Source organism: Lepisosteus oculatus, unplaced genomic scaffold, assembly GCF_040954835.1.
Source record: "Lepisosteus oculatus isolate fLepOcu1 unplaced genomic scaffold, fLepOcu1.hap2 HAP2_SCAFFOLD_94, whole genome shotgun sequence".
NCBI classification, from domain to species: domain Eukaryota; kingdom Metazoa; phylum Chordata; class Actinopteri; order Semionotiformes; family Lepisosteidae; genus Lepisosteus; species Lepisosteus oculatus.
The window spans coordinates 23,476-165,343 of record NW_027168430.1 but is presented as its reverse complement, the minus strand read 5'-3'; the positions used below and the strand labels follow the sequence as shown (position 1 = coordinate 165,343).

The 141,868-nt window shown below is 44.7% G+C and overlaps 37 non-coding genes and 1 pseudogene across 37 annotated transcripts; 18 read left to right on the top strand and 20 right to left on the bottom strand.

The window, feature by feature from the left end:
- Window positions 1-4,664: 4,664 nt before the first annotated feature.
- trnas-cga (transfer RNA serine (anticodon CGA)) lies at window positions 4,665-4,746 on the bottom strand. Its single transcript has one exon. It is a non-coding gene; the product is annotated as a tRNA-Ser (tRNA).
- Window positions 4,747-7,179: 2,433 nt separating this feature from the next.
- trnas-gcu (transfer RNA serine (anticodon GCU)) lies at window positions 7,180-7,261 on the bottom strand. Its single transcript has one exon. It is a non-coding gene; the product is annotated as a tRNA-Ser (tRNA).
- Window positions 7,262-16,097: 8,836 nt separating this feature from the next.
- On the top strand, window positions 16,098-16,214 carry LOC138236845 (U5 spliceosomal RNA). Its single transcript, XR_011188826.1, has one exon. It is a non-coding gene; the product is annotated as a U5 spliceosomal RNA (small nuclear RNA).
- Window positions 16,215-16,605: 391 nt separating this feature from the next.
- On the top strand, window positions 16,606-16,722 carry LOC138236846 (U5 spliceosomal RNA). Its single transcript, XR_011188827.1, has one exon. It is a non-coding gene; the product is annotated as a U5 spliceosomal RNA (small nuclear RNA).
- A 391-nt stretch (window positions 16,723-17,113) lies between these two features.
- LOC138236847 (U5 spliceosomal RNA) lies at window positions 17,114-17,230 on the top strand. Its single transcript, XR_011188828.1, has one exon. It is a non-coding gene; the product is annotated as a U5 spliceosomal RNA (small nuclear RNA).
- Window positions 17,231-17,620: 390 nt separating this feature from the next.
- Window positions 17,621-17,735, top strand: LOC138236843 (U5 spliceosomal RNA). The gene has a single exon (XR_011188824.1). It is a non-coding gene; the product is annotated as a U5 spliceosomal RNA (small nuclear RNA).
- A 759-nt stretch (window positions 17,736-18,494) lies between these two features.
- On the bottom strand, window positions 18,495-18,625 carry LOC138236886 (U4 spliceosomal RNA; annotated as a pseudogene).
- A 193-nt stretch (window positions 18,626-18,818) lies between these two features.
- Window positions 18,819-18,935, bottom strand: LOC138236896 (U5 spliceosomal RNA). The gene has a single exon (XR_011188875.1). It is a non-coding gene; the product is annotated as a U5 spliceosomal RNA (small nuclear RNA).
- Window positions 18,936-24,190: 5,255 nt separating this feature from the next.
- Window positions 24,191-24,360, top strand: LOC138236854 (U1 spliceosomal RNA). The gene has a single exon (XR_011188835.1). It is a non-coding gene; the product is annotated as a U1 spliceosomal RNA (small nuclear RNA).
- Window positions 24,361-24,996: 636 nt separating this feature from the next.
- Window positions 24,997-25,115, bottom strand: LOC138236842 (5S ribosomal RNA). Its single transcript, XR_011188823.1, has one exon. It is a non-coding gene; the product is annotated as a 5S ribosomal RNA (ribosomal RNA).
- Window positions 25,116-26,920: 1,805 nt separating this feature from the next.
- LOC138236853 (U1 spliceosomal RNA) lies at window positions 26,921-27,084 on the top strand. Its single transcript, XR_011188834.1, has one exon. It is a non-coding gene; the product is annotated as a U1 spliceosomal RNA (small nuclear RNA).
- Window positions 27,085-27,720: 636 nt separating this feature from the next.
- On the bottom strand, window positions 27,721-27,839 carry LOC138236892 (5S ribosomal RNA). The gene has a single exon (XR_011188871.1). It is a non-coding gene; the product is annotated as a 5S ribosomal RNA (ribosomal RNA).
- A 1,775-nt stretch (window positions 27,840-29,614) lies between these two features.
- LOC138236850 (U1 spliceosomal RNA) lies at window positions 29,615-29,778 on the top strand. Its single transcript, XR_011188831.1, has one exon. It is a non-coding gene; the product is annotated as a U1 spliceosomal RNA (small nuclear RNA).
- A 636-nt stretch (window positions 29,779-30,414) lies between these two features.
- Window positions 30,415-30,533, bottom strand: LOC138236870 (5S ribosomal RNA). The gene has a single exon (XR_011188850.1). It is a non-coding gene; the product is annotated as a 5S ribosomal RNA (ribosomal RNA).
- A 1,774-nt stretch (window positions 30,534-32,307) lies between these two features.
- On the top strand, window positions 32,308-32,471 carry LOC138236852 (U1 spliceosomal RNA). Its single transcript, XR_011188833.1, has one exon. It is a non-coding gene; the product is annotated as a U1 spliceosomal RNA (small nuclear RNA).
- A 636-nt stretch (window positions 32,472-33,107) lies between these two features.
- LOC138236859 (5S ribosomal RNA) lies at window positions 33,108-33,226 on the bottom strand. The gene has a single exon (XR_011188839.1). It is a non-coding gene; the product is annotated as a 5S ribosomal RNA (ribosomal RNA).
- A 1,785-nt stretch (window positions 33,227-35,011) lies between these two features.
- LOC138236851 (U1 spliceosomal RNA) lies at window positions 35,012-35,175 on the top strand. Its single transcript, XR_011188832.1, has one exon. It is a non-coding gene; the product is annotated as a U1 spliceosomal RNA (small nuclear RNA).
- Window positions 35,176-35,811: 636 nt separating this feature from the next.
- LOC138236848 (5S ribosomal RNA) lies at window positions 35,812-35,930 on the bottom strand. Its single transcript, XR_011188829.1, has one exon. It is a non-coding gene; the product is annotated as a 5S ribosomal RNA (ribosomal RNA).
- Window positions 35,931-36,896: 966 nt separating this feature from the next.
- Window positions 36,897-37,013, bottom strand: LOC138236844 (U5 spliceosomal RNA). Its single transcript, XR_011188825.1, has one exon. It is a non-coding gene; the product is annotated as a U5 spliceosomal RNA (small nuclear RNA).
- Window positions 37,014-39,048: 2,035 nt separating this feature from the next.
- On the bottom strand, window positions 39,049-39,119 carry trnag-gcc (transfer RNA glycine (anticodon GCC)). The gene has a single exon. It is a non-coding gene; the product is annotated as a tRNA-Gly (tRNA).
- A 3,926-nt stretch (window positions 39,120-43,045) lies between these two features.
- LOC138236876 (U4 spliceosomal RNA) lies at window positions 43,046-43,187 on the bottom strand. Its single transcript, XR_011188856.1, has one exon. It is a non-coding gene; the product is annotated as a U4 spliceosomal RNA (small nuclear RNA).
- A 2,245-nt stretch (window positions 43,188-45,432) lies between these two features.
- Window positions 45,433-45,504, top strand: trnag-ucc (transfer RNA glycine (anticodon UCC)). Its single transcript has one exon. It is a non-coding gene; the product is annotated as a tRNA-Gly (tRNA).
- Window positions 45,505-46,676: 1,172 nt separating this feature from the next.
- On the top strand, window positions 46,677-46,750 carry trnat-agu (transfer RNA threonine (anticodon AGU)). The gene has a single exon. It is a non-coding gene; the product is annotated as a tRNA-Thr (tRNA).
- An 18,198-nt stretch (window positions 46,751-64,948) lies between these two features.
- On the bottom strand, window positions 64,949-65,022 carry trnai-aau (transfer RNA isoleucine (anticodon AAU)). Its single transcript has one exon. It is a non-coding gene; the product is annotated as a tRNA-Ile (tRNA).
- Window positions 65,023-69,347: 4,325 nt separating this feature from the next.
- On the bottom strand, window positions 69,348-69,429 carry trnas-gcu (transfer RNA serine (anticodon GCU)). The gene has a single exon. It is a non-coding gene; the product is annotated as a tRNA-Ser (tRNA).
- Window positions 69,430-85,694: 16,265 nt separating this feature from the next.
- Window positions 85,695-85,768, top strand: trnai-aau (transfer RNA isoleucine (anticodon AAU)). The gene has a single exon. It is a non-coding gene; the product is annotated as a tRNA-Ile (tRNA).
- Window positions 85,769-87,580: 1,812 nt separating this feature from the next.
- On the top strand, window positions 87,581-87,653 carry trnav-aac (transfer RNA valine (anticodon AAC)). Its single transcript has one exon. It is a non-coding gene; the product is annotated as a tRNA-Val (tRNA).
- Window positions 87,654-88,227: 574 nt separating this feature from the next.
- On the bottom strand, window positions 88,228-88,299 carry trnah-gug (transfer RNA histidin (anticodon GUG)). Its single transcript has one exon. It is a non-coding gene; the product is annotated as a tRNA-His (tRNA).
- Window positions 88,300-88,500: 201 nt separating this feature from the next.
- Window positions 88,501-88,572, top strand: trnae-uuc (transfer RNA glutamic acid (anticodon UUC)). The gene has a single exon. It is a non-coding gene; the product is annotated as a tRNA-Glu (tRNA).
- Window positions 88,573-97,556: 8,984 nt separating this feature from the next.
- On the top strand, window positions 97,557-97,698 carry LOC138236879 (U4 spliceosomal RNA). Its single transcript, XR_011188859.1, has one exon. It is a non-coding gene; the product is annotated as a U4 spliceosomal RNA (small nuclear RNA).
- A 6,440-nt stretch (window positions 97,699-104,138) lies between these two features.
- On the bottom strand, window positions 104,139-104,212 carry trnan-guu (transfer RNA asparagine (anticodon GUU)). Its single transcript has one exon. It is a non-coding gene; the product is annotated as a tRNA-Asn (tRNA).
- A 1,126-nt stretch (window positions 104,213-105,338) lies between these two features.
- Window positions 105,339-105,411, top strand: trnar-ucg (transfer RNA arginine (anticodon UCG)). The gene has a single exon. It is a non-coding gene; the product is annotated as a tRNA-Arg (tRNA).
- A 1,546-nt stretch (window positions 105,412-106,957) lies between these two features.
- Window positions 106,958-107,039, bottom strand: trnas-uga (transfer RNA serine (anticodon UGA)). The gene has a single exon. It is a non-coding gene; the product is annotated as a tRNA-Ser (tRNA).
- A 4,544-nt stretch (window positions 107,040-111,583) lies between these two features.
- Window positions 111,584-111,657, bottom strand: trnai-aau (transfer RNA isoleucine (anticodon AAU)). The gene has a single exon. It is a non-coding gene; the product is annotated as a tRNA-Ile (tRNA).
- Window positions 111,658-112,218: 561 nt separating this feature from the next.
- trnag-gcc (transfer RNA glycine (anticodon GCC)) lies at window positions 112,219-112,289 on the bottom strand. The gene has a single exon. It is a non-coding gene; the product is annotated as a tRNA-Gly (tRNA).
- Window positions 112,290-116,886: 4,597 nt separating this feature from the next.
- LOC138236883 (U4 spliceosomal RNA) lies at window positions 116,887-117,028 on the bottom strand. The gene has a single exon (XR_011188863.1). It is a non-coding gene; the product is annotated as a U4 spliceosomal RNA (small nuclear RNA).
- A 2,246-nt stretch (window positions 117,029-119,274) lies between these two features.
- Window positions 119,275-119,346, top strand: trnag-ucc (transfer RNA glycine (anticodon UCC)). Its single transcript has one exon. It is a non-coding gene; the product is annotated as a tRNA-Gly (tRNA).
- Window positions 119,347-120,520: 1,174 nt separating this feature from the next.
- Window positions 120,521-120,594, top strand: trnat-agu (transfer RNA threonine (anticodon AGU)). The gene has a single exon. It is a non-coding gene; the product is annotated as a tRNA-Thr (tRNA).
- The last annotated feature ends 21,274 nt before the right edge of the window (window positions 120,595-141,868 follow it).

The window sequence follows — 141,868 nt, the reverse complement described above, 5'->3', positions numbered from 1 at the left end:
CTTTTTTCTTTATATTTAGGCTCAGATTTCAACTATAGATTGTATTATTATAAACTTTCTTGGAAAAATGTCTTTTATGTAAACCATGTTTGCTATTAATTCATTTAGGGCTAAAATACGTTCATTGTCTTCCAATCGAGTCGAGTTGACATTGGAAGCTTGCCACGCCCGGACTGTTACACCAACGCATTAGCATGTTGAAGCGATTTCATTGAGGAGGCCATCTACTAGTTAACACTGTACTTCCTACTTTGAAAACACCTGTGAAATTGGTTTAATTCGTCACAGCCAGCACTCCGGCAGAGAGGGGGGTTGTACTCGTTAATGTCTGATGACATACAAGTGGAAAGATTACAGATTTTAATCGTTTTTTTTCTGAACCAGGGAAAATCTGATCATGTTTCTCTATAACAATAATAAAAAACTTTATTTTAAATTATTTTACATATCCCGCTTGCACATCGCACGACTTTAATAAATCTATTCTTTATTAATACTAAATAAATAATACTAAAAATACTACAGCAAAGAGGTCACTTGATTTTTGGAATAATTCCAAATAGCACAATGATCCACTGGCATTCCTGAAGTCTGTTTAGTGCATAATCTTCCAAATACAATCACTAAGCAATTATAAGAATTATACCATCCTATTTCTTTGTGATGTCCTGTAAAAACTAAACCTATTTTTATAAGGCTTTTACTCAAAAGGTTTCCAAACACACAAAGCATTTGTGAAGTACTATAGTATTTCTAAAGGTTACTGGTACAACATCAATCATTAAAGCTTAACAATAAAGTTTAGATTGCTGACTATGGACTAACTACATTAACTAACTGCAATGCAACATTATACATTTTACAAGAATATCTGGTTGAATTCTTGCATTTGTAGCCAATTTAATGCGAGAGAAATAAGCCAATTTAATTATTTCACAAAAAATAATGTAATATAAAATGGATGTTTTTAACTTTATTGTAGTGTTTTAGAAACTAATATGTCTTCAAAAATGGTTGTTTTTCACTCCTAGGAATGAAAGCTGTTGTTATATGATGTTTATTTTCAAATTTGGAAAAATCAAAGGATTCTAGCTTTCTCCCCTTGCAGGCATCGGACACAGAGAACCTCATGGTTTTCCTAAAAATCATTTTTTATGTTCCCTGGTGTTCCAAACTTAGTTTTAATTTGTTATTATGTTAAAAACAGGGTAATAAATTTCTAATTGGACTATAAATAATGTCATATTGTCTGCTATAAAACTGATGTTTTCAACTCTATTGTAGAGATTCTAGAATCATCTAATAGAGAATTGAAATAAAAAAAGGGCATAAGAAAACATTACCAACAACGACCACAAGATGGAGATATTGTCTAGACATTACCAACAACGACCACAAGATGGAGATATTGTCCAAAAAGGCAAGAAGGGCAAAGCCGCGATAAGGTAAAATCATTTTTTGAAAGAGATTGCTGTCAGAATGCACAACTGAATCCCAAACAGAATCTCTAGTCAAATATGATCATTTGTGAAACAGGCAAATGAGTCTCTCAGGTGCCCATTGCTCATTTTCAGACACATTTATGCAATACTTTCACCATGCGTTGAGCAATAGGGATTAAAGATACCAGAGGTAAGGTTTAAAAGTGATTCTGAGGTGCAACACATCAGCAATACAGCTAGGCATCTGAAATGCGGGGTTTGAGAGCCCTTCAGGGAACACCGTACCCTAAAGGTACCAGAAGTCCAGTAGTATAAGCATTAAGTCACTGTCACCCCTGTTACAATGTGATTGCTACATATCTTCATTTCTTTGGTTTTTAAGGAGTAAGAGTGCAGGGGGTCTAAATCTGCGATCCAGTGTGTTGAAGTATTTCACAACATTACCTGTAGCCCGTATGGAAATAAATACTAATTCTGATTATTGCCCTGGGCATGTACCAATAAATCACTGAGCATATATATATATATCACTGTGTTGAAGCTAGAGACCTGTATGTAATATTATGGTGCTAAAATGTCATTTTCACATATATTAATGTAATAAATGATTGCTTATGCTTTATAAACAAATCTAATTAAAATAAATGATTAAGTTTTGTATTTATCTTGTACCATAGAACATGATTTTCTTTGTATTTCAAGCCCACAAAGTGTCCAAATGACGCACTACATGATATAAGGAAGATTATCACATGCATATCGGTATTATCTTTCTTATGAAAATGCATTCCTTTCATTACCTTTTACTTTTTAAAATGAACTCAAATTGTGTATAATGTAATAATTTAAGTAGAAGTGCTTCACTGCTCTATGCCGTCTGGAAATAAATCCTCAGACTACTTACTGCCCTGGGCATGTACCAATAAATTACAGGAGCACATCTATATATCACTGCGTTGAAGCAGGAGACACACAATCACTGCAAACACATCCTAAATACAGTGTTCTAGCACCTTTGACCTCATCCAGAACATATCATTTCTTGAAAGGGATTGCTGTCCGAATGCACATCTGAATCCCAAACAGAATCTCTAGTAAAATACGATCATTTGTGAAACAGGCAAATGACTGTCTCAGGGGCCCATTCCTCATTCTCAAGACACATGTATGCAGTACGTACACCATGCATTGAGCAATAGGGATTAAAGACACCACAGCTAAGGTTAGAAGTCATTCTGACTATATTCTAAAATATTGGACTCATATTCTTATGATGGCAGACATGATGCTGCGTTTAAAACCGGGGTTAATGGACATTATATGACTGTCAATTCTGTTTTGTTTTGGAGACTCTTGGCTGCCTATATGGTACACTGCAGCGTGAAGGAATTATTTTCCAAAACTGTGTCAGCTCAAAAGTTGTAAGAGAACCTCTCCAGCTGCTTTAACTCTTCATTTTTGTCATTTAATTGTCTGTCGGCACTATGTGGCAGCGTTGCATGACAACCCCTCTCACCACGGAAAGGAACCTAACAGCTTTGGTAAGAGAGGAGAAAAGGACCTGGCCAGTAAGGGGCACGAACCCGTGACTTTGGCGTTATTAGCACCATGCTCTAACCAACTGAGCTAACCGGCCTCACGACAGTGGCTCTCTCTGTGCTGCAAAAAATCGAACTCAGGGAATTTCTTTTGCCCTCCTTTGAATAGAAAGCCGTGTAATTCAGTGTACGGGCTTTCTCATGCAGTTTCATGGTTCTTGTAACCCAAATCCTACACTGGCCTGAAGTGCCCCCCATTTCACAAAATTTTTCAGCTGATTTAAAATGTACCTAAAGGAGAAGCATTATTGAAGACGATCAATTACCAAGAGCTTTTGTCAAAGGTTTTGGTGGTCATTTTTAATGACCACAGAGCGCTGTGACCTCGGTTTTACATCTCATCCAAAAGACAGCGCCCTTTTACAACACAGTGTCTCCGTCACTATGCTGGGGCATTGGGACCCGCACAGACCTCAGGGTGAGCGCCCCACCGCCGGCACCATTAACACCGCTTCCAGCTGGAAGCTTTGTTTTTCCCTGTAGCTCACCCTCATCCGGGTACTGACCTGGCTCACACCTGCTTAGCTTCAGTGGGTTTTCAGTTGCGAGTTGCAAGGGGATGCAAGTGATGGAGCAGCTCGCTGCAAAAGCCACTGCATTGGCCGGGAATCAAAGCCGAGCCTCCCGCGTGGCAGGCGAGAATTCTACCACTGAACCACCAACGCTCAGAACCCGGGCCTTCAAAAAAGACGCTTTTTTGGTGCTCTGTGCAAAAAGCGTCGACATCTGCTTCCAGCTGTAAAATGCCATTCGCGGACGCTGAAGAACTTATTTGCAAGGGAGCGGGTACAAGCAATTTGGCATTTTAAAACCACCAGGAACACCGAACAGGCGCGCTTCTTTGCTTGCGCCGAAACAAAACGACAGGAGGTGGACAACGTAGTCGGCAGGATTCGAACCTCTTTCTGTCTATTATATACTAAATGTTCTCTTGTCTGTCTCTTGTTTGTATAGAACTGAATGTCCCTGACAATGTACTGTTAGTTTTAATTGAAGAACGGCATTTGTGTTCAAATATATCAGACAAGTTTACGTAACTGCTCATGCGACACTCAGTTGTAATTAGTCAAGAAATAAAGTCGAACAACAGCTGCGGGTTTGATTCTGAACGTATCAGATTGCAGCACCTTTTACTTCCATTGACAAATGATAGAGATTCGAAGAGAGATCCTTCAGACCAGCAAGCAAACCCACGGCTATTTCGGTTTTCTATCTAGGCAACGTTGGTGTCTGCAATAGCATACATGAAAGCGTGATGCAATTTCTGTGGCTAAATTTGTTGCACGTCATGCACAGTAAGAGTGTTTCTAACACCAAATAAAAAGTCAACAATTAGCGATCACGCCTTCTCCTCAGTTAACCCACTGAAACCCTTGCTGTTAACAGTTCTTTAATGCATGCTTTACGAGCACCTACATATTGTGTCGGTTCTTTCAGTTTTATTCATTAGGTTTTCAAAGGCATAAGTAGAACACCAGAGGTGCGAACGCAAGATGTGTGGTTATCTGAAGAACTCATTTCCATGGCAGCGGGGCCAAGCTATTTAGTGTTTTTATAGTACCAGGGAAGGAGAAGCGGCACTTCACCTTTGCCGCGCAGGCACAAGGAGACGTGCGGCAGACGCCGTAGTCGGCAAGATTTGAACCTGCATGGGGAGTCCCCAACGGATTTCGAGTCCATCGCCTTAACCACTCGGCCACGACTACAGCGAGTTCACCATCGCCGCATTCCTCCTTTAATCTAACACGGAGTGCGACGTGGCTTTGGAAACCTTTTCAAAGTCGCTCTCCGTTAAAAAAAAATAATACCTTTGACAAAATACGTGCCGGCAGACAGACACGCCTCAGAGGGTTTAAGGCTGGCTTCATGTCGGAATGATAAAGTCTCCCCGTCCGGACATGAAAATGCCACTTTGTTACACACAAAAAAAGAATCAACAACAGAGAAATGCCCACAAGCATTTGAAAAGCCGCACCACGTCGCACTTGAAATAGCTCTTACATTAGTGGTAGACGCAGGAATCGCATTTTTATTTACGCTCTTACCAACGCGATGGAAAGCAAAACAAAGCAAAGCAGAGCAAAACAAAACGAACAAACGAAAACCCTGCACATAACGCCGTTACGTGCCCAAGTGGTATTGTACGTCATCCTAGCACTGCACCCCGGGTCGTACGGTACATGGGAACGAGCACACGCCACGAATCGTCTCGAATCACTCCCTACAGCTGTAAGGCGCCTTGAAGCGTGCACCCCCAACATTCTTCTTTGCGCATCTGTGAAAGGTAAACTCTTGAGCAAACTCTGAACCAGCTCTAAGGAAACTAATCCGATTAGACGTAACTTTGACTCATCTTTTTACGCTCAGTGCTGGATTGCTCAAACTCCAGCTAGGGTTAGGGTTAGCATTACCACGCTACTTAGACACTTTGTTTACGCTCAGTGCTGGATTTTGGGAACTTCAGGACGAGTGGGAATTTTCTCCTATCTGTCCATTCTGTTTTCTTTTGGAGACTCTTGGCTGCCTATGTTGTACAGTGCAGCGTGAAGGAAACATTTTCCAAAACTGTGTCAGCTCAAGAGTTGTAAGAAAACCTCTCCAGCTGCTACAACTCTCTTCATTTTTGTCATTTAATGTGACACTCGATGTATAACTGGAGCCTCACATATGCAAATGGTGCGGCTCCAGTTCGACACCCAGTTCGACACCACTTTACAGTATATGACAAAAGCATGGCAAACTGTGCCGGACCAGCAGATAACTTCCGCTTATTTTGACCATATTAAACATTGGAAATCTTCCCACTTGCATTTGTGACACTTGATTTTGGCTCCACCTAAGAAACTCTTAAATCTTCTAACACTTTTCTCTTCTCCCGCAACACACTTGTCTGTCGGCACTATGTGGAAGCGTTGCATGACAACCCATCTCACCACGGAAAGGAACCTAACAGCTTTGGTAAGAGAGTAGAATTACCTGAAGAACTGCTTTCCATGGAAGCAGGACCAAGCGATGTAGCATTTTTATAGTACCAGGAAAGGAGAAGCGGCACTTCGCCTTTGCCACACAGGCACAAGGCGACGTGCAGCAGACGCCGTAGTCAGCAGGATTCGAACCTGAGCGGGGAGTCCTCAATGGATTTCAAGTCCATCGCCTTAACTACTCGGCCACAACTACAGTGAGCTCGCCGCCGCCGCATTCCTCCTCCGGAGTGCGAGGTGTCTGCGGAAACCTTTTTAAAGTCGCTCTCGTTAAAAAAAAAATACCTTTCACAAGATACATGCCGGCAGACAGACACGCCTCAGAGGGTTTAAGGCTGGCTTCACGTTCAAATGATAAAGTCTCACCGTCCGGATGTCAAAATGCAACTTTGGCAGACAGAAAAAAAACATCAACAAACCACAAATGTGGACAAGGATTTTACAAGCTGCACCACACTGCACTTTCAAAAGCATTTACATTCGTGTTAGACGCAGGAATTGTCCTTGTTTTGCGCGCTTACGAACGCCATACAAATAAAACAGGTCTACGGGTCTGAAACCTGCTCCACGGAAAACAGTTCTGTTGCGCTTTTGATCAAAGGGAGATTCTCTGTTCTTACTTTTTCATGACATAACACCCAAAGGGGCTTCTTTGGAGCTGGATTCCAACCAGCATCCTAAAGTTTCTTGGTCGTATCCTTTACAGTCCTCTGTTCAGTCGACATGGAACAGAAGGGGGCAGCTTTCCTCACACATACAGTGCAGTTCTGCATCAGACCTCTAACTCGTTTCCTTAGCTTGGATTTAAGCCACGAAGCAGGCTTCTACTGTATAAACGTCTAGAGGAATCACAAACTATTTGAGAGGCCATCATCCCAGGGGGAACTGACAAAGTCTATCCCTAAACACCTAGCGCAGTCTCTCGAGAGACTGTCAAAAATCGCTTTCTCCGTTTGTGCTGCAAGTAAGTGAAAATGCGGTCTCAACCCAGAGCCACTTGGCAGCAGCGGCACGTAAATACTGTTACTGCCACTGCTCGATACCGACGTTAGCCTACTATACCATGTTCAGCCACCGCTAGAAAATGTACAGCTCTAGTACTGGAGCAAACAGAAGGAGGGCCAACATCTAACAGGCACACGTGTCAGACATAGAGAGCGCCGAGGATGGGATTCGAACCCATGCGTGCAGAGCACAATGGATTAGCAGTCCATCGCCTTAACCACTCGGCCACCTCGTCAATGAAACTGGGCTGTCCAGACACGGGTTGGCACGCTCCAGATGATCTTTTTCTTTTTTTTCCCTCGTACTCGAGGGTCCTTTTCCTGTTCCACATGCGATTTCAACATTTTCCTTGGGAGATGTCAAGCCAGCAAGCCACTGCTGTGGTTCAGTGGCCAGTGTGGAGTTCAGTGGCCCTGTTGTACACAGAAAGCACATTGAGCTCCTTGGACATGAAAAGTTCCAGATAAAAGCCATTTGTCATCCTTTCTCTTGGTGTCGATGTTGCTATTGTATGTAAAGGTGGCAACTTGCTCAGCGAGCAGGCGGAGCACACACCGAATGCAGATGTGTCTGAGTGGTGTGTCCAAGTGGCTGCAAAAAAACAGTACTCCCGGGGCGCCGTGGCTTAGTTGGTTAAAGCGCCTGTCTAGTAAACAAGAAATCCTGGGTCCGAATCCCAGCGGTGCCTTTTTTTGTGCTGTGTTCTCGAACAGAACTGGTCATTATGGACAACCGCATACGCCTAGACTTAATTAAATGCAAGTATTCATTTCCTGTCTTGAACGACTTGTTTTTCTTAAAATGGATGCAACTTGCAAAACATGAAATACAAACCTTGCTAATCAGCGCTCGCGGCTGGCAAAAAAAAAAGAAGTCAGCAATGTTTTTTTTCTTTAACCTTAACCCTGCTAATGGAGAAGAGTTAAACGACCGAGTCTATGCAGCTTAAACGGTGCTCACGTCGGGTTCTTAGCTGAAAGGGTGATAAATCCCGCTCACCCCAGTCCTTAATCTTTTAAAAGGATACAAAATTGAACCTAGTCGCCACATCACATACATCCTGTTCAACGATAAAAAGGTGACATCTATCCTCGATCCAGAGTAAATCCCACATTGAGGGCATATTTTTTTCCACTTTACCATGAGTCGGGCTCGGCTGCACAGAGGCGAGAGCAGAGCAATGAGGTCACGGGGACAGGAGAGCCACACGCTGGCGGTTTAAACACGCGGAAGAAAACTGAGGGATCCACAGTATGTGGACCCTCCGTGCGCCATCAGTCCGCACTCCGGACTCTGAATCCTGCCATCCGAGTTAAGATCTCGGCGGAACCTGAGGCGCAGTTCTTTCTTAAAACGTAATCTGGTGAGCATTTCTAGAATCGTACTTGTATAGATGCAGCCTTTAATGTGTTGCTAGGTTAAAATTGATGACTTCTTGAACTTCAGTAGGCAACTGCCCTCTTGATTTTGGATTTAATTTCTTTATTACAGGGGCGCTTTTATGAAGACCGAGTCATGTTCAGGTACTTTGCTTGATGGAGGAAGCATATTTCGGACTCTGTGATCTGCTCACCTGGAAAGGTCTGCTGTACTACTACAAGAGAGAAGTAGAGTCTGGAAGAATAGACAATTTTATGATGCTTTGGAAGATAATGTTTTTTTTTTCTTTGAAATTGAAATGAATCAGAATATCAGTGCAAAAGACAAACTCTTGGTTTGGTTTAAAGAGATATGGTTTTAAAACAGACAAAATGTAGAAAACAGGTGTTTCTCACTTTTGGAAGAGAATGGACCGGGGGTAATATTTTACAAGTTATATAATAGTAAAATATTATATAATAGGGGTAATAGTCGCGAGGGGCTTCAGCTTTTTCGTGCTTAATATGGTGCGCTGTGGCCACGGCAGATATGGGATCTATAAAAGCCGAAAATTCTCCGATCATTGCCTGACACAGCTCCTCAAAGCTATTACAGACCTCAGGTCCTTGTCTAGACATCCACTCGTGGACCGCTCGGCTGGTAGTTTTCCTTACTAACATAGCCTTTTCCTGTTCGGACGCTTCGGGCATAAACTGCAAAGTATATCTCAGCTCATCAATGTAGGTCTCCACATTATTCCCTGACACTGTCGGGTCAAACCTTTCTACATCTTTGGCTAACTGCCTCAGGGAGTGGAGGTTAATTTTTACAGTTTCTCCGTGGGCAGGGAGACGGCCGTGATCAGGAGCAGGGGGTCTATGCCTGAATTGAATCGCCCTTGCGTCTCGCGCAGGACTCGGCGATCTCCCCCATGCCGATCCGACCACAGACCCTGGCCGGGAGAAACCTCCTGGGTGAGCGCTCCGGGCTGCTAGGTGGGCTGGCATGTAAGTGGGATCTAGCCTGTTTTGCTTCCAGTACGGCAGCATCTAACTCCTTTTGCCTTTCCTGGCTGAGCTCATTTAAACTCTCAATTTCTTTTTCTTTTTCTTTCAAGCTCGCTTCTAGGTCTCTCCTAGCTACCTCAGCCGCAGTTTCTCTAGCAGACAGGTCATCTAATTTACCTAAAACTTCCCTGAGTCTGTCTTCACTTTCCTCACTTTTCACTCTCTTTTCTCTGATTATATCCAACAACTCAACTCGCTCCGCCTTATATCTTTCTAGCTTTCCCTGAAGCGTTTGAAACTTTGTCAGCTCGGACAAAGACAGTTCCAGCTGTTTAGCTAGATTTAAGGCGAAACTAGATAGGACCTGAACTGCGTTCACAGACCCTCCTGTGTTAAGCTGGTTCGCTACCTTAGCTACTAAATCTACTTGCAGCTTCTCAATATCATCAAAGTTCAACTTTTCGATACCGCTCCAGTAACCAGGATTGTCGTCGCTAGAAATAGTACTTATAAGCGACTCCACTTCAGACATTTTAGCAGCCATTGTCATTACGTCAGAGAAACTTTAAGAGTATTACTTTTTTTCCTTTTACCAAAATACAGTATGGAATCTAAACACCCGAGCAGATGGATTTCCAATCAGCACACGTTACACTAAACGCTAGAAAACAGGGGGATTTCTTTACGCAGTTATCAGCACACCCGGTATTCGCGTATAAAAGTCACGGTGCTGTGCTGAACTTGAACTCACAGCAACATCAGTTATTCTGTGCGATTGAGTCTCATTTCATTCTAAACTCGCCCACCCAGGGACGCCATTAAATGTAGTGGTTTGATGGGTTTACTGAGACACTTATTAATTGTAGCAGTAATCACGAGGTTGTTCGTTGGGGCTTTTAGAAAATCAATCGCCAGAACAACTAACAACGCACACACACGGGTTCAATACACGAGATACATTTATTAATATAAATTGTGCACCAAACATATACTAGTCTGCCTGGATACGAGCGGCAGACCTTACTGTGAGGGTTATCAATATACAAGATATATAATCTCGAAGAGATGCAAACACAAAGAGATACACAACAGAGAATATATGTCAATATATATCGTTCGGTTACCAAATCGCTAATCAGTGTTATTACCCATTGTTACTCTAAACTCGGAAGTAAATACATTACTCATGAATTAAATTGATAACAACTTGTGTTGAGGTACAATTGAATTCTCGAGACGCAATGTAGAACATGGGGTTAACTTATCCACTGTGTATGGATTTGGAATTTCCCGGCACGAACACCAAACCAGCTGACAAGCTCTGTTGCAGCCTCTGTTCCAGCGGTTGTCCAATGGGCGTTGTGTCGGCGTCCTCTGGCTACCAGCCAACCAGTCAAGGTGCAGCTCGGAGTAGGACGGGCGGAGGAATCTGACTGCGGCGCGCAGGGCAGTCGTTGCTCCGAGGGGATCTACCAGCAGTCCGGCTGGCTAGTAGAAAGTCTCTATGCACAGAGTGTGACCGCGAGTCCTCACAAGTCACTCTTTTGCCTGGGAAGAAACTGGTTCGTTCCCGGTCCAGCGCTGCTTCTGAATAAGCTATTCAGGTTGTTGACGAGGGTCCAACTGTAGGCTGCCGTTGATCAAACGGAGCATTCACGTTAGTAGAATTCTGAGTACGTACGGGATGCTTGGCCTCGCGCTTAGAACAAAGTCCAAGTCCCTATGCAGACAACAGCAGTTGTCACGTGATTGTCTCTGAGGATGCGCGAAAATGGCCAAGGAGAGCCCCGATCTGAGCTTGCGCTCCCTTTTTGACCAAGACACAGATGTGTGCTGATTGGTTGAGAGTTTGGCGGGCATTGGAGACCCACGTGGTATTACCACGCCCTGCCAGTCCCTGATTGGTTGGTCAAGGTGAGATATAAGTCACTTACTCTTGACACTTAAGAATGCAGTCCAGATGTCCATTCAGCACTCCCTAGACAGATAGGCGCCAATGGATGACCATTGATCATGATAGCCAGGCTTAGCTAAGTGCATCCCTGTCTGGGAGCTGTTCCCTATCAAAAGAAAACAACTTAAATCAGTCTGCATGAATACTTTCTCTGTGGCTGCACCACAGAGATGGGGGGTGAGATGGGGCTTCATTTAGGACAGCATACCAACGCTTAATTCTGTCTTATTAACAAGCATTGCCGCTACACTTGTATCCCAACTTTTGCAACTCGCAACTGAAAACCCACTGAAGCTAAGCAGGTGTGAGCCAGGTCAGTACCAGGATGAGGGTGAGCTACAGGGAAAAACAAAGCTTCCAGCTGGAAGTGGTGTTAATGGGCACTCACTCTGAGGTCTGTACGGGTCCCAATGTCCCAATATAGTGACGGAGAAGCTGTGTTGGAAAAAGGGCGCTGTCTTTTGGATGAGATGTAAAACCGAGGTCATAGTGCTCTGTGGTCATTAAAAATGACCACCAAAACCTTTGACAAAAGCTCTTGGTAATTGATGGTCTTCAATAATGCTTCTCCTTTAGGTACATTTTAAATCAGCTGAAAAATGCTGTGAAATGGGGGGGCACTTCAGGCCAGTGTAGGATTTGGGTTACAAGAACTATGAAACTGCACGAGAAAGCCCGTACACTGAATTACACGGCTTTCTATTCAAAGGACAAAAGAAATTCCCTGAGCTTGATTTTTTGCAGCACAGAGAGGACCACTGTTGTGAGGTCGGTTAGCTCAGTTGGTTAGATGGTGGTGCTAGTAACGCCAAGGTTGCGGGTTTGAGCCGCGTACGGGCCAGGTCCTTTTCTCCTCTCTTACCAAAGCTGTTAGGTTCCTTTCCGTGGTGAGATGGGTTGTCATGCAACGCTGCCACATAGCGCCGACAGACAAGAGTGTTGCGGGAGAAGAGAAATGTGTTTGAAGATTTAAGAGTGTCTTAGGTGCAGCCAAAATCAAGTGTCACAAATGCAAGTGGTTGGATTTCCATTGTTTAATGTGGTAAAAATAAGCGGAAGTAATCTGCCGGTCCGGCACAGTCTGCCATGCTTTTGTCATTTACTGTAAAGTGGTATTGAACTGGGTGTCGAACTGGAGCCTCACCATTTGCATATGTGAGGCTCCAGTTATACATCGAGTGTCACATTAAATGACAAAAATGAAGAGAGTTAAAGCAGCTGGAGAGGTTTTCTTACAACTTTTGAGCTGACAGTTTTGGAAAATGTTTCCTTCACGCTGCACTGTACAACATAGGCAGCCAAGAGTCTCCAAAACAAAACAGAATTGACAGATAGGAGAAAATTCCCACTCGTCCTGAAGTTCCCAAAATCAAGCACTGAGCGTAAACAAAGTGTCTAAGTAGCGTGGGAATGCTAACCCTAACCCTAGCGTAAAAAGATGAGTCAAAGTAACGTCTAATCGGATTAGTTTCCTTAGAGCTGGTTCAGAGTTTGCTGAAGAGTTTACCCAGTGGGCACTGATTCGTCGAATATACGTATATTCACGGCGAAAATACGGCTATACGTATATATACGTCGCCTCGACGTATAATCAAAGTCGAATTGCAACCGTAAAATCGACGACATTAATAAACGCATATATAACGTCGAAAACACATCTAACACAGTGCCTGAGGCTTTTTACTGTATGTATCGTGTGTGCCGCAACTAGGAGTATACGGCACTCTGCACAGTGTACGAAGTAAATTATTTTCGCAGTAATTAATTTACACGTGTATAATAAATATAGTAAATATAATAAATTAATTACTGCGAAAATTACTTCGTACACTGTGCAGAGTGCCGTATACTCCTAGGTAAGTTAGGTACATCTTTTTGCCCAAAACTGAAGGGGCGACATTCCTCCCTCCCCCCGTGATGCCAGGCCTGTCCCCATCCTATTCCATAATGTCATTATACTGTATATAATACCATACAACAGTGACCGATCCTTACTAACTGCATGCGTTAAAATTGCACATCAGCTCATAGCAGGGGGCACATAGCCGCGATGTATTATCAATGTTAAATTTCAACCATAATATCGACAACATTAATAAACGCATACGTTGAGAAAATATCGAACCCAGCATATTTTCCGGTTATATACCACAATGCATTGCTAGTATTCGTTGGTCACCATTTTGGACACGTTTTTCAAACGTAGAAGTATATCCGCAAATATCTCAGCAATCCTCTTTTGACGAGTAAGTATGAACAATAATAATACTATCTGAATACATACAGATCTTTCTTAATATTATTTTGATTAAAATAGTAAGTGAATAAGCAAAAAATGGCACATAAAAATAGTGGAGCTTTTTAAACGTCTGTACTTACTGCGCCCCATAAGAAATCGTTTGTCCCCGTTCAAAAGAGGTTGTGCGATGTCCTGCAGCGTTCGCAAAGCAAACCTTTGACAGTTTGAAAAGAGGAATTTATTCTGCTTCCTGTGCGTGCAGTAGTTACAAAGTTGAACGTCTTTACACGATCTGCTGCAGTTTTCAGTGGGCGGGCGTTGTCAAATGGCTTGGAAAAACGCACTGTGTTTCGGCTCGGCAAACATCGTGAGCAGTGTCCTGCATGTTTTCTGTGTATAGCTGTCTTTTAACGCATACAGAATTCATTCGAAATGGGGAATGGTGTGAATGGGGAAGATGACACTAAATCGTTTTGCCGTTTCTCTATTCTTATTCTATGTTGTACTTTCAAACTTTGGGTACTCTTTAATTAGGACAGACTTTATTGCTCAACTTCTATGATGCAAGCCAAATTTTATACATTTATTTCAGCTTTGAGCTTAGTAAACCGTTCATTTTTTAGATTATACTAAAGAAGATATTAATCATCATTAATTTGGGAAGTAATATTATATAATTTTCTCCTAGCTGCGGTGCTGAAGTCCCGCCCTAAATCAGCAGAAAAAGAAATAAAGGAGCACGCAATGTGTTACTTGAAGAATGCATATGCAAGGCAGGGGGCCAGGAGATCTGGACACTGAAAATACTAGGTTTTTGGTTCTAACTGTTAGGACAATTACACAGGGTTTGCAAATAGTGGACAAAAATCGTCTTAACTTCCATTGTAATATTTTTTTTCTTGGAAATATAGAAGTTGTACATTTTAAAATGTATATTTGAATCAAAATGTGGTTTTGAGTTAGTGTGTTAATGTAATTAGTTTGTGTTTGCCGTTACTATACTGTATATTGCCATATTACCAGAATTTGTAGCTGAAGTTTAAGACTAGTTGTGTTTTTTATGATTATTGCCCATATGTTGATTGTTGATTGATTGTATACAATGTATAATTTGAAATACATATTTTTCAGGTGTGAATGTGTATTTTCAGAATAAATTTCTAAACCAAATCATTGGGTTGATTTACTAGTTTCTACACCTGTAAAACCTAACTTTGATGTATAATAGACCTCTACCCATATACGTATAATAGACCTCTAAAGTTATCCGTATAATAGACCTCTAACCATATACATATAATAGACCTCTAAAGTTATCCGTATAATAGACCTCTACCCATATACGTATAATAGACCTCTAAAGTTATCCGTATAATAGACCTCCAACCATATACGTAGAATAGTCCTCTAAAGTTATCCGGAACTCCTACCATATATGTATAATAGTCCTCTAAATTTATCCGTATAATAGAACTCCAACCATTTACGTATAATGAACATCTAATCATAGACGTATAATTGACGTATAACAATAGACGTATATTAGAATTTCATTCTAGACGAATTGCAGACCACATTTAGACGTCTAAGGTATGCGTTTAATAGACGTATATTATACGTCTTTTGCCCACTGGGTTACGTCTCAACAGAAACGCTCTTTAGCTCTTTCAGTGTTATGCAGAGAACAGCGTCTGTCGAGATCACTTTTGAGTCAGCGCGAAACGCCGTGTGCTGTCAGTTTGATTTCATATTGCTCGTAGCGGCGCCCGGCTTTTGTCTGTCAAACGTTAGGTTGCGCTTCTTCATGCTGCATCGTCGGCATGAGTGGAGCTTTTTAAACGTCTGTACTTACTGCGCCCCATAAGAAATCGTTTGTCCCCGTTCAAAAGAGATTTTGCGATGTCCTGCAGCGTTCGCAAAGCAAACCTTTGACAGTTTGAAAAGAGGAATTTATTCTGCTTCCTGTGCGTGCAGTAGTTACAAAGTTGAACGTCTTTACACGATCTGCTGCAGTTTTCAGTGGGCGGGCTTTGTCAGATGGCTTGGAAAAACGCACTGTGTTTCGGCTCGGGAAACATCATGAGCAGTGTCCTGCATGTTTTCTGTGTATAGCTGTCTTTTGACGCATACAGAATTCATTCGAAATCATTGATTTCTCCAATTATCAAGGGTCCCTTAAAGGATGAGTCAAAGTAACGTCTAATCGGATTAGTTTCCTTAGAGCTGGTTCAGAGTTTGCTCAAGAGTTTACCTTTCACAGATGTGCAAAGAAGAATGTTGGGGGTGCACGCTTCAAGGTGCCTTACAGTGCGTTGTTTCCGACACAGTGTGGCTGGGTGTTTTCCGAGTTATCGCACGGATTGGGCACGCCCACAAGCCGAGAGCCGCAGGCGATGAGCCCGGGGCTGAACGGGCCCCACTGGCTAGTTTGTAAGGCCAGGTGCATTGCCAACCACGACCGGCAGCGCAGAGGCTTTGAAGGCGGTCTGGGCTCCTGCAGCTGTGCAGCCACGCACTCTGGTTTCTCTTCATCTCGTACAAATCTTTCGCCTTTTATTAAAGATTTCCGTGGAGAGGAGCATGAATAAGTTCCATGCAATTTTTGTGCTTCCCTGCCTTCGGGTGGGGCGCAGCCTGGCTGGTCAAAGAGAGAAAACAAAAACGTTCGCAATCACTCTTGTTATGGCAATTGTGGCCGTCTGCTCCGCGAGTCCTCGGTCTCCGGCCGTCTGATTGGCGCTCTTTTCTTTGGGGGGTGGGAAGTGTCCGGCCGCAGGGGATCTTGGGACCTCGCTTTGCATAGCGGCTTCCCAGAGTGCGTCGTTTCCGGCACAGTGTGGCCGGGTGTTTTCCGAGTTATCGCACGGATTGGGCACGCTCGCAAGCCGTGAGCCGCAGGCGATGAGCCCGGAGCTGAACGGGCCCCACTGGTTCGTTTGTAAGGCCAGGTGCATTGCAAACCACGACCGGCAGCGCAGAGGCTTTGAAGGCGGACTGGGCTCCTGCAGCTGTGCAGCCACGCACTCTGGTTTCTCTTCATTTCGTACAAATCTTTCGCCTTTTACTAAAGATTCCCGCGGAGAGAAGCATGAATGAGTTCCATGCAATATTTGTGCTTCTTTGCTTTCGGGTGGGGCGCAGCTGGGCTGGTCAAAGAGAGAAAACAAAAACGCTCGCAATCGGTCTTGTTATGGCGATTGTGGCCGTCTGCTCCGCGAGTCCTCGGTCTCCGGCCGTCTGATTGGCGCTCTTTTCTTTGGGGGGCGGGAAGTGTCCGGCCGCAGGGGATCTTGGGACCTCGCTTTGCATAGCGGCTTCCCAGAGTGCGTCGTTTCCGGCACAGTGTGGCCGGGTGTTTTCCGAGTTATCGCACGGATTGGGCACGCTCGCAAGCCGTGAGCCGCAGGCGATGAGCCCGGAGCTGAACGGGCCCCACTGGCTCGTTTGTAAGGCCAGGTGTATTGCCAACCACGACCGGCAGGGCAGAGGCCTTGAAGGCGGCCTGGGCTCCTGCAGCTGTGCAGCCACGCACTCTGGTTTCTCTTCATCTAGTACAAATCTTTCGCCTTTTACTAAAAATTTCCATGGAGAGGCGCATGAATGAGTTCCCTGCAGTTTTTGTGCTTCCCTGCTTTCGGGTGGGGCGCAGCTGGGTTGGTCAAAGAGAGAAAACAAGCACGTTCGCAATCGCTCTTGTAATGGTGATTGTGGCCGTCTGCTCCGCGAGTCCTTGGTCTCCGGCCGTCTGATTGGCGCTCTTTTCTTTGGTGGGCGGCAAGTGTCCGGCCGCAGGGGATCTTGGGACCTTGCCTGCATAGCGGCTTCCCAGAGTGCGTCGTTTCCGGCACAGTGTGGCCGGGTGTTTTCCGAGTTATCGCACGGATTCGGCACGCTCGCAAACCGTGAGCCGCAGGCGATGAGCCCGGAGCTGAACGGGCCCCACTGGCTCGTTTGTAAGGCCAGGTGTATTGCCAACCACGACCGGCAGGGCAGAGGCCTTGAAGGCGGCCTGGGCTCCTGCAGCTGTGCAGCCATGCACTCTGGTTTCTCTTCATCTCGTACAACTCTTTCGCCTTTTACTAAAGATTTCCGTGGAGAGGAGCACGAATGAGTTCCCTGCAATTTTTGTGATTTCCTGCTTTCGGGTCGCGGGCAGCTGGGCTGGTCAAAGAGAGAAAACAAGCACGTTCGCAATCGCTCTTGTAATGGTGATTGTGGCCGTCTGCTCCGCGAGTCCTCGATCTCCGGCCGTCTGATTGGCGCTCTTTTCTTTGGGGGGCAGGAAGTGTCCGGCCGCAGGGGATCTTGGGACCTCGCTTTGCATAGCGGCTTCCCAGAGTGCGTCGTTTCCGGCACAGTGTGGCCGGGTGTTTTCCGAGTTATCGCACGGATTGGGCACGCTCGCAAGCCGTGAGCCGCAGGCGATGAGCCCGGAGCTGAACGGGCCCCACTGGCTCGTTTGTAAGATCTGCGGCAGATCGTATAAAGACGTTCAACTTTGTAACTACTGCACGCACAGGAAGCAGAATAAATTCCTCTTTCAAACTGTCAAAGGTTTGCTTTGCGAACGCTGCAGGACATCGCACAATCTGTTTTGAACGGGGACAAACGATTTCTTATGAGGCGCAGTAAATACAGACGTTTAAAAAGCTCCACTCATGCCGACGATGCAGCATGAAGAAGGGCAACCTAACGTTTGACAGACAAAAGCCGGGCGCCGCTACGAGCAATATGAAATCAAACTGACAGCACACGGCGTTTCGCGCTGACTCAAAAGTGATCTCGACAGACGCTGTTCTCTGCATAACGCTGAAAGAGCTAAAGAGTGTTTCTGTTGAGACGTAACAAGCTTGTTTCTTTCTACCATGATGTTACCATGACAAAATCTGTCTTTAAACACCTTGCTCAGTCTCTGACGAGACTGTCAAAAATTGCTTTCGCCGATTGTATTGCAAACCGGCGGAAGCGGGGTATTGGGAAAAGTTTTCAACTAGCAATAATCGCGCATCGGCTAAACCTCACAGGCTACGATACGGAAATCGTTATCAATCGTCTCATGGCATGTCGTTGCTGTAACGCTTCATATTTGCGGCCGGACACTTCCCGCCCCCCAAAGAAAAGAGCACCAATCAGACAGGCGGAGACCGAGGACTCGCAGAGCAGACGGCCACAGTCGCAGTAATAAGAGTGATTGTGAGCGGTTTTGTTTTCTCTCTTTGACCAGCCCAGCTGCGCCCCACCCGAAGGCAGGAAAGCACAAAAATTGTATGGAACTCATTCATGCTCCTCTTCATGGAAATCTTTAGTAAAAGGCAAAAGATTTGTACGAGATGAAGAGAAACCAGAGTGCGTGGCTGGACAGCTGCAGGAGCCCAGGCTGCCTTCAAGGCCTCTGCCCTGCCGGTCGTGGTTGGCAATGCACCTGGCCTTACAAACGAGCCAGTGGGGCCCGTTCAGCTCCGGGCTCATCGCCTGCGGCTCTCGGCTTACCTGGCAGGGGAGATACCTTGATCAGCCTGTAGTTGGAGTAGTTGGATTGTTTTCTTGTTTTGTGGAAGCAGTGTTTGTTTTGCAGTTTGAGATGGCAACCTTTGGATCCCGCAAGAATGCTGTACGTTTTGAGCTTTTGGATGACCTGTTCATGGATCGTATGCAGTTCAGCAGAAAAGTGTTACAGAAGGAACTTGGCTTTGAACCTCGGCACTTGGATTTCATCTTTGCTCTCCCAGGTCAGAAAGCATTTGAGGTTGTATTTGGTACCTATCCTCTGTTTGAACAATGCGTGGATGTGTTTGAGGCAAAAAGAGGGAAAGTTCCTGCACTTGAGAAGATCAACTTGCAGCCTCTGACACAGAGAGAGAGGAAAACGGTGCATGTTGTTATGTTCTCGGAACTGGCAAAGACGGAGGACATTCACACCTGGCTTAACCAGTACTGCACCGTCCACCATGGAACTGAGGTTAGAGATGTTGACGGTATAAAAACAGGAGCAAGGAAATTCGAGGTTCGCTTACTACCGGACAATGTAAATGGAGGCTTAAGGCACCTGCCCTCTACAATCCGGCTGGGCGCCTGCAATGGCTATGTTTTTTATGTGGGACAACCAAAGGTGTGTCGGCGCTGTGGTGCTGTGGGACACCTGGCATCTTCCTGCACTGTGAAATGCTGCAAGACCTGTGGCAAACAGGGACATTTAGCCTCTGACTGTTCAATGCTGCCAAAGTGCAATTTATGTGGCTCGGAAGGACACGTTTTTAAGAACTGCCCTCACGCCTACGCCAATAAACTCAAAATGAGAAAGGATGAGGCAGTGCTTGTTTCAGCCAAACCGGCCCGAAAAGCCAAAGCAAACAACAAGTCAAACAAAGAACCCTTGTTGGACAAAGAGTCTCAGCCTCCAGCCAGGATCAGTCCTGCTGTGGCTCCGGGGCCGGTGGAAGAGAAATCCACTACGCTCCCACAACCGCAGACTGCACCAGACAAGCACGAGGGTTTGAAAACCCCCGAGAACAGCGAGGACCCCTCCCCCACTCCTGCTCCTCAGAACGAGGGCCAGTGTGGGGCCCCCCGGTGGAGCGGGTCCAGCGACGATACCCAGGATTCAGCGGAGCTGCTTTTCTCAGACTCTGCAAGTGCTACAGATGCCCTCCTCTCCTCCATCCAGTCCATCACGGAGGATCTGCAACAGCTGGTGGGTGAGGGGGAAGAGGAGACTGGTGCATCGGCTGCACCCCTTTCCCCTCAGTGCTCCCAGGAGCTGGACTTGAGGAAAAGGAAAAATGACTCTGTTTTCTCCCCGAGCGAGGAGGAAGGAGAGAATGGCGATGGGGACAGCTGGAACCCCTCCACCCCTCCCTCTACCCCCTTCCTTGAAATGGACTCCGTGAATGCTTTTACTGCTGCCACCCTGATGAAGGCTCATTCAGAGGATGGCTGGCAGGAAATTGGTAAGAAGAAAAAGAAAAAGAAGAAGGTAACAGGTGAGACCGAAGAGAAATGTGTTTTGTAAAGACTGGTTCCACTTTCTTATGTAATATGGCTCTAAACATAATTTCTCTTAACACCAGAGGTATCAATGACGGAGTTAAATGTCAGTGTGTCTTTGATTACCTCCAGCAGAGAGAGGGAGATGTGTTGATGTTGCAGGAGTGTGCTTTAGCCTATCAAGAGAGGTATAAAAGCTTTGAAGATAGGTGGGATAAAGGGCCTTCTGTTTGGTCAGGGGACAATAACAACAGAGCCTCTGGCGTGGCCATTCTTTTCAAAGGATGGGCTTTCAAATTGAAAAGTATTCAGAGGGTCATAGATGGCAGGTTGCTGTGTGTGGATGTGGAATGGGGGACCGTTAACCTGCGGCTAATCAATGTGTATTGTCCTACTGACGTGGGAGGAAGGGTGGAGCTACTCAAGGCACTCTCTCCCCTATTGTTAAGTAGCACAGACGTGATAGTGGGAGGGGATTTTAATTGTATCTTAGAGCACACAGACAGGCAGTCTAGCTCTCCGATAAAATTGGATTCCAGCTCACTGGCCCTGCAAAACTTAGTTCAAGACTTTAAACTCTCAGACACATATAGATGTATATATCCCACAACAGCAGGATATGCATGGTCAGGGAGGAATAGCAGCTCCAGAATTGACTATTGCTTTGTCTCAGAGAGAGTGAAAGCTGTTGGGGTCACTCTTCAGCCTGTCTTCTTCTCAGATCATCAGGCTTTAGGGTGTAGAGTGGAACTCCAGGGCGGGACTGTCTTTGGCCCAGGCCTCTGGAAACTCAACACAAAGCTGCTAGAGAACGAGGGGGTAGTATCCCGCTACAAGGAGAAACTATCACAGTGGCTGTCCTTGCAGTGTCTGTACGGGTCAGTAGGAGAGTGGTGGGAGGAGGTGAAGATGAGGACAAAGACCTTTTTCATGGCTGAGGGAAGGAAGGCTGCTGCCAGACGGAGAGGAGTGCTAGCCAGGAAACAGAGGCAGCTGCAGCGTCTCTACACGATGCTGCACAGTGGCTTCGATGTGCTCGAGGATATCACCCTTTTAAAAAAGGACATCCGGAGCATAGCCGAAGAAAGTAGTCGAGGAGTGCTGTTAAGAGGCAGAGTGCAGTTCTTGGAAGAAAATGAGAAGTGTACTCGCTTCTTTTTCAGGAAAGTGGTAGGCTCCAAGTCTGTCATGGAAAGTGTAGTTGATGAGGAGGGACGAGAGAGAACAGAGCCGAGTGCTATCCTCTCCTGCACCAAGGCCTTCTACTCAAGACTGTACAGCTCTACAGAGGTAAAGGATGAAGAAATTCATTTTTTTACCTCAAAGCTAGAAAACGTTTTGAGTGAAGAAGATAGGGAAGTACTTGAGAGGGATTTGACAGTAGAAGAGCTGAGACAGGCTATGGAGAGCTTACAGAAGGGGAAAACTCCAGGTGCTGACGGGCTCCCTAAATAATTTTATTGCACCTTTTGGGATCTGCTTCAGGATCCGCTACTGGTCCTATTCGAGGAAAGATATAAGACAGAATTGCTGCCTGACTCCTTAAGAGAAGGCACTATCTCTCTCTTGTTTAAGAAAGGAGCAAAAAATGACATAAAGAACTGGAGACCCCTCAGCCTGTTAGGCGTGGACACTAAGATCCTGTCCAAAGCCCTTTTCCTGCACCTACAAAATGTAGTGGCCTCACTGGTAGGGAAAGAACAGACTTGTGGGATAGCAGGACGCCTGATGAGCGACAACCTGGCCTTGTTGAGGGATGTCTGTCTGTACTCTGAGGATCGCTCCCTCCCTCTTTGCATTTTAGGTGTAGACCTAGAAAAGGCCTTTGACCGCCTAAACCGGCAGTACTTAACATCGGGACTTGAGCACATGAAGTTTGGCCCCATCATGAGAAAGTGGATTAACCTGCTGTACACAGGTAGCAACAGCAGAGTCATGGTTAATGGCAATAGATCACGCCCCTTTGAAGTCTGTTCAGGGGTGAGGCAGGGCTGCCCATTATCCCCCTTGTTATGCGTTTTGGCTATGGAGCCCTTAGCCTGTGCCTTGCGCCAGGATCAGGCCATTAATGGGATACCAGTGCCTGGAAGTGGGGGAGGAGAGGTAAAGACATCTCTATACATGGATGACGTCACCCTGCTCCTCTCTGACAATGCCTCAATTAGCAGAGCTCTGCAGTGCTGTGATCGTTTCTCTTTGGCTTCCTCCGCAAAAATTAACAAATCTAAGAGTGAGATTTTTTATCAGAACTGGAGGGAGCCAAAAGAAGGACATGATCTCAGGCTGCAAGAGAAGAGAATTAAGGTCCTGGGGGTGTATTTTGGAGAAGAGATGGGAACAGTAAATTGGCAGAACAAATTGCCAATCTTAAACAAAAAACTGATGCAATGGAAGGACCGAGACCTCACCATGACAGGGAAGGTGCTGGTCATCAAAGCCGAGCTCTTGCCTGTCTTGAATTTTCTGGCTTCTACCTTCCCAATCCCACACCGTGTTGCGGCGGTGATGAGGAGATTGATGTTTCAATTTCTATGGGGTGGGAAGCAGGAAAGACTCAGAAGGGAAATAATGTACAGGCCGCTACCCTCAGGGGGGAAGTCTGTCCCAGATATTGCTACGAAGCTGCTGTGCATTTTCCTGGCCTCTGTGCTGAGAGGCTTTGCAACAGCACTTGCAGCGCGTACCTGGACTTATTTTTCCAGGCTCTGGGTAGGTAGGGAGGTGTTCAGAGTGTGGGGTGTCAGACCCAAGCTGGACGTCCCACTCTCTGACACATGCCCTGCAATTTATGGGACAGTTAAAAGTTTTCTAAGATCTCACCCAATTGGCCATATTCCCCTCCGAGATGTCAGCGTCCAAAAACTGGAAGATTTCGTTGCACCCCAGAACAATAGGCAGACCCATGTGGGCATTTTAACATCAGCCCAAACAAGGAAGGTGTGGAAACAGAAGTTTCTGTGCAACATTCACAGAGATTTAGCCTGGAGTGTCGTCCACCAGTGCTTACCGGTACGAACTTTCTTGTACCGTAGGGGCCTCACCCCCAGCCCTCGCTGCGTTAGGGTGGGCTGCGGCGAGGAGGAGACTGTATCCCATCTCCTGTGGTCCTGCTTTTTTGCTAAGGCCTTCTGGGCACAGTTTGAAGATTGGTTGCTGGCTCTCTCGCCCCAATTTACCCTGACCGCTGCTTTCGTCATATACGGCATCTCTCCTGTCAAACTTCCTCCTGACGTGTTTGACAGGATCTGGGCCGTGGTGAACAGTGGGAAAGTTGCCCTGTGGAGAGTGAGGAACATGGGGCTGTTCAAAGGCATCGAGATCCCAGTCAAGGCAGCAGGTAGCCTGGCCCTGTTCATCACCCGAGAGAACTATTACCTCAGAGATCTGTGGAGAGAAGGGAGGGAGGAAGCAGAAAATCTGTGGGAAATAGAGAGCATAGGTCAATATCTCAAGAAACTGTGAAAAACATTATCAAGTTTAAGTAAAGAATGTGATTTGCACCAGAAAAAAAGAAAATTGTTGCTATGTAACTGTTACCATGTCAAAATGTAATGAGATGTGATCATATATACTGTTTTAAGTATGTATATGAATGTAAAGCTTTCTGATTTGTGATGTCCTGTATTTTTTTGTGAAAAGAAAATAAAGTTCTTAAAAATCGAAATCGGTTCACCCAGGGCGAGGCTCGGCCATTGCACTCCGGCTGTGCTGACCCCTGCGAATTCCCCAAATGTGGGAATCTCGACTGCATAATTTCTGGTAGTGGGGGACTGCGTTCGCGCTCTCCCCTGATGTGCTTGGTCCAAAATCAGATACGGGAGGGTTAGGACACCACGAGCTGCGTGGCTGCGGAAGGATCCCGGTTCGAAAGGAGTCGACGCCGCTGCTGGTTCTCGCTGGCTTTTAGTTAGGGGTCCGGAGAAGCATCTCAAGCTAGTTCCACTACTCCTTCCGGACGTTCATTCCCTTTTCAAAGTCAGTCGTTTTGCTATAGTCTGCGTTCTTTAGGCTGATTATCGAGGTTAGCCTTTATTTGGTCATGGGGGGCCTCGGTACTGTATGCTGAGTCTAAAGACAGTTTCACCCGTTTTCTGATTGCTCGGTTCTGTACCAGTGCAGACATGTCAAACAGTGAATGGCTGTACCTCTATTGTATCCGTGCTCAATGAATGAAATCGGTAACAAATGAATATATGTCTAGTTATACGAAAAACGAGTGGTTTATCGACTCATCTTCATTTGCAGATTTAGAGGCAGCTTCGATATTCGTTTTACAGACGGGTTTTTTTTTTTGAATATGGGTCACACACATGCCACAGCAACAAAACATCTCTAGAGATGAGGCTATAGATCACCTTTCCATCCTGCAGGTTTTCCTCCCAAAGCCTACGGCACCAACGGCGACCCCTGCTGGCCGGGAGAGCAAAAGCTTACAGCACCTGGTATTCCCAGGCAGTCTCCCATCCAAGTACTAACCAGGCCCGACACTGCTTAGCTTCCGAGATCAGACGAGATCGGGCGTGTTCAGGGTGGTGTGGCCGTAAGCGAAAGCCCCAGCGCCTGACTCGCTACTTGAAGCTGTGTGTGGCGGGGGTTCCGTGCCCCCCGAGCGGGACTGAAGGATCGTTCGTGTGCAACTCTTTGGAAAGGAGCTGCTTTCCAAATCGCATTGCATGCCTGGATGTTGGCGAATGCGCTCCCTTGTGTTGGCTCGTCCCGCACTGGAGGAGGACAAACAATCTGCACGGAGGAGCACCAGGCAAGTCTTCACCAGACAAAAACCTCCAGTGCACAGCACTCTGGAAACATTTCGGGGCTTTCGCGTGTTTATTTCAGCACGTAAAGCGCACCGGTCCAACACGTCGGCCGGGCGCGCGGCGCCTCCGCCCTCTTGTGGCCTTGCGGCGTCAGAGCAAGAGGCTCCTTCTCGCTGCCCTTCCGCTGTGTTGCAGGGCCCCGAGAGGGAACCCGGAGCGCGCACTTTGTGGGGGGCGGGGGACCGCGTTCGCGCTCTGCCCCCGGTCTCTTGCGCGAGTACTAAATCTCACGGACAGGGGGGCCTCGTCATTGATTGTTACAGGTGAGACGGGGATTAGGAGGAGACCCCGACTGATGGGTAAAGGGGAGCACTAACACCAGAGGGACACCCCCGGCGTCTCTTTTTGAGAGACGCCCTGGGGTTTCCTAATGGCCAAGGAGGGTCGGGACCTCGGTTTGACGCCTCCCCCGAAGGACGGCGCCTGTTTGTGCAGCAGTGTCGCCATCAGGAGGCTGGGGCGTAAGAGAGCCACACAGCCCGCAGGGTGAGCGCTCCCTACTGGTCCCAGTCACACCTCTTGCAGGAGCAGCAGCAACCGGAGCTTTTCCGGGGTGGAATCTCCCATCCGGGTGCCGGCCAGGCTCACACCTGCTGGGCTGCCCCGGGGGTGAGCCCAGTCGAGAGTCGCAGGGCCAGATCTAGTCACCGGGGAGAAACGATACAAGTGAAGGATTGCTCGGCTCTCGGCACTTGAAAAGACCGACAAATGTCTCGTTCCCGCCGGAGCTGAATGTACCCGCATGTGTGGTGTCGTCTTCTTCCCCCGCCCCGCTGTGTTTGCTGTATTGTCTCTGAAGCCGGCCCCCCCGAGACGAGACGGGCTGTTCCTGTGCCCCAATTAACACTTTACAGGTGCCATTCCCCGGCATTGTGGCCATTGTCGGTGCTCACACGCGATAAGATAAGGCGGAGGAGAGCGGGGCATGCCCAGCGGCAGACATTCAAGGAGGGGGCAGTGCGAGGTGAGGTGAGGTGCGACACGCCGGAGCCCCGACGCAGCTAATGCGGAGCACTTGTTGGACTGGCATCGAAAGGACGTGTGCGCACGGAGCGAGCCTTCCCTGCGGCGGAGCGCGGGAACTTTCTCCCCCCCTCCCGCTGCAGGAGTTGTGTGCACTGCAGCGGTGCCGAGAGAAAAGCACAGAAGGCAGCAGGCTCTGGAGAACAGGTAAGAGACGGAGCCTTGTGGGCAGGCGAGCAGGCCCGTTTTTTGGAAATTGCTGAAAAGGTTTGTTCGGTGTGTGGCAGGCGCACGTCGCGAGCTTGCGTGGCGATCTGCCGGTCTGGAGTTATGCAAATGAGGCCGAATTGCATCCCGGGACATGCTGCGAATGCGCAACGGCGACTGCAGATGTGTAGGAAACGGCGCGCTCGTTTTCTCGTTTTGCCCACACTTTTGAGTGTTAGTGTGGCGTGTGAGTGTGTGAAAGAGTGGGCCCAGCAGGAGGCGGTGGCGTGCGGGGCGAGGAGGTGGCCTAGGCTGCGCGATTTGTGCTGTGGGTGCGGGCCGCTTGCAGGGGCCTGTTTAACTCATACTTACCTGGCAGGGGAGATACCTTGATCAAGAAGGAGGTTCACCCAGGGCGAGGCTCGGCCATTGCACTCCGGCTGTGTTGACCCCTGCGAATTCCCCAAATGTGGGAATCTCGACTGCATAATTTCTAGAAGTGGGGGACTGCGTTCGCGCTCTCCCCTGATGTGCTTGGTCCAAAATCAGATACGGGAGGGTTAGGACACCACGAGCTGCGTGGCTGCGGAAGGATCCCGGTTCGACAGGAGTGGACGCCGCTGCTGGTTCTCGCTGGCTTTTAGTTAGGGGTCCGGAGAAGCATCTCAAGCTAGTTCCACTACTCCTTCCGGACGTTCATTCCCTTTTCAAAGTCAGTCGTTTTGCTGTAGTCTGCGTTCTTTAGGGTGATTATCGAGGTTAGCCTTTATTTGGTCATGGGGGGCCTCGGTACTGTATGCTGAGTCTAAAGACAGTTTCACCCGTTTTCTGATTGCTCGGTTCTGTACCAGTGCAGACATGTCAAACAGTGAATGGCTGTACCTCTATTGTATCCGTGCTCAATGAATGAAATCGGTAACAAATGAATATATGTCTAGTTATACGAAAAACGAGTGGTTTATCGACTCATCTTCATTTGCAGATTTAGAGGCAGCTTCGATATTCGTTTTACAGACGGGTTTTTTTTTTTGAATATGGGTCACACACATGCCACAGCAACAAAACGTCTCTAGAGATGAGGCTATAGATCACCTTTCCATCCTGCAGGTTTTCCTCCCAAAGCCTACGGCACCAACGGCGACCCCTGCTGGCCGGGAGAGCAAAAGCTTACAGCACCTGGTATTCCCAGGCAGTCTCCCATCCAAGTACTAACCAGGCCCGACGCTGCTTAGCTTCCAAGATCAGATGAGATCGGGCGTGTTCAGGGTGGTGTGGCCGTAAGAGAAAGCCCCGGCGACTGACTCGCTACTTGAAGCTGTGTGTGGCGGGGGTTCCGTGCCCCCCGAGCGGGACTGAAGGATCGTTCTTGTGCAACTCTTTGGAAAGGAGCTGCTTTCCAAATCGCATTGCGTGCCTGGATGTTGGCGAATGCGCTCCCTTGTGTTGGCTCGTCCCGCACTGGAGGAGGACAAACAATCTGCACGGAGGAGCACCAGGCAAGTCTTCACCAGACAAAAACCTCCAGTGCACAGCACTCTGGAAACATTTCGGGGCTTTCGCGTGTTTATTTCAGCACGTAAAGCGCACCGGTCCAACACGTCGGCCGCGTGCGCGGCGCCTCCGCCCTCTTGTGGCCTTGCGGCGTCAGAGCAAGAGGCTCCTTCTCGCTGCCCTTCCGCTGTGTTGCAGGACCCGGAGCGCGCACTTTGTGGGGGGCGGGGGACCGCGTTCGCGCTCTGCCCCCGGTCTCTTGCGCGAGTACTAAATCTCACGGACAGGGGGGCCTCGTCATTGATTGTTACAGGTGAGACGGGGATTAGGTGGAGACCCCGACTGATGTGTAAAGGGGAGCACTAACACCAGAGGGACACCCCCGGCGTCTCTTTTTGAGAGACGCCCTGGGGTTTCCTAATGGCCAAGGAGGGTCGGGACCTCGGTTTGACCTCTGTTTGTGCAGCAGAGTGTCGCCATCAGGAGGCTGGGGCGTAAGAGAGCCACACAGCCCGCAGGGTGAGCGCTCCCTACTGGTCCCAGTCACACCTCTTGCAGGAGCAGCAGCAACCGGAGCTTTTCCGGGGTGGAATCTCCTATCCGGGTGCCGGCCAGGCTCACACCTGCTGGGCTGCCCCGGGGGTGAGCCCAGTCGAGAGTCGCAGGGCCAGATCTAGTCACCGGGGAGAAACGATACAAGTGAAGGATTGCTCGGCTCTCGGCACTTGAAAAGACCGACAAATGTCTCGTTCCCGCCGGAGCTGAATGTACCCGCATGTGTGGTGTCGTCTTCTTCCCCCGCCCCGCTGTGTTTGCTGTATTGTCTCTGAAGCCGGCCCCCCCGAGACGAGACGGGCTGTTCCTGTGCCCCAATTAACACTTTACAGGTGCCATTCCCCGGCATTGTGGCCATTGTCGGTGCTCACACGCGATAAGATAAGGCGGAGGAGAGCGGGGCATGCCCAGCGGCAGACATTCAAGGAGGGGGTAGGGCGAGGTGAGGTGAGGTGCGACACGCCGGAGCCCCGACGCAGCTAATGCGGAGCACTTGTTGGACTGGCATCGAAAGGACGTGTGTGCACGGAGCGAGCCTTCCCTGCGGCGGAGCGTGGGAACTTTCTCCCCCCCTCCCGCTGCAGGAGTTGTGTGCACTGCAGCGGTGCCGAGAGAAAAGCACAGAAGGCAGCAGGCTCTGGAGAGCAGGTAAGAGACGGAGCCTTGTGGGCAGGCGAGCAGGCCCGTTTTTTGGAAATTGCTGAAAAGGTTTGTTCGGTGTGTGGCAGGCGCACGTCGCGAGCTTGCGTGGCGATCTGCTGGTCTGGAGTTATGCAAATGAGGCCGAATTGCATCCCGGGACATGCTCCGAATGCGCAACGGCGACTGCAGATGTGTAGGAAACGGCGCGCTCGTTTTCTCGTTTTGCCCACACTTTTGAGTGTTAGTGTGGCGTGTGAGTGTGTGAAAGAGTGGGCCCAGCAGGAGGCGGTGGCGTGCGGGGCGAGGAGGTGGCCTAGGCTGCGCGATTTGTGCTGTGGGTGCGGGCCGCTTGCAGGGGCCTGTTTAACTCATACTTACCTGGCAGGGGAGATACCTTGATCAAGAAGGAGGTTCACCCAGGGCGAGGCTCGGCCATTGCACTCCGGCTGTGCTGACCCCTGCGAATTCCCCAAATGTGGGAATCTCGACTGCATAATTTCTGGTAGTGGGGGACTGTGTTCGCGCTCTCCCCTGATGTGCTTGGTCCAAAATCAGATACGGGAGGGTTAGGACACCACGAGCTGCGTGGCTGCGGAAGGATCCCGGTTCGACAGGAGTGGACGCTGCTGCTGGTTCTCGCTGGCTTTTAGTTAGGGGTCCGGAGAAGCATCTCAGGCTAGTTCCACTACTCCTTCCGGACGTTCATTCCCTTTTCAAAGTCAGTCGTTTTGCTGTAGTCTGCGTTCTTTAGGCTGATTATCGAGGTTAGCCTTTATTTGGTCATGGGGGGCCTCGGTACTGTATGCTGAGTCTAAAGACAGTTTCACCCGTTTTCTGATTGCTCGGTTCTGTACCAGTGCAGACATGTCAAACAGTGAATGGCTGTACCTCTATTGTATCCGTGCTCAATGAATGAAATCGGTAACAAATGAATATATGTCTAGTTATACGAAAAACGAGTGGTTTATCGACTCATCTTCATTTTCAGATTTAGAGGCAGCTTCGATATTCGTTTTACAGACGGGTTTTTTTTTTTGAATATGGGTCACACACATGCCACAGCAACAAAACATCTCTAGAGATGAGGCTATAGATCACCTTTCCATCCTGCAGGTTTTCCTCCCAAAGCCTACGGCACCAACGGCGACCCCTGCTGGCCGGGAGAGCAAAAGCTTACAGCACCTGGTATTCCCAGGCAGTCTCCCATCCAAGTACTAACCAGGCCCGACGCTGCTTAGCTTCCGAGATCAGACGAGATCGGGCGTGTTCAGGGTGGTGTGGCCGTAAGCGAAAGTCCCGGCGCCTGACTCGCTACTTGAAGCTGTGTGTGGCGGGGGTTCCGTGCCCCCCGAGCGGGACTGAAGGATCGTTCGTGTGCAACTCTTTGGAAAGGAGCTGCTTTCCAAATCGCATTGCGTGCCTGGATGTTGGCGAATGCGCTCCCTTGTGTTGGCTCGTCCCGCACTGGAGGAGGACAAACAATCTGCACGGAGGAGCACCAGGCAAGTCTTCACCAGACAAAAACCTCCAGTGCACAGCACTCTGGAAACATTTCGGGGCTTTCGCGTGTTTATTTCAGCACGTAAAGCGCACCGGTCCAACACGTCGGCCGGGCGCGCGGCGCCTCCGCCCTCTTGTGGCCTTGCGGCGTCAGAGCAAGAGGCTCCTTCTCGCTGCCCTTCCGCTGTGTTGCAGGACCCGGAGCGCGCACTTTGTGGGGGGCGGGGGACCGCGTTCGCGCTCTGCCCCCGGTCTCTTGCGCGAGTACTAAATCTCACGGACAGGGGGGCCTCGTCATTGATTGTTACAGGTGAGACGGGGATTAGGAGGAGACCCCGACTGATGGGTAAAGGGGAGCACTAACACCAGAGGGACACCCCCGGCGTCTCTTTTTGAGAGACGCCCTGGGGTTTCCTAATGGCCAAGGAGGGTCGGGACCTCGGTTTGACCTCTGTTTGTGCAGCAGAGTGTCGCCATCAGGAGGCTGGGGCGTAAGAGAGCCACACAGCCCGCAGGGTGAGCGCTCCCTTCTGGTCCCAGTCACACCTCTTGCAGGAGCAGCAGCAACCGGAGCTTTTCCGGGGTGGAATCTCCTATCCGGGTGCCGGGCAGGCTCACACCTGCTGGGCTGCCCCGGGGGTGAGCCCAGTCGAGAGTCGCAGGGCCAGATCTAGTCACCGGGGAGAAACGATACAAGTGAAGGATTGCTCGGCTCTCGGCACTTGAAAAGACCGACAAATGTCTCGTTCCCGCCGGAGCTGAATGTACCCGCATGTGTGGTGTCGTCTTCTTCCCCCGCCCCGCTGTGTTTGCTGTATTGTCTCTGAAGCCGGCCCCCCCGAGACGAGACGGGCTGTTCCTGTGCCCCAATTAACACTTTACAGGTGCCATTCCCCGGCATTGTGGCCATTGTCGGTGCTCACACGCGATAAGATAAGGCGGAGGAGAGCGGGGCATGCCCAGCGCAGATATTCAAGGAGGGGGTAGGGCGAGGTGAGGTGAGGTGCGACACGCCGGAGCCCCGACGCAGCTAATGCGGAGCACTTGTTGGACTGGCATCGAAAGGACGTGTGCGCACGGAGCGAGCCTTCCCTGCGGCGGAGCGTGGGAACTTTCTCCCCCCCTCCCGCTGCAGGAGTTGTGTGCACTGCAGCGGTGCCGAGAGAAAAGCACAGAAGGCAGCAGGCTCTGGAGAGCAGGTAAGAGACGGAGCCTTGTGGGCAGGCGAGCAGGCCCGTTTTTTGGAAATTGCTGAAAAGGTTTGTTCGGTGTGTGGCAGGCGCACGTCGCGAGCTTGCGTGGCGATCTGCTGGTCTGGAGTTATGCAAATGAGGCCGAATTGCATCCCGGGACATGCTCCGAATGCGCAACGGCGACTGCAGATGTGTAGGAAACGGCGCGCTCGTTTTCTCGTTTTGCCCACACTTTTGAGTGTTAGTGTGGCGTGTGAGTGTGTGAAAGAGTGGGCCCAGCAGGAGGCGGTGGCGTGCGGGGCGAGGAGGTGGCCTAGGCTGCGCGATTTGTGCTGTGGGTGCGGGCCGCTTGCAGGGGCCTGTTTAACTCATACTTACCTGGCAGGGGAGATACCTTGATCAAGAAGGAGGTTCACCCAGGGCGAGGCTCGGCCATTGCACTCCGGCTGTGCTGACCCCTGCGAATTCCCCAAATGTGGGAATCTTGACTGCATAATTTCTGGTAGTGGGGGACTGCGTTCGCGCTGTCCCTTGATGTGCTTGGTCCAAAATCAGATACGGGAGGGTTAGGACACCACGAGCTGCGTGGCTGCGGAAGGATCCCGGTTCGACAGGAGTGGACGCCGCTGCTGGTTCTCGCTGGCTTTTAGTTAGGGGTCCGGAGAAGCATCTCAGGCTAGTTCCACTACTCCTTCCGGACGTTCATTCCCTTTTCAAGGTCAGTCGTTTTGCTGTAGTCTGCGTTCTTTAGGCTGATTATCGAGGTTAGCCTTTATTTGGTCATGGGGGGCCTCGGTACTGTATGCTGAGTCTAAAGACAGTTTCACCCGTTTTCTGATTGCTCGGTTCTGTACCAGTGCAGACATGTCAAACAGTGAATGGCTGTACCTCTACTGTATCCATGCTCAATGAATGAAATCGGTAACAAATGAATATATGTCTAGTTATACGAAAAACGAGTGGTTTATCGACTCATCTTCATTTGCAGATTTAGAGGCAGCTTCGATATTCGTTTTACAGACGGGTTTTTTTTTTTGAATATGGGTCACACACATGCCACAGCAACAAAACATCTCTAGAGATGAGGCTATAGATCACCTTTCCATCCTGCAGGTTTTCCTCCCAAAGCCTACGGCACCAACGGCGACCCCTGCTGGCCGGGAGAGCAAAAGCTTACAGCACCTGGTATTCCCAGGCAGTCTCCCATCCAAGTACTAACCAGGCCCGACGCTGCTTAGCTTCCGAGATCAGACGAGATCGGGCGTGTTCAGGGTGGTGTGGCCGTAAGCGAAAGCCCAGGCGCCTGACTCGCTACTTGAAGCTGTGTGTGGCGGGGGTTCCGTGCCCCCCGAGCGGGACTGAAGGATCGTTCGTGTGCAACTCTTTGGAAAGGAGCTGCTTTCCAAATCCCATTGCGTGCCTGGATGTTGGCGAATGCGCTCCCTTGTGTTGACTCGTCCCGCACTGGAGGAGCACCAGGCAAGTCTTCACCAGACAAAAACCTCCAGTGCACAGCACTCTGGAAACATTTCGGGGCTTTCGCGTGTTTATTTCAGCACGTAAAGCGCACCGGTCCAACACGTCGGCCGGGCGCGCGGCGCCTCCGCCCTCTTGTGGCCTTGCGGCATCAGAGCAAGAGGCTCCTTCTCGCTGCCCTTCCGCTGTGTTGCAGGGCCCCGAGAGGGAACCCGGAGCGCGCACTTTGTGGGGGGCGGGGGACCGCGTTCGCGCTCTGCCCCCAGTCTCTTGCGCGAGTACTAAATCTCACGGACAGGGGGGCCTCGTCATTGATTGTTACAGGTGAGACGGGGATTAGGAGGAGACCCCGACTGATGGGTAAAGGGGAGCACTAACACCAGAGGGACACCCCCGGCGTCTCTTTTTGAGAGACGCCCTGGGGTTTCCTAATGGCCAAGGAGGGTCGGGACCTCGGTTTGACGCCTCCCCCGAAGGACGGCGCCTGTTTGTGCAGCAGAGTGTCGCCATCAGGAGGCTGGGGCGTAAGAGAGCCACACAGCCCGCAGGGTGAGCGCTCCCTACTGGTCCCAGTCACACCTCTTGCAGGAGCAGCAGCAACCGGAGCTTTTCCGGGGTGGAATCTCCCATCCGGGTGCCGGCCAGGCTCACACCTGCTGGGCTGCCCCGGGGGTGAGCCCAGTCGAGAGTCGCAGGGCCAGATCTAGTCACCGGGGAGAAACGATACAAGTGAAGGATTGCTCGGCTCTCGGCACTTGAAAAGACCGACAAATGTCTCGTTCCCGCCGGAGCTGAATGTACCCGCATGTGTGGTGTCGTCTTCTTCCCCCGCCCCGCTGTGTTTGCTGTATTGTCTCTGAAGCCGGCCCCCCCGAGACGAGACGGGCTGTTCCTGTGCCCCAATTAACACTTTACAGGTGCCATTCCCCGGCATTGTGGCCATTGTCGGTCCTCACACGCGATAAGATAAGGCGGAGGAGAGCGGGGCATGCCTAGCGGCAGACATTCAAGGAGGGGGCAGGGCGAGGTGAGGTGAGGTGCGACACGCCGGAGCCCCGACGCAGCTAATGCGGAGCACTTGTTGGACTGGCATCGAAAGGACGTGTGCGTACGGAGCGAGCCTTCCCTGCGGCGGAGCGCGGGAACTTTCTCCCCCCCTCCCGCTGCAGGAGTTGTGTGCGCTGCAGCGGTGCCGAGAGAAAAGCACAGAAGGCAGCAGGCTCTGGAGAGCAGGTAAGAGACGGAGCCTTGTGGGCAGGCGAGCAGGCCCGTTTTTTGGAAATTGCTGAAAAGGTTTGTTCGGTGTGTGGCAGGCGCACGTCGCGAGCTTGCGTGGCGATCTGCCGGTCTGGAGTTATGCAAATGAGGCCGAATTGCATCCTGCGAACATGCTGCGAATGCGCAACGGCGACTGCAGATGTGTAGAAAACGGCGCGCTCGTTTTCTCGTTTTGCCCACACTTTTGAGTGTTAGTGTGGCGTGTGAGTGTGTGAAAGAGTGGGCCCAGCAGGAGGCGGTGGCGTGCGGGGCGAGGAGGTGGCCTAGGCTGCGCGATTTGTGCTGTGGGTGCGGGCCGCTTGCAGGGGCCTGTTTAACTCATACTTACCTGGCAGGGGAGATACTTTGATCAAGAAGGAGGTTCACCCAGGGCGAGGCTTGGCCATTGCACTCCGGCTGTGCTGACCCCTGCGAATTCCCCAAATGTGGGAATCTCGACTGCATAATTTCTGGTAGTGGGGGACTGCGTTCGCGCTCTCCCCTGATGTGCTTGGTCCAAAATCAGATACGGGAGGGTTAGGACACCACGAGCTGCGTGGCTGCGGAAGGATCCCGGTTCGACAGGAGTGGACGCCGCTGCTGGTTCTCGCTGGCTTTTAGTTAGGGGTCCGGAGAAGCATCTCAAGCTAGTTCCACTAGTCCTTCCGGACGTTCATTCCCTTTTCAAAGTCAGTCCTTTTGCTGTAGTCTGCGTTCTTTAGGCTGATTATCGAGGTTAGCCTTTATTTGGTCATGGGGGGTCTCGGTACTGTATGCTGAGTCTAAAGACAGTTTCACCCGTTTTCTGATTGCTCGGTTCTGTACCAGTGCAGACATGTCAAACAGTGAATGGCTGTACCTCTATTGTATCCGTGCTCAATGAATGAAATCGGTAACAAATGAATATATGTCTAGTTATACGAAAAACGAGTGGTTTATCGACTCATCTTCATTTGCAGATTTAGAAGCAGCTTCGATATTCGTTTTACAGACGGGTTTTTTTTTTTGAATATGGGTCACACACATGCCACAGCTACAAAACATCTCTAGAGATGAGGCTATAGATCACCTTTCCATCCTGCAGGTTTTCCTCCCAAAGCCTACGGCACCAACGGCGACCCCTGCTGGCCGGGAGAGCAAAAGCTTACAGAACCTGGTATTCCCAGGCAGTCTCCCATCCAAGTACTAACCAGGCCCAACGCTGCTTAGCTTCCGAGATCAGACAAGATCGGGCGTGTTCAGGGTGGTGTGGCCGTAAGCGAAAGCCCCGGCGCCTGACTCGCTACTTGAAGCTGTGTGTGGCGGGGGTTCCTTACTTTTTGATGACATAACACCCAAAGGGGCTTCTTTGGAGCTGGATTCCAACCGGCATCCTAAAGTTTCTTGGCGGTATCTTTTACAGTCCTCTGTTCGGTCGACAAGGGACAGAAGGGGGCAGCTTTCCTCACACATACAGTTCAATGTACTGTAGTGTTCCTGTTCATTGAATTTGCAGTTCTGCATCAGACCTCTAACTCGTTTCCTTAGCTTGGATTTAAGCCACGAAGCAGGCTTCTACTGTATAAACGTCTATAGGAATCACAAACTATTTGAGAGGCCATCATCCCAGGGGGAACTGACAAAGTCTATCCCTAAACACCTAGCGCAGTCTCTCGAGAGACTGTCAAAAATCGCTTTCTCCTTTTGCGTTGCAAGTAAGTGAAAACGCAGTCTCAACCCAGAGCCACTTGGCAGCAGCGGCACGTAAATACTGTTACTGTTACTGCTCGATACCGACGTTAACCTACTATACCATGTTCAGCCACTGCTAGAAAATGTACGGCTCTAGTACCGGAGCAAACGACAGGAAGGCCAACGTCGAACGGGCACACGTGTCAGACATGGAGAGCAACGAGAATGGGATTAGAACCCATGCGTTCTTTCCACCGTGGGGCCCGTTCAGCTCCGGGCTCATCGCCTGCGGCTCTTGGCTTGCGGGCCTGCCCAATCCGTGCGATAACTCGGAAAACACCCGGCCACACTGTGCCGGAAACGACGCACTCTGGGAAGCCGCTATGCAAAGCGAGGTCTGAAGATCCCCTGCGGCCGGACACTTCCCGCCCCCCAAAGAAGAGAGCGCCAATCAGACGGGCGGAGACCGAGGACTCGCAGAGCAGACGGCCACAATCGCCATAACAAGAGCGATTGTGAGCGTTGTTGTTTTCTCTCTTTGACCAGCCCAGCTGCGCCCCACCCGAAGGCAGGGAAGCACAAAAATTGCATGGAGCTCATTCATGCTCCTCTCCACGGAAATCTTTAGTAAAAAGCGAAAGATTTGTACGAAATGAAGAGAAACCAAAGTGCGTGGCTGCACAGCTGCAGGAGCCCAGGCCGCCTTCAAAGCCTCTGCCCTGACGGTCGTGGTTGGCAATGCACCTGGCCTTACAAACGAGCCAGTGGGGCCCGTTCAGCTCCGGGCTCATCGCCTGTGGCTCTCGGCTTGCGGGCGTGCCCAATCCGTACGGGTGTGCCCAATCCGGAAGCCTATTTCAAAGTCGTTCTCTGTTTCAAAAAAACATTTCCAAAATACAAGCCTTGCAGACAGACACGCCTCAGAGGACTTAAGGGTGGCTTCATGTCAGAATGATAAAGTCTCCCCGTCCGGACATGAAAATCCCACTTTGTTACACACAAAAAAAGAATCAACAACAGAGAAATGCCCACAAGCATTTGAAAAGCCGCACCACGTCGCACTTGAAATAGCTCTTACATTAGTGGTAGACGCAGGAATCGCCTTTTTATTTACGCTCTTACCAACGTGATGGAAAGCAAAACAAAGCAAAGCAGAGCAGAGCAAAACAAAACGAACAAACGAAAACCCTCACGTCCCGCACTCGCATATAACGCCGTTATGTGCCCAAGCGTTATTGTACGTCATCCTAGCACTGCACCCCGGGGCGTAAGGTATATGGGAACGAGCACACGCCACGAATCGTCTCGAATCACTCCCTACAGCTGTAAGGCGCCTTGAAGCGTGCACCCCCAACATTCTTCTTTGCGCATCTGTGAAAGGTAAACTCTTGAGCAAACTCTGAACCAGCTCTAAGGAAACTAATCCGATTAGACGTTACTTTGACTCATCTTTTTACGCTCAGTGCTGGATTGCTCAAACTCCAGCTAGGGTTAGGGTTAGCATTCCCACACTAGTTAGACACTTTGTTTACGCTCAGTGCTGGATTTTGGGAACTTCAGGACGGGTGGGAATTTTCTCCTATCTGTCAATTCTGTTTTGTTTTGGAGACTCTTGGCTGCCTATGTTGTACAGTGCAGCGTGAAGGAAACATTTTCCAAAACTGTGTCAGCTCAAAAGTTATAAGAAAACCTCTCCAGCTGCTTTAACTCTCTTCATTTTTGTCATTTAATGTGACACTCGATGTATAACTGGAGCCTCACATATGCAAATGGTGAGGCTCCAGTTCGACACCCAGTTCGACACCACTTTACAGTATCTGACAAAAGCATGGCAGACTGTGCCGGACCGGCAAATAACTTCCGCTTATTTTTACCATATTAAACATTGGAAATCCAACCACTTGCATTTGTGACACTTGATTTTGGCTCCACCTAAGACACTCTTAAATCTTCAAACACTTTTCTCTTCTCCCGCAACACTCTTGTCTGTCGGCACTATGTGGCAGCGTTGCATGACAACCCCTCTCACCACGGAAAGGAACCTAACAGCTTTGGTAAGAGAGGAGAAAAGGACCTGGCCCGTATGGGACTCGAACCTGTGACCTTGGCGTTATTAGCACCACGCTCTAACCAACTGAGCTAACCGGCCTCACAACAATGCTTCTCTCTGTGCTGCAAAAAATCAAACTCAGGGAATTTCTTTTGTCCTCCTTTGAATAGAAAGCCGTGTAATTCAGTGTACGGCCTTTCTCGTGCAGTTTCATGGTTCTTGTAATCCAAATCCTACACTGGCGTGAAGTGCCCCCCCATTTCACGGCATTTTTCAGCTGATTTAAAATGTACCTAAAGGAGAAGCATTTTTGAAGACCATCAATTACCAAGAGCTTTTGTCAAAGGTTTTGGTGGTCATTTTTAATGACCACAGAGCGCTGTGATCTCGGTTTTACATCTCATCCAAAAGACAGCGCCCTCTTACAACACAGCATCTCCGTCACTATACTGGGGAATTGGGAACCGCACAGACCTCAGGGTGAGCGCCCCCCCCGCCGGCACCATTAACACCGCTTCCAGCTGAAAGCGTTGTTTTTCCCTGTAGCTCATCCTCATCCGGGTACTGACCTGGCTCACACCTGCTTAGCTTCAGTGGGTTTTCAGTTGCAAGTTGCAAGGGGATGCAAGTGATGGAGCCGTTCGCTTCAAAAGCCACTGCATTGGCCGGGAATCGAACCCGAGCCTCCCGCATGGCAGGCGAAAATTCTACCACTGAACCACCAATGCTTAGTGCCTGGGCCTTCAAAAAAGACGCTTTTTTGGTGCTCTGTGCAAAACGCGTCGACATCTGCTTCCAGCTGCAAAATGCCATTCACGGACGCTGAAGAATTTATTTCTAAGGCAGCGGGTACAAGCGATTGGGTGTTTTAAAACCACCAGAAACAGCAAAGAGGCGCGCTTCTTTGCTTGCGCCGGAACACACCAACTGGAGGCGGACAATGTAGTCGGCAGGATTCGAACAGGCGCGGAGAGACCCCAATGGATTTCTAGTTCATCGCCTTAACCACTCGGCCACGACTACAGCAATCGTCATAGCACTGCACCCCGGGGCGTACGGTATAAGGGAACGAGCACACGCCATGAATCGCCTCGAATCACTCCCTACAGCTGTAAGGCGCCTTGAAGCGTGCACCCCCAACATTCTTCTTTGCGCATCTGTGAAAGGTAAACTCTTGAGCAAACTCTGAACCAGCTCTAAGGAAACTAATCCGATTAGACGTTACTTTGACTCATCCTTTAAGGGACCCTTGTTAATTGGAGAAATCAATGATTTCGAATGAATTCTGTATGCGTTAAAAGACAGCTATACACAGAAAACATGCAGGACACTGCTCATGATGTTTCCCGAGCCGAAACACAGTGCGTTTTTCCAAGCCATTTGACAAAGCCCGCCCACTGAAAACTGCAGCAGATCGTGTAAAGGCGTTCAACTTTGTAACTACTGCACGCACAGGAAGCAGAATAAATTCCTCTTTTCAAACTGTCAAAGGTTTGCTGCAGGACATCGCACAATCTCTTTTGAACGGGGACAAACGATTTCTTATGGGGCGCAGTAAGTACAGACGTTTATAAAGCTCCACTCATGCCGACGATGCAGCATGAAGAAGCGCAACCTAACGTTTGACAGACAAAAGCCGGGCGCCGCTACGAGCAATATGAAATCAAACTGACAGCACACGGCGTTTCGCGCTGACTCAAAAGTGATCTCGACAGACGATGTTCTCTGCATAACGCTGAAAGAGCTAAAGAGCGTTTCTGTTGAGACGTAACCCATTGGGCAAAAGACGTATAATATACGTCTATTAAACGCATATCTTAGACGTCTAAATGTGGTCTACAATTCGTCTAGAATGAAATTCTAATATACGTCTAAAGTTAAACGTCAATTATACGTCTATATTTAGACGTTCATTATACATAAATGGTTGGAGTTCTATTATACGGATAAATTTAGAGGACTATTATACATATATGGTTGGAGTTCCGGATAACTTTAGAGGTCTATTATACGTATAACTTTAGAGGTCTATTATACGTATATGGTTAGAGGTCTATTATACGGATAACATTAGAGGTCTATTATACGTATATGGGTAGAGGTCTATTATACATCAAAGATAGATTTTATAGGTGTAGAAACAAGTAAAACAAGCCAATGATTAGGTTTAGAAATGTATTCTGAAAATACACATTCACACCTGAAACATATGTATTTCAAATTATACATTGTATACAATCAATCAACAGTCAACATATGGGCAATAATCATAAAAACACAACTAGTCTTAAACTTCAGCTACAAATTCTGGTAACATGGCAATATACAGTATAGTAATGACAAACACAAAACTAATTACATTAACACACTAACTCAAAACCACATTTTGATTCAAATATACATTTTAAAATGTACAACTTCTATATTTCCAAGAAAAAAAAATATTACAATGGAAGTTAAGACGATTTTTGTCCACTATTTGCAAACCCTGTCTAATTGTCCTAACAGAACCAAAAACCTATTATTTTCAGAGTCCAGATCTCCTGGCCCCCTGCCTTGCATATGCATTCTTCAAGTAACACATTGCGTGCTCCTTTATTTTTTTTTCTGTTGATGTAGGGTGGGACTTCAGCACCGCAGCTAGGAGAAAATTATATAATATTACTTCCCAAATAAATGATGATTAATATCTTCTTTAGTATAATCTAAAAAATGAACGGTTTACTAAGCTCAAAGCTGAAATAAATGTATAAAATTTGGCTTGCATCATAGCAGTTGAGCAATAAAGTCTGTCCTAATTAAAGAGTACCCAAAGTTTGAAAGTACAACATAGAATAAGAATAAGAGAAACGGCAAAACGATTTTGTGTCATCTTCCCCATTCACACTATTTTATGTGCCGTTTTTTTGCTTTTTCACATACTATTTTAATCAAAATAATATTAAGAAAGATCTGTATGTATTCAGATAGTATTATTATTGTTCATACTTACTCGTCAAAAGAGGATTGCTGAGATATTTGCGGATATACTTCTACGTTTGAAAAACGTGTCCAAAATGGTGACCAACGAATACTAGCAATGCATTGTGGTATATAACCGGAAAATATGCTGGGTTCGATATTTTCTCAACGTATGCGTTTATTAATGTTGTCGATATTATGGTTGAAATTTAACATTGATAATACATCGCTGCTATGTGCCCCCTGCTATGAGCTGATGTGCAATTTTAACGCATGCAATAAGTAAGGATCGGTCACTGTTGTATGGTATTATATATAATGACATTATGGAATAGGATGGGGACAGGCCTGGCATCACGGGGGGAGGGGGGAATGTCGCCGCTTCAGTTTTGGGCAAAAAGTTTTACCTAACTTAATTTGCACCCTAAAAAAATAGTTGTACTTTGTCAATGGTCAGACAACACTAAATGACACGAACAGTCACTCAGTCTGTTTGATGGGCAGGAGGGCTATCCGTCCAGGAACTGCACATATTATTGAGTTTTAACATTACGATCCTGTTTGCTCAGGTGGACCGATTCCTTGCAGTAGTTTATCATTATACTTAAAATCGTTATATAACTAGGACTAGTTATAGCAGTCTGTGCTTTCTCTTGGTTTTACAACATTTTTTTCTTAACGATTCAGAACGTCCATGTAGCTGCAAAAATGAACGCTTATGGTACTTTTCGCTCCAGGCAATACAAACCTTGAGAGTGACGAAAAATGTGAAACTGAACTTCATCGCAAATACCAGATTGCTAGTCGTTATCTTCTATCATGAAGCACTAATCAATGGCATAGCTGCGAGATTTCATTTGGGTAGCTGCACCGTACAGCTCCGTTTCAACCGAAATATCACTCCCCCCTCAGAATTTCAGACGCCCCCCGACAGATTTTTCCTCGGGCACCGCGCACTGATGGGGGACTTTTGTCAAGAAAATAAAAATAGAAACTCTATAGGCACTCAAACATTTTACGGTTTTTTTTCAGGCAGGTGGCAAGACCCCCTCAGCAAAACCCTTGTATGCCAAGCTGTGGGCATTGATTCGTCGAATATACGTATATTTACGGCGAAATTACGGCTATACGTATATATACGTCGCCTCGACGTATAATCAACGTCGAATTGCAACCGTAAAATCGACGACATGAATAAACGCATATATAACGTCGAAAACACATCTAATACAGTGCCTGAGGCTTTTTACTGTATGTATCATGTGTGCCGCAACTAGGAGTATACGGCACTCTGCACAGTGTACGAAGTAAATTATTTTCGCAGTAATTAATTTATTATATTTACTATATTTATTATACACGTGTAAATTAATTGCTGCGAAAATAATTTACTTCGAACACTGTGCAGAGTGCCGTATACTCCTAGTTGCGGCACACACGATACATACAGTAAAAAGCCTCAGGCACTGTGTTAGATGTGTTTTCGACGTTATATATGCGTTTGTTAATGTCGTCAATTTTACGGTTGCAATTCGACGTTGATTATACTTCGAGGCGACGTATATATACGTATAGCCGTAATTTCGCCGTAAATATACGTATATTCGACGAATCAATGCCCACTGGGAACAAGCTCGCTTCTTTCTACCATGATGTCACCATGACCAAATCTGTCTTTAAACACCTTGCTCAGTCTCTAACGAGACTGTCAAAAATTGCTTTCGCCGATTGTATTGCAAACCGGCGGAAGCGGGGTATTGGGAAAAGTTTTCAACTAGCAATAATCCCGCCTCGGCTAAACCTCACAGGCTACGATACTGCCACTGCGCAAAGCTGACGGTTGCCAGGCAACCGCGGGGATCCTATGGAAATCGTTATCAATCGTCTCATGGCATGTCGTTGCTGTAACGCTTCATATTTGTCGTCTTCTTCTAGCTTGAGGTTTTGAAGAATTTCATGACAGACAAGGGCTCCGTTGGGAACAAAGAAACCCGTTGATTCTTTTCAGCAGCAGAAATACAACCCTTTAAATACAAGATGACAGAACAATGACGAAGGGCATGCCGGGAGGAACTCATGCACTACAGAGGAAAGGGGGCGGGCACGTACAGTTCACATTCAAGCCACAAGTACTCTTCTCGGATGTTGCACAAACAAATCCTAACGTCTTGAAAGCATTGCAGCATGTTTGTGTCCCACTTCCCGTGGCTGCAGGATGACTGACACGAACGGACAAACACAATCTGTGGCGTTTAGCGTGACATAGTCTTGCAGGCATCGTGCTGTCTCACTGCAATACTATACCGCTGGAGGAAACAGTCCATCTGGCCATGAAACTCATTTGAACGTCTAGCTACAGCAACTAACAATATCATGATTTATTCAGGATGTGTGGAATCAGCACGTCCCGGAGACAGCTTCCGAAATCGTGAGCATTCTCTGGTGGTAGGGGCGTTCAAGATGGCGCTCAGGTGGGAGGTAAAGTTAAGTGGTTGAGGATTTTTTTTGAGTTTTTCATGACCTGAATGTTAATTTTTGCTTTTTTCGACTACAGAAAAATAAGGACTTAACACTACTTGTTTTAACTTCAGTTATAATTGAAAGAAAAAAAACGATTTTTTTTAGGTTTAAGAATTTCGATATGAGTAACACTGGGAAAAGAAAAGAGAGTGCTGGTTCTTCGAAGGAGAAGTCTAAGAAACCTCAATCGTATATGTATAGCACTACAAGAAAATTGATGGCAACTAAAGGGAAAAGTGAAGCAGCTGGAGGGGACGTGGAAAGAGTGCTGGAGATGCGCTCGTACGCGAGCGCTCGCAGCCCAAGTGAGACTCAGCTGCCAGAGGAAGAGCCGGAGTCCCTGCCCAGCACACCTGTCAAAACCCCGGCAGCCAAGAGAGGAAGGGGCGACCTGACGCTGGAGGAGCTCCAGACCAACATCTTCAACATGATGGCACAGAGCATGGGTGAGCTGAAGGAAATGATTTGATCTAATACAGTCGCAATCGAAAGTCTTAAAAAGTCCACGGACTGTGTGTTTAAAGAGGTTGAAGACTTAAAGAGTGAAGTAAAAGTTCTTAAACAAGTAAATACCAAACAAGAAAAGCATATTAAAGAACTTGAATTGAAAGTGAACGATGTAGATAGATACCATCGATGATGGAATTTAAAATTATTTGGAGTTAAAGAGGAACGTGATAAGGACCTTGTTGCAACAGTGAAGGGTATCTGTAAAAGGACCCTGCCGGACCAGGAGGACATAATATCGGCCATTGACTTTGTTCACAGGCTCGGGAGAGCGAACATGTCTGGGCAAGTGCGCCCCAGATCGATTATAATACAGTTCACCAAGAGGACGGCGAGGGACATGCTGTGGCGAGCGGCGAGGGGGAATGAGTATTTGAATGGGAACAAACTGAGGTTTGCAGAGGACCTGTCTGCCGCGGACAGGAGTACCAGGAACCAGCTGTGGCCCCAGGTTGAAGCTGCCAGAAGAGAGGGGAGGAGAGCCTACTTTGTGGGAGTGAGGGCCTTTGTGGACGGGAAGGAGATTTGCTCCCAGTGACTGCTCAGTTAATGATTATGTTTGGTTATATTTGTTATACCAGTATATACTAGTGTTTCTTTAGTGTTAGTTTGGAATGGTGTAGTTAAGTGTTAAGGACTGTTATAGTTCTGGTTCTTTGAAAAACTCAATAGTTTAGACAGTCTTAGAGTTAGTTATTTGCTTTTGTGTATGTCTTTTTCATGAATGCCAGAGGTACTCGAAATGTTGTTAAAAGAAAAACTGTGTGCTGAGTTTTATTTTTTACAGGAAACGCATGCATGTTGAAACTAAAGTTTATAAATAATTGAGAAATATTAAAGCAAGGAAAATATGATACGTGTAAAATATACAATTTGATCACATAATTACTTAATTACCTCTGGTAGTTAAATGCTTTTTTCTGCTGCGTTTTTTTTCTCTTGTACATGACTCTGATCCTCTTGTTGTATTTGTATTTGTAAATTCTATGTTTAATAAAAAAAAAATTAAAAAAAGCATTCTCTGGTGGTGTCCTGTAGGCTTCCTGTGGGTGTGCGTTGGTGGTATAGTGGTGAGCATAGCTGCCTTCCAAGCAGTTGACCCGGATTCGATTCCCGGCCAACGCAGTGTCGAGTGTTTTCAAATGCTGTCATGAGCCTTGGATTGTGACTAGCAAAGCGAAGCCTTTTGAAAGAGCTAAAGCACTGAAAAACGGAATTGAGGGAGAATCTTACAGGGGATTCTGAGCGGTGTCTGCATACACGCAGTCCGATACGGGTGCTGAAAGCTTGAGCTACTCTCAATGTCATGCTGGCTTTCCCCGGAGTAAATCTGTTACATTGAAAGAATGCTTCTCGCAGGTTCAAAAAGGGACCCTTGTTAATTGGAGAAATCAATGATTTCGAATGAATTCTGTATGCGTTAAAAGACAGCAATACACAGAAAACATGCAGGACACTGCTCATGATGTTTCCCGAGCCGAAACACAGTGCGTTTTTTCAAGCCATCTGACAAAGCCCGCCCACTGAAAACTGCAGCAGATCGTGTAAAGACGTTCAACTTTGTAACTACTGCACGCACAGGAAGCAGAATAAATTCCTCTTTTCAAACTGTCAAAGGTTTGCTTTACGAACGCCGCAGGACATCGCACAATCTCTTTTGAACAGGGACAAACGATTTCTTATAGGGTGCAGTAAGTACTGTTACTGTCACTGCTCGATACCGACGTTGGCCTACTATACCATGTTCAGCCACTGCTAGAAAATGTACGGCTCTAGCACCGGAGCAAACAACAGGAGGGCCGACGTCAAACAGGCACACATGTCAGACATGGAGAGCGATGAGAATGGGATTCGAACCCATGCCTGCAGAGCACAATGGATTAGCAGTCCATCACCTTAACCACTCAGCCACCTTGTCGACGAAACTGGGCTGTCCGGACATGGGTTGGCGCGCTCCAGATGATCTTTTTCTTTTTTTCCCCACGTACTCGAGGGTCATTTTCCTGTTCCACATGTGATTTCAACATTTTCCTTGGGAGATGTCAAGCCAGCAAGCCACTGCTGTGGTTCAGTGGCCAGTGTGGAGTTCAGTGGCCCTGTTGTACACAGAAAGCACATTGAGCTCCTTGGACATGAAAAGTTCCAGATAAAAGCCATTTGTCATCCTTTCTCTTGGTGTCGATGTTGCTATTGTATGTAAAGGTGGCAACTTGCTCAGCAAGCAGGCGGAGCACACACCGAATGCAGATGTGTCTGAGTGGTGTGTCCAAGTGGCTGCAAAAGGACAGCACTCCTGGGGCACCGTGGCTTAGTTGGTTAAAGCGCCTGTCTAGTAAACAGGAGATCCTGGGTCCAAATCCCAGTGGTGCCTTCTTTGTTGTGTCTTCTCAAACAGAACTGGTCCTTACAGACAACCGCCTACGGCTAGACTTAATTAAATGCAAGTATTCATTTCCTGTCTTTAACGCGACTTGTTTTTCTTAAAATGGATGCAACTTGCAAAACATGAAATACAAACCTTGCTAATCAGCGCTAGCGGCTGGCAAAAAAAAAAGAAGTCAGCTATTTTTTTTTCTTTAACCTTAACCCTGCTAACGGAGAAGAGTTAAACGACCGAGTCTATGCAGCTTAAACGGTGCGCAAGTCGGGTTCTTAGCTGAAAGGGTGGTAAATCACGCTCACCCCAGTCCTTAATCTTTTAAAGAGGATACAAAATTGAACCTAGTCGCCACATCACACATCCTGTTCAGTGATAAAAAGGTAACATCTATCCTCGCTCCAGAGTAAATCTCACGTTGAGGGCATCTTTTTTTTCACTTTACCGTGAGTCAGGCTCGGCTGCACAGAGGAGAGAGCAGAGCAATGAGATCATAGGGACAGGGGAGTCACACGCTGGCGGTTTGAATACGCGGAAGATCACTGAGGGATCCACAGTATGTGGACCCTCCGTTCGCCATCAGTCCACACTCCGGACTCTGAATCCTGCCATCCGAGTTAAGATCTCGGCGGAACCTGAGGCGCAGTTCCTTCTTAAAACGTAATCTGGTGAGCATTTCTAGAATCGCACTTGTATAGATGCAGCCTTTAATTTGTTGCTAGGTTAAAATTGATGACTTCTTGTATTTCAGTAGGCAACTGCCCTCTTGATTTTGGATTTAATTTCTTTATTACAGGGGCGCTTTTATGAAGACAGAGTCATGTTCAGGTACTTTGCTTGATGGAGGAAGCTCATTTCGGACTCTGTGATCTGCTCACCTGGAAAGGTCTGCTGTACTACTACAAGAGAGAAGTAGGGTCTGGAAGAAGGGACAATTTTATGATGCTTTGGAAGATAATGTTTTTTTTTTCTTATACTGAAAATGAAAAGTAGTTGTTTCTATATGGACTCAGTCTTTGGAATTTGTATATTTATACATTTCAGTGAACCCTCAGCCATTCCTTCTGTATTGTAATTCAATTTCTCTTTTAAAATTCCTTCCCCACTTCTAGGACCTGCAGTTGCTGAACTCCACAATGGCTTCTATTGGAAAGTCTGTGACTGAGACCATTATTTATTTTGGAGCAATGAGCAATTCTTATATAAATGCAATAAAATCATTATGCTCAAACTATGAGAGAGAATTTTAAGGATAATTTAAGAAATCAGTCTTAGCTTGTTTCTATACACAGATGGTATTATTTATTTTCAAAGGAAACCCGCGAGGATTCCCCTGGTGTGCAAGATGTGCCTGAATACTTTTGATCAGCTTCCTGCTCACTTCAAGAGGGCGTGTATGAAGCACGCCACGGCAGAAGAGATCAGGTGGCCTCTCAACAGGCGAGGGAGGACATGATGAATCACCTGAAGAACGGGATCATCGTGGATTACCACAGAATAGAGATCAAAGGACACTTTGTGGGCTTGAAATACAAAGAAAATCATGTTCTATGGGACAAGATAAATACAAAACTTAAGCTTTTATTTTAATTAGATTTATTTATAAAGCATAAGCAATCATTTATTACATTAATATATGTGAAAATAACATTTTAGTATCATACGTTTAGTATATTTAGTCCCTAATGCTGAAAGAAATGATCATAGAACATGACATCTAACCTTACCTGCTGTGTTTTTAATCCCTATTGCTCAATGCACGGTGAAAGCATTGCATACATATGTCTGACAATGAGGAATGGGCCCCTGAGACAGTCATTTGCCTGTTTCACAAATGATCGTATTTTACTAGAGATTCTGTTTGGGATTCAGATGTGCATTCGGACAGCAATCCCTTTCAAGAAATGATACGTTCTGGATGAGGTCAAAGGTGCTGGAACACTGTATTTAGGATGTGTTTGCAGAGACTGTGTGTCTCCTGCTTCAACGCAGTGAGAAATAGATGTGCTCCTGTAATTCATTGGTACATGCCCAGGGCAGTAAGCAGTCTGAGAATTTATTTCCAGACGGCATAGAGCAGTGAAGCAGTGAAGTAGTGCCACACACTGGATCATTATATTATTAGAATCTATTCTACTTAAATTATTACATTATACACAATTTGAGTTCATTTTAAAAAGTAAAAGGTAATGAAAGGAATGCATTTTTAAAAGAAAGATAATACCGATATGCATGTGATAATCTTCCTTATATCATGTAGTGCGTCATTTGGACACTTTGTGGGATTGAAATACAAAGAAAATCATGTTCTATGGTACAAGATAAATACAAAACTTAAGCTTTTATTTTAATTAGATTTGTTTATAAAGCATAAGCAATCATTTATTATATTAATATATGTGTGTAGCGGCGAGGCTTATTAATAAGGCAGAATTAAGTGTTCTGAGCCTTCCCAAATGAGGCCCCATTTCTCTGTTCATCTCTCTGGTGCAGCCACAGAGAGACTATTCATGCAGGGTGATTTAAGGTCCTAGGACAGCTCCCAAAGGGGGATGCACTTAGCTTAGCCTGGCTATCATGATCAATGGTCATCCATTGGCGCCTATCTGTCTAGGGAGTGCCAGTTGGACATCTGGACTGCATTACTAAGTGTCAGGACTAAGTGACTCATATCTCACCTTGATCAATCAATCAGGGACTGGTAGGGCCGAGTAACCCACGTGGGACTCTGATGCCCATGGAACTTTCAGCCAATCAATGAGCTGAAGTTCCTCCAGGTAAAAACAGGCAACACAGAGAGCCTGTGAGATTCAGTAAGATTCAGAAGGGAGGATTCAGAGGATTCTGTGGACAATTCTAAAGGGAATTCAAAGGAGAATTCCAGGGCAGGACGGCCCAGGAGCAGAAGGCTCCCAAGGGCAGGACATTCTCGCAGCGCGCCTCCTGACCATCCTGAGACTCAGCCCGGACAACCACGGAACGGCCAGTGTGTCCGAGTGCCAGAACTTTCCTTTGTTCTAAGAGTCTAGAGCGGAGGTTGCCAGAGAATAACCAGAGGATCCACCCGAGGTTAGCACCAGCAGCAGGCCTCGTGAACAGGTCGGAACTGTGGACAGCTGAATCACTATTCAGAACTAGCTCTTCATCAGAAACGAACCGGTCCTCTTCCTGACTTGCTCGGACCCACAGTCATCTTTTCTCCTGTGCACAAACTTTGCTAGTTAAAGCCAACACTAACTAGCCGGTCAGTGAGCATCAGCAGCGCACCGTCGCAAGCCGCACAGCACAGCCTGGCACGGAGCCAGAGAGCGCGGATTGGACAGCAACAGCCTGCAACTGTTTCTTTGTGCCCGCAGGAAGATCTGAATCCCCAAAGATTGGATGAGTATTCAACTTCAATGCATTACAGCTCGAGAATTCAATTGTTATCCCAACCAGTTGATATCAATTTAATTCCTAAGAGTTATGTACTTGTTTGAGTATCTAATGTAGAAGTTATAACCAAGTTCATTAACGAAACGGTCTTAATGAAATATATACTGAACGTATGTCCTCTTGATATGTGTAACACTTCGTAACTGACTGAATATATATCTTTTGTATTCTGATAACGCTCTCGATAAGATCTGTTAGGTTTACATGCATATTTTATGTATTAATAAATGTATCCTCGTGTATTAGTACCTGTGTGTGCGCGTTGTTTGAGTTATGTCGCATGGTTGGATTCTAAAGCCATCAAAAGAATCAACTTTGTGATTTACTGCTACAATTAATAATTGTCTCAGTAAATGCCCAAACCCTACAGAACTGGTGCCTTCAGAGAGCCACTACATTTAATTTTGCTATGGCAACATTACATATTTGGCGTCCCTGAGCCGGTTTTCTTACATTATTTGGCGTCCCTGGGTGGGCGTGGCAAGACTGAAATGAGTCAACCAAGCGGAATAATTCAATATAAAACGCCGCTGGTTTCATACACAACAATACGGTGTGCTGAAAGCCGAAAGAAAAAAAAGTTCCCCTTGCTCTTTAAGCAGTGCTTGATTGTTTTGTGATCTTTTGCGATCTACCGGGTTGATTGCATACTTGATCTTGTGGTTTTCTGTGGTAAAACTATGATTTCGTACTTAAAAGTAATACTCTTTAAGTTTAACGATGGTTGCTAAAAGGTCTGAATTCGAGTCGCTATTTAGCACTCTCTCTAGCAGCGACAGGTCTGACCACGATCTCTTCCATATCTCCGTCAGCGGAGAAGCTAGAAGGATAAATCTCCATTCTCTGAGAGAGCTAGCGAAGGACATAGAGAGATTTGACCCCGCAGTGTCAGAGAATAATATCGAGAGTTATATTCAGGACCTCAGGTATACCCTGCAGTATCTGCCAAACGCCACAGAACAGGAGAAAGTGTTTCTGGTCAGGAAAACTACCAGCAGAGCTGTACATGAGTGGATGGCTAGGCAGAAGAAAGAAGTCTGTTATGATTTTGAGAAGCTTTGTCAAGCACTTATTGAAGAATAAAGTGCGTTTATTGACCCGACTGCTGCGATAGCCGCCGCTCTTAACATTAAGCACGAGAGAGCAGAGTCCCCTCGCGAATATTACGAGAGACTTAGACGAACTTATTTTGCAGGGCGAAATGATGAGGGTTGCGAAGAGAACACACATTTCAAGGGTTTATTCATTGCGAATCTCCACCCGTCAGTCAGAAAGATGATCTTAATGCATACAGATGCACAGACCATGAAAATGACTGATATTAAGAGATTCGTGCAGAAAGCCTGGGAGTATGATGTCCAAAGTCGCTCTGAGCAAAAAGCTGTTAAAGTGACTGTGTTTGCCGTCAGAGCCAGCAGGGTTAATTCCCCCCTGCTCGAAGGAGCACAGGCTCCTGAGCTGGCTAAGCCCCGTTCCAAAGCATGCACACAGGACTGCACCCAGCGTCCTAAGTGCCATGAGAACACCGGGGGAGGGAAAGGGCTAGATAAAGCTGAACAAAAGGATTCAGTAGCCGCCCACCTGGCCAGGCTTGAACAAGCTTTATTAGGACAGGGACAACCGCTCCCCAAGGCTGCCGGAAGCGTGAATGAGCTGATACTCTCCACTGGAGGAGGCGGAGACCCGCCCCCTCTCCCTCCCTCAGTCTATCTGATTGAGCGGAAGGGTTCCTGCCTGGATGAATTCAGCCACTCCCAAGTCAGTGCTGACTCCACCCCTGAAGTCACAGAGCAGGCAGTAAAACACAGAGGAAAAGCAAGTAGCTTTTACCTCAAAGCTGCCATGGGAGATGTCTTACACAGTGAGACACTGATTGACACTGAGGTTGAAAGGTGTTTGATGTCACACGGCAAGCTCAAACGGGTTGAAAAAGAAAAGGGCATGCGACTCAGAGAGGAACCTTTGGTGGATCACCAGAAAGGCAAAGTGTGGAAACAGGTCAAGGCTCCTAAGCCTTCTGTACAGAAGGAAAGGGGGGCCAAGAGGCAGACTGTGCTCACACAGTGCCCACCGAACACATAAGCCTATGTGGAGATTCCTTCTATTCCCTCTGGACAAGAAATAAAAATATTTCCTTGTTCCCCGGATATACAGGGAAGTCGTGTCCCGGCCAAGGTCCCAACAGCCTCCATGCCACAGGAGCGGTGCTCCAAGCAGCCGCCTGATCCACCAGGTAAAGCACACACCTTTTACATCCCTAAAGAGGAGCAGATCTCCCCACCTGGCGATGAAAAGGAGCTTTCCCTGTGCACCCTGGCACCCAAGAGGGGTCAGGAACACCACCCTGCAGTGGTGGAAGGGATCCAGATGGCAGGAGAGCAGGTTGGTGATGTAGCCCTCACCCTTAGCCCTGAGAGGTCCTCTATTAGTGAGGATCTGCTTGAGCAGCTGTCACAGGGCCACCGCCAGGTGCCCCTGGTGCAACATTCACAGGTTAGACAGGAGGCCCAGCTGGACGCTGAGACTACTGCACTGTGGACACACCTGATCCCAGATGCCGATTCCCTCTGCTGTGACCCAGGGAACCTGCAGTCAGGTAACATTATTTCTCACAACTACCAGGTAGTGAGTGAGACTGACCTGATTGTTCCTGCCTCAACGGCAGGGTTGCCAACACACCCAGTCCCCCAGAAGGGACAGGGAATGAAAGCCGAGCCGGGTTTCTTACAGCCACCAGCTCAGTCTGTCAGTCTGAGTCTGACCAACAGTGGTTCAGCCAGACTGGAGCTGGATGGTCAAGTCACCCGCCTGCCAGTGCAGGACATCGCAAAGAGGGGTGTCAGAATCCCCGCCTGCACTGACATGGGCCTGGTGAGTGATAGTAAGTTCAAAGACAGTGAACTAGCTATCCCAGTACTGGGGCAGCTCCCCGAACCCCTAGCAAGGGAAGGGGGGAGTGAGCAGGTGTCCTACACCCAAGCCCAGCGAACGATTGTAAACATGCCGATAGAGGGATTCCTCAATCAGGAAGTGTGCAGGGTGGACCTGAACAGTGAGAATGGGGTAACAATCCCAGATCACTCAGGTGCTCCAGATGACCACTCAGCCGAGGGTCAGGCATGCTCCACCGCTGCACCGCCCCCTGCAGGGTTCCTAGAGCACAGGCATGAACAAATCGAAAAAGCAGATGCCCTGGAAAAGGAGGAGCAGCATCAGCAGCTGCGTCAGATCTCCCCATATTTCCAGGATGTTGGTGCCCAAGATGCCACAGGGCATACTGAGAAAGACACCATGTACACGCTGCGCCAGCTTAGAAAGGCGACAGTCATTCAGAAGGAGATGACTGGGATCAGCCACCCGAAAAGACTTTTGGGAGGACTGATTGCTGCCGCCACTGTTGCACGTTTGCTTTTTTCTGGTAGGTTTGTGTGCTACTGGCACTCTCACCCTGACTGCCCCAAGAAGGCAGGGGTCAGAGATGCCGGAGGGTAGTGACAGACTGTATCGACAGCAGCAAAAGTTGGAAAGCTTAGGGAAAACCCTACAGGCAATTTCCTATGCAACAGGGTTAAACCTTATTCCCCAACCAGTGGACATGATTGTTGGTGTTATACAGTGGGTTTATGCTTGTGTGCAACAGGCCAGAATGTTGACACAAGACCTATTAAGGGAGCTTAGTGCCACTGTAGCCAGTCTAACCACGGCACGATTCCCAACCCACTTGATTCCACTCTTCTCAGTAGAGGAGTATGTGACATTAACCCCATCGCTCATAGCTCACCCAGAAGGCAATCCAAGATTGAATTTGGTTCCAAATCTTGAGATGGGTATGGCTACCAAAGCTATCCATTGGCTGTGTCTAAACGATTCACCAATGAAGGGTGTAAAGCTACTATCGAGCAGAGGGAGGTTAATGAACCCCATGAAGAGCAGGTAGGAAGTAAATGGCTGGTCAGCACACCACATTTAACTGACACTATGACTTGTGACAGGCATGATACAGCTACCACAATGCAGCTACCTAATCAAACAGTTTTCCTGCAAGTTCCCGAGGAGGCCATAGTACAGCATGGTAACTTAACACTGTACGGTCTGGAACCAGACAACATAAGACCAAACTTGAGGTCATGGATGCCTTCAGGTGCCACACTATTGAATTGGATAGAAATCCAAGAAACAGTAAGCCCTGAAGAGGTACAGGTAGTTAGTTTGCTTTAATGGAACAAACCTCCAAACCACCCTAGCAGATACCCAACACAGGTGTTGTGGTTTATCGCGGGGCTGGGAACAGGAACTGGTTATATTTTAACACTGCTGCTGGGAAGCTGGATCATGACTGACAGTGTACTCTGAATGCTGTACTCTTGCATCAAAATGTAATCTGGGTAGCATGAATGAGTCAAAGGTAGCATGTCAAAAGAAAGGAAGTGATTTCTCCCCAAATATCTACTACAGAGGTATCAGATATTGACAGTGAACTTCCTGATGTGTAATTCCTAGACCTAGATAATGTCTCCTACCGTGTTTATACATACTCCAGATGTTATTCATCCTGTTTGTATCCAACACTGGTTCCGGTATGAATTCTCGAGGAGTAATGTGGACATTTAAGATTAATGTTCTAATGGCAAGGGACATCACTTAACTCTGTTTTGTTTTGAAGGCAACAACGCCTCAGGACCTCGTGACCTTCAAAAAGGGGGGATATGTAGCGGCGAGGCTTATTAATAAGGCAGAATTAAGTGTTCTGAGCCTTCCCAAATGAGGCCCCATTTCTCTGTTCATCTCTGTGGTGCAGCCACAGAGAAACTGTTCTGCAGGGTGATTTAAGGTCCTAGGACAGCTCCCAAAGGGGGATGCACTTAGCTAAGCCTGGCTATCATGATCAATGGTCATCCATTGGCGCCTATCTGTCTAGGGAGTGCCAGTTGGACATCTGGACTGCATTACTAAGTGTCAGGACTAAGTGACTCATATCTCACCTTGATCAATCAATCAGGGACTGGTAGGGCCGAGTAACCCACGTGGGACTCTGATGCCTATGGAACTTTCAGCCAATCAATGAGCTGAAGTTCCTCCAGGTAAAAACAGGCAACACAGAGAGCCTGTGAGATTCAGTAAGATTCAGAAGGGAGGATTCAGAGGATTCTGTGGACAATTCTAAAGGGAATTCAAAGGAGAATTCCAGAGCAGGACGGCCCAGGAGCAGAAGGCTCCCAAGGGCAGGACATTCTCGCAGCACGCCTCCTGACCATCCTGAGACTCAGCCCGGACAACCACGGAACGGCCAGTGTGTCCGAGTGCCAGAACTTTCCTTTGTTCTAAGAGTCTAGAGCGGAGGTTGCCAGAGAATAACCAGAGGATCCACCCGAGGTTAGCACCAGCAGCAGGCCTGCCTTGTGAACAGGTCGGAACTGTGGACAGCTGAATCACTATTCAGAACTAGCTCTTCATCAGAAACGAACCGGTCCTCTTCCTGACTTGCTCGGACCCACAGTCATCTTTTCTCCTGTGCACAAACTTTGCTAGTTAAAGCCAACACTAACTAGCCGGTCAGTGAGCATCAGCAGCGCACCGTCGCAAGCCGCACAGCACAGCCTGGCACGGAGCCAGAGAGCGCGGATTGGACAGCAACAGCCTGCAACTGTTTCTTTGTGCCCGCAGGAAGATCTGAATCCCCAAAGATTGGATGAGTATTCAACTTCAATGCATTACAGCTCGAGAATTCAATTGTTATCCCAACCAGTTGATATCAATTTAATTCCTAAGAGTTATGTACTTGTTTGAGTATCTAATGTAGAAGTTATAACCAAGTTCATTAACGAAACGGTCTTAATGAAATATATACTGAACGTATGTCCTCTTGATATGTGTAACACTTCGTAACTGACTGAATATATATCTTTTGTATTCTGATAACGCTCTCGATAAGATCTGTTAGGTTTACATGCATATTTTATGTATTAATAAATGTATCCTCGTGTATTAGTACCTGTGTGTGCGCGTTGTTTGAGTTATGTCGCATGGTTGGATTCTAAAGCCATCAAAAGAATCAACTTTGTGATTTACTGCTACAATTAATAATTGTCTCAGTAAATGCCCAAACCCTACAGAACTGGTGCCTTCAGAGAGCCACTACATTTAATTTTGCTATGGCAACATTACATATTTGGCGTCCCTGAGCCGGTTTTCTTACATTATTTGGCGTCCCTGGGTGGGCGTGGCAAGACTGAAATGAGTCAACCAAGCGGAATAATTCAATATAAAACGCCGCTGGTTTCATACACAACAATACGGTGTGCTGAAAGCCGAAAGAAAAAAAAGTTCCCCTTGCTCTTTAAGCAGTGCTTGATTGTTTTGTGATCTTTTGCGATCTACCGGGTTGATTGCATACTTGATCTTGTGGTTTTCTGTGGTAAAACTATGATTTCGTACTTAAAAGTAATACTCTTTAAGTTTAACGATGGTTGCTAAAAGGTCTGAATTCGAGTCGCTATTTAGCACTCTCTCTAGCAGCGACAGGTCTGACCACGATCTCTTCCATATCTCCGTCAGCGGAGAAGCTAGAAGGATAAATCTCCATTCTCTGAGAGAGCTAGCGAAGGACATAGAGAGATTTGACCCCGCAGTGTCAGAGAATAATATCGAGAGTTATATTCAGGACCTCAGGTATACCCTGCAGTATCTGCCAAACGCCACAGAACAGGAGAAAGTGTTTCTGGTCAGGAAAACTACCAGCAGAGCTGTACATGAGTGGATGGCTAGGCAGAAGAAAGAAGTCTGTTATGATTTTGAGAAGCTTTGTCAAGCACTTATTGAAGAATAAAGTGCGTTTATTGACCCGACTGCTGCGATAGCCGCCGCTCTTAACATTAAGCACGAGAGAGCAGAGTCCCCTCGCGAATATTACGAGAGACTTAGACGAACTTATTTTGCAGGGCGAAATGATGAGGGTTGCGAAGAGAACACACATTTCAAGGGTTTATTCATTGCGAATCTCCACCCGTCAGTCAGAAAGATGATCTTAATGCATACAGATGCACAGACCATGAAAATGACTGATATTAAGAGATTCGTGCAGAAAGCCTGGGAGTATGATGTCCAAAGTCGCTCTGAGCAAAAAGCTGTTAAAGTGACTGTGTTTGCCGTCAGAGCCAGCAGGGTTAATTCCCCCCTGCTCGAAGGAGCACAGGCTCCTGAGCTGGCTAAGCCCCGTTCCAAAGCATGCACACAGGACTGCACCCAGCGTCCTAAGTGCCATGAGAACACCGGGGGAGGGAAAGGGCTAGATAAAGCTGAACAAAAGGATTCAGTAGCCGCCCACCTGGCCAGGCTTGAACAAGCTTTATTAGGACAGGGACAACCGCTCCCCAAGGCTGCCGGAAGCGTGAATGAGCTGATACTCTCCACTGGAGGAGGCGGAGACCCGCCCCCTCTCCCTCCCTCAGTCTATCTGATTGAGCGGAAGGGTTCCTGCCTGGATGAATTCAGCCACTCCCAAGTCAGTGCTGACTCCACCCCTGAAGTCACAGAGCAGGCAGTAAAACACAGAGGAAAAGCAAGTAGCTTTTACCTCAAAGCTGCCATGGGAGATGTCTTACACAGTGAGACACTGATTGACACTGAGGTTGAAAGGTGTTTGATGTCACACGGCAAGCTCAAACGGGTTGAAAAAGAAAAGGGCATGCGACTCAGAGAGGAACCTTTGGTGGATCACCAGAAAGGCAAAGTGTGGAAACAGGTCAAGGCTCCTAAGCCTTCTGTACAGAAGGAAAGGGGGGCCTAGAGGCAGACTGTGCTCACACAGTGCCCACCGAACACATAAGCCTATGTGGAGATTCCTTCTGTTCCCTCTGGACAAGAAATAAAAATATTTCCTTGTTCCCCGGATATACAGGGAAGTCGTGTCCCGGCCAAGGTCCCAACAGCCTCCATGCCACAGGAGCGGTGCTCCAAGCAGCCGCCTGATCCACCAGGTAAAGCACACACCTTTTACATCCCTAAAGAGGAGCAGATCTCCCCACCTGGCGATGAAAAGGAGCTTTCCCTGTGCACCCTGGCACCCAAGAGGGGTCAGGAACACCACCCTGCAGTGGTGGAAGGGATCCAGATGGCAGGAGAGCAGGTTGGTGATGTAGCCCTCACCCTTAGCCCTGAGAGGTCCTCTATTAGTGAGGATCTGCTTGAGCAGCTGTCACAGGGCCACCGCCAGGTGCCCCTGGTGCAACATTCACAGGTTAGACAGGAGGCCCAGCTGGACGCTGAGACTACTGCACTGTAGACACACCTGATCCCAGATGCCGATTCCCTCTGCTGTGACCCAGGGAACCTGCAGTCAGGTAACATTATTTCTCACAACTACCAGGTAGTGAGTGAGACTGACCTGATTGTTCCTGCCTCAACGGCAGGGTTGCCAACACACCCAGTCCCCCAGAAGGGACAGGGAATGAAAGCCGAGCCGGGTTTCTTACAGCCACCAGCTCAGTCTGTCAGTCTGAGTCTGACCAACAGTGGTTCAGCCAGACTGGAGCTGGATGGTCAAGTCACCCGCCTGCCAGTGCAGGACATCGCAAAGAGGGGTGTCAGAATCCCCGCCTGCACTGACATGGGCCTGGTGAGTGATAGTAAGTTCAAAGACAGTGAACTAGCTATCCCAGTACTGGGGCAGCTCCCCGAACCCCTAGCAAGGGAAGGGGGGAGTGAGCAGGTGTCCTACACCCAAGCCCAGCGAACGATTGTAAACATGCCGATAGAGGGATTCCTCAATCAGGAAGTGTGCAGGGTGGACCTGAACAGTGAGAATGGGGTAACAATCCCAGATCACTCAGGTGCTCCAGATGACCACTCAGCCGAGGGTCAGGCATGCTCCACCGCTGCACCGCCCCCTGCAGGGTTCCTAGAGCACAGGCATGAACAAATCGAAAAAGCAGATGCCCTGGAAAAGGAGGAGCAGCATCAGCAGCTGCGTCAGATCTCCCCATATTTCCAGGATGTTGGTGCCCAAGATGCCACAGGGCATACTGAGAAAGACACCATGTACACGCTGCGCCAGCTTAGAAAGGCGACAGTCATTCAGAAGGAGATGAATGGGATCAGCCACCCGAAAAGACTTTTGGGAGGACTGATTGCTGCCGCCACTGTTGCACGTTTGCTTTTTTCTGGTAGGTTTGTGTGCTACTGGCACTCTCACCCTGACTGCCCCAAGAAGGCAGGGGTCAGAGATGCCGGAGGGTAGTGACAGACTGTATCGACAGCAGCAAAAGTTGGAAAGCTTAGGGAAAACCCTACAGGCAATTTCCTATGCAACAGGGTTAAACCTTATTCCCCAACCAGTGGACATGATTGTTGGTGTTATACAGTGGGTTTATGCTTGTGTGCAACAGGCCAGAATGTTGACACAAGACCTATTAAGGGAGCTTAGTGCCACTGTAGCCAGTCTAACCACGGCACGATTCCCAACCCACTTGATTCCACTCTTCTCAGTAGAGGAGTATGTGACATTAACCCCATCGCTCATAGCTCACCCAGAAGGCAATCCAAGATTGAATTTGGTTCCAAATCTTGAGATGGGTATGGCTACCAAAGCTATCCATTGGCTGTGTCTAAACGATTCACCAATGAAGGGTGTAAAGCTACTATCGAGCAGAGGGAGGTTAATGAACCCCATGAAGAGCAGGTAGGAAGTAAATGGCTGGTCAGCACACCACATTTAACTGACACTATGACTTGTGACAGGCATGATACAGCTACCACAATGCAGCTACCTAATCAAACAGTTTTCCTGCAAGTTCCCGAGGAGGCCATAGTACAGCATGGTAACTTAACACTGTACGGTCTGGAACCAGACAACATAAGACCAAACTTGAGGTCATGGATGCCTTCAGGTGCCACACTATTGAATTGGATAGAAATCCAAGAAACAGTAAGCCCTGAAGAGGTACAGGTAGTTAGTTTGCTTTAATGGAACAAACCTCCAAACCACCCTAGCAGATACCCAACACAGGTGTTGTGGTTTATCGCGGGGCTGGGAACAGGAACTGGTTATATTTTAACACTGCTGCTGGGAAGCTGGATCATGACTGACAGTGTACTCTGAATGCTGTACTCTTGCATCAAAATGTAATCTGGGTAGCATGAATGAGTCAAAGGTAGCATGTCAAAAGAAAGGAAGTGATTTCTCCCCAAATATCTACTACAGAGGTATCAGATATTGACAGTGAACTTCCTGATGTGTAATTCCTAGACCTAGATAATGTCTCCTACCGTGTTTATACATACTCCAGATGTTATTCATCCTGTTTGTATCCAACACTGGTTCCGGTATGAATTCTCGAGGAGTAATGTGGACATTTAAGATTAATGTTCTAATGGCAAGGGACATCACTTAACTCTGTTTTGTTTTGAAGGCAACAACGCCTCAGGACCTCGTGACCTTCAAAAAGGGGGGATATGTAGCGGCGAGGCTTATTAATAAGGCAGAATTAAGTGTTCTGAGCCTTCCCAAATGAGGCCCCATTTCTCTGTTCATCTCTGTGGTGCAGCCACAGAGAAACTGTTCTGCAGGGTGATTTAAGGTCCTAGGACAGCTCCCAAAGGGGGATGCACTTAGCTAAGCCTGGCTATCATGATCAATGGTCATCCATTGGCGCCTATCTGTCTAGGGAGTGCCAGTTGGACATCTGGACTGCATTACTAAGTGTCAGGACTAAGTGACTCATATCTCACCTTGATCAATCAATCAGGGACTGGTAGGGCCGAGTAACCCACGTGGGACTCTGATGCCTATGGAACTTTCAGCCAATCAATGAGCTGAAGTTCCTCCAGGTAAAAACAGGCAACACAGAGAGCCTGTGAGATTCAGTAAGATTCAGAAGGGAGGATTCAGAGGATTCTGTGGACAATTCTAAAGGGAATTCAAAGGAGAATTCCAGAGCAGGACGGCCCAGGAGCAGAAGGCTCCCAAGGGCAGGACATTCTCGCAGCACGCCTCCTGACCATCCTGAGACTCAGCCCGGACAACCACGGAACGGCCAGTGTGTCCGAGTGCCAGAACTTTCCTTTGTTCTAAGAGTCTAGAGCGGAGGTTGCCAGAGAATAACCAGAGGATCCACCCGAGGTTAGCACCAGCAGCAGGCCTGCCTTGTGAACAGGTCGGAACTGTGGACAGCTGAATCACTATTCAGAACTAGCTCTTCATCAGAAACGAACCGGTCCTCTTCCTGACTTGCTGGGACCCACAGTCATCTTTTCTCCTGTGCACAAACTTTGCTAGTTAAAGCCCACAGTGAGCATCAGCAGCGCACCGTCGCAAGCCGCACAGCACAGCCTGGCACGGAGCCAGAGAGCGCGGATTGGACAGCAACAGCCTGCAACTGTTTCTTTGTGCCCGCAGGAAGATCTGAATCCCCAAAGATTGGATGAGTATTCAACTTCACTGCATTACAGCTCGAGAATTCAATTGTTATCCCAACCAGTTGATATCAATTTAATTCCTAAGAGTTATGTACTTGTTTGAGTATCTAATGTAGAAGTTATAACCAAGTTCATTAACGAAACGGTCTTAATGAATGATATACTGAACGTATGTCCTCTTGATATGTGTAACACTTCGTAACTGACTGAATATATATATTTTGTATTCTGATAACCCTCTCGATAAGATCTGTTAGGTTTACATGCATATTTTATGTATTAATAAATGTATCCTCGTGTATTAGTACCTGTGTGTGCGCGTTGTTTGAGTTATGTCACATGGTTGGATTCTAAAGCCATCAAAAGAATCAACTTTGTGATTTACTGCTACAATTAATAATTGTCTCAGTAAATGCCCAAACCCTACAGAACTGGTGCCTTCAGAGAGCCACTACATTTAATTTTGCTATGGCAACATTACATATTTGGCGTCCCTGAGCCGGTTTTCTTACATGTGAAAATAACATTTTAGCATCATATTATTACATACAGGTCTCTAGCTTCAACACAGTGATATATATATATACTCAGTGATTTATTGGTACATGCCCAGGTCAATAATCAGAATGAGGATTTATTTCCAGACGGGCTACAGGTAGTGTTGTGAAATACTTCAACACACTGGATCGCAGATTTAGACCCCCTGCACTCTTACTCCTTAAAAACCAAAGAAATGAAGATATGTAGCAATCACATTGCAACAGGGCTGACAGTGACTTAATGCTTATACTAGTGGACTTCTGGTACCTTTAGGGTACGGTGTTCCCTGAAGGGCTCTCAAACCCCGCATTTCAGATGCCTAGCTGTATCGCTGATGTGTTGCACCTCAGAATCACTTTTAAACCTTACCTCTGGTATCTTTAATCCCTATTGCTCAACGCATGGTGAAAGTATTGCATAAATGTGTCTGAAAATGAGCAATGGGCACCTGAGAGACTCATTTGCCTGTTTCACAAATGATCATATTTGACTAGAGATTCTGTTTGGGATTCAGTTGTGCATTCTGACAGCAATCGCTTTCAAAAAACGATACATTCTGGATGAGGTCAAGGTGCAGGAACACTGTATTTAGGATGTGTTTGCACTTATTCTGTGTCTCTAGCTTCAACACAGCGATATATGTATATGCTCAGTGATTTTTTGGTACATGCCCAGGGCAATAATCATTATGAGGATTTATTTCCAGATGTGCTAGGGGTAGTGTTGTGAAATACTTCAACACACTGGATCGCAGGTTTAAACCGCCTGCACTCTTACTCCTTAAAAACCAACAAATGCAGATATGTAGCAATCATATTGTAGCAGACACTCATTTGCCTGTTTCACAAATGATCATAATTTACTAGAGATTCTGTTTGGGATCCGGATGTGCATTCTGACAGCAATCTCCTTATCGCGGCTTTGCCCTTCTTGCCTCTTTGGACAATATCTCCATCTTGTGGTCGTTGTTGGTAATGTCTAGACAACATCTCCATCTTGTGGTCGTTGTTGGTAATGTCTTCTTATGCCCTTTTTTATTTTAATTCTCTATTAGTTGATTCTAGAATCTCTACAATGGAGATGAAAACATCAGTTTTATAGCAGACAATATGACATTATTTATAGTCCAATTAGAAACTTATTACCCTGTTTTTAACATAATAACAAATTAAAATTGATTAAAACTAAGTTTGGAACACCAGGGAACATAACAAATGATTTTTAGGAAAACCATGAGGTTCTCTGTGTCCGATGCCTGCAAGGGGAGAAAGCTAGAATCCTTTGATTTTTTCAAAATTTGAAAATAAACATCATATAACAACAGCTTTCATTCCTAGGAGTGAAAAATAACCATTTTTGAAGACATAGTAGTTTCTAAAACACTACAATAAAGTTAAAAACATCAGTTTTATATTACATTATTTTTAGTGAAATTAGTCATTTTTTGCACTATTTTTAATAAAATATCTAATTAAAAGTGATTAAAATTAAGTTTGGAACAACAAGGAACACAAAAAAAAAAAGATTTTCAGGAAAACCATGAGGTCCTCTGTGCCCGATGCCTGCAAGGGGAGAAAGCTAGAATCCTAAAAAAAAGTTATCAATTCTAGAGCCTAAGAGGAAAACAAGACAAATGTATATCTCCAAATAATTTTATGTGCTTCAGAAGAGCCCAGGAAAGTTTTTTGCATACATGAAACCACGCCCGTTTGCACATAAGCAGACATGGTTGCACACACGACTGCATGAAAGCACACGTGCAAGCGAAGTCATCCTGTTGAGCATTTGAAAAGCCGCACCACGCCGCACTTGAAATAGCTCTTACATTAGTGATAGATGCAGGAATCGCCTTTTTATTTACGCTCTTACCAACGCGATGGAAAGCAAAACAAAGCAAAGCAGAGCAAAACAAAACGAACAAACGAAAACCCCCACGTCCCGCACTTGCATATAACGCCGTTACGTGCCCAAGAGGTATTGTACGTCATCCTAGCACTGCACCCCGGGGCGTAAGGTATATGGGAACGAGCACACGCCACGAATCGTCTCGAATCACTCCCTACAGCTGTAAGGCGCCTTGAAGCCTGCACCCCCAACATTCTTCTTTGCGCATCTGTGAAAGGTAAACTCTTGAGCAAACTCTGAACCAGCTCTAAGGAAACTAATCTGATTAGACGTTACTTTGACTCATCTTTTTACTCTCAGTGCTGGATTGCTCAAACTCCAGCTAGGGTTAGGTTTAACATTCCCACACTACTTAGACACTTTGTTTACGCTCAGTGCTGGATTTTGGGAACTTCAGGAGGAGTGGGAATTTTCTCCTATCTGTCAATTCTGTTTTGTTTTGGAGACTCTTGGCTGCCTATGTTGTACAGTGCAGCGTGAAGGAAACATTTTCCAAAACTGTGTCAGCTCAGAAGTTGTAAGAAAACCTCTCCAGCTGCTTTACCTCTCTTCATTTTTGTCATTTAATGTGACAATCGATGTATAACTGGAGCCTCACATATGCAAATGGTGAGGCTCCAGTTCGACACCACTTTACAGTATATGACAAAAGCATGGCAGACTGTGCCGGACCAGCTGGTAACTTCCGCTTATTTTGACCATATTAAACATTGGAAATCTTCCCACTTGCATTTGTGACACTTGATTTTGGCTCCACCTAAGACACTCTTAAATCTTCAAACACTTTTCTCTTCTCCCGCAACACTCTTGTCTGTCGGCACTATGTGGCAGTGTTGCATGACAACCCCTCTCACCACGGAAAGGAACCTAACAGCTTTGGTAAGAGAGGAGAAAAGGACATGGCCCATACGGGGCTCGAACCCGCGACCTTGGCGTTATTAGCACCACGCTCTAACCAACTGAGCTAACCGGCCTCATGAGAGTGCTCCTCTCTGTGCTGCAAAAAATCGAACTCAGGGAATTTCTTTTGTCCTCCTTTGAATAGAAAGCCGTGTAATTCAGTGTACGGGCTTTCTCATGCAGTTTCATGATTTCACAGCATTATTCAGCTGATTTTAAATGTACCTAAAGGAGAAACATTATTGAAGACCATCAATTACCAAGAGCTTTTGTCAAAGGTTTTGGTGGTCATTTCTAATGACCACAGAGCACTATGACCTCGGTTTTACATCTCATCCAAAAGACAGCGCCCCTTTACAACACAGCTTCTCCGTCACTATATTGGGAGATTGGGACCCGCACAGACCTCAGGGTGAGCGCCTCCCCGCTGGCCCCATTAACACCGCTTCCAGCTGGAAGCTTTGTTTTTCCCTGTAGCTCACCCTCATCCAGGTACTGACCTGGCTCACACCTGCTTAGCTTCAGTGGGTTTTCAGTTGCGAGTTGCAAAAGTTGGGATGCAAGTGATGGAGCTCTTCGCTGCAAAAGCCACTGCATTGGCCAGGAATCGAAACCAAGCCTCCTGCGTGGCAGGCGAGAGTTCTAACAATGAACCACCAATGCTCAATGCCTGTACCTTCAAAAAAGACGCTTTTTTGGTGCTGTGTGAAAAAAGCGTCGACATCTACTTCCAGCTGCAAAATGCCATCCGCGGACGCTGTGAATTTATTTATTTAGACACTGCTCAGAATCCCCTGTAAGATTCTCCTTCAATTCCATTTTGTAGTGCTTTAGCTCTTTCAAAAGGCTTCGCTTTGCTTACCAAAGGCTTGTGACAGCATTTGAAAACACTTGCCACTGCGTTGGCCGGGAATCGAACCCCGGTCACCTGCTTGGAAGGTAGCTATGCTCACCACTATACCACCAACACATGCCCGGGGGAGCCCTCCAGGACACCACCAGAGAATGCTCACGATTTCAGAAGCTGTCTCCGGGACGTGCTGATTCCACACATCCTGAATAAATCATGTTATTGTTAGTTGCTGTAGCTAGACGTTCAAATGAGTTTCATGGCCAGATGGACTGTTTCCTCAAGTGGTATAGTATTGCAGTAAGACAGCACGATGCCTGCAAGACTATGTCACGCTAAACGCCACAGATTGTGTTTGTCCGTTCGTGTCAGTCGTCCTGCAGCCACGGGAAGTGGGACACAAACATACTGCAATGCTTTCAAGACATTAGGATTTGTTTGTGCAACATCCGAGAAGAGTACTTGTGGCTTGAATGTGACTGAGCAAGGTGTTTAAAGACAGAGACTGAAAACTGTTAAAGGATGAGTCAAAGTAACGTCTAATCGGATTAGTTTCCTTAGAGCTGGTTCAGAGTTTGCTCAAGAGTTTACCTTTCACAGATGCGCAAAGAAGAATGTTGGGGGTGCAGGCTTCAAGGCACCTTACAGTTGTAGGGAGTGATTTGAGACGATTCGTGGCGTGTGCTCATTCCCATATACCGTACGCCCCGGGGTGCAGTGCTAGGATGACGTACAATACCGCTTGGGCACGTAACGGCGTTATATGCAAGTGCGGGACGTGAGGGTTTTGCGTTTGTTCATTTTGTTTTGCTCTGCTTTGCTTTGTTTTGCTTTCCATCGCGTTGGTAAGAGCGTAAATAAAAAGGCGATTCCTGCGTCGACCTCTAATGTAAGAGCTATTTCAAGTGCGCCGTGGTGCGGCTTTTCAAATGCTTAACAGGATGATTTTGCATGCACGCGTGCTTTCATGCAGTCGTGTGTGCAACCATGTCTGCTTACGTGCAAACGGGCGTGGTTTCATGTATGCAAAAAACTTTCCTGGGCTCTTCTGAAGCACATAAAATTATTTGGAGATATACATTTGTCTTATTTTCCCCTTAGGCTCTAGAATTGATAACTTTTTTTTCATTTTTGGCATTTTTCATCATTTTCCAGAAAGTGGTTTCAAGCCCGATATCATGCGAAGAAACTTCAGGATTCGTGGATCAGTCAATGGATTTTCTTCAAAGTTGGATTTTTGCACTCTGTGGACCAAGAGATGTTGTTCTACAATGTTTTTTTTTTTTTCAAATTTAAAAATATCATTTTTTCATGGAGCTTTGAATGGAATGGATTCACCCTCCTTTAGCCAGGACAGAGCTCCAGGAGCCTGGGTAGGATTCTAGCTTTCTCCCCTTGCAGGCACCTGGCACAGAAGACAATATTTTTTTCCTTAAAATCTTTTTTTTTGTGTTCCTTGTTGTTCCAAACTTAATTTTAATCACATTTAATTAGAGATTTTATTAAAAATAGTGCAATAAATGACTTATTTCACAAAAATTAATGTAATATAAAACGGATGTTTTCAACTTTATTGTAGTGTTTTAGAAACTAATATGTCTTCAAAAATTGTTGTTTTTCACTCCTATGAATGAAAACTGTTGTTATATGATGTTTTTTTTTTCAAAATTTAAATGATCATTTTTTCATGGAGCTTTGAAGGGGATGGATTCACCCTCCTTTAGCCAGGACAGAGCTCCAGGAGCCTGGGTAGGATTCTAGCTTTCTCCCCTTGCAGGCACCTGGCACAGAAGACATCATTTTTTTCCTTAAAATCTTTTTTTTTTGTGTTCCTTGTTGCTCCAAACTTAATTCTATTCACTTTTAATTAGAGATTATATTAAAAATAGTGCAATAAATGACTAATTTCACTAAAAATGCTAAAAGTAATATAAAACGGATGTTTTTAACTTTATTGTAGTGTTTTAGAAACTAATATGTCTTCAAAAATGGTTATTTTTCACTCCTAGGAATGAAAGCTGTTGTTATATGATGTTTATTTTCAAATTTTGAAAAAGCAAAGGATTCTAGCTTTCTCCCCTTGCAGGCATCGGACACAGAGAACCTCATGGTTTTCCTAAAAATCATTTTTTATGTTCTCTGGTGTTCCAAACTTAGTTTTAATCAATTTTAATTTGTTATGTTACGAACAGGGTAATAAAGTCTTAATTGGACTATAACTAATGTCATATTGTCTGCTACAAAACTGATATTTTCAGCTCTATTGTAGAGATTCTAGAATCAACTAATAAAGAATTGAAATAAAAAAAGGGCATAAGAAGACATTACCAACAACGACCACATGATGGAGATATTGTCTAGACATTACCAACAACGACCACAAGATGGAGATATTGTCTAGACATTACCAGCAACGACCACAAGATGGAGATATTTTCCAAAGAGGCAAGAGGGGCAAAGCTGCGATAAGGTAAAATCATTTTTTGAAAGAGATTGTTGTCAGAATGCACATCCGTATCCCAAACAGAATCTCTAGTAAAATACGATCATTTGTGAAACAGGCAAATGAGTGTCCGCTACAATATAAAGCGCTTTGAGTGGAGTGTCCAGAAAAGCGCTATATAAGTGTAAGCAATTATTATTATTATTATTAATATGATTGCTACATATCTGCATTTGTTGGTATTTAAGGAGTAAGAGTGCAGGTTTAAACCTGCGATCCAGTGTGTTGAAGAATTTCACAACACTACCTCTAGCACATATGGAGATAAATCCTCATAATGATTATTGCCCTGGGCATGTACCAAAAAATCAGTGAGCATATATATATATATCACTGGGTTGAAGCTAGAAACACAGAATAACTGCAAACACATCCTAAATACAGTGTTCCAGCACCTTTGACCTCATCCAGAACGTATCATTTCTTGAAAGGGATTGCTGTCCGAATGCACATCTGAATCCCAAACAGAATCTCTAGTAAAATACGATCATTTGTGAAACAGGCAAATGACTGTCTCAGGGGCCCATTTCTCATTGTCAGACACATGTATGCAATGCTTTCACTGTGCATTGAGCAATAGGGATCAAAAACACCGCAGGTAGAGTTAGAAGTCATGTTCTATGATCATTTCTTTCAGCCTTAGGGACTAAATATACTAAATGTATGATGCTAAAATGTTATTTTTACATATATTAATGTAATAAATGATTGCTTATGCTTTATAAACAAATCTAATTATAATAAAAGCTTAAGTTTTGTATTTATCTTGTACCATAGAACATGATTTTCTTTGTATTTCAAGCCCACAAAGTGTCCAAATGATGCACCTTTGACCTCATCCAGAACGTATCATTTCTTGAAAGGGATTGCTGTCCGAATGCACATCTGAATCCCAAACAGAATCTCTAGTAAAATACGATCATTTGTGAAACAGGCAAATGACTGTCTCAGGGGCCCATTTCTCATTGTCAGACACATGTATGCAATGCTTTCACTGTGCATTGAGCAATAGGGATCAAAAACAGAATGGAAACAGACATGGAAACCAACGAGGATGGGATTTGAACCCATGCGTGCAAAGCACAATGGATTAGCAATCCATCGCCTTAACCACTCGGCCACCTTGTTAACAAAACTGGGCTGTCCCAACTGGGTTGGCGCGCTCCAGATGATCTTTTTCTTTTTTTTCCCTCGTACTCGAGGGTCATTTTCCTGTTCCACATGCGATTTCAACATTTTCCTTGGGAGATGTGAAGCCAGCAACCCACTGCTGTGGTTCAGTGGCCAGCGTGGAGTTCAGTGGCCCTGTTGTACACAGAAAGCACATTGAGCTCCTTGGACATGAAAAGTTCCAGATAAAAGCCATTTGTCATCCTTTCTCTTGGTGTCGATGTTGCTATTGTATGTAAAGGTGGCAACTTGCTCAGCGAGCAGGCGGAGCACACACCGAATGCAGATGTGTCTGAGTGGTGTGTCCAAGTGGCTGCAAAAGGACAGCACTCCCGGGGCACTGTGGCTTAGTTGGTTAAAGTGGCTGTCTAGTAAACAGGAGCCCCTGGGTCTGAATCCCAGCAGTGCCTTTTTTTGTTCTGTCTTCTCGAACAGAACTGGTCATTATGGACAACCGCCTACGGCTAGACTTAATTAAATGCAAGTATTCATTTCCTGTCTTTAACACGACTTGTTTTTCTTAAAATGGATGCAACTTGCAAAACATGAAATACAAACCTTGCTAATCAGCGCTAGCAGCTGGCAAAAAAAAAGAAGTCAGCAATTTTTTTTTTCTTTAACCTTAACCCTGCTAATGGAGAAGAGTTAAACGACCGAGTCTATGCAGCTTAAACGGTGCGCAAGTCGGGTTCTTAGCTGAAAGGGTGGTAAATCACGCTCACCCCAGTCCTTAATCTTTTAAAGAGGATACAAAATTGAACCTAGTCGCCACATCACATACATCCTGTTCAATGATAAAAAGGTAACATCTATCCTCGCTCCAGAGTAAATCTCACGTTGAGGGCATCTTTTTTTTCACTTTACCGTGAGTCGGGCTCGGCTGCACAGAGGAGAGAGCAGACCAATGAGGTCACAGGGACAGGGGAGTCACACGCTGGCGGTTTGAATACGCGGAAGATCACTGAGGGATCCACAGTATGTGGACCCTCCGTTCGCCATCAGTCCGCACTCCGGACTCTGAATCCTGCCATCCGAGTTAAGATCTCAGCGGAACCTGAGGTGCAGTTCCTTCTTAAAACGTAATCTGGTGAGCATTTCTAGAATCGCACTTGTATAGATGCAGCCTTTAATGTGTTGCTAGGTTAAAATTGATGACTTCTTGTATTTCAGTAGGCAACTGCCCTCTTGATTTTGGATTTAATCTCTTTATTACAGGGGCGCTTTTATGAAGACAGAGTCATGTTCAGGTACTTTGTTTGATGGAGGAAGCTTATTTCGGACTCTGTGATCTGCTCACCTGGAAAGGTCTGCTGTACTACTACAAGAGAGAAGTAGAGTCTGGAAGAAGGGACAATTTTATGATGCTTTGGAAGATAATGTTTTTTTTTCTTATACTGAAAATGAAAAGTAGTTGTTTCTATATGGACTCAGTCTTTGGAATTTGTATATTTATATATTTCAGTGAACCCTCAGCCATTCCTTCTGCATTGTAATTCAATTTCTCTTTTAAAATTCCTTCCCCACTTCTAGGACCTGCAGTTGCTGAACTCCACAATGGCTTCTATTGGAAAGTCTGTGACTGAGACCAAGTAAGTGTTCACTTTTTTATGAAACCATTATTTATTTTGGAGCAATGAGCAATTCTTATATAAATGCAATAAAATCATTATGCTCAAACTATGAGAGAGAATTTTAAGGATAATTTAAGAAATCAGTCTTAGCTTGTTTCTATACACAGATGGTATTATTTATTTTCAAAGGAAACCCGCGAGGATTCCCCTGGTGTGCAAGATGTGCCTGAATACTTTTGATCAGCTTCCTGCTCACTTCAAGAGAGCGTGTATGAAGCATGCCACGGCAGAAGAGATCGGGATGGCCTCTCAACAGACGAGGGAGGACATGATGAATCACCTGAAGAACGGGGTCATTGTGGATTACCACAGAATAGAGATCAAAGGACACTTTGTGGGCTTGAAATACAAAGAAAATCTTGTTCTATGGTACAAGATAAATACAAAACTTAAGCTTTTATTTTAATTAGATTTATTTATAAAGCATAAGCAATCATTTATTACATTAATATATGTGAAAATAACATTTTAGTATCATACGTTTAGTATATTTAGTTCCTAATGCTGAAAGAAATGATCATAGAACATGACATCTAACCTTACCTGCGGTGTTTTTAATCCCTATTGCTCAATGCACGGTGAAAGCATTGCATACATATGTCTGACAATGAGGAATGGGCCCCTGAGACAGTCATTTGCCTGTTTCACAAATGATCGTATTTTACTAGAGATTCTGTTTGGGATTCAGATGTGCATTCTGACAGCAATCCCTTTCAATAAATGATACGTTCTGGATGAGGTCAAAGGTGTTGGAACACTGTATTTAGGATGTGTTTGCAGTGATTGTGTGTCTTCTGCTTCAACGCAGTGATATATAGACGTGCTCCTGTAATTTATTGGTACAAGCCCAGGGCAGTGAGCAGTCTGAGGATTTATTTCCAGACGGCATAGAGCAGTGAAGCAGTGAAGTAGTGCAACACACTGGATCATTATATTGTTAGAATCTATTCTACTTAAATTATTACATTATACACAATTTGAGTTCATTTTAAAAAGTAAAAGGTAATGAAAGAAATGCATTTTCGTAAGAAAGATAATACCGATATGCATGTGATAATCTTCCTTATATCATGTAGTGCGTCATTTGGACACTTTGTGGGATTGAAATACAAAGAAAACCATGTTATATGGTACAAGATAAATACAAAACTTAAGCTTTTATTTTAATTAGATTTGTTTATAAAGCATAAGCAATCATTTATTACATCGCTTCTTGAATTAAATCTTTTGACAAGAGGTAAGACTTCTATTTTACATTTAAACCCATGTTTAGCTGTGTTTTTTAGATTTAACTGAACCAATTTCTGTGTGTGATAATGTCCTTGAATTCTGACAACATCACACTAAATTACATGATATAAAACAGCTAATGTTTCTAGAGATAAAGTTTCTGGGATGCTTCTAATTACTTTTTATTACCAGGGACAGTTTAATTCACCTTGTACAGTACTGAAAGACCAAGATGCTTTTTTCTAAAGTTATTTAACATTTTATAGAACTTTGTCTACTATGGCAACATGATGAGCTTGGTGAAACTTGGAAAAATACTGCTTGGACACTTATCTTAAGATAAAGATAGGATAAAGGTTTATCTTTTGCACCTACCTGACCCCCAGGGAAGGCCAATGCTTTCTAAGTTGATGGTTCCCTACAGTAGACTGTACCTTATCTTCAAAGGTAATGTATATTGACCCAAATCAGTTTTGGACTCCAATCTACTGACGAAATGGAGCCTATCCTTTTTTCAGGATTTTAGCATCATACGTTTGGTATATTTAGTCCCTAATGATGAAAGAAATGATCATAGAACATTTGGACACTTTGTGGGCTTGAAATACAAAGAAAATCATGTTCTATGGTACAAGATAAATACAAAACTTAAGCTTTTATTTTAATTAGATTTATTTATAAAGCATAAGCAATCATTTATTACATTAATATATGTGTGTAGCGGCGAGGCTTATTAATAAGGCAGAATTAAGTGTTCTGAGCCTTTCCAAATGAGGCCCCATTTCTCTGTTCATCTCTGTGGTGCAGCCACAGAGAGACTATTCATGCAGGGTGATTTAAGGTCCTAGGACAGCTCCCAAAGGGGGATGCACTTAGCTAAGCCTTTCTATCATGATCAATGGTCATCCATTGGCGCCTATCTGTCTAGGGAGTGCCAGTTGGACATCTGGACTGCATTACTAAGTGTCAGGACTAAGTGACTCATATCTCACCTTGATCAATCAATCAGGGACTTGTAGGGCCGAGTAACCCACGTGGGACTCTGATGCCCATGGAACTTTCAGCCAATCAATGAGCTGAAGTTCCTCCAGGTAAAAACAGGCAACACAGAGAGCCTGTGAGATTCAGTAAGATTCAGAAGGGAGGATTCAGAGGGTTCTGTGGACAATTCTAAAGGGAATTCAAAGGAGAATTCCAGGGCAGGACGGCCCAGGAGCAGAAGGCTCCCAAGGGCAGGACATTCTCGCAGCGCGCCTCCTGACCATCCTGAGACTCAGCCCGGACAACCACGGAACGGCCAGTGTGTCCGAGTGCCAGAACTTTCCTTTGTTCTAAGAGTCTAGAGCGGAGGTTGCCAGAGAATAACCAGAGGATCCACCCGAGGTTAGCACCAGCAGCAGGCCTTGTGAACAGGTCGGAACTGTGGACAGCTGAATCACTATTCAGAACTAGCTCTTCATCAGAAACGAACCGGTCCTCTTCCTGACTTGCTGGGACCCACAGTCATCTTTTCTCCTGTGCACAAACTTTGCTAGTTAAAGCCAACAGTGAGCATCAGCAGTGCAGCGTCGCAAGCCGCACAGCACAGCCTGGCACGGAGCCAGAGAGCGCGGATTGGACAGCAACAGCCTGCAACTGTTTCTTTGTGCCCGCAGGAAGATCTGAATCCCCAAAGATTGGATGAGTATTCAACTTCAATGCATTACAGCTCGAGAATTCAATTGTTATCCCAACCAGTTGATATCAATTTAATTCCTAAGAGTTATGTACTTGTTTGAGTATCTAATGTAGAAGTTATAACCAAGTTCATTAACGAAACGGTCTTAATGAATGATATACTGAACGTATGTCCTCTTGATATGTGTAACACTTCGTAACTGACTGAATATATATCTTTTGTTTTCTGATAACCCTCTTGATAAGATCTGTTAGGTTTACATGCATATTTTATGTATTAATAAATGTATCCTCGTGTATTAGTACCTGTGTGTGCGCGTTGTTTGAGTTATGTCACATGGTTGGATTCTAAAGCCATCAAAAGAATCAACTTTGTGATTTACTGCTACAATTAATAATTGTCTCAGTAAATGCCCAAACCCTACAGAACTGGTGCCTTCAGAGACCCCCTACATTTAATTTTGCTATGGCAACATTACATATTTGGCGTCCCTGAGCCGGTTTTCTTACATGTGAAAATAACATTTTAGCATCATATTATTACATACAGGTCTCTAGCTTCAACACAGTGATATATATATATACTCAGTGATTTATTGGTACATGCCCAGGTCAATAATCAGAATGAGGATTTATTTCCAGACGGGCTACAGGTAGTGTTGTGAAATACTTCAACACACTGGATCGCAGATTTAGACCCCCTGCACTCTTACTCCTTAAAAACCAAGGAAATGAACATATGTAGCAATCACATTGTAACAGGGGTGACAGTGACTTAATGCTTATACTAGTGGACTTCTGGTACCTTTAGGGTACGGTGTTCCCTGAAGGGCTCTCAAACCCCGCATTTCAGATGCCTAGCTGTATCGCTGATGTGTTGCACCTCAGAATCACTTTTAAACCTTACCTCTGGTATCTTTAATCCCTATTGCTCAACGCATGGTGAAAGTATTGCATAAATTTGTCTGAAAATGAGCAATGGGCACCTGAGAGACTCATTTGCCTGTTTCACAAATGATCATATTTGACTAGAGATTCTGTTTGGGATTCAGTTGTGCATTCTGACAGCAATCGCTTTCAAAAAACGATACATTCTGGATGAGGTCAAGGTGCAGGAACACTGTATTTAGGATGTGTTTGCACTTATTCTGTGTCTCTAGCTTCAACACAGCGATATATGTATATGCTCACTGATTTTTTGGTACATGTCCAGGGCAATAATCATTATGAGGATTTATTTCCATATGTGCTAGAGGTAGTGTTGTGAAATTCTTCAACACACTGGATCGCAGGTTTAAACCCCCTGCACTCTTACTCCTTAAATACCAACAAATGCAGATATGTAGCAATCATATTGTAGCGGACACTCATTTGCCTGTTTCACAAATGATCATATTTTACTAGAGATTCTGTTTGGGATACGGATGTGCATTCTGACAACAATCTCTTTCAAAAAATGATTTTACCTTATCGCAGCTTTGCCCTTCTTGCCTCTTTGGAAAATATCTCCATCTTGTGGTCGTTGTTGGTAATGTCTAGACAATATCTCCATCTTGTGGTCGTTGTTGGTAATGTCTAGACAACATCTCCATCTTGTGGTCGTTGTTGGTAATGTCTTCTTATGCCCTTTTTTATTTTAATTCTCTATTAGTTGATTCTAGTATCTCTACAATGGAGCTGAAAATTTTCCAGAAAGTGGTTGCAAGCCCGATATCATGCGAAGAAACTTCAGGATTCGGGGATCAGTCAATGGATTTTCTTCAAAGTTGGATTTTTGCACTCTGTGGACCAAGAGATGTTGTTCTATAATGTTTTTTTTTTCAAATTTAAAAATATCATTTTTTCATGGAGCTTTGAATGGGATGGATTCACCCTCCTTTAGCCAGGACAGAGCTCCAGGAGCCTGGGTAGGATTCTAGCTTTCTCCCCTTGCAGGCACCTGGCATAGAAGACAATATTTTTTTCCTTAAAATCTTTTTTTTGTGTGTTCCTTGTTGTTCCAAACTTAATTTTAATCACTTTTAATTAGAGATTTTATTAAAAATAGTGCAATCAATGACTAATTTCACAAAAAGTAATGTAATATAAAACGGATGTTTTCAACTTAATTGTAGTGTTTTAGAAACTAATATGTCTTCAAAAATGGTTGTTTTTCACTCCTATGAATGAAAACTGTTGTTATATGATGTTTTTTTTTCAAATTTTAAATGATCATTTTTTCATGGAGCTTTGAAGGGGATGGATTCACCTCCTTTAGCCAGGACAGAACTCCAGGAGCCTGGGTAGGATTCTAGCTTTCTCCCCTTGCAGGCACCTGGCACAGAAGACATCATTTTTTTCCTTAAAATCTTTTTTTTTTGTGTTCCTTGTTGCTCCAAACTTAATTCTATTCACTTTTAATTAGAGATTATATTAAAAATAGTGCAATAAATGACTAATTTCACTAAAAATACTAAAAGTAATATAAAACGGATGTTTTTAACTTTATTGTAGTGTTTTAGAAACTAATATGTCTTCAAAAATGGTTATTTTTCACTCCTAGGAATGAAAGCTGTTGTTATATGATGTTTATTTTCAAATTTTGAAAAAGCAAAGGATTCTAGCTTTCTCCCCTTGCAGGCATCGGACACAGAGAACCTCATGGTTTTCCTAAAAATCATTTTTTATGTTCCCTGGTGTTCCAAATTTAGTTTTAATCAATTTTAATTTGTTATGTTACAAACAGGGTAATAAAGTCTTAATTGGACTATAACTAATGTCATATTGTCTGCTACAAAACTGATATTTTCAGCTCTATTGTAGAGATTCTAGAATCAACTAATAAAGAATTGAAATAAAAAAGGGCATAAGAAGACATTACCAACAACGACCACATGATGGAGATATTGTCTAGACATTACCAACAACGACCACAAGATGGAGATATTGTCTAAACATTACCAACAACGACCACAAGATGGAGATATTTTCCAAAGAGGCAAGAGGGGCAAGGCTGCGATAAGGTAAAATCATTTTTTGAAAGAGATTGTTGTCAGAATGCACATCCGTATCCCAAACAGAATCTCTAGTAAAATATGATCATTTGTGAAACAGGCAAATGAGTGTCCGCTACAATATGATTGCTACATATCTGCATTTGTTGGTATTTAAGGAGTAAGAGTGCAGGTTTAAACCTGCGATCCAGTGTGTTGAAGAATTTCACAACACTACCTCTAGCACATATGGAAATAAATCCTCATAATGATTATTGCCCTGGGCATGTACCAAAAAATCAGTGAGCATATATATCTATATATCACTGGGTTGAAGCTAGAAACACAGAATAACTGCAAACACATCCTAAATACAGTGTTCCAGCACCTTTGAACTCATCCAGAACGTATCATTTCTTGAAAGGGATTGCTGTCCGAATGCACATCTGAATCCCAAACAGAATCTCTAGTAAAATACGATCATTTGTGAAACAGGCAAATGACTGTCTCAGGGGCCCATTTCTCATTGTCAGACACATGTATGCAATGCTTTCACTGTGCATTGAGCAATAGGGATCAAAAACACAGCAGGTAAGGTTAGAAGTCATGTTCTATGATCATTTCTTTCAGCATTAGGGACTAAATATACTAAACGTATGATGCTAAAATGTTATTTTTACATATATTAATGTAATAAATGATTGCTTATGCTTTATAAACAAATCTAATTATAATAAAAGCTTAAGTTTTGTATTTATCTTGGACCATAGAACATGATTTTCTTTGTATTTCAAGCCCACAAAGTGTCCAAATGATGCACCTTTGACCTCATCCAGAATGTATCATTTCTTGAAAGGGATTGCTGTCCGAATGCACATCTGAATCCCAAACAGAATCTCTAGTAAAATACGATCATTTGTGAAACAGGCAAATGACTGTCTCAGGGGCCCATTTCTCATTGTCAGACACATGTATGCAATGCTTTCACTGTGCATTGAGCAATAGGGATCAAAAACAGAATGGAAACAGACGTGGAAACCAACGAGGATGGGATTTGAACCCATGCGTGCAAAGCACAATGGACTAGCAATCCATCGCCTTAACCACTCGGCCACCTCGTCAACAAAACTGGGCTGTCCCAACTGGGTTGGCGCGCTCCAGATGATCTTTTTCTTTTTTTCCCTCGTACTCGAGGGTCATTTTCCTGTTCCACATGCGATTTCAACATTTTCCTTGGGAGATGTCAAGCCAGCAAGCCACTGCTGTGGTTCAGTGGCCAGCGTGGAGTTCAGTGGCCCTGTTGTACACAGAAAGCACATTGAGCTCCTTGGACATGAAAAGTTCCAGATAAAAGCCATTTGTCATCCTTTCTCTTGGTGTCGATGTTGCTATTGTATGTAAAGGTGGCAACTTGCTCAGCGAGCAGGCGGAGCACACACCGAATGCAGATGTGTCTGAGTGGTGTGTCCAAGTGGCTGCAAAAGGACAGCACTCCCGGGGCGCTGTGGCTTAGTTGGTTAAAGCACCTGTCTAGTAAACAGAAGACCCTGGGTCTGAATCCCAGTGGATAACCGCCTATGGCTAGACTTAATTAAATGCAAGTATTCATTTCCTGTCTTTAACACGACTTGTTTTTCTTAAAATGGATGCAACTTGCAAAACATGAAATACAAACCTTGCTAATCAGCGCTAGCAGCTGGCAAAAAAAAAAGAAGTCAGCAATGTTTTTTTTCTTTAACCTTAACCCTGCTAATGGAGAAGAGTTAAACGACCGAGTCTATGCAGCTTAGACGGTGCGCACGTCGGGTTCTTAGCTGAAAGGGTGGTAAATCACGCTCACCCCAGTCCTTAATCTTTTAAAGAGGATACAAAATTGAACCTAGTCGCCACATCACATACATCCTGTTCAATGATAAAAAGGTAACATCTATCCTCGCTCCAGAGTAAATCTCACGTTGAGGGCATATTTTTTTTTCACTTTACCGTGAATCGGGCTCGGCTGCACAGAGGAGAGAGCAGAGCAATGAGGTCACGGGGACAGGGGAGTCACACGCTGGCGGTTTGAATACGCGGAAGATCACTGAGGGATCCACAGTATATGGACCCTCCGTGCGCAATCAGTCCGCACTCCGGACTCTGAATCCTGCCATCCGAGTTAAGATCTCGGCAGAACCTGAAGCGCAGTTCCTTCTTAAAACGTAATCTGGTGAGCATTTCTAGAATCGTACTTGTATAGATGCAGCCTTTAATGTGTTGCTAGGTTAAAATTGATGACTACTTGTATTTCAGTAGGCAACTGCCCTCTTGATTTCAGATTGAATTTCTTTATTACAGGGGCGCTTTTATGATGACAGAGTCATGTTCAGGTACTTTGCTTGATGGAGGAAGCTCATTTCGGACTCTGTGATCTGCTCACCTGGAAAGGTCTGCTGTACTACTACAAGAGAGAAGTAGAGTCTGGAAGAAGGGACAATTTTATGATGCTTTGGAAGGTAGTTTTTTTTTTTCTTTGAAATCGAAATGAATCAGAATATCAGAGCAAAAGACAAACTCTTGGTTTGGTTTAAAGAGATATGGTTTTAAAACAGACAAAATGTAGAAAACAGGTGTTTCTCACTTTTGGAAAAGAATGGACCGGGGGTATTTTACTAGTTGCAGTGCTGAGCTCACCGGGTTGCAGTCCTGCAGTGTTGCACCAGGGTCAGTGGTGCAATGGATAACACGTCTGACTACGGATCAGGAGATTGTAGATTCGACTTCTGCCTGGCTCGGGTCGTTTTTAAACGCATCAGGCTACTCCCTAAGTAGCCTGTGCTACTTACTGTATTGTAATCGTACCCAGTAAGAGATTTCCTTCATGTAAATGAACTGCACCTGACAGCTTTAGAAAAACACCTGGGCTCAGTACGGTGCTGAGAGCTCAGCGTTGCTGTTGTTCTAATTAGCACGCACTGCATCGGCTATGAACCCGAACTTTTCAATTATTCCGATCAGTAAGTCAACACGTAGTCCACATGAAAGGTAGAAATATTCTCTTTCTGTCTCTTGTTTGTATAGAACTGAATGTCCCTGACAATGTACTGTTAGTTTTAATTGAAGAACGGCATTTGTGTTCAAATATACCAGACAAGTTTACGTAACTGCTCATGCGACACTCAGTTGTAATTAGTCAAGAAATAAAGTCGAACAACAGCTGCGGGTTTGATTCTGAACGTATGAGATTGCAGCGCCTTTTACTTCCATTGACAAATGATAGAGATTCGAAGAGAGATCCTTCAGACCAACAAGCAAACCCACGGCTATTTCGGTTTTCTATCTAGGCAACGTTGGTGTCTGCAATAGCATACATGAAAGCGTGATGCAATTTCTGTGGCTACATTTGTTGCACATCATGCACAGTAAGAGTGTTTCTAACACCAAATAAAAAGTCAACAATTAGCGATCACGCCTTCTCCTCAGTTAACCCACTGAAACCCTTGCTGTTAACAGTTCTTTAATGCGTGCTTTACGAGCACCTACATATCGTGTCGGTTCTTTCAGCTTTATTCATTAGGTTTTCAAAGGCATAAGTAGAGCACCAGAGGTGCGAACGCAGAATGTGTGGTAATCTGAAGAACTGCTTTCCATGGCAGCGGGTCCAAGCGATTTAGCATTTTCATAGTACCGGGAAAGGAGAAGCGGCACGTTGCCTTTGCCGCGCAGGCACAAGGCGACGTGCGGCAGACGCCGGAGTCGGCAAGTTCCGAACCTGCGCGGGGAAGCCCCAAAGCATTTCGAGTCCATCGCCTTAACCACTCGGCCATGACAAAAGCGAGCTCGCTGCCGCCGCATTCCTCCTATAATCTAACACGGAGTGCGAAGTCGCTGCGGAAACCTTTTTAAAGTCGCTCTCCGTTAAAAAAAAAATACCTTTCACAAGATTCGTGCCGGCAGACAGACATGCCTCAGAGGGTTTAAGGCTGGCTTCACGTTCAAATGATGAAGTCCCCCAGTCCGGATGTCAAAATGCAACTTTGGCAGACAGAAAAAACATCAACAAACCACAAATGTGGAAAAGGATTTTACAAGCTGCACCACACTGCACTTTCCAAAGCATTTACATTCGTGTTAGACGCAGGAATTTCCTTTGATTTGCGCGCTTACGAACGCCATGGAAAACGAAACAAAACTAAAGCCCTCAGCTCCTGCACTTGATTATAATGCCGTTACGTGTCGAAGCAGGAATTTACGTCATCCTACCACTGCAACACGGGGAATAGAGGGAAATGAGAACAATCTACGAATTGTCTCTAAACAGTCCCTACAGTTGTAAGACGCCTGGAAGCGTGCACCCCCATCATTAATCTTTGCGCATCTGTGCAAGGTAAACTCTGGAGCAGTCTCTGAAACGGCTCAAAGGAAACACGTGATTGATTCCATGTGCATCTGGGGTTCATTTCTTATTTACATTTAATTCAAGGGAAAGGCTTGGGTCAGTTTCAGACGGCCTCCAACAGCGAGATTCAAGCGTCCCACCTTCAGCCCAATCTGCGCCGCCAGAACGCCAATGGCTCCTCTGGTCTCCGGGGTGCGGTTGTGACTCTGTAACCTAAAGTGTTGGTGGCAGACAAATGGAGACTAACAGGTGATGTCCTAGGACATGACTACATTGTGACACTCGGTGGGGATGGTGACCATTGCTTGGAAAAGAGTGCGAGGCCCCTTTAGAAAAACATTTTGTTAACAGGCATTCTGCCTCAGCCTAAACACCTATAGCTTGCAAAGCACATGCTATTAGACAGGCACCTCTGCAAGACCTTAAGAGTCTCTTAAACTAGTGATAGAAAGGTGTTCCCAATAGGCGATGTTCGGCTTTCAAATCATCTCTCCGTGGAAGCGCCGAGATGCAGCTGTTTAAGGCTTAGAAGCAGCTGACTGTTTCACTACCTAGCTGATCACTGTCAGTCAGGGAGCTCAGAGGTGAAAAGCCTGTCTGAGAGACAATTCGTCGTCGATCAGTTCAATATGTTCCGTACCAGCTCGGCGCACCTGAGATCATCTTGGTAGCCGTGTAGCTCAGATGAGTGAGAGCGTGTGTGTGTGTACCACCGTGATTGGATGCCGGTCCTTCTCAGGTCACAGTAAACCTTCTGCTGCCTAACTTCCCTAATTTTGGGGATCCCTTTGAAAAAGCAAAGGAAAAAAAAACTGGCTCTCATCAGCGTGATTGACCCTCCCCAGTGTGCCCCAGTGGCCTAATGGCTAAGACACTGGCCTCCTAAAACAGCGATTGTGGGTTTGAGTCCCATCTGGGGTGCTCCTGTCCCATTTTGAGCGTACAAATGTCCTTGTGATTTGCAAAGCTACAACCCCACCTTACTCAGTGAGCGTCTCTGCTTTTCTCTCACATACAGTTGGGAGAAAAACTTTTGTAAACAGCCCTTTGGAATGATGTGGATTTCTGCATGAATGGCTCCTAACATGTGATCTTATCTTTATCTAAGTCATAATAATTAATAAAGAGAGTCTGATTTCACAAACAACACACGCCCAACATTTGACATTGCTGTTTCTTTATTGACCAAATGGTTTAAACAATCAAGGTCATTGATGGAAAAAGTATGTGAACCCTTATATTAAGGAGCTAGTGGAACCTCCTTTATGACAAAAACCTCAATCCCCACTTTCTGTAGCGGCTGGTCAGACCTGAGCAGCGGTTAGGAAGTATTTTGGCCTATTCCTCTATGCAAAACTGTTTCAGTTCATGTATATTTTTGGGATGTCTTGCGCTGAACGGCCTGCTTCAGATCACGCCACAGCACTTCAATGGGATTGGGGTCAGGACTCTTACTTGGCCATCCCAAAATATGGAATTTCTTCTGTTTCAGCCACTCTGTTGTTGATGTACTCCTTTGTTTTTGTCATGCTGCATGACCCAGCGTCTTTCGAGTTTTAGATCACAGGCAGACACCCTGACATTCTGCTGTAGAATTTCCTGATACATCTTGGAATTCATCGGTCCCTCGATGATTGCAAGCCGTACAGCCTCCGCCATGCTTCCCAGGTGGGATGAGGTTTTGGAGTTGGTATGCAGTGTTTTGTTATCTCCAAACATAACGCTGTGCACATTTACCAACAAGTTCAACTTTTGTCACGTCTGTCCACAGAACATTGTTCCAGGAGTTGCTGTGGAACATCCATGTGGTCTTTAGCAAACTTGAGAGGGGCAGTGGTGGTTTTTTTGGGGGGGAGAGCAGTGGTTTCCTCCGTGGTGACCTCGCATGATCACCACTCAGATTTCTGTTCAGATTTCTTCTTATGGTGGACTCATGGACACAGACGTAAGACAAAGTCAACCACCTGTTCGCTAGATCCCATACCCACTCAGCTAGTCAAAGATTCCCTCGAAGGACTGGCAGGACCTATAATTAGTATGATGAATGCATCGCTTGCGTCAGGCGTTGTACCTGATCAATTTAAGGTAGCGGTTGTTAGACCGCTCCTTAAGAAGTCAAATTTGGATCCACAAGTTCTTAACAACTACAGGCCTGTCTCAAAGGTCCCATTTCAATCTAAAAGTTTTGAGAGAATAGTTGTTGCCCAACGTCAATCGTATCTGGATTCAAATAATATACTTGAGAAATTTCAGTCTGGTTTCTGAAACAGCATTAACAAGAGCCTTAAATGATATTCTTTTAGCTACTGATGCGCGGAATGCAACAGTGCTAGGTTGCAACAGTGCTAGGAATGCAAACGTTAGGTTGCGCTTCTTCATGCTGCATGGTCGGCATGAGTGGAGCTTTTTAAACGTCTGTACTTAGTGCGCCTCATAAGAAATCGTTTGTCCCCGTTCAAAAGAGATTGTGCGATGTCCTGCAGCGTTCGCAAAGCAAACCTTTGACAGTTTGAAAAGAGGAATTTATTCTGCTTCCTGTGCGTGCAGTAGTTACAAAGTTGAACGTCTTTACACGATCTGCTGCAGTTTTCAGTGGGCGGGCTTTGTCAGATGGCTTGGAAAAACGCACTGTGTTTCGGCTCGGGAAACATCATGAGCAGTGTCCTGCATGTTTTCTGTGTATAGCTGTCTTTTAACGCATACAGAATTCATTCGAAATCATTGATTTCTCCAATTAACAAAGGTCCCTTAAAGGATGAGTCAAAGTAACGTCTAATCGGATTAGTTTCCTTAGAGCTGGTTTAGAGTTTGCTCAAGAGTTTACCTTTCACAGATGCGCAAAAAAGAATGTTGGCGGTGTACGCTTCAAGGCGCCTTACAGCTGTAGGGAGTGATTCGAGACGATTCGTGGCGTGTGCTCGTTCCCATATACCGTACACCCCGGGGTGCAGTGCTAGGATGACGTATAATACCGCTTGGGCAAGTAACGGCGTTATACGCAAGTGCGGGACGTGAGGGTTTTCGTTTGTTCGTTTTGTTTTGCTCTGCTTTGCTTTGTTTTGCTTTCCATCGCGTTGGTAAGAGCGTAAATAAAAAGGCGATTCCTGCGTCTACCACTAATGTAAGAGCTATTTCAAGTGCGACGTGGTGCGGCTTTTCAAATGCTTGTGGGCATTTCTCTGTTGTTGATTCTTTTTTTGTGTGTAACAAAGTGGCATTTTCATGTCCGGACGGGGAGACTTTATCATTCCGACATGAAGCCACCCTTAAGTCCTCTGAGGCGTGTCTGTCTGCAAGGCTTATATTTTGGAAATGTTTTTTTGAAACGGAGAACGACTTTGAAATAGGCTTCCGCCGGCGCCTCGCGATCCAGGTAAGATTGTAGCAAGAACGCAGCGGCAGTGGGGCTTGCTGAAGTCGTGGCCGAGTGGTTAAGGCGATGGACTAGAAATCCATTGGGGTCTCCCCGCGCAGGTTCGAATCTTGCCGACTGCGTTATCCGCCTCCAGTCGGTGTGTTTCGGCGCAAGCAAAGAAGCGTGCCTCTTTGCTGTTCCTGGTGGTTTTAAAACGCCCAATCGCTTGTACCCGCTGCCTTGGAAATAAGTTCTTCAGCGTCCGCGAATGGCATTTTGCAGCTGGAAGCAGATGTCGACGCGTTTTGCACAGAGCACCAAAAAAGCGTCTTTTTTGAAAGCCCAAGCACTGAGCATTGGTGGTTCCGTGGTAGAATTCTCGCCTGCCACGCCGGAGGCTCGGGTTCGATTCCCGGCCAATGCAGTGGCTTTTGCAGCGAGCGGCTCCATCACTTGCATCCCCTTGCAACTCGCAACTCAAAAAACCCACTGAAGCTAAGCAGGTGTGAGCCAGGTCAGTACCCGGATGAGGGTGAGCTACAGGGGAAAACAAAGCTTCCAGCTGGAAGCGGTGTTAATGGTGCCAGCGGTGGGGCGCTCACCCTGAGGTCTGTGCGGGTCCCAATGCCCCAGTATAGTGACGGAGATGCTGTGTTGTAAAAGGGCGCTGTCTTTTGGATGAGACGTAAAACCGAGGTCACAGCGCTCTGTGGTCATTCAAAATGACCACCAAAACCTTTGACAAAAGCTCTTGGTAATTGATGGTCTTCAATAATGCTTCTCCTTTAGGTACATTTTAAATCAGCTGAAAAATGCTGTGAAATGGGGGGGCACTTCAGGCCAGTGTAGGATTTGGGTTACAAGAACCATGAAACTGCACGAGAAAGCCCGTACACTGAATTACACGGCTTTCTATTCAAAGGAGGACAAAAGAAATTCCCTGAGTTCGATTTTTTGCAGCACAGAGAGGAGCACTGTTGTGAGGCTGGTTAGCTCAGTTGGTTAGAGCGTGGTGCTAATAACGCCAAGGTCACGGGTTCGAGCCCCGTACTGGCCAGGTCCTTTTCTCCTCTCTTACCAAAGCTGTTAGGTTCCTTTCCGTGGTGAGAGGGGTTGTCATGCAACGCTGCCACATAGTGCCGACAGACAAGAGTGTTGCGGGAGAAGAGAAAAGTGTTTGAAGATTTAAGAGTGTCTTAGGTGGAGCCAAAATCAAGTGTCACAAATACAAGTGGGAGGATTTCCAATGTTTAATATGGTAAAAATAAGCGGAAGTTATCTGCCGGTCCGGCACAGTCTGCCATGCTTTTGTCATATACTGTAAAGTGGTGTCGAACTGGGTGTCGAACTGGAGCCTCACCATTTGCATATGTGAGGCTCCAGTTATACATCGAGTGTCACATTAAATGACAAAAATGAAGAGAGTTAAAGCAGCTGGAGAGGTTTTCTTACAACTTTTGAGCTGACACAGTTTTGGAAAATGTTTCCTTCACGCTGCACTGTACAACATAGGCAGCCAAGAGTCTCCAAAACAAAACAGAATTGACAGATAGGAGAAAATTCCCACTCATCCTGAAGTTCCCAAAATCCAGCACTGAGCGTAAACAAAGTGTCTAAGTAGCGTGGGAATGCTAACCCTAACCCTAGCTGGAGTTTGAGCAATCCAGCACTGAGCGTAAAAAGATGAGTCAAAGTAACGTCTAATCGGATTAGTTTCCTTAGAGCTGGTTCAGAGTTTGTTCAACAGTTTACCTTTCACACATGCGCAAAGAAGAATGTTGGGGGTGCACGCTTCAAGGCGCCTTACAGCTGTAGGGAGTGATTCGAGACGATTCGTGGCGTGTGCTCGTTCCCATATACCGTACGCCCCGGGGTGCAGTGCTAAGATGATGTACAATACCGCTTGGGCACGTAACGGCGTTATACGCAAGGTTTTCGTTTGTTCGTTTTGTTTTGCTCTGCTTTGCTTTGTTTTGCTTTCCATCGCGTTGGTAAGAGCGTAAATAAAAAGGCGATTCCTGCGTCTACCACTAATGTAAGAGCTATTTCAAGTGCGACGTGGTGCGGCTTTTCAAATGCTTGTGGGCATTTCTCTGTTGTTGATTCTTTTTTTGTGTGTAACAAAGTGGCATTTTCATGTCCGGACGGGGAGACTTTATCATTCCGACATGAAGCCACCCTTAAGTCCTCTGAGGCGTGTCTGTCTGCAAGGCTTGTATTTTGGAAATGTTTTTTTGAAACGGAGAACGACTTTGAAATAGGCTTCCGACTCGGGGGCTTTTCCACGGTCTGTGTGAGGAGGGGCGGGTGTGTCCAGCAGCTTATCGAGCGGAAGCCTGGGGCGGCGGAGAGCTGTGATCGTGCAGACCTTGAGGTGTCACCTCTTTGTCTGCTTTCCCGCCTTCCCTCCGCCCAAGCTCTGCTCCAAAGTAGCCCGGCAACCCCTCACACCTGCACGTGTCACAACCTAAGGTGTGGTCATGAGACACCCATGGGGTGTTGTTCTGTTCTTGCTAATTGTTTCCTGCCCGTCGCAGGCAGGAGTCCATGCGAGGAAGATGCGCTGGACAGAGCTCAGAGGGCGCACCTGGGTGGCTTTCCTTCTGAGTGACGTTCCTGCAACACTCTCCCGCTACTCTTGGTGCGCTCATGCCGCAACACAGGAAGGCTGGAGCAGGTGGCTGTGGGCTCTGTGCACCGCCGAAATAGCTCAGCTGGGAGAGCGTTAGACTGAAGATCTAAAGATCCCGGGTTTCGGTGTTTTGTTTCATCGCGCCCTTTGTTCCTCTCTCCAGCGCCCCCTGCCTAAAGTGACGCGTCCCTTTCTCAGCCCGAAACGCAAGCGAGACACCAGCAGCAGTCCCTGCAGGTTTCCGTGGTGTAGCGGCTATCACGTTCGCCTAACACGCGAAAGGTCCCCGGTTCGAGACCGGGTGGAAACAGCCTCGTTTTGCACGCTCCTGTACTTCACAGAGGTATTGAGCGACCGGTCATTTGTTCCCAATGTATTTCCGGTGCCTTCATGCACTCTTGTACCAAACGCACGTTCCTTCTGTATGCGGAGCCGATCATTTGCAATTGGGCTGTGCCGACAGATCAGGACGAGCTCTGTCGGCTCAATAGCAGCGCAGGACCTGCAAGAACAACAGAAAGATTAGCATCCAGCGGGGGCTTCTTAGTGAGCCCAAGATCTCATCAAGAATCGGCTCCAGCAACAGGGCTGGGCGCATTGTTCCATTCTCCGACCACTCTCGGTGTAAACAAGTCCCTCCTGGTCTCTGCTTGAATTGCACTTTCCTGCGTTTGCTTTGGTGTAACTGGCTTCCCCTGCATGGGCGAATGTGAAGAAGATCCTTAGTAAGTCATTGAAGAAACCCGAGAAGAGGTCGGAGTGGTCTCTGTCGTTCATCAACGATCCAGTCAGGCAGTACTCCTCTGTAAAGCGCCGTTCGTTCACATCAATTGGCTTTTTTTTGCCTTCATTCGTGCAAGTAGTAAAAGCAGACGCCCCTATTCTGCCGTGACCCGGATTCGAACCGGGGTTGTTGCGGCCACAACACAAAGTACTGACCACTATACGATCACGGCGAGTTACCGATACACACGTGGCAGGGCGGAAAAGGCTGTGCTCTCTTCGTGTGACATAATTCGGGAAAGTCCTGACGTTGCATTTCAACTGAGCCCCAGTATACATCGACCCTTCGACACTCTGAGTGACAGCTCTCTTGCGTGTTTTCTCATATTTATGTAGTTTGCTTGCATGATGCCCGGAACAGCAGGGTTGTGCACTCCCATATGGTCTAGCGGTTAGGATTCCTGGTTTTCACCCAGGCGGCCCGGGTTCGACTCCCGGTATGGGAACGTGTCAATTTTGCCTCCTGCTTTCCAAAAGATCAGCACTGTGTACGAAGGAGCCGCATTAAAACTACTCAACGTGCAAAACGTGCGAGAAGAGGGGGCGCTTGTTTCCAGCCGAAACTTCACGCGTGTGAGACGAGCTGACCATCGCTGCAGGAGGTGGGAGGGTCACTCTGGTAGACAGGGCTGACCTTCGGCAATAGGATTTATACTGTAACGCTTACGGCCGACAGGCGCTGTGTAAGAGCCGGCGTACCAGAGCGGGTGACGTCACCGCCCTTCCCTGTGATAGCAGGACCACAGCTACTGGGCTGTGGTGAGATCTCTCATTGGCTCACGGGGCTAGGTCGCTGCAGAGAGACGCGGAAGTCCCGGGTTCGAGCCTCCAGTCGGGATGGGGCCGACCAGATGCGGCAAGGGCGCCCGCCTGAGCCCCCGTTGCGTTACATTGGTGTCAGAAGCGGGGCGGGATAGCCCTTCGCCGGGGACGGCGATTTAAGCGGGGGAGAGTGTAACGCTTACGGCCGACAGGCGCTGTGTAAGAGCCGGCGTACCAGAGCGGGTGACGTCACCGCCCTTCCCTGTGATAGCAGGACCACAGCTACTGGGCTGTGGTGAGATCTCTCTTTGGCTCACGGGGCTAGGTCGCTGCAGAGAGACGCGGAAGTCCCGGGTTCGAGCCTCCAGTCGGGATGGGGCCGACCAGATGCGGCAAGGGCGCCCGCCTGAGCCCCCGTTGCGTTACAATACTCTCCAAGATGATATTTGCACTTTCTGGAGAGGCGATTTTCTCCACTTCAGTAGCCCGATTTCGTCGATTGCGTGGAGAGGGCTGTAGAATGTGGCGCCGTCTTTCCTGCTCCGTCCATGACAGGCGTGCTGGTCTCTGGAGAGAGAGCATGGTCCATCAGCGCATCCCAATAAAGGCACTGGAAGCAGCTGAATCGCATTGGTGAAGCTCAGCGCTGGGCCGCTGGGCACATCTGACCACAGTTTCCGTAGTGTAGTGGTTATCACGTTTGCCTCACACGCGAAAGATCCCCGGATTGAAACCGGGAGGAAACAGACCAGACTTCTTCTGTCGCCACGCACAAAAGGGGATTGGGGATTCGCCTAGTGCTGTGATCGAACAGACCCACTCACCTCTTAGTGTGGCGGGATCTGCACAGTGCATGTCGCAGCGCATCCTGCTTTCACTTCAATGCGCGTCCTGATGTACCCCGGTCTCCCGCGTGACAGGTGGGGACAGGTGACAGGTCCACGTGACAGGTCCTATACTAACGAGGAAGACATCGCTCTCTCCGACCCCCGGCATCGTGTCCTGACCCACCGTGCTGGAAGCCGACTCGTGCTGTGATTCCTTTACGGAGCAGAAATGACAACCGAGGAGCCGAGAGATCATTTCAGCATTTCGCGTCTGAACGGAAAACACAAACGACCAACTCGGAATGATTTGCCTTTGACGCTTATCAAAGCGTTCTTTGTGCATCGAACAGACCCACTCACCTCTTAGTGTGGCGGGATCTGCACAGTGCATGTCGCAGCGCTCCCTGCTTTCACTTCAATGTGCTTCCTGATGTTGAGTCGTGTGCCGTGCGGAGGCTCTGAAAGCGAGAGCAATGAAAAGGTGCACGACACTGTGAAATAAACATTAATAAACGCATATATAACGTCGAAAACACATCTAACACTAGGAGTATACAGCACTCTGCACAGTGTACGAAGTAAATTATTTTCGCAGTAATTAATTATATTTACTATATTTATTATACACGTGTAAATTAATTACTGCGAAAATAATTTACTTCGTACACTGTGCAGAGTGCCGTATACTCCTAGTGTTAGATGTGTTTTCGACGTTATATATGCATTTATTAATGTCGTCGATTTTACGGTTGCAATTCGACGTTGATTATACGTCGAGGCGACGTATATATACGTATAACCTTATTTTCGCCGTGAATATACGTATATTCGACGAATCAATGCCCACAGCTTGGCATACAAGGGTTTTGCGGAGGGGTCTTGCCACCTGCCTGAAAAAAAAAACAGTAAAATGTTTGAGTGCCTATAGAGTTTCTATTTTTATTTTCTTGAGAAAAGTTGATACCATTTCCTGGAAACCCCGTCTCCCATCAGTGCGCGGTGCCCGGGGAAAAATCTGTAGGGGGGCGTCTGAAATTCTGAGCGGGGGTGATATTTCGGTTGAAACGGAGCTGTACGGTGCAGCTACCCAAATGAAATCTCGCAGCTATGCCATTGATTAGTGCTTCATGATAGAAGATATCGACTAGCAATCTGGTATTTGCGATGAAGTTCAGTTTCACATTTTTCGTCACTCTCACTGGAGAGTATTGCCTGGAGCGAAAAGTACCATAAGCGTTCATTTTTGCAGCTACATGGACGTTCTGAATCGTTAAGAAAAAATGTTGTAAAACCAACAGAAAGCACAGACTGCTATAACTAGTCCTAGTTATATAACGATTTTAAGTATAATGATAAACTACTGCAAGGAATCGGTCCACCTGAGCAAACAGGATCGTAATGTTGACACTCAATAACGACACTGATATGTGCAGTTCCTGGACGGATAGCCCTCCTGCCCATCAAACAGACTGAGTGACTGTTCGTGTCATTTAGTGTTGTCTGACCATTGACAAAGTACAACTATTTTTTTAGGGCGCAAATTAAGTTAGGTAAATCTTTTTGCCCAAAACTGAAGGGGCGACATTCCCCCCTCCCCCCGTGATGCCAGGCCTGTCCCCATCCTATTCCATAATGTCATTATATATAATACCATACAACAGTGACCGATCCTTACTAACTACATGCGTTAAAATTGCACATCAGCTCATAGCAGGGGGCACATAGCCGCGATGTATTTTCAATGTTATATTTCAACCATAATATCGACAACATTAATAAACGCATACGTTGAGAAAATATCGAACCCAGCATATTTTCCGCTTATATACCACAATGCATTGCTAGTATTCGTTGGTCACCATTTTGGACACGTTTTTCAAATGTAGAAGTATATCCGCAAATATCTCAGCAATCCTCTTTTGACGAGTAAGTATGAACAATAATAATACTATCTGAATACATACAGATCTTTCTTAATATTATTTTGATTAAAATAGTACGTGAATAAGCAAAAAATGGCACATAAAATAGTGTGAATGGGGAAGATGACACAAAATCGTTTTGCCGTTTCTCTATTCTTATTCTATGTTGTACTTTCAAACTTTGGGTACTCTTTAATTAGGACAGACTTTATTGCTCAACTGCTATGATGCAAGCTAAATTTTATACATTTATTTCAGTTTTGAGCTTAGTAAACCGTTCATTTTTTAGATTATACTAAAGAAGATATTAATCATCATTTATTTGGGAAGTAATATTATATAATTTTCTCCTAGCTGCGGTGCTGAAGTCCCACCCTACATCAACAGAAAAAGAAATAAAGGAGCATGCAATGTGTTACTTGAAGAATGCATATGCAAGGCAGGGGGCCAGGAGATCTGGACACTGAAAATAATAGGTTTTTGGTTCTAACTGTTAGGACAATTAGACAGGGTTTGCAAATAGTGGACAAAAATCATCTTAACTTCCATTGTAATATTTTTTTTTCTTGGAAATATAGAAGTTGTACATTTTAAAATGTATATTTGAATCAAAATGTGGTTTTGAGTTAGTGTGTTAATGTAATTAGTTTTGTGTTTGTCATTACTATACTGTATATTGCCATGTTACCAGAATTTGTAGCTGAAGTTCAAGACTAGTTGTGTTTTTTATGATTATTGCCCATATGTTGATTGTTGATTGATTGTATACAATGTATAATTTGAAATACATGTTTCAGGTGTGAATGTGTATTTTCAGAATACATTTCTAAATCTAATCATTGGCTTGGTTTACTTGTTTCTACACCTATAAAACCTATCTTTGATGTATAATAGACCTCTACCCATATACGTATAATAGACCTCTAACCATATACGTATAATAGACCTCTAAAGTTATCCGTATAATAGACCTCTAACCATATACGTATAACAGACCTCTAACCATATACGTATAATAGACCTCTAAAGTTATCCGGAACTCCAACCATATATGTATAATAGTCCTCTAAATTTATCCGTATAATAGAACTCCAACCATTTATGTATAATGAACGTCTAAACATAGACGTATAATTGACGTATAACTTTAGACGTATATTAGAATTTCATTCTAGACGAATTGTAGACCACATTTAGACGTCTAAGGTATGCGTTTAATAGACGTATATTATACGTCTTTTGCCCACTGGGTGGGCTCCAGATGCACATGGAAGAAATCAAGTGTTTCATCCGAGCTGTTTCAAAGACTGCCCAAGAGCTTTCCTTTCACAGAGGCGCAACGATTAATGATGGGGGTGCACCCTTCAATGCGCCTTACGACTCTAGGGAGTGATTGAGACGATTCGTAGCGTGTGCTCATTTCTCTCTATTCCCCGTGTTGCAGTGGTAGGAAGACGTAAATTACTGCTTCGACACGTAACGGCATTATAATCAAGTGCAGGAGCTGAGGGCTTTAGTTTAGTTTCGTTTTCCATGGCGTTCGTAAGCGCGCAAATCAAAGGCAAGTCCTGCGTCTAACACGAACGTAAATGCTTTTGAAAGTGCAGTGTGGTGCAGCTTGTAAAATCCTTGTCCACATTTGTGGTTTGTTGATGTTTGTTCTGTCTGACAACGTTGCATTTTGACATCCGGACGGGGGGACTTTATCATTTGAACGTGAAGCCAGCCTTAAACCCTCTGAGGCGTGTCTGTCTGCCGGCACGTATCTTGTGAAAGGTATTTTTTTTTTAACGGAGAGCAACTTTAAAAAGGTTTCCGCAGCCACCTCGCAGTCCGTGTTTGATTATAGGAGGAATGCGGCGGCGGCGGCGGGCTCGCTTTTGTCGTGCTCGAGTGGTTAAGGCGATGGGCTCGAAATGCGTTGGGGCTTCCCCGCGCAGGGTCGAAACCTGCCGACTCCGGCGTCTGCCGCACGTTACCTTGTGCCTGCGAGGCAGAGGCTAAGTGCCGCTTCTCCTTTCCTGGTACTATAAGAACGCTAAATCGCTTGGCCCTGCTGCCATGGAAATACATTCTTCAGATAACCACACATTTTGCGTTCGCACCTCTGGTGCTCTACTTATGCCTTTGAAAACCTAATGAATACAGCTGAAAGAACCGACACAATATGTAGGTGCTCGTAAAGCACGCAGTAAAGAACTGTTAACAGCAAGGGTTTCAGTGGGTTAACTGAGGAGAAGGCGTGATCGCTAATTGTTGACTTTTTATTTGGTGTTAGAAACACTCTTACTGTGCATGACGTGCAACAAATGTAGCCACAGAAATTGCATCACGCTTTCATGTATGCTATTGCAGACACCAACGTTGCCTAGATAGAAAACCGAAATAGCCGTGGGTTTGCTTGCTGGTCTGAAGGATCTCTCTTCGAATCTCTGTCATTTGTCAATGGAAGTAAAAGGCGCTGAAATCTCATACGTTCAGAATCAAACCCGCAGCTGTTGTTCGACTTTATTTCTTGACTAATTACAACTCAGTGTCGCATGAGCAGTTACGTAAATGGTATATTTGAACACAAATGCCGTTCTTCAATTAAAACTAACAGTACATTGTCAGGGACATTCAGTTCTATACAAACAAGAGACAGACAAGAGAATATTTCTACCGTTCATGTGGACTACGTGTTGACTTACTGATCGGAATAATTGAAAAGTTCGGGTTCATAGCCGATGCAGTGCGTGCTAATTAGAACAGCAAAGCTGAGCTCTCAGCACCGTACTGAGCCCAGGTGTTTTTCTAAAGCTTTCAGGTGCAGTTCCTTTACATGAAGGGAATCTCTTACTGGGTACTCTTACATTGCAGTAAGTAGCACAGACTACTTAGGGAGTAGCCCGATGCGTTTAAAAACAACCCGAGCCAGGCAGGAGTCGAACTTACAATCTCCTGATCCGTAGTCAGACACGTTATCCAGTGTGATACTGCAGGACTGTAACCCAGTGAGATCAGCACTGCAACTAGTAAAATATTACCCCCAGTCCATTCTTTTCCAAAAGTGAGAAACACCTGTTTTCTACATTTTGTCTGTTTTAAAACCATATCTCTTTAAACCAAACCAAGAGTCTGTCTTTTGCACTGATATTCTGATTCATTTCGATTTCAAAGAAAAAAAAAACATTATCTTCCAAAGCATCATAAAATTGTCCCTTCCTCCAGACTCTACGTCTCTCTTGTAGTAGTACAGCAGACCTTTCCAGGTGAGCAGATCACAGAGTCCGAAATGAGCTTCCTCCATCAAGCAAAGTACCTGAACATGACTCTGTCATCATAAAAGCGCCCCTGTAATAAAGAAATTAAATCCGAAATCAAGAGGGCAGCACAGTGGGCAAAAGACGTATAATATTCGTCTATTAAACGCATACCTTAGACGTCTAAATGTTGTCTGCAATTTGTCTAGAATCTCTGCACAGTGTTCGAAGTAAATTATTTTCGCAGTAATAAATTTACACGTGTATAATAAATATAGTAAATATAATAAATTTATTACTGCGAAAATAATTTACTTCGAACACTGTGCAGAGTGCCGTATACTCCTAGTTGCGGCACACACGATACATACAGTAAAAAGCCTCAGGCACTGTGTTAGATGTGTTTTCGATGTTATATATGCGTTTATTCATGTCGTCGATTTTATGGTTGCAATTCGACGTTGATTATACGTCGAGGCGACGTATATATACGTATAGCCGTATTTTCGCTGTAAATATACGTATATTCGACGAATCAATGCCCACTGGGAAGGCGCATTGAAGGGTGCACCCCCATCATTAATCGTTGCGCCTCTGTGAAAGGAAAGCTCTTGAGCAGTCTTTGAAACAGCTCGGATGAAACACTTGATTGCTTCCATGTGCATCTGGAGCCCATTTCTTATTTTCACTTCACGCCGCCCAAAGCATTTCTAAAACAGGAGATTCGCATTTGGGAATGCGCCCTGCCCTACAAATAAAACAGGTCTGCGGGTCTGAAAGCTGCTCCACGGAAAACAGTTCTGTTGCGCTTTTGATCAAAGGGAGATTCGCTGTTCTTACTTTTTGATGACATAACACCCAAAGGGGCTTCTTTGGAGCTGGATTCCAACCAGCATCCTAAAGTTTCTTGGCGGTATCCTTTACAGTACTCTGTTCGGTCGATAAGGGACAGAAGGGGGCAGCTTTCCTCACACATACAGTGCAATGTACTGTAGTGTTCCCCTTCATTGAATTCGCAGTTCTGCATCAGACATCTAACTCGTTTCCTTAGCTTGGATTTAAGCCACGAAGCAGGCTTCTACTGTATAAATGTCTAGAGGAATCACAAACTATTTGAGAGGCCACCATCCCAGGGGGAACTTACAAAGTCTATCCCTATGCACCTAGCGCAGTCTCTCAAGAGACTGTCAAAAATCGCTTTCTCCGTTTGCGTTGCAAGTAAGTGGAAACGCGGTCTCAACCCAGAGCCACTTGGCAGCAGTGGCACGTAAATACTGTTACTGTCACTGCTCGATACCGACGTTAGCCTACTATACCATGTTCAGCCACCGCTAGAAAATGTACAGCTCTAGATCTGGAGCAAACAACAGGAGGGCCAACGTCACACGTCAGACATGGAAACCGACGAGGATGGGATTCAAACCCATGCGTGCAGAGCACAATGGATTAGCAGTCCATCGCCTTGACCACTCGGCCACTTCGTCAACAAAACTGGGTTGTCCCAACTGGGTTGGCACACTCCAGATGATCTTTTTCTTTTTTTTCCCTTGTACTCAAGGGTCATTTTCCTGTTCCACATGCGATTTCAACATTTTCCTTGGGAGATGTCAAGCCAGCAAGCCACTGCTGTAGTTCAGTGGCCAGTGTGGAGTTCAGTGGCCCTGTTGTACACAGAAAGCACATTGAGCTCCTTGCACATGAAAAGTTCCAGATAAAAGCCATTTGTCATCCTTTCTCTTGGTGTCGATGTTGCTATTGTATGTAAAGGTGGCAACTTGCTCAGCGAGCAGGCGGAGCACACACCGAATGCAGATGTGTCTGAGTGGTGTGTCCAAGTGGCTGCAAAAGGACAGCACTCCCGGGGCTGTTTCAATGTAACAGATTTACTCCAGGGAAAGGCAGCATTGAGAGTAGCTCAAGCTTTCAGCACTCGTATCGGACTGCGTGTATGCAGACACCGCTCAGAATCCCCTGTAAGATTCTCCCTCAATTCCGTTTTGCAGTGCTTTAGCTCTTTCAGAAGGCTTCGCTTTGCTAGTCACAATCCAAGGCTTGTGACAGCATTTGAAAATATTCACCACTGCGTTGGCTGGGAATCAAACCTGGGTCAACTGCATGGAAGGCAGCTATGCTCACCACTATACCACCAACGCTCAAATGAGTTGCATGGCCAGATGGACTGTTTCCTCCAGCGGTATAGTATTGCAGTGAGACAGCAAGATGCCTGCAAGACTATGTCACGCTAAACGCCACAGATTGTGTTTGTCCGTTCGTGTCAGTCGTCCTGCAGTCACGGGAAGTGGGACACAAACATGCTGCAATGCTTTCAAGACGTTAGGATTTGTTTGTGCAACATCCGAGAAGAGTACTTGTGGCTTGAATGTGAACTGTACGTGCCCGCCCCCTTTCCACTGTAGTGCATGAGTTCCTCCCGGCATGCCCTTCGTCATTGTTCTGTCATCTTGTATTTAAAGGGTTGTATTTCTGGTGCTGAAAATAAGCAACTGTTTTCTCACAACGGCCTTTGTTCCCGACGGAGCCCTTGTCTGTCATGAAATTCTTCAAAACCTCAAGCTAGAAGAAGAAGACGACAAATATGAAGCGTTACAGCAACGACATGCCATGAGACGATCGATAACAATTTTCATAGGATCCCTGCGGTTGCCTGGCAACCGTCAGCTTTGCGCAGTGGCAGTATCGTAGCCTGTGAGGTTTAGCCGAGGCGCGATTATTGCTAGTTGAAAACGTTTCCCAATACCCTGCTTCCGCCGGTTTGCAATACAATCGGCGAAAGCAATGTTTGACAGTCTCGTCAGAGACTGAGCAAGGTGTTTAAAGACAGATTTGGTCATGGTGACATCATGGTAGAAAGAAACGAGCTTGTTACGTCTCAACAGAAACGCTCTTTAGCTCTTTCAGCGTTATGCAGAGAACAGCGTCTGTCGAGATCACTTTTGAGTCAGCGCGAACCGCCGTGTGCTGTCAGTTTGATTTCATATTGCTCGTAGCGGCGCCCGGCTTTTGTCTGTCAAACGTTAGGTTGCGCTTCTTCATGCTGCATCGTCGGCATGAGTGGAGCTTTTTAAACGTCTGTACTTACTGCGCCCCATAAGAAATCGTTTGTCCCCGTTCAAAAGAGATTGTGCGATGTCCTGCAGCGTTCGCAAAGCAAACCTTTGACAGTTTGAAAAGAGGAATTTATTCTGCTTCCTGTGCGTGCAGTAGTTACAAAGTTGAACGCCTTTACACGATCTGCTGCAGTTTTCAGTGGGCGGGCGTTGTCAAATGGCTTGGAAAAACGCACTGTGTTTCGGCTCGGGAAACATCGTGAGCAGTGTCCTGCATGTTTTCTGTGTATAGCTGTCTTTTAACGCATACAGAATTCATTCGAAATCATTGATTTCTCCAATTAACAAGGGTCCCTTAAAGGATGAGTCAAAGTAACGTCTAATCGGATTAGTTTCCTTAGAGCTGGTTCAGAGTTTGCTCAAGAGTTTACCTTTCACAGATGCGCAAAGAAGAATGTTGGGGGTGCACGCTTCAAAGCGCCTTACAGCTGTAGGGAGTGATTCGAGACGATTCGTGGCGTGTGCTCGTTCCCATATACCGTACGCCCCGGGGTGCAGTGCTAGGATGACATACAATACCGCTTGGGCACGTAACGGCGTTATATGCAAGTGCGGGACGTGAGGGTTTTCGTTTGTTCGTTTTGTTTTGCTCTGCTTTGCTTTGTTTCGTGGTCAAGAGGCGTAAGGTAAGTCGTAATCCAGGGAGAACACTGGTGGCAAACAGTCCGAGGTGAGAGGCGAGGTCCAAAGTCGAAAAGGCAGAAGGGGAGTCCAATATCCAGAATAAACGAGGTAATGGAAAAACGCCAGGTAGAGCTCTCAAGGAGTAGACTCAATACCGAGCAGCGGGAAGCAGGTAAAGATGGTAAAAATAGCACTGCGTACCGCACGGTGGAGTGTGTGCAGGTGGGTTAACTCGTGCGGCGGCGTTTGTTAATAATCACCCACTGCTGGTGCTGATTAGATCGCTTATGAGTTGGTCTTAACTGCCTGGCGGTCATGACAAGCTCCTCTTTAAGCTGTGGTTTAGTTTTGCATTCATGTGTTTCTAGAGCAGTTATTTATAGGGGTGGGTGGGTCTTTCACAGAGGCTCAGGACAAATCCCCCACATGAAATTTTACTGTGTGCGTTCAGACAGTCACAGGTCAAGAGCCAGGCAGGAGGACAATGGACAGAAGAGCCAACGAACTAAAAATAAAAGAACGAATATGAAAAAGCCACCATCTTTTTCTTTTTGACATTTTCCGACTTTCATGCAAGCCAGGACAAAGTTGCTCGTACAGATGCAGCCATTCAAAGTAAGCGGTACAGACACGTACAGCAGGTAAGATGACACGCGATACCGCGGTGCGTGATTGGTTGACCGACAGGGGCACTCGTGGTCCGTTGGTCTGTCGTAGAAAGACTTACTGTAAACGTCTTTACTGTGCCCGTTGTAGATATTGAATTTTACCACTGAAGGGAAATCTTAGTAGCTGAGCATAAAAAGAATAGGAGCATACTGTAACGCGTGTGAAGGCCATAAACGATATTAATTTTGGAACGTAAACATACAGTATATAGCTGGTCTTGGTACTTTAAAGAAAAAAATACACACCAGTATTCCATTTCTCCCTAAACATTGTAAGCTTCGAAGTCTTTAACTAACGTGATACCGGAGTCAACAAGCATACTTTTAGAATTTGATTAAAAGGGAATATAATATGGAATCGCGTATCTAAAGAATTTAATAACGGTATGATTATATCCGTGTACTGCGGCAGAGCTATGTAGGGCTGTTTCGCCTGCCTGATCATGCGAGCTGTCTTGTAGCCTACTGGTCTAGGTGCGTGACTACCAACTGGCAGGTTGTGTGTTCGAATCCAGCTGCTGCTGGACTTTTCATTTTTATTTATTTATTTTTTAATCGCGTAACATAAACATATTACCGTATGCAAACTGTACTGTATACAGTATGTATATGTATATTTAATGTCTTAACTGTGCCCGTTTAATTGAATTAAAAAAAAATATTTAACACGAACATTAAGCTGTTTACATCTTCCGCCTGAGAACAGTCACCCGTTGCTACCCAACGCAGAATGGTGATTGGCTGACCCCTCTGATTGGAGAAAAAAGACGTGCTGGTGTGCTATACCAGGAAGAGGATTTCTTTCTATTCAAAACGTGTATTTTAAAAGTTTAAGAAGTAAAAACCTTACAGCGTACACAGATTTCTAAACTGATCAGGATCGTTATCTTTGTCTTATGCATAATAATGTTCACCGCTCTGTCCAGCAAATTAATAATAAACTTTATTTTATATAGCTTTTTAAACGAATAAGTAATTAGATTGCTCATAAACCTAATCACTTGCTTTTTCTTTTTATTTAGGCTCAGATTTCAACTATAGATCGTATTATTAATAACCATAATAACAACCAACCAACAAAAACAACCATATAAACATAATACCAACCAAAAACATAGATAACAACCACAATACAAAATCAAATAATCAAACCATTTTACACTCGCAAAGTCCTCCAATTATCATAATCCCGCCCCTTATGCAAAACCAAACCTTCCTCCCATCCCAGTTTATCCTGTTTATCATAAACAAAATCCACCTCAATTTTCAACATAAAACATTACACAAAATCAATACCTCAACACTCCATACTCAACAACGATAATTCACAAACAGCCAGAACATGTAACTACACATTCCCAAACATACCTACTTTCCATAGCCCCGCCCCTTATGCAAAACCAACATCCCTCCCCTGTTCTCTCTTTCCCCTGGCGGTTGTAATTGTTTTTATTTTCAAATAAATTTTAGCAAAGTCATGTATTTTAAAAATCTTAAGATTTTTCTATTTATGTCTTTATTTAGTGGTTTCATTAGTGACAAAGGCTAAACTTTCTTGGAAAAATGTCTTTTATGTAAACCATGTTTGCTATTAATTCATTCAGGGCTAAAATATGTTCATTGTCTTCTAATGAAAGAAGGGTTCCTTTCGCCGTAGTCGGGAGCCTAGCCTTTAACTAGTAAGTACTGTATTTACTGGGTTTTTGAGGGGGTGTCTTTCGCTGGAAATCTCGCCTCTTACTTTGAAAATACCCGTGAAACCGGTTCAATTCGTCACAGCCAGCACTCCTGCAGAGAGTTGGGTTGTACAGTACTTGCAGTGTATACAGTACACGCGTTATGCTCTTCGTTAATGTCTGTGAAGTTTTATTTAATCTCTGAGCCATACTGATTCTTCTGGAAGCACACCAGTATTCCACTTTCTCCCTAAACATTTTTAGGATCAGAGTCTTACATGTGGTTATTTCGAAAACGTTTGTACGTGCTCCTTCTTACCATGTTACTGTTTACCGTTACTGACCATATTAAGTTTAAGTGCCTGTGGGCACTTTTCCTGTCCGTGGGGGGTGGACCGTCTTTCATTAGAAGGTTAGTCTGTTCTACTCTGAGAATGTAGAGGGGGTGGGAAGTGCCCGCGGTCATTTAATTAGTATTAAAATCTTAGTTATCTTTCTAGTTCACAGGTTTGCATGCATAATTTAATTTTGAAAGCCACTGAGACATCAGGTACTACTGTTGTATTTATGAAAAAGAAACAAAACAAAAAACATACTAACAACTGTGCCATCCTACTCCTTAGTTAATACATTTTATTATTCATAAACAGTTAACATTGTTAGCAAAATATTTTGAATTATATTTAACCCTATTTTTTCTTTAGTTTTGTATTTAACTTATTATATGATAGTCAGACTTAATGTATATTAATGTATATTTGAACAATGAAAATATATTTTTACAAGATTTTACATTAAGCACTTAAAATTAATATGGTTAATAATAGTAAACTGTAACATGCTGTAACAAGATCGGTTAAACTTCGAAGAAAATCCTTTCAGAGAAAATGTTTCAGGTGTGAAGAACAAACCTGTTCCCACACACCCTGCCCCCACTACCATTAGAATATACACAAACATTTTAGCGTTTCATTCTGAGCAGAAGACCCTCACACCTGAAGAGTGCTGGCTGTGACGAATTAAACCGGTTTTACAGGTTTCAATCACAGATTGGGACTCAGTAAAGTAACACACAGCGCCACTGGATTTGATAATACTGTACCTAACCAAAATCCGCAATATGGAAACAGAACCTGTGTAATTGTTGATAGATGATGTACTCATAACATTTTTTCAAGACGAACTACAACATTTAAAAAATGACTTGTATGTACTTGATATCTCTAATCAATCCACGGGTTCCAGCACAAAACGAAACTAAAACGCATACCGTTTCGCGCTTCTTATTAGTTGCTCAAAAGTAATTTGACCGTATGAAATGCATAATATAAACCTAGAAACATATACGTGAGCAGTACTTAAGCACTGTAGTATCGGTGTTAAGACATACCTCTCAAATACTGTAAATCAAGTTAAAAATATCTCAAGACCGATTCTGGTCGTAATGAAACCATGTTTCGTGTATGTTTTCTTTTTCATCTTGAAATAACTCATTTCTAAATACCTTTTTCACTGTTAACATCTTGTAGCAACTTTGCGACAAAATATACACTCTGACAGTTCATCCTGCTACCAACATTAAATAAAACAAATCTTAAGATTTCTATATTTATGTCTTTATTTAGTGGTTTCATTCGAAGCTTACAATGTTTAGGGAGAAATGGAATACTGGTGTGTATTTTTTTCTTTAAAGTACCGAGACCAGCCATATACTGTATGTTTATGTTAAGATTTCCCTTCAGTGGTAAAATTAGATATGAATATTCAATACTTAAACGGGCACAGTTAAGACATTAAATATACATATACATATTGTATACAGTACAGTTTGCATACGGTAATATGTTTATGTTACGCGATTAAAAAATAAATAAATAAAACTGGAAGGTCCAGCAGCAGCTGGATTTGAACACACAACCTGCCAGTTGGTAGTCACGCACCCAGACCAGGAGGCTACAAGACAGCTCGCATGATCAGGCAGGCGAAACAGCCCTACACAGTTCTGCCGCAGTACACGGATATAATCATACCGTTATTAAATTCTTGAGATACGCGATTCCATATTATATTCCCTTTTAATCAAATTCTAAAAGTATGCTTGTTGACGTATCCGGTATCACGTTAGTTAAAGACTTCGAAGCTTACAATGTTTAGGGAGAAATGGAATACCGGTGTGTATTTTTCCTTGTGATATTTTAAGCTCTAGTTGAATGATAGGTGTCGCATTTTAAATCATTCTCGTAGTAGAAATTATGAAACGCCCTGTTAAAAGCAAGGAAGTTTTTATGCCCCGTTGAAGTAAAACAAAATGCCTGACAAAGTATGGCTTGGACAGATTCCAAGTGCTTGTACAAATGTGCTAAAGAAATTATACTTTGAGTATACAGCTTGTCCAAAGTCATCCATTATTAATACTATTAGTAATATCTTCAGTAAAGGCTTTGATGCATAAATATTTCTGATAAAGGTAGGTTGTGTACTTTTGTCCAACTGAGCAATCTTGCTTTCATAAAATATACCAACATTTGAATGACTGATGATTAACATGCTGTGATACACAGTTCAAAATTAAAGGCTCGAATGCTGTACATGAGAGGTTAAGCTCCCCCTGGCGGTTTTACAAGGCGACGCCGGATAGCTAGTCACGTGACACACGTGATACCGCGTGATACCCCGGTGGGCGTGTCGCGGTATGCCGTGAAATACCTCACCCATTTTGAATGGCTACATCTGTAGCTACTTGTGGATTCAAATACTTTATCGAGTGCTTTGATGAGTTTTTGCAATTTGATTGTCGTCCTGTCAGCCTGTTTCTGTTTTTTTTTTCAATCTAGTGATGGAAAGTAAGAGGGAAATGATGGAGCAATCCATAACCGCTCCGGAAAAATGGCAGAAAGAAATGGCCCGTCACTAAGGACATTTGTGAAGCAGAGGAGTGACATCACCACAAAGTGACTTATTCTGCTGATCGTTTTGGTGAATAATGATTGAGGCGCGTTAAGAGAAAGGTAGCTGCGTCAGCATGCTTAGGCTGCAAAGGATCAAACAAAGGTTTACTCCATGCTGAAAAGAGAAGAAAAGAAGCACAACGTTTCGACTGTGGAGCCTTCTGCGCCATCTTCTTTAGCGGTGATGATGTTTACATTGGAAAAACTGAGACATGCGTCTCTGGGTGGGCTTGAACCACCAACCTTTCGGTTAACAGCCGAACGCGCTAACCGATTGCGCCACAGAGACTGACGGCCGCTTGTGCTCCCTACATTTGCAGGTTTATGGTCAAAGAAAACAATCACTTGCGCTTCTTGCAGCCGGCAATCTTTTTCCACTGACAACCAAGAAATGGATTTCATCTTTCACAAGCTGTATGGATTTCTTCAAAAACAAGTTATTCCAGAAAGGAAATGAATTCTTGCATTAAACTGAACCAAGCTGTACATGTTTGTCTGAAATGAGACATTCGGCACAACAAGACACGGAGAGAGGCACCACTGGTATTCAGACCCACGATCGCCTGCTTACTAGGCGGGCACTTTAAGCCACTAGGGAGCACCGCACTTTTACAGACACTTGGACACATCTGCGTTCGGTGTGCACTTAACATGCTCTCTGAGCCCGTTGCCTCCGTCCCATTTAATAGCAGAACTGACGCCAAGAGAAATGATGAGAAATGGCATTTATCGGGCACTTTTCATGTCCAAGCTGTGCATTCTTTGGCAACACCATTTTTTCTTTTGTTTAATTTCTATACTTATTGATAGAATAAAAACGATATGTCATGTACTGTAAGGGAAATGTCTCTTTTTTTTAATGGGGAAAGCTAGCACCAGCAAATGTTGTGTTTAGAAGAAGTGATTTAACATGACACGTGACCTAATTTACCGGAGCAAAAGCTCACCCAGCAAGCCCTGCTTTACTTCTACAGGAGAGAAGTACGGTAGAGTCTGCAAGATGTTCAGCTGGGTAGCTACGTCAGCATGCCTCGGCTGCAAAGGAACAAGCAATGGGTTTATTGCATGCTGAAAAGAGAAGAACGGAAACAGCGTTTCGACTGTGAGGTCTTCTCACACCTGTAAAAGGCTCCATGGTTTTCTTTCTTCTCTTTTCAACATGGAATACACCTATTGTCTGCAAGATGTGACAATTTCATGGTGTTTTGGAAGAAAACCTTTTTTCTTTGAATTCAAAATCAATCGGAATTTCAGCACGACACATCAACACTTTTTCTGTTTTAAGGAGATGATATTTTAAACCTGATAAAAATAGTAGGAAACACAAGTTTCTTGCTGTGAAAATTTAGATGGGGAAGTGTACTACTAGTAGCAGTGTAGAGCTCTCTGTGGTGGAGTGCAAGCGCATGTTCTATGGGCCAGTGGCGTAATGGATAACGCGTCTGACTTCGGATCAGAAGATTGTAGGTTCGAGTCCTGCCTGGCTCGTGAGGCTTTTAAACCTCTCAGGTTCCTCGGTAACAGGTTGCCGTCATGTATATGAACTATAGAAAAGCATTTGCCACAACCCGTAAATTAGCACGCAAGTGCGGGCTAGTGAACACAGAACTGTATGGAGATCATCTCCAGCTCCGAGCTCAATTGCAATGAAAAAACATGCAGAGCAGCTGAATTTGTGCTCGGTAGGGTGGGGAGGACTCAGCATTGCTATTGTTCTAATTGGCATGAACTGCAGGGGATCTGAATCAGAACATGTCAGTTAGTTCGATCATTGCGTCAATATGTAGGGCACGTTAATACAGAATTATTACTTTGTCTGTCTCGTCTTTGTATATAGCTGAATGTCCCTGACAATTTCATGTTAGTTTTTAAGAACGACATTGGTGCTAATATATACATATATAGCATATAAGGAACACGTAAAAGTTTAGTCCATGCTAAAAAGATAAGAAAACCGCCACAACGTTTCATCTTGGAATAAATCTTTACTTGTTGTTTTGCAGCCTACCCATTCTGACCTAACTCCTCCCTTGAAATTCCCTAACAGATAAGGGTACGTAACGGCTCATGCGATGCTCAGTTGCAATTTGTCCCAAAACAAACAAGAACAGCAGCTGAGGGTTTGAGTTTGAACATGCACTGTATTAAAGCAGCTTTTATTTCCATTGATAAATGCTAGATATTCCTACAGAGATTCTCCAGGTGAGTACGCGATTCCTGTTTCTGTTTCTATTTCTGTTTCATATATAAATATATACAGTATATATATATGTTACATGTGTCTCTGCAATAGTACAAATGTGTTATACACTATCAGGGGCTGCTTTTTTGTGCACCTCATCTACAACAAGGGTTTTTTTTCATTTATGTTTGTGGACCTTCACTATTTGAGGAAGTGAGTTAGATAAGAAAGTTACAGGTATGGTGAGCAATGACTGACAAAGGCACGTACTGCGTATTCCTTACAGAAGTGTAAGCAATTTGTTCTAAAAAACACCGGCTAAAGTCCAACATCGTTAGCAATCTTATTACTTAAACAGAATTAACATCAATAAACTGTAAGGTGCTGGTACATGCGAGTAGATTTGATCTTCTATTAAACAAAAATGCAATTACAGCTCTAAAAAGGTCAACCTAGACTTCTGTAACAGATCTGTTCAGGTCATCGCTGTTCCTCTGACCTTGTGAGTCTTTGGAATTTTAAAAGTGTATTTTGCTTGCCTTTCATGTGGTCTGTGTACAAGTCACTGTGGCGTATGCGGTCCTACACAGCCTTGCTATAGACGTGACGAGCCTCCGCTATGTTGCAATGGAGAACAGGTTCAGTACGGAGCTGCCGAGAAAATTCAGCTGGAAAGCTCGTTGCAGAAAAGCATCGGTATCTGTGTCCAGCGGCAAAGCGTCCTTCGTGGGTGCTGAAGAATCGATTTCACAGGCTGCGGGTCCAGGCGATTTAGAGTGTTAAAGGTCCCAGCGAAAACGAAACGGCGCTGGTCCTTTTACACGCACGCACGCAACCAAATGCAAAGGACGCTGTAGTCGGCAGGATTTGAACCTGCGCGGGGAGACCCCAACAGATTTCAAGTCCGTCACCTTAACCACTCGGCCACGACTACAGCGAGCGCCGTGGCCGCTGCCTTCTTGCTACAATCGAACAGGGAGTGCGAGGCGGCGGCGGCAGCGGAGGCAACTTTTTTCAAGTTCGCTCTCCGTTTAAGAAACCTTTTACGCCATACGTGCAAGCACACACACACACACCTCAGAGGACTTAAGGGTGGCTTCAAGTTGGAATGATAAAGTCTCCCCGTTCGGACATGAAAACAGAACGTTCTTAGACAGAAAGCAATCAACAACGGAGACATGTGGACGACGATTTTAGTCACTGCACTTTGAATAGCATTTTTGCTCCAGTTACAGGAGATGCACCAATGGCCCTTGACCTACGCTCTTACCAATGCCTTGAACATTCAAACAAAACAGCCCTCAAGTCCTGCGGTTTAATATAACGCTGTTACGTGTCGAGGCAGTATTTGACTCTGTCCTACCGTTGAGACACGGGGCGTATATGGAAACGAACACATGCTACGGATCGTCTCTAATCGGTCCCTACAGTTGGAAGGCTCCTTGAAGCGTGCACCCCCATCATTCATCTTTGCGCATCTGTGAAAGGTAGACTCTTGAGCAATGTTTGAGCCAGCTCTAAGGCAACTAGTGCTATTGGATAGAGACCTCTGGAAGATCCTAAGAGTCTCTTAACACCACTTCCAGCAGCAAGCTTAATTGTTCGCTGGAGGTCTCCCACCCAGGTACTGACCAGGCAAAGAATCACCACTACATTGAATGAGGAAGTTAATCCTGAAATCCAATTACATATCTCAAGGTAAGACAAATCCATAAGAACATGTCTTAGTATTACTTCGTTTATCCTATTCCATAATGTCATTATATATAATACCATACAACAGTACGATCCTTACTAACTGCATGCGTTAAAATTGCACATCAGCACATAGCAGGGGGCACATAGCCGCGATGTATTATCAATGTTAAATTTCAACCATAATATCGACAACATTAATAAACGCATACGTTGAGAAAATATCGAACCCAGCATATTTTCCGGTTATATACCACAATGCATTGCTAGTATTCGTTGGTCACCATTTTGGACACGTTTTTCAAATGTAGAAGTATATCCGCAAATATCTCAGCAATCCTCTTTTGACGAGTAAGTATGAACAATAATAATACTATCTGAATACACACAGATCTTTCTTAATATTATTTTGATTAAAATAGTACGTGAATAAGCAAAAAATGGTACATAAAAATAGTGTGAATGGGGAAGATGGCACAAAATCGTTTTGCCATTTCTCTATTCTTATTCTATGTTGTACTTTCAAACTTTAGGTACTCTTTAATTAGGACAGACTTTATTGCTCAACTGCTATGATGCAAGCCAAATTTTATACATTTATTTCAGCTTTGAGCTTTCAGCTTTGTCCAACCTTGAACTCACCGGCCGTGGTTAACACGTGTTGGATTTTAACGGGCTCTGTGTGTTCGATGTACATAAGCCACTGAATGCTGGGTGTAGAAAATCGTTTTTGCTGGTGGTGGTAATTGTCATGGGGTAGCAACGCTATCGTCTCTTCCTGTAAAAACATAAGTCTGAACATGGCCATGCAGACACTAGCGATGGTCACAAACTGAAAGGGGTCGATGCACACAACGCAGGCGGCCCCTGACTCAGTCACGCGTGTCTGTCTGGTCATATTCATGACCTTGTCCCAAAACCTGACACAGCCTTCTCTTAGAATTGCCACATCCAACTGGCAGTAACGTTTCAACTCTCTCTGTAAGTTAAACACACTTCCCTTGCATTCTTCATACCAAACCAAAAACTCGGCTTTCTCCCTCTGCAGCATGTAGTTAACGCCGTAAAGTTCTGGCGGCGGCATCGGGCTGACATAATTTTGGTTTTCTGAAGTGTTCATCAAGTGTGGAAAATGACCCTTACCCCCGGGGAACCCCATGGCGGCCGACAGTTTGCTTAATTTCATAGGTAGAAAGTTTAAAGAATCGATAAATCTGATGTTCAGAGCTTTTACGGTCATACACATTATCTTACCACCCTGATTAATTAGTTCAACGTCCATCTTTTCATCTTACAACTGTCTGATTACTAGGTAATTGTCATATCCCTTGCCATTGTGCGATATGAACGTATGGTTTTTGAAACGTCTATCGATAAATTTACACACAAAATCCTTTAGACAAGTTTCACCATAAAATTCCCAGCTTCGTTTATTGTTAATATGAAGGGCATGGATGTAATTTGGTATGTGTGTCCCCGTTTCTTGCATGCATTCAAAGTCGAAAAAAATGTACTTGTTTGAAATTTTGGGGTTGTCCAAAGGCAGTATGTAGCACAAATGTGTGTCAGGGGTGTCGATCACGTTGTTACAATGCGAGCACAGTTTCTCTTTACATTTGTGACTAGAGAGGTTATAAACCTCACATTTCTCACAAAAGACCCTGCGCTCACACTTACTAACACCCGTCGCTGCATTCCGAAAGTGTCTCGCCAAACATTGAGAGCTACGACAAAAGACCTTACAGGCCGGACAATTCTGAATTTCTGCATCAATTTCGCAACACTGGGGATCTAAACAGGTTTTACAAGTTTTAACACAGGCGTGTGCGTTCTTGTGGCTATACGCCGCATGGTAGTTAGTGCAAAAATATGCCGCCCCCACAAAAGCTTTAAAATTTAAAACCCCATAAAAATGCTCTTCATGCAGTAGAACAAAAAGTATTTTAGAATTAGGTGGTGTGGGCCCCGTTGTAAAATATTTCCAATCACCCTGGTCATGGTACAAAATTTTAATGACCACCTTTAAATGTTTTTCAAAAGCAGTAATGTCTGACAAACTAATTTTCTGATTCTCTGAAAAACCCAACTCTTTGTGCATTCGTTTAGCGCCCTGTAACATTTCCCCATTGGTACAACCTTCATTCAACAAACCGTACACACTCCCAGTGAAACACAGATTACCGCCCGTGTAATGTAAGTCGATAAGGTGCGCTTTTTTCTGAGCAATTACCCAGAACGGATTTAAATCTTCGACGGGCACCCCCCTGCATATTCCTAACTATCGTCACCACTAATCGGAGGCTGTCATCGGTGAGAATTTCTGTGTGGCTCTGTAAGAGGTCTGAGATGTGGCTTAAAAAATCAGCAGCATTTAATTCTCCGGGTTGTCTCCTGCGTGAGAACAAGGGTTTGTTAAAACCACCCGCAGTCAAACGCAGCTGTACAAAATCATTCGCCCCGATGTTTGGAGAAAGTTCATCCAATATTCTCTGGACTGCACCATGCACATGTTTAGTCATTTATCCCGGTGGGTCTTCGCCAGTGCACCATGAAATAGCATTATCAGGTAACGAAATCCAGAGGTTAGATCAGCATCTTCTTTAGAAAAAAACGTCTAAGAGTCTAGCGGCGTAAACCTGGATCAGTTTTGGAAACACTGAATGTACACTTGCTAAAGCGGCTCTTAGATTCTCTAAACCCCGCTTTTTATCCACCTCATTAGTGCCCACCTTTGATACTAACTGTGCAATATACCGCACTGAGTCTCCCACATCACCAAACACCAAGTCTTTAGGCGTGTTATTATTTCTCTCCGAAGGCTTGACACGTTTGGTTTTGATCAGCGTCTTAACAGCCGTCTCCGATGCAGTCACCACCTTAGGGTCCGACGTTTCCACCACACTTTTTTCACCGCTCGTCGATACAGCTGCTGTGTGAATAACGCCAATGCTCCATATCTCAAAATCAGAAAACTACACTGTGATAAAAATAAAAGACTTTTCAACACAACAATCAATTAAATCTAAATGGTCAAAATCAGAAAACTATGATAACTATGATAAAAACGCCACATATGTGGCACATCCTTACACAAAGGGCTGCGGGTGAATGGAAAAAGTTACCCGGACATGTTGTTACACCGGTTTCCTTTAAGACTGTGGTGGTGCTACTGGGTTAAGCGGCATGGTTAACGGCATACAGACCCCTGGCACAGACCACTTGTGCCAGGGGTCTGTATGCCATTCCCAAAATCCACCTGCTGGATTTTGGGAACTTCAGGACGAGTGGGAATTTTCTCCTATCTGTCAATTCTGTTTTGTTTTGGAGACTCTTGGCTGCCTATGTTGTACAGTGCAGCGTGAAGGAAACATTTTCCAAAACTGTGTCAACTCAAAATTTGTAAGAAAACCTCTCTAGCTGCTTTAACTCTCTTCATTTTTGTCATTTAATGTGACACTCGATGTATAACTGGAGCCTCACATATGCAAATGGTGAGGCTCCAGTTCGACACCACTTTACAGTATCTGACAAAAGCATGGCAGATTGTGCCATGACCGGCAGATAACTTCTGCTTATTTTTACCATATTAAACATTGGAAATCCAACCACTTGCATTTGTGACACTTGATTTTGGCTCCACCTAAGACACTCTTAAATCTTCAAACACTTTTCTCTTCTCCCGCAACACTCTTGTCTGTCGGCACTATGTGGCAGCGTTGCATGACAACCCATCTCACCACGGAAAGGAACCTAACAGCTTTGGTAAGAGAGGAGAAAAGGACCTGGCCCGTACGGGGCTCGAACCCGTGACCTTGGCGTTATTAGCACCACGCTCTAACCAGCTGAGCTAACCGGCCTCACGACAGTAATCCTCTCTGTGCTGCAAAAAATCGATCTCAGGGAATTTCTTTTGCCCTCCTTTGAATAGAAAGCCGTGTAATTCAGTGTACGGGCTTTCTCGTGCATTTTCATGGTTCTTGTAACCCAAATCCTACACTGGCCTGAATTGCCCCCCCATTTCACAGCATTTTTCAGCTGATTTAAAATGTACCTAAAGGAGAAGCATTATTGAAGACCATCAATTACCAAAAGCTTTTGTCAAAGGTTTTGGTGGTCATTTTTAATGACCACAGAGCGCTGTGATCTCGGTTTTACATCTCATCCAAAAGACAGCGCCCTCTTACAACACAGCATCTCCGTCACTATACTGGGGCATTGGGACCCGCACAGACCTCAGGGTGAGCGCCCCCCCCCGCCGGCACCATTAACACCGCTTCCAGCTGAAAGCTTTGTTTTTTCCTGTAGCTCACCCTCATCCGGGTACTGACCTGGCTCACACCTGCTTAGCTTCAGTGGGTTTTTTGAGTTGCGAGTTGCAAGGGGATGCAAGTGATGGAGCCGCTTGCTGCAAAAGCCACTGCATTGGCCGGGAATCGAACCCGAGCCTCCCGCATGGCAGGCGAGAATTCTACCACTGAACCACCAATGCTTAGTGCCTGGGACTTCAAAAAAGACGCTTTTTTGGTGCTCTGTGCAAAACGCGTCGACATCTGCTTCCAGCTGCAAAATGCCATTCACGGACGCTGAAGAATTTATTTCCAAGGCAGCGGGTACAAGCGATTGGGTGTTTTAAAACCACCAGAAACAGCAAAGAGGCGCGCTTCTTTGCTTGCGCCGGAACACACCAACTGGAGGCGGACAACGTAGTCGGCAGGATTCGAGCTTGCGCGGGGAGACCCCAACGGATTTCTAGTCCATCGCCTTAACCACTCGGCCACGACTACAGCAAGCCCCGCTGCCGCTGCGTTCTTGCTACAATCTTACCTGGATCGCGAGGCGCCGGCGGAAGCCTATTTCAAAGTCGTTCTCCGTTTCAAAAAAACATTTCCACAATACAAGCCTTGCAGACAGACACGCCTCAGAGGACTTAAGGGTGGCTTCATGTCGGAATGATAAAGTCTCCCCGTCCGGACATGAAAATGCCACTTTGTTACACACAAAAAAAGAATCAACAACAGAGAAATGCCCACAAGCATTTGAAAGCCGCACCACGTCGCACTTGAAATAGCTCTTACATTAGTGGTAGATGCAGGAATCGCCTTTTTATTTACGCTCTTACCAACGCGATGGAAAGCAAAACAAAGCAAAGCAGAGCAAAACAAAACGAACAAACGAAAACCCTCACGTCCCGCACTCGCATATAACGCCGTTACGTGCCCAAGCGGTATTGTACGTCATCGTAGCACTGCACCCCGGGGCGTACGGTATAAGGGAAGGAGCACACGCCATGAATCGCCTCGAATCACTCCCTACAGCTGTAAGGCGCCTTGAAGCGTGCACCCCCAACGTTCTTCTTTGCGCATCTGTGAAAGGTAAACTCTTGCGCAAACTCTGAACCAGCTCTAAGGAAACTAATCCGATTAGACGTTACTTTGACTCATCCTTTAAGGGACCCTTGTTAATTGGAGAAATCAATGATTTCGAATGAATTCTGTATGCGTTAAAAGACAGCTATACACAGAAAACATGCAGGACACTGCTCATGATGTTTCCCGAGCCGAAACACAGTGCGTTTTTCCAAGCCATTTGACAAAGCCCGCCCACTGAAAACTGCAGCAGATCGTGTAAAGGCGTTCAACTTTGTAACTACTGCACGCACAGGAAGCAGAATCAATTCCTCTTTTCAAACTGTCAAAGGTTTGCTGCAGGACATCGCACAATCTCTTTTGAACGGGGACAAACGATTTCTTATGGGGCGCAGTAAGTACAGACGTTTATAAAGCTCCACTCATGCCGACGATGCAGCATGAAGAAGCGCAACCTAACGTTTGACAGACAAAAGCCGGGCGCCGCTACGAGCAATATGAAATCAAACTGACAGCACACGACGTTTCGCGCTGACTCAAAAGTGATCTCGACAGACGCTGTTCTCTGCATAACGCTGAAAGAGCTAAAGAGCGTTTCTGTTGAGACGTAACCCAGTGGGCAAAAGACGTATAATATACGTCTATTAAACGCATACCTTAGACGTCTAAATGTGGTCTACAATTCGTCTAGAATGAAATTCTAATGTACGTCTAAAGTTATACGTCTATGTTTAGACGTTCATTATACATAAATGGTTGGAGTTCTATTATACGGATAAATTTAGAGGACTATTATACATATATGGTTGGAGTTCCGGATAACTTTAGAGGTCTATTATACGGATAACTTTAGAGGACTATTATACGTATATGGTTAGAGGTCTATTATACGTATAACTTTAGAGGTCTATTATACGTATATGGTTAGAGGTCTATTATACGTATAACTTTAGAGGTCTATTATACGTATATGGTTAGAGGTCTATTATACGGATAACTTTAGAGGTCTATTATACGTATATGGTTAGAGGTCTATTATACGCATAACTTTAGAGGTCTATTATACGTATATGGTTAGAGGTCTTTTATACGGATAATTTTAGAGGTCTATTATACGTATATGGGTAGAGGTCTATTATACATCAAAGATAGATTTTATAGGTGTAGAAACAAGTAAACCAAGCCAATGATTAGGTTTAGAAATTTATTCTGAAAATACACATTCACACCTGAAACATATGTATTTCAAATTATACATTGTATACAATCAATCAACAATCAACATATGGGCAATAATCATAAAAAACACAACTAGTCTTAAACTTCACCTACAAATTCTGGTAACATGGCAATATACAGTATAGTAATGACAAACACAAAACTAATTACATTAACACACTAACTCAAAACCACATTTTGATTCAAATATACATTTTAAAATGTACAACTTCTATATTTCCAAGAAAAAAAAAATATTACAATGGAAGTTAAGACGATTTTTGTCCACTATTTGCAAACCCTGTCTAATTGTCCTGTTAGAACCAAAAACCTATTATTTTCAGAGTCCAGATCTCCTGGCCCCCTGCCTTGCATATGCATTCTTCAAGTAACACATTGTGTGCTCCTTTATTTCTTTTTCTGTTGATGTAGGGTGGGACTTCAGCACCGCAGCTAGGAGAAAATTATATAATATTACTTCCCAAATAAATGATGATTAATATCTTCTTTAGTATAATCTAAAAAATGAACGGTTTACTAAGCTCAAAGCTGAAATCAATGTATAAAATTTGGCTTGCATCATAGCAGTTGAGCAATAAAGTCTATCCTAATTAAAGAGTACCCAAAGTTTGAAAGTACAACATAGAATAAGAATAAGAGAAATGGCAAAACGATTTTGTGTCATCTTCCCCATTCACACTATTTTATGTGCCATTTTTTTGCTTATTCACATACTATTTTAATCAAAATAATATTAAGAAAGATCTGTATGTATTCAGATAGTATTATTATTGTTCATACTTACTCGTCAAAAGAGGATTGCTGAGATATTTGCGGATATACTTCTACGTTTGAAAAACGTGTCCAAAATGGTGACCAACGAATACTAGCAATGCATTGTGGTATATAACCGGAAAATATGCTGGGTTCGATATTTTCTCAACGTATGCGTTTATTAATGTTGTCGATATTATGGTTGAAATTTAACATTGATAATACATCGCGGCTATGTGCCCCCTGCTATGAGCTGATGTGCAATTTTAACGCATGCAGTTAGTAAGGATCGGTCACTGTTGTATGGTATTATATATAATTACATTATGGAATAGGATGGGGACAGGCCTGGCATCACGGGGGGAGGGGGGAATGTCGCCCCTTCAGTTTTGGGCAAAAAGTTTTACCTAACTTAATTTGCGCCCTAAAAAAATAGTTGTACTTTGTCAATGGTCAGACAACACTAAATGACACGAACAGTCACTCAGTCTGTTTGATGGGCAGGAGGGCTATCCGTCCAGGAACTGCACATATTATTGAGTGTCAACATTACGATCCTGTTTGCTCAGGTGGACCGATTCCTTGCAGTAGTTCCTTGCAGTAACGATTTAATACTTAAAATTGTTATATAACTAGGACTAGTTATAGCAGTCTGTGCTTTCTGTTGGTTTTACAACATTTTTTTCTTAACGATTCAGAACGTCCATGTAGCTGCAAAAATGAACGCTTATGGTACTTTTTGCTCCAGGCAATACAAACCGTGAGAGTGACGAAAAATGTGAAACTGAACTTCATCGCAAATACCAGATTGCTAGTCGTTATCTTCTATCATGAAGCACTAATCAATGGCATAGCTGCGAGATTTCATTTGGGTAGCTGCACCGAACAGCTCCGTTTCAACCGAAATATCACTCCCCCCTCAGAATTTCAGACGCCCCCCTACAGATTTTTCCTCGGGCACCGCACACTGATGGGGGACGGGGTGTCCAGGAAATCGTATCAACTTTTGTCAAGAAAATAAAAATAGAAACTCTATAGGCACTCAAACATTTTACTGTTTTTTTTCAGGCAGGTGGCAAGACCCCTCAGCAAAACCCTTGTATGCTAAGCTGTGGGCATTGATTCGTCGAATATACGTATATTTACGGCGAAATTACGGCTATACGTATATATACGTCGCCTCGACGTATAATCAACGTCGAATTGCAACCGTAAAATCGACGACATGAATAAACGCATATATAACGTCGAAAACACATCTAACACAGTGCCTGAGGCTTTTTACTGTATGTATCGTGTGTGCCGCAACTAGGAGTATACGGCACTCTGCACAGTGTACGAAGTAAATTATTTTCGCAGTAATTAATTTATTATATTTACTATATTTATTATACACATGTAAATTAATTGCTGCGAAAATAATTTACTTCGTACACTGTGCAGAGTGCCGTATACTCCTAGTTGCGGCACACACGATACATACAGTAAAAAGCCTCATGCACTGTGTTAGATGTGTTTTCGACGTTATATATGCGTTTGTTAATGTCGTCAATTTTACGGTTGCAATTCGACGTTGATTATACGTCGAGGCGACGTATATATACGTATAGCCGTAATTTCGCCGTAAATATACGTATATTCGACGAATCAATGCCCACTGGGAACAAGCTCGCTTCTTTCTACCATGATGTCACCATGACCAAATCTGTCTTTAAACACCTTGCTCAGTCTCTAACGAGACTGTCAAAAATAGCTTTCGCTGATTGTATTGCAAACCGGCGGAAGCGGGGTATTGGGAAAAGTTTTCAACTAGCAATAATCCCGCCTCGGCTAAACCTCACAGGCTACGATACTGCCACTGCGCAAAGCTGACGGTTGCCAGGCAACCGCGGGGATCCTATGGAAATCGTTATCAATCGTCTCATGGCATGTCGTTGCTGTAACGCTTCATATTTGTCGTCTTCTTCTAGCTTGAGGTTTTGAAGAATTTCATGACAGACAAGGGCTCCGTTGGGAACAAAGAAACCCGTTGATTCTTTTCAGCAGCAGAAATACAACCCTTTAAATACAAGATGACAGAACAATGACGAAGGGCATGCCGGGAGGAACTCATGCACTACAGAGGAAAGGGGGTGGGCACGTACAGTTCACATTCAAGCCACAAGTACTCTTCTCGGATGTTGCACAAACAAATCCTAACGTCTTGAAAGCATTGAGGCATGTTTGTGTCCCACTTCCCGTGGCTGCAGGATGACTGACACGAACGGACAAACACAATCTGTGGCGTTTAGCGTGACATAGTCTTGCAGGCATCGTGCTGTCTCACTGCAATACTATACCGCTGGAGGAAACAGTCCATCTGGCCATGAAACTCATTTGAACGTCTAGCTACAGCAACTAACAATATCATGATTTATTCAGGATGTGTGGAATCAGCACGTCCCGGAGACAGCTTCCGAAATCTTGAGCATTCTCTGGTGGTAGGGGCGTTCAAGATGGCGCTCAGGTGGGAGGTAAAGTTTAGTGGTTGAGGATTTTTTTTGAGTTTTTCATGACCTGAATGTTAATTTTTGCTTTTTTTGACTACAGAAAAATAAGGACTTAACACTACTTGTTTAAACTTCAGTTATAATTGAAAGAAAAAAAAACTATTTTTTTTAGGTTTAAGAATTTCGATATGAGTAACACTGGGAAAAGAAAAGAGAGTGCTGGGTCTTCGAAGGAGAACTCTAAGATACCTCAATCGTATATGTATAGCACTACAAGAAAATTGATGGCAACTAAAGGGAAAAGTGAAGCAGCTGGAGGGGACGTGGAAAGAGTGCTGGAGATGCGCTCGTACGCGAGCGCTCGCAGCCCAAGTGAGACTCAGCTGCCAGAGGAAGAGCCGGAGTCCCTGCCCAGCACACCTGTGAAAACCCCGGCAGCCAAGAGAGGAAGGGGCAACCTGACGCTGGAGGAGCTCCAGACCAACATCTTCAACATGATGGCACAGAGCATGGGTGAGCTGAAGGAAATGACTTGATCTAATACAGTCGCAATCGAAAGTCTTAAAAAGTCCATGGACTGTGTGTTTAAAGAGGTTGAAGACTTAAAGAGTGAAGTAAAAGTTCTTAAACAAGTAAATACCAAACAAGAAAAGCATATTAAAGAACTTGAATTGAAAGTGAACGATGTAGATAGATACCGTCGATGATGGAATTTAAAATTATTTGGAGTTAAAGAGGAACGTGATAAGGACCTTGTTGCAACAGTGAAGGGTATCTGTAAAAGGACCCTGCCGGACCAGGAGGACGTAATATCGGCCATTGACTTTGTTCACAAGCTCGGGAGAGCGAACATGTCTGGGCAAGTGCTCCCCAGATCGATTATAATACAGTTCACCAAGAGGACGGCGAGGGACATGCTGTGGCAAGCGGCGAGGGGGAATGAGTATTTGAATGGGAACAAACTGAGGTTTGCAGAGGACCTGTCTGCTGCGGACAGGAGTACCAGGAACCAGCTGTGGCCCCAGGTTGAAGCTGCCAGAAGAGAGGGGAGGAGAGCCTACTTTGTGGGAGCGAGGGCCTTTGTGGACGGGAAGGAGATTTGCTCCCAGTGACTGCTCAGTTAATGATTATGTTTGGTTTTATTTGTTATACCAGTATATACTAGTGTTTCTTTAGTGTTAGTTTGGAATGGTGTAGTTAAGTGTTAAGGACTGTTATAGTTCTGGTTCTTTGAAAAACTCAATAGTTTAGACAGTCTTAGAGTTAGTTATTTGCTTTTGTGTATGTCTTTTTCATGAATGCCAGAGGTACTCGAAATGTTGTTAAAAGAAAAACTGTGTGCTGAGTTTTATTTTTTACAGGAAACGCATGCATGTTGAAACTAAAGTTTATAAATAATTGAGAAATATTAAAGCAAGGAAAATATGATACATGTAAAATATACAATTTGATCACATAATTACTTAATTACCTCTGGTAGTTAAATGCTTTTTTCTGCTGCATTTTTTTTCTCTTGTACATGACTCTGATCCTCTTGTTGTATTTGTATTTGTAAATTCTATGTTTAATAAAATTTTTTTTAAAAAAAGCATTCTCTGGTGGTGTCCTGCAGACTTCCTGTGGGCATGCGTTGGTGGTATAGTGGTGAGCATAGCTGCCTTCCAAGCAGTTGACCCGGGTTCGATTCCCGGCCAACGCAGTGGTGAATGTTTTCGAATGCTATCATGAGCCTTGGATTGTGACTAGCAAAGCGAAGCCTTTTGAAAGAGCTAAAGCACTGAAAAACGGAATTGAGGGAGAATCTTACAGGGGATTCTGAGTGGTGTCTGCATACACGCAGTCCAATATGGGTGCTGAAAGCTTGAGCTACTCTCAATGTCATGCTGGCTTTCCCCGGAGTAAATCTGTTACATTGAAAGAATGCTTCTCGCAGGTTCAAAAAGGGACCCTTGTTAATTGGAGAAATCAATGATTTCAAATGAATTCTGTATGCGTTAAAAGACAGCTATACACAGAAAACATGCAGGACACTGCTCATGCGTGTGGAGTTCAGCCGAAACACAGTGCGTTTTTTCAAGCCATCTGACAAAGCCCGCCCACTGAAAACTGCAGCAGATCGTGTAAAGACGTTCAACTTTGTAACTACTGCACGCACAGGAAGCAGAATAAATTCCTCTTTTCAAACTGTCAAAGGTTTGCTTTACGAACGCCGCAGGACATCGCACAATCTCTTTTGAACAGGGACAAACGATTTCTTATGGGGCGCAGTAAGTACTGTTACTGTCACTGCTCGATACCGACGTTGGCCTACTATACCATGTTCAGCCACCGCTAGAAAATGTACGGCTCTAGCACCGGAGCAAGCAACAGGAGGGCCGACGTCAAACAGGCACATGTGTCAGACATGGAGAGCGACGAGAATGAGATTTGAACCCATGACTGCAGAGCACAATGAATTAGCAGTCCATCACCTTAACCACTCAGCCACCTTGTCGACGAAACTGGGCTGTCCGGACATGGGTTGGCGCGCTCCAGATGATCTTTTTCTTTTTTTTCCCTCGTACTCGAGGGTCATTTTCCTGTTCCACATGTGATTTCAACATTTTCCTTGGGAGATGTCAAGCCAGCAAGCCACTGCTGTGGTTCAGTGGCCAGTGTGGAGTTCAGTGGCCCTGTTGTACACAGAAAGCATATTGAGCTCCTTGGACATGAAAAGTTCCAGATAAGAGCCATTTGTCATCCTTTCTCTTGGTGTCGATGTTGCTATTGTATGTAAAGGTGGCAACTTGCTCAGCAAGCAGGCGGAGCACACACCGAATGCAGATGTGTCTGAGTGGTGTGTCCAAGTGGCTGCAAAAGAACAGCACTCCTGGGGCGCCGTGGCTTAGTTGGTTAAAGCGCCTGCCTAGTAAACAGAATATCCTGGGTTCGAATCCCAGCGGTGCCTTCTTTGTTGTGTCTTCTCGAACAGAACTGGTCATTACAGACAACCGCCTACGGCTAGACTTAATTAAATGCAAGTATTCATTTCCTGTCTTTAACGCGACTTGTTTTTCTTAAAATGGATGCAACTTGCAAAACATGAAATACAAGCCTTGCTAATCAGCGCTAGCGGCTGGCAAAAAAAAAAGAAGTCAGCAATGTTTTTTTCTTTAACCTTAACCCTGCTAATGGAGAAGAGTTAAATGACCGAGTCAATGCAGCTTAAACGATGCGCAAGTCGGGTTCTTAGCTGAAAGGGTGGTAAATCACACTCACCCCAGTCCTTAATCTTTTAAAGAGGATACAAAATTGAACCTAGTCGCCACATCACATACATCCTGTTCAATGATAAAAAGGTAACATCTATCCTCGCTCCAGAGTAAATCTCACGTTGAGGGCATCTTTTTTTTCACTTTACCGTGAGTCGGGCTCGGCTGCACAGAGGAGAGAGCAGACCAATGAGGTCACAGGGACAGGGGAGTCACACGCTGGCGGTTTGAATACGCGGAAGATCACTGAGGGATCCACAGTATGTGGACCCTCCGTTCGCCATCAGTCCGCACTCCGGACTCTGAATCCTGCCATCCGAGTTAAGATCTCAGCGGAACCTGAGGTGCAGTTCCTTCTTAAAACGTAATCTGGTGAGCATTTCTAGAATCGCACTTGTATAGATGCAGCCTTTAATGTGTTGCTAGGTTAAAATTGATGACTTCTTGTATTTCAGTAGGCAACTGCCCTCTTGATTTTGGATTTAATCTCTTTATTACAGGGGCGCTTTTATGAAGACAGAGTCATGTTCAGGTACTTTGTTTGATGGAGGAAGCTTATTTCGGACTCTGTGATCTGCTCACCTGGAAAGGTCTGCTGTACTACTACAAGAGAGAAGTAGAGTCTGGAAGAAGGGACAATTTTATGATGCTTTGGAAGATAATGTTTTTTTTTTCTTATACTGAAAATGAAAAGTAGTTGTTTCTATATGGACTCAGTCTTTGGAATTTGTATATTTATATATTTCAGTGAACCCTCAGCCATTCCTTCTGTATTGTAATTCAATTTCTCTTTTAAAATTCCTTCCCCACTTCTAGGACCTGCAGTTGCTGAACTCCACAATGGCTTCTATTGGAAAGTCTGTGACTGAGACCAAGTAAGTGTTCACTTTTTTATGAAACCATTATTTATTTTGGAGCAATGAGCAATTCTTATATAAATGCAATAAAATCATTATGCTCAAACTATGAGAGAGAATTTTAAGGATAATTTAAGAAATCAGTCTTAGCTTGTTTCTATACACAGATGGTATTATTTATTTTCAAAGGAAACCCGCGAGGATTCCCCTGGTGTGCAAGATGTGCCTGAATACTTTTGATCAGCTTCCTGCTCACTTCAAGAGAGCGTGTATGAAGCATGCCACGGCAGAAGAGATCGGGATGGCCTCTCAACAGACGAGGGAGGACATGATGAATCACCTGAAGAACGGGGTCATTGTGGATTACCACAGATAAGAGATCAAAGGACACTTTGTGGGCTTGAAATACAAAGAAAATCTTGTTCTATGGTACAAGATAAATACAAAACTTAAGCTTTTATTTTAATTAGATTTATTTATAAAGCATAAGCAATCATTTATTACATTAATATATGTGAAAATAACATTTTAGTATCATACATTTAGTATATTTAGTTCCTAATGCTGAAAGAAATGATCATAGAACATGACATCTAACCTTACCTGCGGTGTTTTTAATCCCTATTGCTCAATGCACGGTGAAAGCATTGCATACATATGTCTGACAATGAGGAATGGGCCCCTGAGACAGTCATTTGCCTGTTTCACAAATGATCGTATTTTACTAGAGATTCTGTTTGGGATTCAGATGTGCATTCTGACAGCAATCCCTTTCAATAAATGATACGTTCTGGATGAGGTCAAAGGTGTTGGAACACTGTATTTAGGATGTGTTTGCAGTGATTGTGTGTCTTCTGCTTCAACGCAGTGATATATAGACGTGCTCCTGTAATTTATTGGTACAAGCCCAGGGCAGTGAGCAGTCTGAGGATTTATTTCCAGACGGCATAGAGCAGTGAAGCAGTGAAGTAGTGCAACACACTGGATCATTATATTGTTAGAATCTATTCTACTTACATTATTACATTATACACAATTTGAGTTCATTTTAAAAAGTAAAATGTAATGAAAGGAATGCATTTTCATAAGAAAGATAATACCGATATGCATGTGATAATCTTCCTTATATCATGTACTGTGTCATTTGGACACTTTGTGGGATTGAAATACAAAGAAAACCATGTTATATGGTACAAGATAAATACAAAACTTAAGCTTTTATTTTAATTAGATTTGTTTATAAAGCATAAGCAATCATTTATTACATCGCTTCTTGAATTAAATCTTTTGACAAGAGGTAAGACTTCTATTTTACATTTAAACCCATGTTTAGCTGTGTTTTTTAGATTTAACTGAACCAATTTCTGTGTGTGATAATGTCCTTGAATTCTGACAACATCACACTAAATTACATGATATAAAACAGCTAATGTTTCTAGAGATAGAATGTTTCTAGAATGTTTCTGGGATGCTGGGATGTTTCTGGGATGCTTCTAATTACTTTTTATTACCAGGGACAGTTTAATTCACCTTGTACAGTACTGAAAGACCAAGATGCTTTTTTCTAAAGTTATTTAACATTTTATAGAACTTTGTCTACTATGGCAACATGATGAGCTTGGTGAAACTTGGAAAAATACTGCTTGGACACTTATCTTAAGATAAAGATAGGATAAAGGTTTATCTTTTGCACCTACCTGACCCCCAGGGAAGGCCAATGCTTTCTAAGTTGATGGTTCCCTACAGTAGACTGTACCTTATCTTCAAAGGTAATGTATATTGACCCAAATCAGTTTTGGACTCCAATCTACTGACGAAATGGAGCCTATCCTTTTTTCAGGATTTTAGCATCATACGTTTGGTATATTTAGTCCCTAATGATGAAAGAAATGATCATAGAACATTTGGACACTTTGTGGGCTTGAAATACAAAGAAAATCATGTTCTATGGTACAAGATAAATACAAAACTTAAGCTTTTATTTTAATTCGATTTCTTTATAAAGCATAAGCAATCATTTATTACATCGCTTCTTGAATTAAATCTTTTGACAAGAGGTAAGACTTCTGTTACATTTAAACCCATGTTTAGCTGTGTTTTTTAGATTTAACTGAACCAATTTCTGTGTGTGATAATGTCCTTGAATTCTGACAACATCACACTAAATTACATGATATAAAACAACTAATGTTTCTAGAGATAAAGTTTCTGAGATGCTTCTAATTACTTTTTATTACCAGGGACAGTTTAATTCACCTTGTACAGTACTGTAAGACCAAGATGCTTTTTTTTAAAGTTATTTAACATTTTATAGAACTTTGTCTACTATGGCAACATGATGAGCTTGGTGAAACTTGGAAAAATACTGCTTGGCCACTTATCTTAAGATAAAGATAGGATAAAGGTTTATCTTTTGCACCTACCTGACCCCCAGGGAAGGCCAATGCTTTCTAAGTTGATGGTTCCCTACAGTAGACTGTACTTTAATTTCAAAGGTAATGTATATTGACCCAAATCAGTTTTGGAATCCAGTCTACTGACGAGATGGAGCACATCCTTTTTTCAGGATTTTAGCATCATACGTTTGGTATATTTAGTCCCTAATGCTGGAAAGAAATGATCATAGAACATTTGGACACTTTGTGGGCTTGAAATACAAAGAAAATCATGTTCTATGGTACAAGATAAATACAAAACTTAAGCTTTTATTTTAATTAGATTTGTTTATAAAGCATAAGCAATCATTTATTACATTAATATATGTGAAAATAACATTTTAGCATCATACGTTTAGTATATTTAGTCCCTAATGCTGAAAGAAATGATCATAGAACATGACATCTAACTTTACCTGCGGTGTTTTTAATCCCTATTGCTCAATGCACGGTGAAAGCATTGCATACATGTGTCTGACAATGAGGAATGGGCCCCTGAGACAGTCATTTGCCTGTTTCACAAATGATCGTATTTTACTAGAGATTCTGTTTGGGATTCAGATGTGCATTCGGACAGGAATCCCTTTCAAGAAATGATACGCTCTGGATGAGGTCAAAGGTGCTGGAACACTGTATTTAGGATGTGTTTGAAGTGATTGTGTGTCTCCTGCTTCAACGCAGTGATATATAGATGTGCTCCTGTAATTTATTGGTACAAGCCCAGGGCAGTGAGCAGTCTGAGGATTTATTTCCAGACGGCATAGAGCGGTGAAGCAGTGAAGTAGTGCAACACACTGGATCATTATATTATTAGAATCTATTCTACTTACATTATTACATTATACACAATTTGAGTTCATTTTAAAAAGTAAAATGTAATGAAAGGAATGCATTTTCATAAGAAAGATAATACCGATATGCATGTGATAATCTTCCTTATATCATGTAGTGCGTCATTTGGACACTTTGTGGGATTGAAATACAAAGAAAACCATGTTATATGGTACAAGATAAATACAAAACTTAATCTTTTATTTTAATTAGATTTGTTTATAAAGCATAAGCAATCATTTATTACATCGCTTCTTGAATTAAATCTTTTGACAAGAGGTAAGACTTCTATTTTACATTTAAACCCATGTTTAGCTGTGTTTTTTAGATTTAACTGAACCAATTTCTGTGTGTGATAATGTCCTTGAATTCTGACAACATCACACTAAATTACATGATATAAAACAGCTAATGTTTCTAGAGATAGAATGTTTCTAGAATGTTTCTGGGATGCTGGGATGTTTCTGGGATGCTTCTAATTACTTTTTATTACCAGGGACAGTTTAATTCACCTTGTACAGTACTGAAAGACCAAGATGCTTTTTTCTAAAGTTATTTAACATTTTATAGAACTTTGTCTACTATGGCAACATGATGAGCTTGGTGAAACTTGGAAAAATACTGCTTGGACACTTATCTTAAGATAAAGATAGGATAAAGGTTTATCTTTTGCACCTACCTGACCCCCAGGGAAGGCCAATGCTTTCTAAGTTGATGGTTCCCTACAGTAGACTGTACCTTATCTTCAAAGGTAATGTATATTGACCCAAATCAGTTTTGTACTCCAATCTACTGACGAAATGGAGCCTATCCTTTTTTCAGGATTTTAGCATCATACGTTTGGTATATTTAGTCCCTAATGATGAAAGAAATGATCATAGAACATTTGGACACTTTGTGGGCTTGAAATACAAAGAAAATCATGTTCTATGGTACAAGATAAATACAAAACTTAAGCTTTTATTTTAATTAGATTTATTTATAAAGCATAAGCAATCATTTATTACATTAATATATGTGTGTAGCGGCGAGGCTTATTAATAAGGCAGAATTAAGTGTTCTGAGCCTTCCCAAATGAGGCCCCATTTCTCTGTTCATCTCTGTGGTGCAGCCACAGAGAAACTGTTCTGCAGGGTGATTTAAGGTCCTAGGACAGCTCCCAAAGGGGGATGCACTTAGCTAAGCCTGGCTATCATGATCAATGGTCATCCATTGGCGCCTATCTGTCTAGGGAGTGCCAGTTGGACATCTGGACTGCATTACTAAGTGTCAGGACTAAGTGACTCATATCTCACCTTGATCAATCAATCAGGGACTGGTAGGGCCGAGTAACCCACGTGGGACTCTGATGCCCATGGAACTTTCAGCCAATCAATGAGCTGAAGTTCCTCCAGGTAAAAACAGGCAACACAGAGAGCCTGTGAGATTCAGTAAGATTCAGAAGGGAGGATTCAGAGGATTCTGTGGACAATTCTAAAGGGAATTCAAAGGAGAATTCCAGGGCAGGACGGCCCAGGAGCAGAAGGCTCCCAAGGGCAGGACATTCTCGCAGCGCGCCTCCTGACCATCCTGAGACTCAGCCCGGACAACCACGGAACGGCCAGTGTGTACGAGTGCCAGAACTTTCCTTTGTTCTAAGAGTCTAGAGCGGAGGTTGCCAGAGAATAACCAGAGGATCCACCCGAGGTTAGCACCAGCAGCAGGCCTTGTGAACAGGTCGGAACTGTGGACAGCTGAATCACTATTCAGAACTAGCTCTTCATCAGAAACGAACCGGTCCTCTTCCTGACTTGCTGGGACCCACAGTCATCTTTTCTCCTGTGCACAAACTTTGCTAGTTAAAGCCCACAGTGAGCATCAGCAGTGCAGCGTCGCAAGCCGCACAGCACAGCCTGGCACGGAGCCAGAGAGCGCGGATTGGACAGCAACAGCCTGCAACTGTTTCTTTGTACCCGCAGGAAGATCTGAATCCCCAAAGATTGGATGAGTATTCAACTTCAATGCATTACAGCTCGAGAATTCAATTGTTATCCCAACCAGTTGATATCAATTTAATTCCTAAGAGTTATGTACTTGTTTGAGTATCTAATGTAGAAGTTATAACCAAGTTCATTAACGAAACGGTCTTAATGAATGATATACTGAACGTATGTCCTCTTGATATGTGTAACACTTCGTAACTGACTGAATATATATCTTTTGTATTCTGATAACCCTCTTGATAAGATCTGTTAGGTTTACATGCATATTTTATGTATTAATAAATGTATCCTCGTGTATTAGTACCTGTGTGTGCGCGTTGTTTGAGTTATGTCACATGGTTGGATTCTAAAGCTATCAAAAGAATCAACTTTGTGATTTACTGCTACAATTAATAATTGTCTCAGTAAATGCCCAAACCCTACAGAACTGGTGCCTTCAGAGACCCCCTACATTTAATTTTGCTATGGCAACATTACATATTTGGCGTCCCTGAACCGGTTTTCTTACATTATTTGGCGTCCCTGGGTGGGCGTGGCAAGACTGAAATGAGTCAACCAAGCGGAATAATTCAATATAAAACGCCGCGGGTTTCATACACAACAATACGGTGTGCTGAAAGCCGAAAGAAAAAAAAGTTCCCCTTGCTCTTTAAGCAGTGCTTGATTGTTTTGTGATCTTTTGCGATCTACCGGGTTGATTGCATACTTGATCTTGTGGTTTTCTGTGGTAAAACTGTGATTTCGTACTTAAAAGTAATACTCTTTAAGTTTAACGATGGTTGCTAAAAGGTCTGAATTCGAGTCGCTATTAAGCACTCTCTCTAGCAGCGACAGGTCTGACCACGATCTCTTCCATATCTCCGTCAGCGGAGAAGCTAGAAGGATAAATCTCCATTCTCTGAGAGAGCTAGCGAAGGACATAGAGAGATTTGACCCCGCAGTGTCAAAGAATAATATCGAGAGTTATATTCAGGACCTCAGGTATACCCTGCAGTATCTGCCAAACGCCACAGAACAGGAGAAAGTGTTTCTGGTCAGGAAAACTACCAGCAGAGCTGTACATGAGTGGATGGCTAGGCAGATGAAAGAAGTCTGTAATGATTTTGAGCAGCTTTGTCAAGCACTTATCGAAGAAAACAGTGCGTTTATTGACCCGACTGCTGCGATAGCCGCCGCTCTTAACATTAAGCACAAGAGAGCAGAGTCCCCTCGCGAATATTACGAGAGACTTAGACGAACTTATTTTGCAGGGCGAAATGATGAGGGTTGCGAAGAGAACACACATTTCAAGGGTTTATTCATTGCGAATCTCCACCCGTCAGTCAGAAAGATGATCTTAATGCATACAGATGCACAGACCATGAAAATGACTGATATTAAGAGATTCGTGCAGAAAGCCTGGGAGTATGATGTCCAAAGTCGCTCTGAGCAAAAAGCTGTTAAAGTGACTGTGTTTGCCGTCAGAGCCAGCAGGGTTAATTCCCCCCTGCTCGAAGGAGCACAGGCTCCTGAGCTGGCTAAGCCCCGTTCCAAAGCATGCACACAGGACCACACCCAGCGTCCTAAGTGCCATGAGAACACCGGGGGAGGGAAAGGGCTAGATAAAGCTGAACAAAAGGATTCAGTAGCCACCCGCCTGGCCAGGCTTGAACAAGCTTTATTAGGACAGGGACAACCGCTCCCCAAGGCTGCCGGAAGCGTGAATGAGCTGATACTCTCCATGAGGAGGCGGAGACCCGCCCCCTCTCCCTCCCTCAGTCTATCTGATTGAGCAGAAGGGTTCCTGCCTGGATGAATTCAGCCACTCCCAAGTGAGTGCTGACTCCACCCCTGAAGTCACAGAGCAGGCAGTAAAACACAGAGGAAAAGCAAGAAGCTTTTACCTCAAGGCTGCCATGGGAGATGTCTTACACAGTGAGACACTGATTGACACTGAGGTTGAAAGGTGTTTGATGTCACACGGCAAGCTCAAACGGGTTGAAAAAGAAAAGGGCATGCGACTCAGAGAGGAACCTTTGGTGGATCACCAGAAAGGCAAAGTGTGGAAACAGGTCAAGGCTCCTAAGCCTTCTGTACAGAAGGAAAGGGGGGCCAAGAGGCAGACTGTGCTCACACAGTGCCCACCGAACACAGAAGCCTATGTGGAGATTCCTTCTGTTCCCTCTGGACAAGAAATAAAAATATTTCCTTGTTCCCCGGATATACAGTGCCTTGCGAAGGTATTCGGCCCCCTTGAACTTTTCAACCTTTTGCCACATTTCAGGCTTCAAACATAAAGATATAAATTTTTTATTTTATGTGAAGAATCACCAACAAGTGGGACACAATTGTGAAGTGGAACAAAATCTATTGGATTTTTGAAACTTTTTTAACTAATAAAAAAATGAAAAGTGGGGCGTGCAAAATTATTCGGCCCCTTTACTTTCAGTGCAGCAAACTCACTCCAGAAGTTCAGCGAGGATCTCTGAATGATCCAATGTTGTCCTAAATGACTGATGGTGATAAATAGAATCCACCTGTGTGTAATCAAGTCTCTGTATAAATGCACCTGCTCTGTGATAGTCTCAAGGTTCTGTTGAAAGCGCAGAGAGCATCATGAAGACCAAGGAACACACCAGGCAGGTCCGTAATACTGTTGTGGAGAAGTTTAAAGCCGGATTTGGATACAAAAAGATTTCCCAAGCTTCAAACATCCCAAGGAGCACTGTGCAAGCGATCATCTTGAAATGGAAGGAGTATCAGACCACTGCAAATCTACCAAGACCTGGCCGTCCCTCTAAACTTTCAGCTCAGACAAGGAGAAGACTGATCAGAGATGCAGCCAAGAGGCCCATGATCACTCTGGATGAACTGCAGAGAACTACAGCTGAGGTGGGAGAGTCTGTCCATAGGACAACAATCAGTCTTACACTGCACAAATCTGGCCTTTATGGAAGAGTGGCAAGAAGAAAGCCATTTCTCAAAGATATCCATAAAAAGTCTCGTCTAAAGTTTGCCACAAGCCACCTGGGAGACACCCCAAACATGTGGAAGAAGGTGCTCTGGTCAGATGAAACCAAAATCGAACTTTTTGCCCACAATGCAAAACGATATGTTTGGCGTAAAAGCAACACAGCTCATCACCCTCAACACACCATCCCCACTGTCAAACATGGTGGTGGCAGCATCATGGTTTGGGCCTGCTTTTCTTCAGCAGGGACAGGGAAGATGGTTAAAATTGAGGGGAAGATGGATGCAGCCAAATACAGGACCATTCTGGATGAAAACCTGTTGGAGTCTGCAAAAGACCTGAAACTGGGACGGAGATTTATCTTCCAACAAGACAATGATCCCAAACATACAGCAAAATCTACAAAGGAATGGTTCACAAATAAACGTATCCAGGTGTTTGAATGGCCAAGTCAAAGTCCAGACCTGAATCCAATCGAGAATCTGTGGAAAGAGCTGAAAACTGCTGTTCACAAACGCTCTCCATCCAACCTCACTGAGCTCGAGCTGTTTTGCAAGGAAGAATGGGCAAGAATTTCAGTCTCTCGATGTGCAAAACTGATAGAGACATACCCCAAGCGACTTGCAGCTGTAATCGCAGCAAAAGGTGGCTCTACAAAGTATTAACGCAAGGGGGCCGAATAATTTTGCACGCCCCACTTTTCATTTTTTTATTAGTTAAAAAAGTTTCAAAAATCCAATAGATTTCGTTCCACTTCACAATTGTGTCCCACTTGTTGGTGATTCTTCACATAAAATAAAAAATTTATATCTTTATGTTTGAAGCCTGAAATGTGGCAAAAGGTTGAAAAGTTCAAGGGGGCCGAATACTTTCGCAAGGCACTGTACAGGGAAGTCGTGTCCCGGCCAAGGTCCCAACAGCCTCCATGCCACAGGAGCGGTGCTCCAAGCAGCCGCCTGATCCACCAGGTAAAGCACACACCTTTTACATCCCTAAAGAGGAGCAGATCTCCCCACCTGGCGATGAAAAGGAGCTTTCCCTGTGCACCCTGGCACCCAAGAGGGGTCAGGAACACCACCCTGCAGTGGTGGAAGGGATCCAGATGGCAGGAGAGCAGGTTGGTGATGTAGCCCTCACCCTTAGCCCTGAGAGGTCCTCTATTAGTAAGGATCTGCTTGAGCAGCTGTCACAGGGCCACCGCCAGGTGCCCCTGGTGCAACATTCACAGGTTAGACAGGAGGTCCAGCTGGACGCTGAGACTACTGCGCTGTGGACACACCTGATCCCAGATGCCGATTCCCTCTGCTGTGACCCAGGGAACCTGCAGTCAGGTAACATTATTTCTCACAACTACCAGGTAGTGAGTGAGACTGACCTGATTGTTCCTGCCTCAACGGCAGGGTTGCCAACACACCCAGTCCCCCAGAAGGGACAGGGAATGAAAGCCGAGCCGGTTTTCTTACAGCCACCAGCTCAGTCTGTCAGTCTGAGTCTGACCAACAGTGGTTCAGCCAGACTGGAGCTGGATGGTCAAGTCACCCGCCTGCCAGTGCAGGACATCGCAAAGAGGGGTGTCAGAATCCCCGCCTGCACTGACATGGGCCTGGTGAGTGATAGTAAGTTCAAAGACAGTGAACTAGCTATCCCAGTGCTGGGGCAGCTCCCTGAACCCCTAGCAAGGGAAGGGGGGAGCGAGCAGGTGTCCTACACCCACGCCCAGCGAACGATTGTAAACATGCCGATAGAGGGATTCCTCAATCAGGAAGTGTGCAGGGTGGACCTGAACAGTGAGAATGGGGTAACAATCCCAGATCACTCAGGTGCTCCAGATGACCACTCAGCCGAGGGTCAGGCATGCTCTACCGCTGCACCACCCCCTGCAGGGTTCCTAGAGCACAGGCATGAACAAATCGAAAAAGCAGATGCCCTGGAAAAGGAGGAGCAGCATCAGCAGCTGCGTCAGATCTCCCCATATTTCCAGGATGTTGGTGCCCAAGATGCCACAGGGCATACTGAGAAAGACACCATGTACACGCTGCGCCAGCTTAGAAAGGCGACAGTCACTCAGAAGGAGATGACTGGGATCAGCCACCCGAAAAGACTTTTGGGAGGACTGATTGCTGCCGCCACTGTTGCACGTTTGCTTTTTTCTGGTAGGTTTGTGTGCTACTGGCACTCTCACCCTGACTGCCCCAAGAAGGCAGGGGTCAGAGATGCCGGAGGGTAGTGACAGACTGTATCGACAGCAGCAAAAGTTGGAAAGCTTAGGGAAAACCCTACAGGCAATTTCCTATGCAACAGGGTTAAACCTTATTCCCCAACCAGTGGACATGATTGTTGGTGTTATACAGTGGGTTTATGCTTGTGTGCAACAGGCCAGAATGTTGACACAAGACCTATTAAGGGAGCTTAGTGCCACTGTAGCTAGTCTAACCACGGCACGATTCCCAACCCACTTGATTCCACTCTTCTCAGTAGAGGAGTATGTGACATTAACCCCATCGCTCATAGCTCACCCAGAAGGCAATCCAAGATTGAATTTGGTTCCAAATCTTGAGATGGGTATGGCTACCAAAGCTATCCATTGGCTGTGTCTAAACGATTCACCAATGAAGGGTGTAAAGCTACTAACGAGCAGAGGGAGGTTAATGAACCCCATGAAGAGCAGGTAGGAAGTAAATGGCTGGTCAGCACACCACATTTAACTGACACTATGACTTGTGACAGGCATGATACAGCTACCACAATGCAGCTACCTAATCAAACAGTTTTCCTGCAAGTTCCCGAGGAGGCCATAGTACAGCATGGTAACTTAACACTGTACGGTCTGGAACCAGACAACATAAGACCAAACTTGAGGTCATGGATGCCTTCAGGTGCCACACTATTGAATTGGATAGAAATCCAAGAAACAGTAAGCCCTGAAGAGGTACAGGTAGTTAGTTTGCTTTAATGGAACAAACCTCCAAACCACCCAAGCAGATACCCAACACAGGTGTTGTGGTTTATCGCGGGGCTGGGAACAGGAACTGTTGTTATTGTAACACTGCTGCTGGGAAGCTGGATCATGACTGACAGTGTACTCTGAATGCTGTACTCTTGCATCAAAATGTAATCTGGGTAGCATGAATGAGTCAAAGGTAGCATGTCAAAAGAAAGGAAGTGATTTCTCCCCAAATATGTACTACAGAGGTATCAGATATTGACAGTGAACTTCCTGATGTGTAATTCCTAGACTTAGATAATGTCTCCTACCGTGTTTATACATACTCCAGATGTTATTCATCCTGTTTGTATCCAACGCTGGTTCCGGTATGAATTCTCGAGGAGTAATGTGGACATTTAAGATTAATGTTCTAATGGCAAGGGACATCACTTAACTCTGTTTTGTTTTGAAGGCAACAACGCCTCAGGACCTCATGACCTTCAAAAAGGGGGGATATGTAGCGGCGAGGCTTATTAATAAGGCAGAATTAAGTGTTCTGAGCCTTCCCAAATGAGGCCCCATTTCTCTGTTCATCTCTGTGGTGCAGCCACAGAGAAACTGTTCTGCAGGGTGATTTAAGGTCCTAGGACAGCTCCCAAAGGGGGATGCACTTAGCTAAGCCTGGCTATCATGATCAATGATCATCCATTGGCGCCTATCTGTCTAGGGAGTGCCAGTTGGACATCTGGACTGCATTACTAAGTGTCAGGACTAAGTGACTCATATCTCACCTTGATCAATCAATCAGGGACTGGTAGGGCCGAGTAACCCACGTGGGACTCTGATGCCCATGGAACTTTCAGCCAATCAATGAGCTGAAGTTCCTCCAGGTAAAAACAGGCAACACAGAGAGCCTGTGAGATTCAGTAAGATTCAGAAGGGAGGATTCAGAGGATTCTGTGGACAATTCTAAAGGGAATTCAAAGGAGAATTCCAGGGCAGGACGGCCCAGGAGCAGAAGGCTCCCAAGGGCAGGACATTCTCGCAGCGCGCCTCCTGACCATCCTGAGACTCAGCCCGGACAACCACGGAACGGCCAGTGTGTACGAGTGCCAGAACTTTCCTTTGTTCTAAGAGTCTAGAGCGGAGGTTGCCAGAGAATAACCAGAGGATCCACCCGAGGTTAGCACCAGCAGCAGGCCTTGTGAACAGGTCGGAACTGTGGACAGCTGAATCACTATTCAGAACTAGCTCTTCATCAGAAACGAACCGGTCCTCTTCCTGACTTGCTGGGACCCACAGTCATCTTTTCTCCTGTGCACAAACTTTGCTAGTTAAAGCCCACAGTGAGCATCAGCAGTGCAGCGTCGCAAGCCGCACAGCACAGCCTGGCACGGAGCCAGAGAGCGCGGATTGGACAGCAACAGCCTGCAACTGTTTCTTTGTGCCCGCAGGAAGATCTGAATCCCCAAAGATTGGATGAGTATTCAACTTCAATGCATTACAGCTCGAGAATTCAATTGTTATCCCAACCAGTTGATATCAATTTAATTCCTAAGAGTTATGTACTTGTTTGAGTATCTAATGTAGAAGTTATAACCAAGTTCATTAACGAAACGGTCTTAATGAATGATATACTGAACGTATGTCCTCTTGATATGTGTAACACTTCGTAACTGACTGAATATATATCTTTTGTATTCTGATAACCCTCTTGATAAGATCTGTTAGGTTTACATGCATATTTTATGTATTAATAAATGTATCCTCGTGTATTAGTACCTGTGTGTGCGCGTTGTTTGAGTTATGTCACATGGTTGGATTCTAAAGCTATCAAAAGAATCAACTTTGTGATTTACTGCTACAATTAATAATTGTCTCAGTAAATGCCCAAACCCTACAGAACTGGTGCCTTCAGAGACCCCCTACATTTAATTTTGCTATGGCAACATTACATATTTGGCGTCCCTGAGCCGGTTTTCTTACATGTGAAAATAACATTTTAGCATCATATTATTACATACAGGTCTCTAGCTTCAACACAGTGATATATATATATACTCAGTGATTTATTGGTACATGCCCAGGTCAATAATCAGAATGAGGATTTATTTCCAGACGGGCTACAGGTAGTGTTGTGAAATACTTCAACACACTGGATCGCAGATTTAGACCCCCTGCACTCTTACTCCTTAAAAACCAAAGAAATGAAGATATGTAGCAATTACATTGCAACAGGGCTGACAGTGACTTAATGCTTATACTAGTGGACTTCTGGTACCTTTAGGGTACGGTGTTCCCTGAAGGGCTCTCAAACCCCGCATTTCAGATGCCTAGCTGTTTCGCTGATGTGTTGCACCTCAGAATCACTTTTAAACCTTACCTCTGGTATCTTTAATCCCTATTGCTCAACGCATGGTGAAAGTATTGCATAAATGTGTCTGAAAATGAGCAATGGGCACCTGAGAGACTCATTTGCCTGTTTCACAAATGATCATATTTGACTAGAGATTCTGTTTGGGATTCAGTTGTGCATTCTGACAGCAATCGCTTTCAAAAAACGATACATTCTGGATGAGGTCAAGGTGCAGGAACACTGTATTTAGGATGTGTTTGCACTTATTCTGTGTCTCTAGCTTCAACACAGCGATATATGTATATGCTCACTGATTTTTTGGTACATGCCCAGGGCAATAATCATTATGAGGATTTATTTCCATATGTGCTAGAGGTAGTGTTGTGAAATTCTTCAACACACTGGATCGCAGGTTTAAACCCCCTGCACTCTTACTCCTTAAATACCAACAAATGCAGATATGTAGCAATCATATTGTAGCGGACACTCATTTGCCTGTTTCACAAATGATCATATTTTACTAGAGATTCTGTTTGGGATACGGATGTGCATTCTGACAACAATCTCTTTCAAAAAATGATTTTACCTTATCGCAGCTTTGCCCTTCTTGCCTCTTTGGAAAATATCTCCATCTTGTGGTCGTTGTTGGTAATGTCTAGACAATATCTCCATCTTGTGGTCGTTGTTGGTAATGTCTTCTTATGCCCTTTTTTATTTTAATTCTCTATTAGTTGATTCTAGTATCTCTACAATGGAGCTGAAAATTTTCCAGAAAGTGGTTGCAAGCCCGATATCATGCGAAGAAACTTCAGGATTCGGGGATCAGTCAATGGATTTTCTTCAAAGTTGGATTTTTGCACTCTGTGGACCAAGAGATGTTGTTCTATAATGTTTTTTTTTTTTCAAATTTAAAAATATCATTTTTTCATGGAGCTTTGAATGGGATGGATTCACCCTCCTTTAGCCAGGACAGAGCTCCAGGAGCCTGGGTAGGATTCTAGCTTTCTCCCCTTGCAGGCACGTGGCACAGAAGACAATATTTTTTTCCTTAAAATCTTTTTTTTGTGTGTTCCTTGTTGTTCCAAACTTAATTTTAATCACTTTTAATTAGAGATTTTATTAAAAATAGTGCAATAAATGACTAATTTCACAAAAATTAATGTAATATAAAACGGATGTTTTCAACTTTATTGTAGTGTTTTAGAAACTAATATGTCTTCAAAAATGGTTGTTTTTCACTCCTATGAATGAAAACTGTTGTTATATGATGTTTTTTTTTTCAAATTTTAAATGATCATTTTTTCATGGAGCTTTGAAGGGGATGGATTCACCCTCCTTTAGCCAGGACAGAACTCCAGGAGCCTGGGTAGGATTCTAGCTTTCTCCCCTTGCAGGCACCTGGCACAGAAGACATCATTTTTTTCCTTAAAATCTTTTTTTTTTGTGTTCCTTGTTGCTCCAAACTTAATTCTATTCACTTTTAATTAGAGATTATATTAAAAATAGTGCAATAAATGACTAATTTCACTAAAAATACTAAAAGTAATATAAAACGGATGTTTTTAACTTTATTGTAGTGTTTTAGAAACTAATATGTCTTCAAAAATGGTTATTTTTCACTCCTAGGAATGAAAGCTGTTGTTATATGATGTTTATTTTCAAATTTTGAAAAAGCAAAGGATTCTAGCTTTCTCCCCTTGCAGGCATCGGACACAGAGAACCTCATGGTTTTCCTAAAAATCATTTTTTATGTTCCCTGGTGTTCCAAACTTAGTTTTAATCAATTTTAATTTGTTATGTTACAAACAGGGTAATAAAGTCTTATTTGGACTATAACTAATGTCATATTGTCTGCTACAAAACTGATATTTTCAGCTCTATTGTAGAGATTCTAGAATCAACTAATAAAGAATTGAAATAAAAAAGGGCATAAGAAGACATTACCAACAACGACCACATGATGGAGATATTGTCTAGACATTACCAACAACGACCACAAGATGGAGATATTGTCTAAACATTACCAACAACGACCACAAGATGGAGATATTTTCCAAAGAGGCAAGAGGGGCAAAGCTGCGATAAGGTAAAATCATTTTTTGAAAGAGATTGTTGTCAGAATGCACATCCGTATCCCAAACAGAATCTCTAGTAAAATATGATCATTTGTGAAACAGGCAAATGAGTGTCCGCTACAATATGATTGCCACATATCTGCATTTGTTGGTATTTAAGGAGTAAGAGTGCAGGTTTAAACCTGCGATCCAGTGTGTTGAAGAATTTCACAACACTACCTCTAGCACATATGGAAATAAATCCTCATAATGATTATTGCCCTGGGCATGTACCAAAAAATCAGTGAGCATATATATATATATCACTGGGTTGAAGCTAGAAACACAGAATAACTGCAAACACATCCTAAATACAGTGTTCCAGCACCTTTGACCTCATCCAGAACGTATCATTTCTTGAAAGGGATTGCTGTCCGAATGCACATCTGAATCCCAAACAGAATCTCTAGTAAAATACGATCATTTGTGAAACAGGCAAATGACTGTCTCAGGGGCCCATTTCTCATTGTCAGACACATGTATGCAATGCTTTCACTGTGCATTGAGCAATAGGGATCAAAAACACAGCAGGTAAGGTTAGAAGTCATGTTCTATGATCATTTCTTTCAGCATTAGGGACTAAATATACTAAACGTATGATGCTAAAATGTTATTTTTACATATATTAATGTAATAAATGATTGCTTATGCTTTATAAACAAATCTAATTATAATAAAAGCTTAAGTTTTGTATTTATCTTGTACCATAGAACATGATTTTCTTTGTATTTCAAGCCCACAAAGTGTCCAAATGATGCACCTTTGACCTCATCCAGAACGTATCATTTCTTGAAAGGGATTGCTGTCCGAATGCACATCTGAATCCCAAACAGAATCTCTAGTAAAATACGATCATTTGTGAAACAGGCAAATGACTGTCTCAGGGGCCCATTTCTCATTGTCAGACACATGTATGCAATGCTTTCACTGTGCATTGAGCAATAGGGATCAAAAACAGAATGGAAACAGACATGGAAACCAACAAGGATGGGATTTGAACCCATGCGTGCAAAGCACAATGGACTAGCAATCCATCGCCTTAACCACTCGGCCACCTCATCAACAAAACTGGGCTGTCCCAACTGGGTTGGCGCGCTCCAGATGATCTTTTTCTTTTTTTTCCCTCGTACTCGAGGGTCATTTTCCTGTTCCACATGCGATTTCAACATTTTCCTTGGGAGATGTCAAGCCAGCAAGCCACTGCTGTGGTTCAGTGGCCAGCGTGGAGTTCAGTGGCCCTGTTGTACACAGAAAGCACATTGAGCTCCTTGGACATGAAAAGTTCCAGATAAAAGCCATTTGTCATCCTTTCTCTTGGTGTCGATGTTGCTATTGTATGTAAAGGTGGCAACTTGCTCAGCGAGCAGGCGGAGCACACACCGAATGCAGATGTGTCTGAGTGGTGTGTCCAAGTGGCTGCAAAAGGACAGCACTCCCGGGGCGCTGTGGCTTAGTTGGTTAAAGTGCCTGCCTAGTAAACAGGAGACCCTGGGTCTGAATCCCAGTGGATAACTGCCTACGGCTAGACTTAATTAAATGCAAGTATTCATTTCCTGTCTTTAACACGACTTGTTTTTCTTAAAATGGATGCAACTTGCAAAACATGAAATACAAACCTTGCTAATCAGCGCTAGCAGCTGGCAAAAAAAAAAGAAGTCAGCAATGTTTTTTTTCTTTAACCTTAACCCTGCTAATGGAGAAGAGTTAAAGGACCGAGTCTATGCAGCTTAAACGGTGCGCACGTCGGGTTCTTAGCTGAAAGGGTGGTAAATCACGCTCACCCCAGTCCTTAATCTTTTAAAGAGGATACAAAATTGAACCTAGTCGCCACATCACATACATCCTGTTCAATGATAAAAAGGTAACATCTATCCTCGCTCCAGAGTAAATCTCACGTTGAGGGCATATTTTTTTTTCACTTTACCGTGAATCGGGCTCGGCTGCACAGAGGAGAGAGCAGAGCAATGAGGTCACGGGGACAGGGGAGTCACACGCTGGCGGTTTGAATACGCGGAAGATCACTGAGGGATCCACAGTATATGGACCCTCCATGCGCAATCAGTCCGCACTCCGGACTCTGAATCCTGCCATCCGAGTTAAGATCTCGGCAGAACCTGAAGCGCAGTTCCTTCTTAAAACGTAATCTGGTGAGCATTTCTAGAATCGTACTTGTATAGATGCAGCCTTTAATGTGTTGCTAGGTTAAAATTGATGACTTCTTGTATTTCAGTAGGCAACTGCCCTCTTGATTTCAGATTGAATTTCTTTATTACAGGGGCGCTTTTATGATGACAGAGTCATGTTCAGGTACTTTGCTTGATGGAGGAAGCTCATTTCGGACTCTGTGATCTGCTCACCTGGAAAGGTCTGCTGTACTACTACAAGAGAGAAGTAGAGTCTGGAAGAAGGGACAATTTTATGATGCTTTGGAAGGTAGTTTTTTTTTTCTTTGAAATCGAAATGAATCAGAATATCAGAGCAAAAGACAAACTCTTGGTTTGGTTTAAAGAGATATGGTTTTAAAACAGACAAAATGTAGAAAACAGGTGTTTCTCACTTTTGGAAAAGAATGGACCGGGGGTATTTTACTAGTTGCAGTGCTGAGCTCACCGGGTTGCAGTCCTGCAGTGTTGCACCAGGGTCAGTGGTGCAATGGATAACACGTCTGACTACGGATCAGGAGATTGTAGGTTCGACTTCTGCCTGGCTCGGGTCGTTTTTAAACGCATCAGGCTACTCCCTAAGTAGCCTGTGCTACTTACTGTATTGTAATCGTACCCAGTAAGAGATTTCCTTCATGTAAATGAACTGCACCTGACAGCTTTAGAAAAACACCTGGGCTCAGTACGGTGCTGAGAGCTCAGCGTTGCTGTTGTTCTAATTAGCACGCACTGCATCGGCTATGAACCCGAACTTTTCAATTATTCCGATCAGTAAGTCAACACGTAGTCCACATGAAAGGTAGAAATATTCTCTTGTCTGTCTCTTGTTTGTATAGAACTGAATGTCCCTGACAATGTACTGTTAGTTTTAATTGAAGAACGGCATTTGTGTTCAAATATACCAGACAAGTTTACGTAACTGCTCATGCGACACTCAGTTGTAATTAGTCAAGAAATAAAGTCGAACAACAGCTGCGGGTTTGATTCTGAACGTATGAGATTGCAGCGCCTTTTACTTCCATTGACAAATGATAGAGATTCGAAGAGAGATCCTTCAGACCAACAAGCAAACCCACGGCTATTTCGGTTTTCTATCTAGGCAACGTTGGTGTTTGCAATAGCATACATGAAAGCGTGATGCAATTTCTGTGGCTACATTTGTTGCACATCATGCACAGTAAGAGTGTTTCTAACACCAAATAAAAAGTCAACAATTAGCGATCACGCCTTCTCCTCAGTTAACCCACTGAAACCCTTGCTGTTAACAGATCTTTAATGCGTGCTTTACGAGCACCTACATATCGTGTCGGTTCTTTCAGCTTTATTCATTAGGTTTTCAAAGGCATAAGTAGAGCACCAGAGGTGCGAACGCAGAATGTGTGGTAATCTGAAGAACTGCTTTCCATGGCAGCGGGTCCAAGCGATTTAGCATTTTTATAGTACCGGGAAAGGAGAAGCGGCACTTTGCCTTTGCCGCGCAGGCACAAGGCGACGTGCGGCAGACGCCGGAGTCGGCAAGTTCCGAACCTGCGCGGGGAAGCCCCAACGCATTTCGAGTCCATCGCCTTAACCACTCGGCCATGACAAAAGCGAGCTCGCTGCCGCCGCATTCCTCCTATAATCTAACACGGAGTGCGAAGTCGCTGCGGAAACCTTTTTAAAGTCGCTCTCCGTTAAAAAAAAAAATACCTTTCACAAGATTCGTGCCGGCAGACAGACATGCCTCAGAGGGTTTAAGGCTGGCTTCACGTTCAAATGATGAAGTCCCCCAGTCCGGATGTCAAAATGCAACTTTGGCAGACAGAAAAAACATCAACAAACCACAAATGTGGAAAAGGATTTTACAAGCTGCACCACACTGCACTTTCCAAAGCATTTACATTCGTGTTAGACGCAGGAATTGCCTTTGATTTGCGCGCTTACGAACGCCATGGAAAACGAAACAAAACTAAAGCCCTCAGCTCCTGCACTTGATTATAATGCCGTTACGTGTCGAAGCAGGAATTTACGTCATCCTACCACTGCAACACGGGGAATAGAGGGAAATGAGAACAATCTACGAATTGTCTCTAAACAGTCCCTACAGTTGTAAGACGCCTGGAAGCGTGCACCCCCATCATTAATCTTTGCGCATCTGTGCAAGGTAAACTCTGGAGCAGTCTCTGAAACGGCTCAAAGGAAACACGTGATTGATTCCATGTGCATCTGGGGTTCATTTCTTATTTACATTTAATTCAAGGGAAAGGCTTGGGTCAGTTTCAGAAGGCCTCCAACAGCGAGATTCAAGCGTCCCACCTTCAGCCCAATCTGCGCCGCCAGAACGCCAATGGCTCCTCTGGTCTCCGGGGTGCGGTTGT